This window comes from Bombina bombina, chromosome 7 (genome assembly GCF_027579735.1).
Source record: "Bombina bombina isolate aBomBom1 chromosome 7, aBomBom1.pri, whole genome shotgun sequence".
Lineage (NCBI taxonomy): Eukaryota > Metazoa > Chordata > Amphibia > Anura > Bombinatoridae > Bombina > Bombina bombina.
Window position 1 is genome coordinate 592,452,544 of NC_069505.1, and position 127,582 is coordinate 592,580,125.

Consider the following 127,582-nt stretch of genomic DNA (forward strand, 5'->3'; position numbering starts at 1 on the left):
AAATAATAAACAAATTACAGAAATTGAAACAAATTACAGAAATTTAAACTAATTACACCTAATCCAATAGCCCTATTAAAATAAAAAGCCCCCCCCCCCGTCAAAATAAAAAAAAACCTAGCCTAAACTAAACTACCAATAGCCCTTAAAAGGGCCTTTTGCGGGGCATTGCCCCAAAGTAATCAGCTCTTTTACCTGTAAAAAAAAATACAAACAACCCCCCAACAGTAAAACCCACCACCCACACACCCAACCCACCAAATAAAATACTAGCTAAAAAAACCTAAGCTCCCCATTGCCCTGAAAAGGGCATTTGGATGGGCATTGCCCTTAAAAGGGCAGTTAGCTCTTTTGCAAGCCCAAACCCCTAATCTAAAAAATAAACCCACCCAATACACCCTTAAAAAAACCTAACACTATCCCCCTGAAGATCGACTTACTGGGAGACGTCTTCATCCAAGCCAGGCAAAGTGGTCCTCCAGATGGGCAGAAGTCTTCATCCAAGTCGGGCAGAAGTGGTCCTCCAGACGGGCAGAAGTCTTCTTCCAGACGGCATCTTCTATCTTCATCCATCCGGCGCGGAGCGCTCCATCTTCAAGACATCCAATGCGGAGCATCCTCTTCTTCCGACGACTAAAACAGAATAAAGGTACCTTTAAGTGACGTCATCCAAGATGGCATCCCTTAGATTCCGATTGGCTGATAGAATTCTATCAGCCAATCGGAATTAAGGTTGAAAAAAATCCTATTGGCTGATGCAATCAGCCAATAGGATTGAAGTTCAATCCTATTGGCTGATCCAATCAGCCAATAGGATTGAGCTCGCATTCTATTGGCTGTTACAATCAGCCAATAGAATGCAAGCTCAATCCTATTGGCAGATAGGATCAGCCAATAGGATTGAACTTCAATCCTATTGGCTGATTGCATCAGCCTGTAGGATTTTTTCAACCTTAATTCCGATTGGCTGATAGAATTCTATCAGCCAATCGGAATCTAAGGGACGCCATCTTGGATGACGTCACTTAAAGGTACCTTCATTCTGTTTTAGTCGTCGGAAGAAGAGGATGCTCCGCATTGGATGTCTTGAAGATGGAGCCGCGCCGGATTGATGAAGATAGAAGATGCCGTCTGGAGGACCACTTCTGCCCAGCTTGGATGAAGACTTATGCCCGTCTGGAGGACCACTTCTGCCCGGCTTGGATGAAGACTTCTGCCCGTCCGGAGGACGTCTCACGGTAAGTCGATCTTCAGGGGGTTAGTGTTAGGTTTTTTTAAGGGTGTATTGGGTGGGTTTATTTTTTAGATTATTGGTTTGGGCTTGAAAAAGAGCTAACTGTCCTTTTAAGGGCAATGCCCTTCCAAATGCCCTTTTCAGGGCAATGGGGAGCTTAGGTTTTTTAGCTAGTATTTTATTTGGGGGGTTGGTTGTGTGGGTGGTGGGTTTTACTGTTGGGGGGTTTGTTTGTATTTTTTTTTACAGGTAAAAAAGCTGATTACTTTGGGGCAATTCCCCACAAAAGGCCCTTTTAATGGCTATTGGTAGTATAGTTTAGGCTAGGGTTTTTTTTTATTTTGGGAGGGCTTTTTTTTTATTTTAATAGGGCTATTAGATTAGGTGTAATTCGTTTAAATTTCTGTAATTTGTGTATTTTCTGTAATTTAGTGGGGGGGTTTTGTACTTTAGATAATTTAATTTAGGTAATTGTATGTAATTTATTTAATTGTATTTAATTTAGTTAATTTATTTAATTATAGTGTAGTGTTAGGTGTAATTGTAACTTAGGTTAGGTTTTATTTTACAGGTACTTTTGTATTTATTTTAGCTAGGTAGTTATTAAATAGTTAATAACTTTTTAATAACTATTCTACCTAGTTAAAATAAATACAAACTTACCTGTAAAATAAAAATAAATCCTATTAGATATATTGTAGCTAGCTAAGGGTTTATTTTACAGGTAAGTATTTAGTTTTAAATAGGAATAATTTAGTTAATGATAGGAATATTTATTTTGATTTCTTTTAATTATATTTAAGTTAGGGGGTGTTAGGGTTAAGGTTAGATTTAGATTTAGAGGTTAATACGTTTAATATAGTGGTGGCGACGTTGGGGGCGGCAGATTAGGGGTTAATAAATGTAGGTAGGTGGTGGCGATGTTAGGGACGGCAGATTAGGGGTTAATAATATTTAACTAGCGTTTGCAAGGCGGGAGTGCAGCGGTTTATGGGTTAATATATTTATTATAGTGGCGGCGATGTCCGGTTCGGCAGATTAGGGGTTAAAAAATTTAATTTAGTGTTTGCTATGTGGGAGGGCCTCGGTTTAGGGGTTAATAGGTAGTTTATGGGTGTTAGTGTACTTTTTAGCACTTTAGTTATGAGTTTTATGCTACGGCGTTGTAGTGTAAAACTCTTAACTACTGACTTTAAAATGCGGTACCAGTCTTGACAGGAGAGGGTCTACCGCTCACTTTTTGGCAGACTCGTAATACCAGCACAAGTCCCATTGAAAAAAGAGGATACGCAATTTACGTAAGTGGATTTGCCGTATTTCCAATTCTGGCCAAAAAAGTGAGTGGTACACCTGTACCTGCAAGACTCGTAATACCAACGGGCGTTAAAAAGCAGCGTTAGGACCGGCTAATGCTGCTTTTTAAGCCTAACGTAAAAGTCATAATCTTGCCGAGAGTTTGTGCTATATCTAAATACTAGTTTGTGATTGGTTAGCAAGGATTCTTTTGTTCTGGGGGACAGGGACATCAGTGAAATGAACATAAAACCATATACTCATCTGACAAAATAAAGCTGCAGTTTTCATTGCAAAATTATTCTCAGATATGAGGGACCAAAATCATGTAGTTTACAAATTGTGGTTTGTGTCCCTTTAGCATTAATGTTATTTAACCTTAGTGTCCTGTCCTGGAACATCTCATCAATTTACTGAAGATGAACAAGAGACGGGTTCAGATGAAAAAAATGACACAAAAAATATTGAACAACGCCCTGGAGATTGTCTACCTGTTGACTGGGGAGGTGAGTCATTTTAACGATACGGCTCTTTTTTTCACTGCAGAGTATCTAAAAAGACATTGCCCTTCCCCTGTTTATATAGATCAGTATTTCAAGGTCTGTGAGCTTAGCTTTGTATTTTATTAGTAGAGATTCTGTTTGAATTAGTAAAATTTCTATGAAGCGACACATACATTTATTTCTATTACCAAATTTACTTTGTATTCTTGATATCCTTTGAAGAGCATATCTAGGTATCAACAAAGGATACCAAGAGAATAAGGTAAATTGTATAATAGAAGTTAATTGAAAAACTGTTTCAAATTGTATGTTCCACCTGAATCATGAAAGTTTCAATTTGAGTTTACTGCCCCTTTAAACGCACAAAAAACTATATTAAAGTGGCATTTCATAGGCTATTTAAGTTTGCAGTGAAGCAAAATAGGGGGTTCAAGCTGCATTAGAACAGAGTCACTGGTTAATTCAGTATTGATAATGATAATGACTGCCTCTTTTATAGGGTTCTTTTCAGTTAAGCATTAATATTAATTAACTTCATTTGTGCAATGCCAATTACTTCCTGTCACAGCCCTACAAGGGGGCTGTGGTCTCAACAGGAAGGTAAGGAGCATTCCCTTTGAAGTGGTTGCTAAGTAACACATGCACTAGCTTCAGTCAGTTCCTTGCCCATGCTCAGTAGAGGATTTTTGCTGCAAACATCATGTGACAGTAGAGCTTAAGTTTTATACTGGTAGCTCACCAAAGGCAGTCGCTACACTGGGAATATCTAAGTATTCATTTAGCAGGAAAACAAGTAAGTTGTTTACTGATTTTATTTTAACACAATCGGTTTCTTCTTATGTCTTCTTTGATTTAACATATTTTTTTTACTAAATGAGCACTACTTTATATCCCTTTAAACACATAGCAAAAGAAGGAAATTAAAACAAAATAGGGCATTTTAGTTATATATCAGAATGTCCCTAAAATAAAAAGACGGTTCTTAGAATAAAAGACTGATGTTTGTTCTTCTTAACGTTTAAGGAATACAATGTTGTAAGGAATAATGCAGACAGCACCAAACGTTTGGAACCATGTACCGATAAGGTAAGTTCGCCAGGAGAATATTTTGTTACACCAATTACTACTTAATACATTTTGTGCATTTTTTTTTTTGTTTTATTTTTTTGCATTTCCCTCTATTTTCTTGTTTTCCAGATACCTATAAAGTTTGGGGATGTTGCTGTCTATTTTTCTATGGAAGAGTGGGATTATATTGAAGAAAATAAAGAGCTATACAAGGATGTCTTGAAGCAAGAACTCCATACCTGGAATATTTACCCAGGTACACAAAAAAGGCTGGAGGTCTGAGATCAAATATACTACATTAAAAAAAAGGCTCAAATAAACTGTTACAGGTTGTAAATAGATGTGGTATTGCTATTGCAGGGTGGGCGGAGTCAAGTGTTTTTAATGGGTTGGGCTAGTCTGGGCTCTGCGTGGGTGGAGCCAGGGCAGTCCCAGGAAAGCAGGACATTTGCCCAGATGGCGGGGAAGCTACACAGCAGACAAACCTGTCAGCAGTGACAATCCCGCAATATTCACAAGGTATGTGGATTATACAAAAAATGCCAGCAAATAAGCACTGTGAAATGGACGTTAAACTTAAAATAAAATATTTAGTTGTGCGCAAATAAAAAATATGCAGTGCGCTTTTCATTATTTATTTACGTTTCCTATAAGAAATTAAATTGAAATTTAAAGAAATTACATATATTAAATTGTTGGAGCATGTAATGTTTACTTTAATCAGCCTAGATTACTATGCGTTTAATCCACACAAGGGGGTTTAGTGACACTGAGGGGCCGCTTGCATTGCAGCTCCCAATCAGAACAAGGCTGGGATTGGCGGGTTGTGCAACTATCACACTTGATTTGCTCATCAGTCGTATCCTGCTCAGAATTTGCTATAATTGAAACTCACATATGAGATTTTACCTGACTCAGTGTTCTCCACAGAAAACGTTGCCAACCTTGTGGCATTATAAAGTAGCCTGGTGGGGGCAGAGTAATTATTTTATGCTATCTAAAGCACACATTAATTGTATAATTTAACATAAATTTATTTAATGATAATTTGTGCAATAAACATTGAAAATGTTTAATATTTGCTAATTTTAACTTAAAGGGACAGTCTAGTCAAAATTAAACTTCCATGATTCAGATAGGACATGTAATTTTAAACAACTTTCCAATTTACTTTTATCATCAAATTGTCTTTGTTCTCTTGGTATTATTTGTTGAAAGCTAAACCTATGTAGGCTCATATGTTAATTTCTAAGCCCTTGAAGGCCGCCTCTTATTTCAGGGCATTTTGACAGTTTTTCACAGCTAGAGGGCGTTAGTTCATGTGTGTCATATAGATAACATTGTGCTTACGCAAGTCTTTTGCAAGTCTGTCAAAAGAACTGAAATAAGAGGGCAGTCTGCAGAGGCTTAGATACAAGGTAATCACAGAGGTAAAAAGTGTATTTCAATAACTGTATTTGGTATGCAAAGCTGGGGAATGGGTAATAAAGGGATTATCTATCTTTTTAAAAATTAACATTTCTAGAGTAGACTGTCCCTTTAATATTGGCTACAATCTTAGCTGCGTGGTCGGTAAAATGAGCCTGATGGTGCCCCCATTAAAAGTATCCTAGGGAGAACACTTTGCTGTAAACACATAGTAGGGTAGTAATCCAAAAATGACGTGCTTATTGGATTTGCATTAGACTATTTTTTTAAGGAGCCAAAATTGCATTTCTCTACTTGTACATTCTATGGGGCTGATTTATCATTTGTCTGGCGGACATGATCAACTGTAGCGATCACGTCCGCCAGACATTGATAAATGCTGATAGCATACACATTCGCAGCCAATCGGCCGCTAGCAGGGGGTGTTAATCATCCCAATCGTATGAGATCGGGCGGATCGATGTCCACAGCGTCAGATGCGGTGTACGTGTGTAGGAGCAGCAGTCTTAAGACCGCTGCTTCTTAACTCCTGTTTCCGGCGATCCTGAAGGCTCGTGCGGAAACAGGGGTATTTGGCCCCATTTAGGCCATGATAAATCGGCCCCTATGACCCTCATTCCATCTGACTTCGCCATGCAGAGACTTTGAACCGGAGTCTGGTGGGTTTTGGCTTCTATGACACTCTAATTCATTAGAAACATGGCTGTTTGAATGAAACGTACCGTGTTACATACATGTTATTTCCAGAACAACATTCAATTCAAAACCACTATAAGATGCTGACTTTTCTACAGCTTTTTGTGGGGGTGTTGCAGACTTGCGTAGAAGCAAAATATACACAACCAAAGGAAAGGGAAAATATAGTGACCGATTCAGTACTGATGATGTCTGTTTTTACTTTAAGGGATATGACATTTTAAAAGGACACTAAAGTCAAACATAAATGACAGATCATGGAGTTTTAAACAATTTTCCAATTTACTTCTGTTATCTAATTTACTTTGTTCTCTTGGAATCCTTTGTTTAAAAGCATACCTAGGTAGGCTCAGGAGTGTTAATTCAGTACTGTAAGCTAGCTGCTGCTTGGTGGCTGCACATATATGCTTCTTGTCATTGGTTCACCCATTGTGTTCAGCTAGCTCCCAGTAATGCACTGCGGCTCCTTCAACAAATGCTAATAATGAAGCAAATTTGATTATAGAAGTAAATTGGAAATTTGTTTAAAATGGTATGACTTTTCTGAATTGTGAAGAAAAAAATTGGGCTTCATGTCCCTTTAAGAGGCTTTTCATTTTCTATTATATAATCTTGGTATCATTTGATGAAAAGTATACCTAGGTAGGCTTATGAGCAGCAATGCATTACTAGGAGCTAGCTGTTGATTGGTGGTTGCACATAGATGGTGTCTACACTCATATATAAAGGAAAATTAAACTCAAATTATTTCTTTCAAAATTCAGATGAAGAATTATATAGTGTTGCCCTCTAGTGCTATTGCTAATGTATAACATTAGTACTACATGACAGAAAATAATGCTGCCATCTAGTGCTCTTGCTAATGTATAACATTAGTACTACATGACAGGAAGTAGTGCTGCCCTCTAGTGCTCTTGCTAATGTATAACATTAGTACTACATGACAGGAAATAGGGCTGCCATCTAGTGCTCTTGCTAATGTATAACATTAGTACTACATGACAGAAAATAATGCTGCCATCTAGTGCTCTTGCTAATGTATAACATTAGTACTACATGACAGGAAATAGTGCTGCCATCTAGTGCTCTTGCTAATGTATAACAATAGTACTACATGACAGGAAATAGTGCTGCCCTCTAATGCTCTTGCTAATGTATAACATTAGTACTACATGACAGGAAATAGTGCTGCCATCTAGTGCTCTTGTTAATGTATAACATTAGTACTACATGACAGGAAATAGTGCTGCCCTCTAGTGCTCTTGCTAATGTATAACATTAGTACTACATGACAGGAAATAGTGCTGCCATCTAGTGCTCTTGCTAATGTATAACATTAGTACTATATGACAGGAAATAGTGCTGCCATCTAGTGCTCTTGCTCATGTATAAGAGTACTACATGACAGGAAATAGTGCTGCCATCGAGTGCTCTTGCTAATGTTTAACATTAATACTACATGACAGTAAATAGTGCTGCCATCTAGTGCTCTTGCTAATGTATAACAGTACTACATGACAGTAAATAGTGCTGCCATCTAGTGCTCTTGCTAATGTATAACATTAGTACTACATGACAGGAAATAGTGCTACCATCTAGTGCTCTTGCTAATGTATAACATTAGTACTACATGACATAAAATAATGCTGCCATCTAGTGCTCTAATGTATAACATTAGTACTTCATGACAGGAAATAGTGCTGCCCTCTAGTGCTCTTGCTAATGTATAACATTAGTACTACATGACAGGAAATAGTGCTGCCATCTAGTGCTCTTGTTAATGTATAACATTAGTACTACATGACAGGAAATAGTGCTGCCCTCTAGTGCTCTTGCTAATGTATAACATTAGTACTACATGACAGGAAATAGTGCTGCCCTCTCGTGCTCTTGCTAATGTATAACATTAGTACTACATGACAGGAAATAGTGCTGCCATCTAGTGCTCTTGCTAATGTATATCATTAGTACTACAGGACGATAAATAGTGCTGCCATCTAGTGCTCTTGCTAATGTATAACATTAGTACTACATGACAGGAAATAGTTCTGCCCTCTAGTGCTCTTGCTAATGTATAACATTAGCACTACATGGCAGGAAATAGTGCTGCCCTCTAGTGCTCTTGCTAATGTATAACATTAGTACTACATGACAGGAAATAGTGCTGCCATCTAGTGCTCTTGCTAATGGATAACATTAGTACTACATGACAGGAAATAGTGCTGCCATCTAGTACTCTTGCTAATGTATAACATTAGTACTACATGACAGGAAATAGTGCTGCCATCTAGTGCTCTTGCTAATGTATATCATTAGTACTACATGACAGGAAATAGTGCTGCCATCTAGTGCTCTTGCTAATGTATAACATTAGTACTACATGACAGGAAATAGTGCTGCCCTCTAGTGCTCTTGCTAATGTATAACATTAGTACTACATGACAGGAAATAGTGCTGCCCTCTAGTGCTCTTGCTAATGTATATCATTAGTACTACATGACAGGAAATACTGCTGCCATCTAGTGCTCTTGCTAAATGTATAACATTAGCACTACATGACAGGAAATAGTGCTGCCATCTAGTGCTCTTGTTAATGTATAACATTAGTACTACATGACAGGAAATAGTGCTGCCCTCTAGTGCTCTTGCTAATGTATAACATTAGTACTACATGACAGGAAATAGTGCTGCCATCTAGTGCTCTTGCTAATGTATAACATTAGTACTACATGACAGGAAATAGTGCTGCCCTCTAGTGCTCTTGCTAATGTATAACATTAGTACTACATGACAGGAAATAGTGCTGCCATCTAGTGCTCTTGTTAATGTATAACATTAGTACTACATGACAGGAAATAGTGCTGCCATCTAGTGCTCTTGCTAATGTATAACATTAGTATTACATGACAGGAAATAATACTGTTATCTAGTGCTATTGCTAATGTATAACAATAGTACTACATGACAGGAAATAGTGCTGCCATCTAGTGCTCTTGCTAATGTATAACATTAGTACTACATGACAGGAAATAGTGCTGCCCTCTAGTGCTCTTGCTAATGTATAACATTAGTACTACATGACAGGAAATAGTGCTGCCATCTAGTGCTCTTGCTAATGTATAACATTAGTACTACATGACAGGAAATAGTGCTGCCATCTAGTGCTCTTGCTAATGTATAACATTAGTACTACATGACAGGAAATAGTGCTGCCCTCTAGTGCTCTTGCTAATGTATAACATTAGTACTACATGACAGGAAATAGTGCTGCCATCTAGTGCTCTTGTTAATGTATAACATTAGTACTACATGACAGGAAATAGTGCTGCCATCTAGTGCTCTTGCTAATGTATAACATTAGTACTACATGACAGGAAATAATACTGTTATCTAGTGCTATTGCTAATGTATAACAATAGTACTACATGACAGGAAATAGTGCTGCCATCTAGTGCTCTTGCTAATGTATAACATTAGTACTACATGACAGGAAATAGTGCTGCCCTCTAGTGCTCTTGCTAATGTATAACATTAGTACTACATGACAGGAAATAGTGCTGCCATCTAGTGCTCTTGCTAATGTATAACATTAGTACTACATGACAGGAAATAGTGCTGCCCTCTAGTGCTCTTGCTAATGTATAACATTAGTACTACATGACAGGAAATAGTGCTGCCATCTAGTGCTCTTGCTAATGTATAACATTACTACTACATGACAGGAAATAGTGCTGCCATCTAGTGCTCTTGCTAATGTATAATATTAGTACTACATGACAGGAAATAATACTGTTATCTAGTGCTATTGCTAATGTATAACATTGTTGTAAAACTGCTGCCATATAGTACTGCAGACACGTGCAAACTCCTGAGCTTACCGTCCTGCTTTTCAACAAAGGATAACAAGAAAACAAAGAACATTTGATAATAGAATTAAAGTGGAAAGTTTTTTAAAATGGTATGTTCTATCCGAATCATGAAAAAAAACGTTTGAGTTTTATGTCCCTTTAAATAGTTTTATATGCATGATGTTTCCTTTAACTATGCTGTTTTATAAACCCATATTCCAATATTTTATTATAACAGATCATCTAAAGCCTAATAATGTCACAGAAAATGTCAACACTGAAGAATATAATCCTTCTTGGTCACTAGAACAACAACGGAAGTCACTCAAACAAGATGAATTACCTGATTTTCACAACGATAGAATGGAAGAAAGTTGTGAGTCTAATTCAGCACCTTCTCAATATAAACAGCAAGTACGCGAATCTGATAGATTGCGTGCCAATTACGACAGCGGCGGAAACTGCAGAAACACACGAAAAAGGATTTCAAAATATGGAGAATATTTGAGTAAAAAGTCAATCTGGGAAAATGACCAACAACCACACTTGGTAGAGAAACCCTATAACTGTACCGAGTGCGGAAAACAATTTAAGTTCAAATATTGGTTTTCTCTTCACCAGAAAATATTACCCAATGAGAAATCTGTTCAGTGCCAAAATTGCGGAGAACATTTCTTTTCCAAATGTACTTTCACTGCTCATCAAAAGTTGCACTCCAGAAAAAAATGTCATCAGTGCAAGACGTGTGGGAAACTCTTTGCTTTGAAACGTACCCTCACTGAACACCGAAAAACGCACAATCGAGAAAAACCTCATGAGTGTAGCCTCTGTAATAAACGTCTTTCTTCGAAATATTACCTAGTTGTACATAAGAGGTTACATACTGGAGAAAAACCTCACGCATGCCCAGATTGCGACAAAACCTTTTCATCTCAGCAGGCTCTGAATTACCACCTGATCACGCATACAGGGATAAAGCTTAAAAGTATGAAAAGAAGATCTACAAGATCAAAGTAAAAAATGTCAGAACGAGGAAAAGACATTTTCTTCTCAGTGATTCACTCATATCCCAAGTGAAGCTTCTTAAAGTTCTAATACGTCATTATATAACGGGATTTGAAACACTAAAGTAATTTCATGCATCTCCGTCTAATCATGGGTGGCGCCATATTGGAACCTAGGTTTCACTGCAGGTATTTGAAGGAGAGTTGCTGCACATGCACAAACAGGTCAGAACCGGAATGCAGCGAATTATAGATTTCAACATGGCCGCACCCATGATTAGAAAACCCCCTGAACAATTATAAAAAAGGTATTTAGTGCTTGTCACCAACAACATTGTATTTTTATTGGTTACTTGACACGTGGACTTGTGCGAGAATACAGACAATCACTGAAGAATTCATGTGAAATAAAAATATAGGTTTACTGTAATTATATGCCAAGATGAAATATCTGTAATTGTGTAAATATGGAAATATTTTTTTTCCAATTGTAGTTTGGAGGCAAGGTAGCAGTATAAAGCCTTTAAACATAGATGTAAACCAGAAATACGTTTGTGAGTTACTGGCGTGCTAGGATTTGTTCTACTTCATCATTGTATAGGAACTAGGGTGCCACCTTTAGTTCAGCCCTAACCCAAACACTCTTGTGCCGTGCACAGCAAAGCAAAAACACACTTTTGTGTAATAGCACATAAACACAAACTAGCTCATAGATATTGACACTTACACACACTCATGTGCTCATGCACAATCTCTAACAAACTAGCACACACTCACACACATGCTCTCTCAAAAAAACACTCACTCTTTTACAGACCCTCACACACACTCTAACACATATTCACATACACTCCCTCACATGCTCACAGACACACACACACACAAAGGCACTCACTCTTTAACACACAGACTCTAACACACACACACTCTCTCACAAACACACACAAAGACACGCACTCGCACACACAAATACACTCACTCTTTCACTCACACACACACACTCTAGCACACATCCTCTCGCCCACACTCCCTCACATGCTCACACACACACACAAATTCACTTTCACACACTTTAACACACATTCACACACACTCCCTCACATACTCACACACACACACACACATGCTTTCTCACACACACACATACACTCTTTCAAACACACACTAACACTCATTCACTCACACACACACACACACACAGAGACACTAGCGCTCTCACACACACACACGTACACTCACTCTTTCACACACACAAAGACACTAACACTCTCTCACACACACATACACTCACTCTTTAACACACACACACAGACTAACAGACACTAACACTCATTCACACACAAAGACACTAGTGCTCTCACACACACATACACTCATTCACACACACAAAGATACTAACGCTCTCTCACACATACAAATACACTAACGCTCTCTCACACACACAAATGCACTCCCTCTTTCACACACACACAAAGACACTGACAAAGACACACACACAAGAGCAAAATAACTTTAGACACATACAGTATGTTGCAAATTCACAATGTCACCTTTTTGGCTGTGGCTGTTTCCCACCAAACCCGGACATTTGCATGTCTGACTCAGCATCAAGCCCACAAATGGAGACCCAAACTATCCAGGTCATTCCCAAACAGGTGGCAACTCTAAGAGGAGCTTCAACAGCTTAATAAATGTTTGTGTGTTTTGGAATATGTCTTAATTAATGAAGCCAAAACAGAATATGTAGATACCATATTAGTATAGGGTTTATGTGTCTAGAAATATAACATAGGCGATAAAACATAAGATATTAATAATTATGACCACAAAAATATAAATGATAATTTAGCATTTCAGATAAGGGTTTTTTAAGAGCAGTTAATTATTTTTTGTTGCATCTTACCGTTAAAACTTAGTTCCTTACTTGTTTTTTCCTTGCTATTGCGTCAACGATATTAGTGAAACGGCAACATTATTCCCTTGTTAGTATGGGGGATATGTGGCTATGGATTTCATATAAATCACCAGAGTTTGATTGTGGTTCCATCTTAAGAACAATTTATTATTTGTTATTGGATCTGTGTGAAAAATACAAATAATTTAAAAAGTACAATGGTTTTGCTTCATCAAACGGCAAAATATGTACAATTTGCCCGTTTTAGTTTCTGTAACTGTACAGTAACACTACCTTTTTATACATTTGAAGTGTTTTGGTCAACTTGTAGAATTTTCACTCACCATTTGCGTATATCGTTGTCTTCATTATTTGTCAAATCTAGATACATTAAGAAAATATACTTTAATTTTGACTATTTCAAATATTTCTTATTTGTGTTATGATTCTGTAGGTTGGGCTGTTAATTCTCTGTCCCAGGAAATCTTTCATTTTTGTGTTGTCTAAGAGGAACAAAAAATAGAAAATTGATATTGCAAAAATGAGCGAGGCTAACCTGTTTTGTATATTTGAATGCAAACACGTGGTAATTAATAAAAAATATATATATAAACAGCAACACACTGGTTGTCAACTGAAAACTCAACAAAGCCTAATAAATATTAAAATATTATTAGCAGGAATAGTAAGGTTCTTATGCCACTTTACGGATCACTAGTTAGGTCTGAAATACTGTGTAAAGTTCTAGAGACCATATCTGCCGAAGAATAAATAAACTAAAAATTGTTCAAAGGAGACTACTAAATGGTACATGGTATAAACTATAAAACAAACAAAGAAAGACTCTATTATTTAAAAATGCATAGTTTAGAGCAGGGTTCTGCCAACCACGGGTTAGGGTCCATTATTGGATCACAACAGAATGTTTACTGGGGTCAGAACTTGTTTGTGTGTTGTAGGAGAGTGTGTGTGTGGTCTGTGTGTTGTAGGAGTGTTTTGGATGTGTGTGAGTTGTAGGCAAGTGTGTGTGTGTTGTAGGCAAGTGTGTGTGGTCTGTGTGTTGTAGGAGTGTGTGTTGTAGGCGAGATATCAGAACACAATGTTTATCCGACAGCGCTAACTAAAAAGACCTTAGCTCCCTAAACAAATGGGTCCCTAGTTACCCATAGAAATTGACATACGATAAAAAGGTATAAGGGGCGCCTACGTCAAAGGCCAGGTCATACAGCGGTGAGAGAAGGGTTAATCAGAAGTATATATATATATATATATATACACACAATATTGAAATTATTTAATAACAAATTAAAATACAATTGTTACAAAAACATACATATACATGGATCCATGATACAATAATTAAAAACAGAGGCAAAGATCAATTAAAAATAAATAGTAAAAATACTATAAAACCAAAAGTGACCGCTCCGGGGTCTGGAGAGTACAATAAATAAACACTAAGTGTGTAATTAAATGAAAAGTATTGCAGTGTATACAGGGACTGGAGAATGTGTGTGTGATGTGTTCCTGATTGGTGTGACAATATAAAATATGTGACGATATAACAAGGCAATATAATAAAGATACTGATTTGTGTGACAATATAAAATAATGTGACGATATAACAAGGCAATATAATAAAGATACTGATAATAATTGATAAAAAATAGATAACTTGATAAAAAACTTAATAAATAGTCCAAAGTTCCAAATGTGGATAAAAAACGTCCGAATGATCCAAAAGATCCAATTGTGTGGTAATAATCCAAGTGTTTAACAAAAATTTGGGAAAAAAAGTCAATTACAAATAAGGAGTGTTGAAAGTAATTCCTCAAGGATAATCGTGATTCCAAGCCAAAAAATGTGAAAAAAGGAAAATTAAGAAAAAATAAAAAAAAAATAAGAAAAAATATATACACAGTGTTAAATGGATTCTTTATAATGCTCAGATAAGAACAAAAAAAAGTGTCTTGAAAAAGGCCCTATTGGTGGGCCGAAACGCGTTGACATATATGGTGAGTCACATTTTAATTACCTAGAGTTTAAACAAAACGTTACTGCTCTATGTTGTACCATTTCTTCTTTTCACAGGTTTGGAATTTTTTGTTCTTATCTGAGCATTATCAAGAATCCATTTAACACTGTATATATTTTTTCTTATTTTTTCTTAATTTTCCTTTTTTCACATTTTTTGGCTTGGAATCACGATTATCCTTGAGGAATTACTTTCAACACTCATTTGTAATTGACTTTTTTTCACAAATTTTTGTTAAACACTTGGATTATCACCACACAATTGGATCTTTTGGATCTTTTGGATCATTCGGACGTTTTTTATCCACATTTGGAACTTTGGACTATTTATTAAGTTTTTTTATCAAGTTATCTATTTTTTATCAATTATTATCAGTATCTTTATTATATTGCCTTGTTATATCGTCACATTATTTTATATTGTCACACAAATCAGTATCTTTATTATATTGCCTTGTTATATCGTCACATATTTTATATTGTCACACCAATCAGTAACACATCACACACACATTCTCCAGTCCCTGTATACACTGCAATACTTTTCATTTAATTACACACTTAGTGTTTATTTATTGTACTCTCCAGACCCCGGAGCGGTCACTTTTGGTTTTATAGTATTTTTACTATTTATTTTTAATTGATCTTTGCCTCTGTTTTTAATTATTGTATCATGGATCCATGTATATGTATGTTTTTGTAACAATTGTATTTTAATTTGTTATTAAATAATTTCAATATTGTATATATATATATATATATATATATACTTCTGATTAACCCTTCTCTCACCCCTGTATGACCTGGCCTTTGACGTAGGCGCCCCTTACACCTTTTTATTGTGTGTTGTAGGCGAGTATGTGGTCTGTGTGTTGTAGGAGTGTGTGTGTGATGTGTTTGTGTTGTAGGAGAGTGTGTGTGATGTGTGTGTGTAGTAGGCGAGTGTGTGTGGTCTGCGTGTTGTAGGAGTATGTGTAATGTGTGTTGTAGGCGAGTGTGTGTGATGTGTGTATGGTCTGTGTGGGAGTGTGTGTGATGTGTGTTGTAGGCGAGTGTGTGTGATGTGTGTGTGTTGAAGGTGAGTGTTTGTGGTCTCTGTTGTAGGAGTGTGTGTGATGTGTGTGTGTTGTAGGCGAGTGTGTGTGATCTGTGTAATGTAAGATTGTGTGTGTGATGTGTGTGGTCTGTGTGTTGTAGGAGTGTGTGTGTTGTAGGCGTGTGTGTGTTGTAGGGATGTGTGTGCGTTGTAGGAAAGTGTGTGATGTGTGTGTGTTGTAGAAAAGGGTGTGTGGTCTGTGTGTTGTAGGAGTGTGTGGTGTGTGTGTGTTGTAGGAGTGTGTGTGATGTGTGTGTGTTGTAGGAGACTGTGATGTGTGTGTGTTGTAGGAGACTGTGATGTGTGTGTGTTGTAGGAGTGTGTGTTGTAGGCGAGTGTGTGTGTGTTGTAGGAGAGTGTGTTATGTGTGTGTGTTGTTGGAGAGTGCGTGATGTGTGTGTTGTAGGAGAGTGTGTGTGGTCTGTGTGTTTTAGGAGTGTGTGTGTGATGTAGGAGAGTGTGTGTGGTCTGTGTGTTGTAGGAGACTGTGTGTTGCACAACACTACAGTGTGTGTGTGTTGTAGGAGAGTGTGTGATGTGTGTGTGAAGTGTGTGTGTTGTAGGAGAGTGTGTGATGTGTGTGTGTTGTAGGAGAGTGTGATGTGTGTGTGTGTTGTAGGAATGTGTGTGTGTTGTAGGATTGTGTACGGTCTGTGTGTTGTAGGAGTGTGTGTGTGTGATGTAGAAATGTGTGTGTGTGTGTTGTAGGGGTGTGTGTGGTCTGTGTTTGTGGACTGTGTGTTTTAGAAGTGTTGTAGGAGTGTGTGTGATGTGTGTGTGTTGTAGGAGAGTGTGTTGTCAAAAGCCATTACAGTTATCGCTAGTTTTCGATGGCGTGTTTTAGATCAAAATAATAGAAGCCAAAAAGCGCAAATTTACTCCAGGTTTCCATTGAACGTGCAAACAGGTAAATCACTGTTGAAAGCTGTCAATGTCTCAAACATTACAGCATGCTCAACTAGGTGTAAAAGAGGAAAAATAAGCTTTTTGAGGCCTCTTTTCAAATGAGATATTAAAGTTTTCAAACATTACAGTTGTATTATCAGAGTCAGTGTCTAAACGGCTATTCCAACCTTATACGAGTGCTTAGACAAAAGGTAAGCTATCTTATAATCTTTATCTGCTGATCTGGTTAAAACTACTCATTGAGGAATTAAAGTGAGTTAACTGGCAAGCGCCCACCTAAGTTTCTTCTATCGGAGGATTCCTTCTATAGTTTTCCGGAATGTTCAAGTATACATTCGCTACGTACCAATTATCCTAAACGGACTGCTTGTTGGTTCGGGTTCTCTGACTATCTCCTTGTGACTCTGGTATTGCTGTCAGATATAGCTTGAAACCTGGAGTGAGGTCGTTCCCACTATCAAGACACAGGTTCGGACATTCACTTATATGGCTTTTCCCCTTGTCACCAAGACGTCTTGTTTGCTTATGAAGGAAGTGTCCGGTTGACCCAAATTCACCTCTAAGTGTGTTACTGCGATATGATGATCTGTGTCAGGGGAGGAGCGCTCTGGTACTCTCAGTGTTAAAGGGACAGTCTACACCAGAATTTTTATTGTTTTAAAAGATAGATAATCCCTTTATTACCCATTCCCCAGTTTTGCATAACCAACACAGTTATATTCATATACTTTTAACCTCTGTGATTATCTTGTATCTAAGCCTCTGCAAACTGCCCCTTTTTTCAGTTCTTTTGACAGAATTGCAGTCTAGCCAATCAGTGCCTGCTCCCAGATAACTTCACGTGCACGAGCATAGGGTTATCTATATGAAATACGTGAACTAACACCCTCTAGTGGTGAGAAACTTAAAATGCAATCTGAAAAGAGGTGGGCTTCAATGTCTAAGAAATTAGCATATGAACCTCCTAGGTTAAGCTTTCAACTAAGAATACCAAGAGAACAAAGCAAAATTGGTGATAAAAGTAAATTGGAAAATTGTTTAAAATTACATGCGCTATCTGAATCATGAAAGTTTATTTTGGCCTAGACTGTCCCTTTAAGGTATTATCTATGCTGCTGAGATTCAGCAAATATAGACTGCAAATTCTGTTTGATGTGTTTTAACCATAACATCCTATCTCTAATCTGCTGACAAACCAACTCAAATGAGTTTTATACCTGCATAATTAAATCAAATAATTAAAGTAATACATATACAGACACACTCACGCACAATACACACACAAACTCACACATACACACTCACAACACACACTCACGCACAATACACACACAAACTCACACATACACACTCACAACACACACTCACGCACAATACACACAAAAACTCACACATACACACAACACACACTCACGCACAATACACACAAAAACTCACACATACACACTCACAACACACACTCACGCACAATACACACACAAACACACATACACACTCACAACACACACTCACGCACAATACACACACAAACACACATGCACACTCACAACACACACTCACGCACAATACACACACAAACTCACACATACACACTCACAACACACACTCACGCACAATACACACACAAACTCACACATACACACTCACAACACACACTCACGCACAATACACACACAAACTCACACATACACACTCACAACACACACTCACGCACAATACACTCACAAACTCACACATACACACTCACAACACACACTCACGCACAATACACACACAAACTCACACATACACACTCACAACACACACTCACGCACAATACACACACAAACTCACACATACACACTCACGCACAATACACACACAAACTCACACATACACACTCACAACACACACTCACGCACAATACACACACAAACTCACACATACACACTCACAACACACACTCACGCACAATACACACACAAACTCACACATACACACTCACAACACACACTCACGCACAATACACACACAAACTCACACATACACACTCACAACACACACTCACGCACAATACACACACAAACTCACACATACAGCCATGGTGACCTATGACATTAATACAAATATTTGTATCTGCATTCATTTTCCTTTATGAACAAGCTTGTGTGAAGACCTGAAGACATTTATCCAAACAAAACGTACATTTGAAGAGCAAGTGCAGGTCAACAATAACTTCTTGGCTACTTGGCCTATTGTTGTACGAGGGACCCCTCCAGCTTTTCTGTCTCCCTGTACTCAGTGCATTATCAAATCTTATGAGGACCCCCAAAAAATGTGAAGTGACCCCCTTGGGGGTCCTGACTCCCACTTTAAGAAGCATGGGTTTAGAGCAACTTTATATTTTTTGTTTCCCCAACAATATTCACTTAATCCCTTGAGTAGAGTTTATTGGGTGAGATTTTGTCCCTGCTCCTTATATATGTAAATGCCCAGGCGGTCTAATGGGTAGCTGTACGGTCCGACCGCACAGGAAGGTAGTGCGTTCTACCTGGTATATTTCCTGTTTGGCTGTACAGAGGAAAATGATTTTACAACAATCACCATACTCTAACCATGGATGACAACATGTGGTCATCATCTACTCAATGCCTTAAAGCAGGGTTCTTCAAACTTTTTTCCCCCAAGACCCAGTGCCATGCTACCACAGACATTCGCGACCCTATTTTTATGCTTGGTCTGAAAAATTCTTAAGTAATATACAAGAAAATAGCTGCAATCTTGTAGTAAAACTTAAAAATGTTGTAAACGGTAATAACAAACACACTCACTCTCATACAACACACACTCACTCTTATACAACACACACACCACACACTCTCTTACAACACACACACTTTCTTACAACACACACACTTTCTTACAACACACACACACACACTCCTACAACGCACACACACACTCTCCTACAACGCACACACAGACTCTCCTACAACGCACACACACTCTCCTACAACGCACACACACTCTCCTACAACACACACACTCTCCTACAATGCACACACACACTTTCTTACAACACACATACTCTCCTACAACGCACACACACTCTCCTACAACGCACACACACACTTTCTTACAACACACATACTCTCCTACAACGCACACACACACTCTCCTACAACGCACACACACACTCTCACACAACGCACACACACTCTCCTACAACGCACACACACACTCTACTACAACACACACACACTCTCCTACAAAGCACACACACACTCTCCTACAAAGCACACACACACTCTCCTACAACGCACACACACACTCTCCTACAACGCACACACACACTCTCCTACAACGCACACACACACTCTCCTACAACGCACACACACACTCTCCTACAACGCACACACACACTCTCCTACAACGCACACACACACTCTCCTACAACGCACACCCCCACTCTCCTACAACGCACACACACACACTCTACTACAACGCGCACACACACTCTCCTACAACGCGCACACACACTCTCCTACAACGTACACACACACTCTCCTACAACGCACACACACACTCTCCTACAACGCACACACACACTCTACTACAACGCACACACACACTCTACTACAACGCACACACACACTCTCCTACAACGCACACACACACTCTCCTACAACGCACACACACACTCTACTACAATGCAGACACACTCTACTACAACGCACACACTTACTCTCCTACAAAGCACACACACACTCTACTACAACGCACACACACACTCTACTACAACGCACACACACACTCTCCTACAACGCACACACACACTCTACTACAACGCACACACACACTCTACTACAATGCAAACACACACTCTCCTACAACGCACACACACACTCTCCTACAACGCACACACACACTCTCCTACAACGCACACACACACTCTCCTACAACGCACACACACACTCTCCTACAATGCACACACAAGTCAAGACCCAGTAATGGGTCCTGATCCATTGTTTGAAGAACCCTGCCTTAAAGGGACATGAAACACACTTTTTTCTTTCATAATTCAGATAAAGCATATATTTTTAGATAACTTTCCAATTTATTTCTAGTATCTAATGTGTTTGGTTCTCTTTGTATCCTTTGCTGAAAACTATATCTAGGTAGGCTCATAAGCTGCTGATTGGTAGCTGCACATATATGTCTCTTGCTATTAGCTTTCAGCTAGCTCCCAGTAGTGCATTGCTACTCTTTCAACAAAGGATACCAAGAGAATTAAGCAAATTAGATCATAGGAGTAAATTGGAAAGTTGATTAAAATTGTATTTCTCTATCTGAATCATAAAAGAAAAAAATTGTGTACCTTTAAGCCTTAGAAGTTAACCCATTCTTTTTCAGTAGTTTACAACCTTAATTATTAAAATTTTAATAAAAATATGCACGTTTTATACTTGTTATTGTACAGTTCTCGTGCGTCATGATATATACATAAAATAATGGTATAGTGCATCTGGGTCTGCTGGAAAAAAACATAATATAAGGTTAAATGTGTGCAGCATCTAGAAACTCCAAAACAGCTCAGCTTATGGGTGGAAATGACTCAGCAGTTAAAGGGTTAAAAAGACGTTTCCCATATGCTAAATTACTTGAATGTGATTCAGAATATATGTGAAAAGCTGACTAGAAAATATTACATGAGCATCTCTATATTCAAAAATGAAGATATTTTACCTCAAAATGTTATCAGCTCCACAGAGTAGTTATCTTTTATATACTCTAGTTTTTTTTTTATTGTCATCTGCATGGTGAAAAATAACAACAGCCAATCAGAATCATCAGTGCTGAGGTCACACTTTGCTTTACTGTGGTCATGTGGGATTTCACCAAAATGTAGTAAGATTTCTTATAACCTTCCTTAAACCAAGGATGGAAATAAAATGAATGTGTTTCCCATACCAGATACACACTCCCTTGCAAGTCCTAGGACTAGCATCCTGATTGGCTGATTAAAGTCCTTTTACAATGGGATGTAGCTACTGAGGAAAATTTGAGGTAAAATATATTCCTTTTTCACACAGAGATCTTCAGGTGATATTTTCTAGTCAGATTTCTACAGATTATTATTATTATACTTTATTTATAAAGTGCCATCATATTCTGCAGCGCTGTTCATGGATACAATTCATTTAAATAAAACAATAATATAAAACTTGTAAGAGACAGGACAACATTTACAGACACATACAGGAGGAATTGAGGGCCCTATTCCCGTGGGAACTTACAATCTAGAAGGGTAGGAGGTTGAGAAACAGGAGGTGAGGACTGGAAGATTGAGAAAGATGTTAATGAAAAGTTAGATGAGGGAAAAGTTGTTAGGTAAGATAAATATTATTGAATTGGGTGGTAGGCTTCTCTGAACAGAAAAGTCTTCAGGGAGCATTTAAAGGAAGAAAGATTAGGGCAAAGCCTGACAGCACGAGGGAGAGTTTTCCAGAGGGTAGGTGCTGCACGACAGAAGTCCTGCAGTCTAGCATGAGAGGAGGTGATAGTCGCAGATGCAAGGAGCAGGTCATTGTTGGATCTTAGTGGGCGGGCTGGAGTATACTTGTGTATTAGAGAGGATAGGTAGAGGGGAGTGGCGTTGGTGAGCGCTTTGTATGCAAGGGTGAGAATTTTGAATTTATTTCTGCTGTGAATGGGGAGCCAATGAAGGGACTCACAGAGAGGTGCAGCAGATACAGAGCGACGGGAAAGGTGAATCAGTCTGGCAGAGGCATTTAGGATGGATTGAAGGGGGGAGAGACGGAAAAGAGGAAGGCCAGTAAGTAGGTTATTGCAGTAGTCAGTCAAGTCGGGAAATAACAAGGGAGTGGATTATTTGCTTTGTGGTGATAGCCCACAGAAAAGGTTGAATCTTGGAAATATTGCGTAGATGGTTGCGGCAGGATGTAGAAAGTTACCAGGTGATGGTCTGAAATGGGAAAAGGGCGACAGGTGAGGTCAGATATAGAACAGAGGTAGGAAAATACCAGATTGATGGAGTGTCCATCACGGTGAGTCGTGAGTAGGGTGGATTGTGAGAGACCGAAGGAGGATGTTAGTGAAGGAAGTTTAGAGGCAGCAGGGGCAGATGGTTTGTCAATGGGAATGTTGAAGTCCCCAAGAATTAGGGTTGGTATATTTCAAGAGAGAAAGTGAGGAAGCCAGGCGGCAAAGTTGTCAAGGAAATGGGAGGTAGGTCCAGGAGGGCGATAGATGACTGCCACTTTGAGGGAGAGGGGGGAGAATAGGCGAATACAGTGGACTTCAAAAGAGAAGGAGAGAGATGGGATTGGAGGTAGGCACTGATAAGTGCAGGAGGGGGAGAGCAGGATCCCAACACTGCCGCCATGTTTCTCATCTGGCCTCGGGGTATGGCTAAAGTGAAGACTAACGTGTGAGAGCAGCAGTGGAAACGGTGTCAGAAGGAGATAGCCAGGTTTCTGTAATTGCTAAAAGGGTGAAGGCATTTTAAATAAACAGGTCATGAATGGCTGTAAGTTTGTTGCAGACAGAGCGAGAGTTCCATAGTGCGCAAGTGAAAGGAGTGTGTGCGTATGGGATGCATTGGATGGAAATGAGGTCATCTGTGTTGCTTTTATTACAGTTACTAAAAGCAGTGTGTGATTGGGTAATGGTGGGAATGAGGGTGGGCCCAGGATTTGGAGAGATGTCGCCTGATGCTAATAGCAGCAAGATGGAACGTAAGTGTAGGTGAGAATGAGATTTATAGCAGTGGGGGCATTTCTGTGAGGTGGTGCCGTTTAGTGACATAGATTTTAAAATAGAAAGTTGTTCATGAGAGCTAAGGTAAGGAGAGGAAAGGAGAGAGGGGCCAATATAAACTGCATGTGGAGAAGGGTAAGGTATGAGCATGTAAGCCTGCTTGTGGAGTAGGCATGAGGCTGTTAAAAGGAAAAGCAGTTCTGAAAACATAGCAGAATATTAAGTGCAAAATTTTGGTTTTGAAAAGAAAATATTTAGCTTGCCTCAAATCTTCTTCAAATCTTGTTCAATTTGAAGAATTGCTGCATCACTTTCAGCAATTGGGTAACTTCCATTCAACGTCATTTTAAAGAAAGACCCACGCACCAACATAGCTTGATTCTGTTCATAAAAGGTTAGAAAATGTCTGGAACCCCCACTACTGCAGTTCTTATATTTCAAAACAATCTTCTTTATTTATTGTACTAAACAATACAGTATCTACACAAGCATTAGATATAATATAAATGCACTTTACTGACAGATGGTTTTCATCCTTTTATTAAGAACCTTGGAGCTGTCTTGATCCCCTAACTAATAAAAAGAACATTAAAGGGACAATCTATTAAATTTTTTTGTTTAAAAAGATAGATAATCCCTTTATTACCTATTCCCCAGTTTTGCATAACCAACACTATTATATTAATATACTTTTTACCTCTGTGATTACCTTGTGTCTAAGCCTCTGTAGTCTGCCCCTTATTTCACTGTTATTTACTTGCATTTAGCCAATCAGTGCTGGTTCCTGCACAACTCCACGAGAGTGAGCTCAATATGATCTATATAGCACACATGAATTAGCAAGATCTGGCTGTGAAAAGATAATAAAAAACCATGTGATAAGAGACTATGTAGTGGCTTAGAAACCGGCAGAAATGTAGAGGTTTAAATGTTATAATATATATTAAAGGGACAGTATAGTCAAAAATAAACTTTCATGATTCAGATAGGGCATGTCATTTTAAACAACTTTCAAATGTACTTTTATCATCAAATTAGCTTTGTACTCTTGGTATTCTTAGTTGAAAGCTAAACCTAGGAGGCTCATGTGCTAATTTCTTAGATCTTTAAGGCCGCCTCTTATCTAAATGCATTTTTTTTCACCACTAGAGGGCATTAGTTCCTCTGTGCTATATAGATAACATCGAGCTCACGCACGTGGAGTTACCTAGGAGTCAGCACTGATTGGCTAAAATGCAAGTCTGTAAATAGCACTAAGGGGGCAGTTTGCAGAGGCTTAGATACAAGGTAATCACAGAGGTAAAAAGTATTAAAGGGACCATTTTACTCAAAAAAATTCTCCCCTTTAATTTGTTCCCAATGATCCACTTTACCTCTTGAAGTGTATTAAATTCTTTACAAGTATTTCAATTACCATTTTATTGACATTTGAAACGGCTGATTTAGCCTGTGGTATCCCCGCCTATTCTGAAAGTTTTTGGCCTTAAGTGTTAACACAGCCAGTAGAAGAATTTACACTCCCAGTGGGGTATAGAAGAGAAAGTTAATAAAATGTTAATTTTCCATTCTTCTCTCCAAGTATTGGTGAATGATTTATGGGCAGATATAAGATAAAGACACAGGTATATGTACACAGTGTGATACTGTAATGAGATCTGATTATACCTACAGATATAAGATAAAGACACATGTATATGTACACAGTGTGATAAAGTAATGAGATCTGATTATATCTACAGATATATGATACAGACACATGTATATGTACATAATGTGATACAGTAATGAGATCTGATTATACCTACAGATATAAGATAAAGACACATGTATATGTACACAGTGTGATACTGTAATGAGATCTGATTATACCTACACATATAAGATAAAGACACATGTATATGTACACAGTGTGATAAAGTAATGAGATCTGATTATATCTACAGATATAAGATAAAGAAGCAGGTATATGTACACAATGTGATAAAGTAATGACATCTGATTATACCTACAGATATAAGATAAAGACACATGTATATGTACACAATGTGATAAAGTAATGAGATCTGATTATACCTACAGATATAAGATAAAGACACATGTATATGTACACAGTGTGATAAAGTAATGAGATCTGATTATACCTACAGATATAAGATAAAGACACATGTATATGTACACAGTGTGATAAAGTAATGAGATCTGATTATATCTACAGATATAAGATAAAGACACATGTATATGTACACAATGTGATACAGTAATGAGATCTGATTATACCTACAGATATAAGATAAAGACACATGTATATGTACACAGTGTGATAAAGTAATGAGATCTGATTATACCTTCAGATATAAGATAAAGACACATGTATATGTACACACTGTCATAAAGTAATGAGATCTAAGTATACCTACAGATATAAGATAAAGACACATGTATGTGTACACAGTGTGATAATGTAATGAGATCATTATACCTACAGATATAAGATACACATGTATATGTACACAGTGTGATAAAGTAATGAGATCTGATTATACCTACAGATATACGATAAAGACACATGTATATGTACACAATGTGATAAAGTAATGAGATCTGATTATACCTACAGATATAAGATAAATACACATGTATATGTACACAATGTGACACAGTAATGAGATCTGATTATACCTACAGATATAAGATACACATGTATATGTACACAATGTGATAAAGTAATGAGATCTGATTATACCTACAGATATAGGATAAAGACACATGTATATGTACACAATGTGATAAAGTAATGAGATCTGATTATACCTACATATATAAGATAAAGACACATGTATATGTACACAGTGTGATAAAGTAATGAGATCTGATTATACCGACAGATATAAGATAAAGACACATGTATATGTACACAGTGTGATAATGTAATGAGATCTGATTATACCTACATATATAAGATAAAGACACATGTATATGTACACAGTGTGATAAAGTAATGAGATCTCATTATACCTACAGATATAAGATAAAGACACATGTATATGTACACAATGTGATAAAGTAATGAGATCTGATTATACCTACATATATAAGATAGACACATGTATATGTACACAGAGTGATAAAGTAATGAGATCTGATTATACCTACATATATAAGATAAAGACACATGTATATGTACACAGTGTGATACAGTAATGAGATCTGATTATACCTACATATATAAGATAAAGACACATGTATATGTACACAGTGTGATAATGTAATAAGATCTGATTATACCTACATATAAAAGATAAAGACACATGTATATGTACACAGTGTGATAAAGTAATAAGATCTAATTATACCTACAGATATAAGATAGACACATGTATATGTACACAGAGTGATAAAGTATTGAGAACTGATTATACCTACATATATAAGATAAAGACACATGTATATGTAAACAATGTGATACAGTAATGATATCTGATTATACCTACAGATATAAGATAGACACATATATATGTACACAGTGTGATAAAGTAATGAGATCTGATTACACCTACAGATATAAGATAGACACGTATATGTACACAGTGTGATAATGTAATGAGATCTGATTATACCTACAGATATAAGATAAAGAAACATATATATGTACACAGTGTGATAAAGTAATGAGATCTGATTATAACTACAGATATAAAATAAAGACACATGTATATGTACACAGTGTGATACAGTAATGAGATCTGAATATACCTGCAGATATAAGATACAGACACATGTATATGTACACAGTGTGATAAAGTAATGAGATCCGATTATACCTACAGATATAAGATAAAGACACATGTATATGTACACAGTGTGATACAGTAATGAGATCTGATTATACCAACATATATAAGATAAAGACACATGTATATGTACACAGTGTGATAATGTAATAAGATCTGATTATACCTACATATAAAAGATAAAGACACATGTATATGTACACAGTGTGATAAAGTAATAAGATCTAATTATACCTACAGATATAAGATAGACACATGTATATGTACACAGAGTGATAAAGTATTGAGAACTGATTATACCTACATATATAAGATAAAGACACATGTATATGTAAACAATGTGATACAGTAATGATATCTGATTATACCTACAGATATAAGATAGACACATATATATGTACACAGTGTGATAAAGTAATGAGATCTGATTACACCTACAGATATAAGATAGACACATGTATATGTACACAGTGTGATAATGTAATGAGATCTGATTATACCTACAGATATAAGATAAAGAAACATATATATGTACACAGTGTGATAAAGTAATGAGATCTGATTATAACTACAGATATAAAATAAAGACACATGTATATGTACACAGTGTGATACAGTAATGAGATCTGAATATACCTGCAGATATAAGATACAGACACATGTATATGTACACAGTGTGATAAAGTAATGAGATCCGATTATACCTACAGATATAAGATAAAGACACATCTATATGTACACAGTGTGATAAAGTAATAAGATCTGATTATACCTACAGATATAAGATGCAGACACATGTATATGTACACAGTGTGATAATGTAATGAGATATGATTATACCTACAGATATAAGATAAAGACACATGTATATGTACACACTGTGATACAGTAATGAGATCTGATTATACCTACAGATATAAGATAAAGACACATGTATATGTACACAGTGTGATAAAGTAATGAGATCTGATTATACCTACAGATATAAGATAAAGACACATGTATATGTACACACTGTGATACAGTAATGAGATCTGATTATACCTACAGATATAAGATAGACACATGTATATGTACACAATGTGATAAAGTAATGAGATCTGATTATACCTACAGATATAAGATAAAGACACATGTATATGTACACAGTGTGATAAAGTAAGGAGATCTGATTATACCTACAGATATAAGATAAAGACACATGTATATGTACACAATGTGATAATGTAATGAGATCTGATTATTCCTACAGATATAAGAAACAGACACATGTATATGTACACAGTGTGATAAAGTAATGAGATCTGATTATACCTACAGATATAAGATAAAGACATGTATATGTACACAATGTGATAAAGTAAAGAGATTTGATTATACCTACAGATATAAGATAAGGACACATGTATATGTACACAATGTGATACAGTAATGAGATCTGATTATACCTACAGACATAAGATAAAGAAGCAGGTATATGTACACAATGTGATAAAGTAATGAGATCTGATTATACCTACAGATATAAGATAAAGACACATGTATATGTACACAATGTGATAAAGTAATGAGATCTGATTATACCTACAGATATAATATAAAGACACATGTATATGTATACAATGTGATAATGTAATGAGATCTGATTATTCCTACAGATATAAGATAGACACATGTATATGTACACAGTTTGATAATGTAATGAGATCTGATTATACCTACAGATATAAGAAACAGACACATGTATATGTACACAGTGTGATAAAGTAATGAGATCTGATTATATCTACAGATATAAGATAAGGACACATGTATATGTACACAATGTGATACAGTAATGAGATCTGATTATACCTACAGATATAAGATAAAGAAGCAGGTATATGTACACAATGTGATAAAAGTAATGAGATCTGATTATACCTACAGATATAAGATAAAGACACGTATATGTACACAATGTGATAAAGTAATGAGATCTGATTATACCTACAGATATAAGATGAAGGCACGTATATGTACACAATGTGATAAAGTAATGAGATTTGATTATACCTACAGATATAAGATAAAGACACATGTATATGTACACAATGTGATAAAGTAATGAGATCTGATTATACCTACAGATATAAGATAAAGACACATGTATATGTACATAATGTGATACAGTAATGAGATCTGATTATACCTACAGATATAAGATAGACACATGTATATGTACACAATGTGATAAAGTAATGAGATCTGATTATACCTACAGATATAAGATACAGACACATGTATATGTACACAATGTGATACAGTAATGAGATCTGATTATACCTACAGATATAAGATAAAGACACATGTATATGTACACAACCTGATACAGTAATAAGATCTGATTATACCTACAGATATAAGATAAAGACACATGTATATGTATACAGTGTGATAAAGTAATGACATCTGATTATACCTACATATATAAGATAAAGACACATGTATATGTACACAGTGTGATAAAGTAATGAGATCTGATTATACCTACAGATATAAGATAAAGACACATGTATATGTACACAGTGTGATAAAGTAATGAGATCTGATTATACCTACAGATATAAGATAAAGACACATGTATATGTACACAGTGTGATAAAGTAATGAGATCTGATTATACCTACAGATATAAGATAAAGACACATGTATATGTACACAATGTGATACAGTAATGAGATCTGATTATACCTACAGATATAAGATAAAGAAGCAGGTATATGTACGCAATGTGATAAAGTAATGAGATCTGATTATACCTACAGATATAAGATAGACACACATGTATATGTACACAATGTGATAAAGTAATGAGATCCGATTATACCTACAGATATAAGATAAAGACACATGTATATGTACACAGTGTGATAAAGTAATGATATCTGATTATACCTACAGATATAAGATAAAGACACATGTATATGTACACAGTGTGATAAAGTAATGAGATCTGATTATACCTACAGATATAAGATAAAGACACATGTATATGTACACAATGTGATACAGTAATGAGATCTGATTATACCTACAGATATAAGATAAAGACACATGTATATTTACACATTATGATAAAGTAATGAGATCTGATTATACCTACAGATATAAGATAAAGACACATGTATATTTACACAGTATGATAAAGTAATGAGATCTGATTATACCTACAGATATAAGATAAAGACACATGTATATGTACACAATGTGATAAAGTAATGAGATCTGATTATACCTACAGATATAAGATAAAGACACATGTATATTTACACAGTATGATAAAGTAATGAGATCTGATTATACCTACAGATATAAGATAAAGACACATGTATATGTACACAATGTGATAAAGTAATGAGATCTGATTATACCTACAGATATAAGATAAAGACACATGTATATGTACACAGTGTGATACAGTAATGAGATCTGATTATAACTACAGATATAAGATAAAGACACATGTATATGTATGTACACAACGTGATAAAGTAATGAGATCTGATTATACCTACAGATATACGATAAAGACACGTGTATATGTACACAGTGTGATAAAGTAATGAGATCTGATTATACCTACAGATATACGATAAAGACACATGTATATGTACACAGTGTGATAAAGTAATGAGATCTGATTATACCTACATATATAAGATAAAGACACATGTATATGTACACAATGTGATAAAGTAATGAGGTCTGATTATACCTACAGATATAAGATATAGACACATGTATATGTACACAATGTGATAAAGTAATGCAGTAATGAGATCTGATTATACCTACAGATATAATATAAAGAAACATGTATATGTACACAATGTGATAAAGTAATGAGATCTGATTATACCTACAGATATAAGATAAAGACACATGTATATGTACACAATGTGATAAAGTAATGAGATCTGATTATACCTACAGATATAAGATAAAGACACATGTCTATGTACACAATGTGATACAGTAATGAGATCTGATTATACCTACAGTAATAAGATAAAGACACATGTATATGTACACAATGTGATACAGTAATGAGATCTGATTATACCTACAGATATATGATAGACACATGTATATGTACACAGTGTGATAAAGTAATGAGATCTGATTATACCTACAGATATAAGATACAGACACATGTATATGTACACAGTGTGATAAAGTAATGAGATCTGATTATACCTACAGATATAAGATAAAGACACATGTCTATGTACACAATGTGATACAGTAATTAGATCTGATTATACCTACAGTTATAAGATAAAGACACATGTATATGTACACAATGTGATACAGTAATGAGATCTGATTATACCTACAGTTATAAGATAAAGACACATGTATATGTACACAGTGTGATAAAGTAATGAGAAATGATTATACCTACAGATATAAGATAGACACATGTATATGTACACAGTGTGATAAAGTAATGAAATCTGATTATACCTACAGATATAAGACACATGTATATGTACACAATGTGATACAGTAATGAGATCTGATTATACCTATAGATATAAGATAAAGAAGCAATGTGATAAAGTCATGAGATCTGATTATACCTATAGATATAAGATAAAGAAGCAATGTGATAAAGTAATGAGATCTGATTATACCTACAGATATAAGATAAAGACACATGTATATGTACACAGTGTGATAAAGTAATGAGAAATGATTATACCTACAGATATAAGATAGACACATGTATATGTACACAGTGTGATAAAGTAATGAAATCTGATTATACCTACAGATATAAGACACATGTATATGTACACAATGTGATACAGTAATGAGATCTGATTATACCTATAGATATAAGATAAAGAAGCAATGTGATAAAGTCATGAGATCTGATTATACCTACAGATATAAGATAAAGACACATGTATATGTACACAATGTGATAAAGTAATGAGATCTGATTATACCTACAGATATAAGATAAAGACACATGTATATGTACACAGTGTGATAAAGTAATAAGATCTGATTATACCTACAGATATAAAATACAGACACATGTAGATGTACACAGTGTGATAAAGTAATGAGATCTGATTATACCTACAGATATAAGATAAAGACACATGTATATGTACACAGTGTGATAAAGTAATGATATCTGATTATACCTACAGATATAAGATAAAGACACATGTATATGTACACAGTGTGATAATGTAATGAGATCTGATTATACCTACAGATATAAGATAAAGACACATGTCTATGTACACAATGTGATACAGTAATGAGATCTGATTATACCTACAGATATAAGATAAAGACACATATATATGTACACAGTGTGATACAGTAATGAGATCTGATTATACCTACAGATATAAGATAAAGACACATGTATATGTACATAATGTGATAAAGTAATGAGATCTGATTATACCTACACGCTCAACCCATTTTATTAGGTTGTGGCTTTAAAACACAAAATCAGTTAACTCATAGACACAAATAAACCTTAAACAGAAAATCCTGTACATTTTATACTCTGCAGATACTAAAAAAGTAATTGGAAACACATTAAGGGAACAACAATTTTATAGTATACTGTCCCTTTAATATAACTGTGTTGGTTATGCAAAACCGGGGAATGGGTAATAAAGGGATTATCTATCTTGTTAAACAATAACAATTCTGGTGTAGACTGTCCCTTTAATCTAACAATATTGGTTGTGCAAAGCTGGGGAACTGGTAATAAAGGCGTGGTCTATCGTTTTAAACAATACAAAGAGTAGACTGTCCCTTTAAGGACTCTAGTTGCATATTCTTCCACAGGAAGTTTATTACGTGCAAGATTTACACTGAGCGTAATCTGGAATTGGTCGGCCACTCTCTGCTTTTTATTGTTGGCATTTAAAGGGACGTGGAAGTCAAAATTAGAATTCCGTATTCAAACAAAGCATAACATAAAAAAATAAAATACTAGTTTACTTTTATTGCCAAATGTACTTATTTATTTTACTCTCCTTTGTTGAAATGTAGTTTTTTTTCTGTGAGAGAATACTAAGGTAGGCTTAGTACTGTGCATGTGTCTTCAGGACTATATGTATAATATTGTGACAAACACTGTTGCCGTATTGTGCTCAAGACACAAGCACAGTCCTAAGCCTACATGCCTGATTTTCTAAAAAAAAGGACACCAAGAGAACTAAGCAAAATCAGTACTAGAAGTCAATTGTATAGTTGTTTTAAAACGACTTGTTCTATCCAATCCATATAAGTTTAATTTTGACTTTACTCTCCCTTTAAGAAAAATTTCAAGTTGCTTCTATTATCGATTTGACTTAATTCTCTTTATATCCTTTGTTGAAAGGTATACCTAGCTAGGATTAGGAGCAGCAATGTACTACTACTGGGAGCGAAATGCGGATTGGTGACTGCAAATATATGCCTCTTGTCATTGGCTCGCCGGTTGTGTTTAGCTAACTTTAACTATGTATTTAATCCATTTGTAGGGATTAAACATATAGTTATATACTAGCAATAATATAATAATACATTGCTGTAGCAGAGCATGTTATTTGTGCATTTTCTGTCCCTTTAAACACATAGTTCTCTGCCAGTAACAGCACAATTATAAAAAGGCACTAACAGATTACAGCATATTATTATTTCCTTATGTCCCAATCATTTAGACTTTAATATGAAAAAATAAACTAGTAATACAAAGAAATAAAAGACAAAACATCCCCATGGTTAAATAGAAAGTGATTTGCATACAGATTTTTTTAAAGGGATATGAAACCCAAATGTTTTCTTTCATGATTCTGATAGAGCAGTGATTTTAGCAACTTTCTAATTTACTCCTATTATCAATTTGGTATCTTTATTTGAAAAAGCATGGATGTAAGCTTAGGAGCCAGCCCATTTTTTGTTCAGAAACCTGGGTAGCGCTTGCTGATTGGTGGCTAAGTTAATGAATCACAAAAGAAAAAAAAAATTGGTGTTCATATCCCTTTAAAATATGGAATTATTTTTGTGTGTGCAAGATTTATATTTGCGTTTAAAAATAAACTATAAGCTTTTTTTATAAAAATGAAACTTTTCTTTAAAATCATTTACACACTGCGGACTCCAAGTGTCTTTTTTTATGTCGAACAAGATCAGACGACCGCGTAAATCTTTTACCACATTCGCTGCAGTTGTACGGCTTGTAAGCTTGATGCACTTTCTCGTGACGCACAAGGTCTGATTTGGATACAAAAGATTTTCCGCACACGTTGCACGTATACGGTCTTTCTCCTGTGTGTTTTCTCTGGTGTATGACAAGATGGAATCTGGTGACGTAACTTTTCCCACAATCGCTGCAGATATAGGTCCCCTCTCCTGTGTGGATTTTTTTATGCGTAGCAAAATTTCCACGACTGATAAAACGCTTCCCACATTCGTTGCATGAAAAGGGCCTTTCTCCTGTGTGTTTTCGTTGGTGGATCACCAGATTGGAACCTTGAGTATAGCTTTTGCCACAATCACGGCACACATACGGCCGACCACCTTGTTGCGTTACCGTAGGCTTAATGTCTTTGTCACCCTTTTTCAAGTCCTTTTTGTTGTGCGACACCTCATGCCTTACAGGATATCTGTACGTTTGATCTCTGATGAAGTCTTTAGGGATATGTTTTTCCATTTCAGAAGGACCATGATTAATATTTTCAGAACTTAATGAAGTTGATTCCTCTATAGGGCTATTTTCATGATTAATACCAATATCCAGCCTTCCTCCGCTGTAGTTTAATTTTACAACTTTTATGTTATTTTCCAAAATAACTTTATTTGGATCGCCAACACAGTCACGAATAATATTATCTTGTGTCACGTCATTTTTTTCACACGTGGCTTCCTGCAATAATATTTCTTTGGAACATATTAATTTCAGTTCATTGTTATAGGCTCCACATTTTGCAACGTTATCTTCCACCGAAGGGTTTCCGCCCGTAGGGAAGTCTTCACAATTCTCGACCTTGATTTCTATTCGGCCTTCCAACTCTAAATATAAACAAACAAATAAAAAAACATTACAAAACATTTATATTTTTTAAATATAAACAAGTTATATAAAACAGCCAAAATGACCAAGCCTGGGAAAACGCTTGCTATAGTAAAGGGACATAAATCCTAATTGTTTCTTCCATGATTCAGATAAAACATATCAGGGTTTTTTTTAAAAATACAATTAAAGTATATTATGGGATTTACTTAATTCTCTTGGCAGGTTGAAAATCTGGGTAAGCAGGCTCAGGAGTGGGCACGTCTATTAACAATGTTATACATTTGCAAGAGCACTAAATGGCAGCCATGATAGCTGCCACATAGTGCTCTAAACATGTGCACACTACTTACCTAGGATTGTTCTTCAACAAAGAATACCATGTGAACAAACTAAATTTGATAATATAAGTAAATAGGAAACTTTTTTATGCTCTGTCTGAATCACAAAAGAAAAACTTTGGGTTTCATGTCTCCTACAAAGGGAATTGAAAGTCAAAATTCAACCCTCATGATTCAGATAGAGTGGGGTCAGCAACCTTCGGCTCCCAGATGTTTTGGAACTACATTTCCCACGATGCTGAGACACTCTTTAGGCTATCTGAGCATCATGGGAAATGTAGTTACAAAACATCTGGGAGCCGAAGGTTGCTGACCCCTGAGAGACTGTACAGTTTTAAAAAAAACTTTCCAATTTACTTAGATATAAAATGTACTTTTTTTGTGGTTTTCATAGCCATAAGAGAATTCTGAGGTAGGCTTAGGAGCGTACACGTAACTTGAACACTATAGATATAATATTGAAACTGCTGCCATTTAGGGATTAAAATGGACACTGTGCTGTAAATGTTTATTTTCCGTTAATGTATTCAAAAGACGTATACCAGCTACGGGGCAATAAATGTATAGAATATTGTTAATCGCAGCTGAAGTAGTTGGTTTTGCTGACCATCCATAAAGACAATTTAAGTTCCTAATTGTTGGTCTTTGTTCATAGAGAGAAAGATAAGCGGCTCTGCTCTTCCAACAGACTCAGCCTGTTTAAATGGGCATGCTCTTTAGAACAATTGGTGGTGGTTTAAATGAGAAAACATATATATATATTAAATATGAAAATAAAGATAAAGTATTATTTCCCCAGAGATTTTACCCTACAGCTGGCAAAACAAATCATTGGGAACACATTAAGAGGGGACATTTCTACTGTACAGTGTCCCTTTAGGAGCTTCTATGTGTCACTCCTGTCACGAGTCAGCTCTTTTAGGGACTACGTATTGCTGTACAAGCATATATGGCTCCTTCTTTACAGACAAAATATGTGTTTTACACTTAACACAGTAGAATTGCATAACAAAAAGACAATGCAATAGCACTTACTCTGAATTTTAAATGAGCAGTAGTTTTTTTTTTAAAGACAAATTTCAAAATTGACTTCATTTTTGCAGCCCCCTGTATTCATGTGAAAGCCATCAGCCAATCACAGACTCATATACATTGTGAATTCTTGCACATGCTTAGTAAGGGCTGGTGCGTTAGAATGTGTGCATAACAGACTGTGCACAATTTTCAAGGCCTTTTGTCATTAAGTAAGTTATTCTCTGCTTGTTTCTGCATATCGTTGCTATCTCAATATTATGTTTATTATTTTATAATATCAGTAAACCTGTATAATCAACAAATTTGTAATATACAATAACACTTTATGTTTCAAGAGCAATTTTTTTTTATTTTTTTTTTAGAAATGTCAAAATTTCACTCCATTTCCCTGCCCCTGTACCATGTGACAACCATCACTTAATCAGACTCCTATACGTGTACACTGTGATCTCTTGCACATGCTCAGTAGAACCTGGTGCCTTAGAAAGTGTATATGTAAAAATCATAAAAATTTAATTTTGAGTTCAGTGTCATTTGTTTAGGTTGACCTAACTGTCACATTACTGTGTCATCAATACTTAAAGGGACAGTCTAGACCCAATACACCATTTTGATTACTTATTGTTACATACCAGAGACGCATCCTGCAACTGGTCACATATCTATAAGCTTGTAAGAAGTACATGAAACATCAAAATAGTCCTTGTTAGGAGCAGAAAATAGCTGCAAGCTCCACCCACCTACTGAGTGTATATTTTAGTTATGTTTCTCCAATCACAATCAAATCTTAAAGGGACATTAAACACTAAATAGAATGATGCATTCAAAAAAAGATTAGTCTGAGAATAACGTGTAGATGTGTTATTTTAAAGTTTCATTAGCTGTGTAAATAGTGACAAAATCAGTGTCTATAAAACAATGGGAGCTGCCATGTTGTAACTTACTTAAAGGGACAGTATACACTCATTTTCATATAACTGCATGTAATAGACACTACTATAAATAATAAGATGCACAGATACTGATATAAAAATCCAGTATAAAACTGTTTAAAAACTTACTTAGAAGCTCTCCAGCTAGCTGGAAAGCCCACTGCAAGTGGGAAATAAGACACTCCCCCTCCCCCTTCTTTTGCATATGAAAAGACCCTTTATATAAACAGGAGCAAGCTGGAGAAGGTAGCTGACGGTATTCAAATAATACTTTGGGGCTTGGTTAGGAGTCTGAAAATCAGAGCAATGTTATTTAAAAATAAGCAAAACTATACATTTTTAAAAATATTTTTTTTAATGGGCTATATAAATAGATCATCTACAAAACATTTATGCAAAGAAAAAATGAGTGTATAATGTCCCTTTAACCTTCTCTGATGTGGCCAATTAGGGACAGTTATAAATAGGTCACTAGAGTGTGCAGCCAATGGCTGTGAGGAATATAACAGTGTTCTGTACTCTCATTTCCAACAGGGACTGAAAAGCTCAGAATTTCAGAATAGAATCACATGAAAAGGGGACAAAATAAATAATGAAAGCATATTGCAGAGTTATATATATATACACACACACACACGATTTATCATTTTATGATACTGTCTCAAAGTGTTTAAATAAGTTTTCCTTCTCACACATAATGAGTGTGCACTGCTAAACTGTCATACAAGAAAACAGCTAACTTGACAAAGCTGTGGGCTGAGCTTGGCGGCCATTTTCAGAAGCTAACAAATAGTGATACTTTACAAGTTTAATGTACTTTTTACAAACTGTGGAACCTGTTACAAGATCCTTCTGTGGTATGTAACAAGAAGTATTAAAGAATAAGTATTGGATCAGTAATGGTGAACCTTGGCACTACAGATGTTTTAAAACTACATTTCCCATGATGCTCGGCTGGACTTCAGAGTGTCTAAGCATCATGGGAAATGTAATTCTGAAACATCTGGAGTGCCAAGGTTCACTATCACTGGTCTAGATTGTCCCTTTTTTCATGTATATGCACTTTGCCAGTACCTTTCTTATAACCCAGCAGTGCTTATTTTTAAAACTTTAGAACAGTTAAAGGGACACTGAACCCACATCTTTTCTTTTGTGATTCAGACAGAGCATGCAATTTTAAGCAACTTTCTAATTTACTCCTGTTATCAATGTTTCTTCATTCTCTTGCTATCTTTATTTGAAAAAGAAGGCATCTAAGCTAAGGAGCCAGCCAATTTTCGGTTCAGACCCACGGACAACACTTGTTTATTGGTGGGTGAATTTATCCACGAATCAGCAAGAACAACCCAGGTTGTTCACCAAAAATGGGCCGGCATCTAAACTTACATTCTTGCATTTCAAATAAAGATACCAAGAGAATGAAGAAAATTTGATAATAGGAGTAAATTAGAAAGTTGCTTAAAATTTTATGCTCTATCTGAATCATGAAAGAAAAAAATTGGGTTCAGTGTCCCTTTAATATTCTTCAGATAATATTAATGGGACATTAAACTTATGTTTTTTCTTTCCTAGTTCAGTTAGATTATTCAATTTTAAACAACTTTCCAATTTATTTCTATGATCAAATTTACTTCATTCTTTTAGTATCCTTTGTTGAAGGTGACGCAATTTACTACTGGGAGCTAGCTAAACACATTGAGCGAAACAGCGACAATAGGCTTATATGTGCAGCAGATAGCTCTCAGCAGTGCATTGCTAGTCCTGGGCCTACCTAGGCATGCTTTTCAACAAAGAATACCAAGAGAACAAAGCAAATTTGATAATAGTAAATGGGAAAGTTGTTCAAAATGAATTAAATATATGAATCCTGAAAGAACTATTTTGCTTCTAAGTATAAATTAAATTCTGTACCATGATTTATTTATTTTTGTCCTGTCTATGGAGCGTGAGACAGTTTTTCACACAAAAACCAGATAAGTTTAACGTCCCTTTAAAACTTACCTTGAGCTGGCATTGCAGAAGGACGTTTCCCAACAGCCCTTTAACAGTGAAGAGTCTTAAGAGGAATCACAGGGAGATTTTCTAATAGGATGCCCATGGTTGCCCGAGCAGAATGATAAACTCTACTGGTTAGCAATACCCTTATACTAAAGCATATCTGTAAAGGCGTTACATGAACATCTTTATGTAAAAAAGGAAGTTATATTATCTCATCCAATTGTAAAGGGACTTTAAGCAGCCAATCAGAATGCTTACAAGGAAGGGAGCGTGCATCTGGCATGTGCAGTCATGTTATATCCCCCTCAGTGTAAAGAAGATCACTATGAAATCTCTTAAGATTATGGTGAAATCCCACAAGATCACAGTAAAGCCAAGTGTGACCTCAGCACTGATGAATTCATTTGCAGTTGTTCTGTCTAAGGGCCCGAAAGTTAAAACCTCGCTGCTCAGGTTAATATTATAAGTTATCTGTCGTGCGCCAACAGATTCTGCAGCACACTAAGAAGTCTCGTCAGTCAGACAAAATAATACCTTGAGACATGTTTATGTTGCTATGTAGTGTTCATTATGTGAGACAGAGACTCCTACATTACAATAGAAAGTCAAAAAAAACAAAACAAAGATTTTATGTGATTTCTTTCCATGCCAGCGAGGTTTTGAATATTAGGCTCTAGGTATTGGGCTTTGGTATACAGACGGAGATAATGTAAAGAAGCATGTGTGTGTGTACAGAAAGTGATAAAATAAGATATGATTTCCCTTAAAACTCAACAAATTCAACCAATTTTAGTGGGTTGTGGTTTCAAAGCCATTTCATATACAAAAATAAAGATAAATAAGCAATTTATTATATTTTCTATACCCTGTGGCTAGCATAAGTCATTGGAAACATATTAAGGGGGGGGGGTACATTTTACAGTGAACTGTCGATTTACTTTTCTCTCTAGATGTTAAAATCTACTCATAGAAACACTTATTAGACTAAAGTAACCATTGTATGTATGTATTGGGTACTTGTAAAGCGCGGCTAATCACCCGTAAGGGTCTCAAGGCGCTGCTCATTTTATTGACCTCGGAAGGATGAAAGGCTGAGTGGACCTCGCCGAGGATCGAACCTGCAACCCTTGGGAGGCTACAGAGCTCAGCCACAGTGCTTAGCATGCTGAGCTATCTGTGTGAATGAAATTAACAATGGTAAAATATCTAACGCACATGGAGGAGACGCCCCATAGAGTAATCGAGTAGGACAACAAATAAAAAGACTGCTAGGTAGAGAACTTACAAGCGGAGATTAGTCCCCCAGCTGAGCTCCTCTCAGAGTACAATTCCAGGTATTCACCAAATCAGAGGAGGGTTTGAAGAGTGTCCTCTGCATTATTGGTAGGAAAATGCTTAAAGGGACATGAAAAAAAACCAAAATGTTTCTTTCATGGTTCAGATACAATTTTATACAACTTTCCAATTTATTATCAAATGTTCTTCGTTTTCGTATCCTTTGTTGAAATGGTGGAAGGTAAGCTCAGAAGAGTGCACGTGCCTGCAGTAATATATGGCAGCACTTTTGTAACCATGTTATACATTAGCAAGAGCACTAGATGGCAGCACTATTTCCTGTTATGTAGTACTAATGTTATACATTAGCAAGAGCACTAGATGGCAGCACTATTTCCAGTCATGTAGTACTAATGTTATATATTAGCAAGAGAACTAGAGGGCAGCACAATTTCCTGTTATGTAGTACTAATGTTATACATAAGCAAGAGCACTAGATGGCAGCACTATTTCCTGTCATGAAGTACTAATGTTATACATCAGCAAGAGCACTAGATGGCAGCACTATTTCCTGTCATGTAGTACTAATGTTATACATTAGCAAGAGCACTAGATGGCAGCACTATTTCCTGTCATGTAGTGCTAATGTTATACATTAGCAAGAGCACTAGATGGCAGCACTATTTCCTGTCATGTAGTACTAATGTTATACAATAGCAAGAGCACTAGATGGCAGCACTATTTCCTGTCATGTAGTACTAATGTTATACATTAGCAAGAGCACTAGATGGCAGCACTATTTCCTGTCATGTAGTACTAATGTTATACATTAGCAAGAGCACTAGATGGCAGCACTATTTCCTGTCATGTAGTACTAATGTTATACATTAACAAGAGCACTAGATGGCAGCACTATTTCCTGTCATGTAGTACTAATGTTACACATTAGCAAGAGCACTAGATGGCAGCACTATTTCCTGTCATGTAGTACTAATGTTATACATTAGCAAGAGCACTAGATGGCAGCACTATTTCCTGTCATGTAGTACTATTGTTATACATTAGCAAGAGCACTAGATGGCAGCACTATTTCCTATCATGTAGTACTGTTTTACATTAGCAAGAGCACTAGATGGCAGCACTATTTCCTGTCATGTAGTACTAATGTTATACATTAGCAAGAGCACTAGATGGCAGCACTATTACCTGTCATGTAGTACTAATGTTATACATTAGCAAGAGCACTAGAGGGCAGCACTATTTCCTGTTATGTAGTACTAATGTTATACATTAGCAAGAGCACTAGAGGGCAGCACTATTTCCTGTCATGTAGTACTAATGTTATACATCATCAAGAGCACTAGGTGGCAGCACTATTTCCTGTCATGTAGTGCTAATGTTATACATTAGCAAGAGCACTAGATGGCAGCACTATTTCCTGTCATGTAGTGCTAATGTTATACATTAGCAAGAGCACTAGAGGGCAGCACTATTTCCTGTCATGTAGTACTAATGTAATACATTAGCAAGAGCACTAGATGGCAGCACTATTTCCTGTTATGTAGTACTAATGTTATACATTAGCAAGAGCACTAGATAACAGCACTATTTCCTGTCATGTAGTACTAATGTTATACATTAGCAAGAGCACTAGATAACAGCACTATTTCCTGTCATGTAGTACTAATGTTATACATTAGCAAGAGCACTAGATGGCAGCACTATTACCTGTCATGTAGTACTAATGTTTTACATTAGCAAGAGCACTAGATGGCAGCACTATTACCTGTCATGTAGTACTAATGTTACACATTAGCAAGAGCACTAGATGGCAGCACTATTTCCTGTCATGTAGTACTCATGTTTTACATTATCAGGAGCACTAGATGGCAGCACTATTTCCTGTCATGTAGTGCTAAAGTTATACAGTAGCAAGAGCACTAGAGGGCAACACTATTTCCTGTCATGTAGTACTAAAGTTATACAGTAACAAGAGCACTAGAGGGCAGCACTATTTCCCGTCATGTAGTACTAATGTTATACATTAGCAAGAGCACTAGAGGCCAGCACTATTTCCTGTCATGTAGTACTAAAGTTATACAGTAGCAAGAGCACTAGGAGGGCAGCACTATTTCCTGTCATGTAGTACTAATGTTATACATTAGCAAGAGCACTAGATGGCAGCACTATTTCCTGTCATGTAGTACTAATGTTATACATTAGCAAGAGCACTAGATGGCAGCACTATTTCATGTCATGTAGTACTAATGTTATACATTAGCAAGAGCACTAGATGGCAGCACTATTTCCTGTCATGTAGTACTAATGTTATGCATTAGCAAGAGCACTAGAGGGCAGCACTATTTACTGTCATGTAGTACTAATGTTATACATTAGCAAGAGCACTAGATGGCAGCACTATTTCCTGTCATGTAGTACTAATGTTATACATTAGCAAGAGCACTAGATGGCAGCACTATTTCCTGTCATGTAGTACTAATGTTATACATTAGCAAGAGCACTAGATGGCAGCATTATTTCATGTCATGTAGTACTAATGTTATACATTAGCAAGAGCACTAGATGGCAGCACTATTTCCTGTCATGTAGTACTATTTTTATACATTAACAAGAGCACTAGATGACAGCACTATTTCCTGTACACGCTACCTATCTAGATATCTCTTCAACAAAGAATTACATGAGAACAAAGCAAATTTGATAATAGCAGTAAATTGGAAACGTTTTTAAATTGTATGTTCTGTCTGAATCATGAGAGAAAAATTTGGGGTTTCACGTCCCTTTAGGTCTAAAAATGGTGAATTCTCTAGTCCTGAAAACTGAAGGAGCACATGGCAGCCTCACAAGCCTGCTACTGTCACATACATGTCCCTGATTTGCATTTTGTTATCTTATCATTTTTGCGGAAGCACAAACAATGGAGATTTCGCTAACATAATGACAGTGGCAAGTCCTGTCATTTCTAGACTCAAGTCTGGATTAGCTCTTTCAACTAAGGAAAATGGACAGTGGAGTTTGAACTCTGAAAACTGTTGCAGCAAACAAGGTTAACCTGCTCTAATATTCAGACTGCAATATTAGAGCACAAGGTCTCTACTGTCCCTTTAAAGTTCTCTGTGTTGATTTTGAAACTAACAGGAAGTGAAATTAAGTGCATTACTGGTCTGTGTGGTAGAATCTCATTGGCTGATTAGCAAAACTCCCACAGCTCTATTGGTAGAAAGTGACACCCATTTAGCCACCAATCAGCAGGCGCTATCCGGGTGCTGAACCCAAAATGGGCAGGCTCCTAAGATTTACATTACTGCTTTTTCAAATAAAGATAGCAAGAGAATCACTTTTTTTTTAATAGGAGTAAATTAGAAAGTTGCTTAAAATTGCTGCTCTATCTGAATCATGATAGAAAAAAATGTGGGTTTTGCGTCCCTTTAATGAAAGAATCACTACATAACGAAGAAACCACTATAAAGGACTAGGATCCAATGGCGAAGACACCAAATAATGTTTACAGAAAATACAACTCAGAAAGCTCATATATACTATACGCTAGCTACTACTTTAACATTATTTAAAGGGACATGAAACAAAAAAAAATGTCTGTCATCATTCCTGTAGAGCATACAATTTCAAACAACGTTCCAATTGACTTCCAATGTCAAATGTGCTTTGTTCTTTTAGTATTGTTTGTTGAAAGGCATACCCAAGTATCCTTGTGAGCAGCAATGCACTACTGGGCGCTAGCTGATAATTGGTGGCTGCACATATATGCCTCTTGTCATTGGCTCATCAGAGGTGTTCAGCTAGCTTCCAAGAGTTAATTGCTGCTCCTAAGCCTACCTATGTTTACTCTTAAACAAAGGATACAATGAGAACAAAGCAAATTTGATAATAGAAGAATAATTTTAACATAGCCAAACTCCCCTAAACACTAGCAGGATATGGCCAGTGAAGTCTGTAATGTGCGCACCACTTTGAGTGTTTAATTTTTATTAACTATATTATAAAATCTGAAAGACAATAAAGTTAATGTAACATAAGAATAAATAACTTTGCCCCTTATTACAAGGAATTTGAAACAATCAAATCCCGCCCACGAGGTACCTGCACGTCCAGTCGTGCACCGTGTAAGTAATGGCACAAACAAGAACTCTTAGCATATGCAGAAACGTCTCACTAGTTTGCTTAGAGTGGGTTATATTAGCATTTTTTATAAAGTCTGTCTAATGTATTAAACACGTCCCTGCACTTGTTTGTTTTTCTGAATAATGCTCTCTATTAACCTAATACAGCTACTGTTTGCTATATACTCATAAGTCAGCAACTACATAGATATGTGAAAGGGGTGGTTTTGAAACTGAATGCTGGTTCATGAAAACAAAAGATGGAGTTACCATTCACAATGTGTAATCTTGCCCTCTTTGGGGCGAACCCAAATGAAACCAGAAAATGCTGCTATAAAATGTATTTATTTAAAACCACAGCATCAAAATGTTTGAAGGCATAAGAATGCTTTATATTCTTCTTCACAAATTGGTTTTAGTGTTTATTAACTACAGTTTAACGGCTCTTTAAATAAAACAAAAATGTCCAAACTATATGAGACATGGAGACACATTTTTGGTAACTTAAAAATAATTAACAGCACAATTGAACTTTTTTTTTTTTTTTACACTATGGAATCCATATGTATTTTTTTATGTCTAACAAGATGCGCTGACTGAGTGAATCTTCTGCCGCATTCATTACAGACGTACGGCCTATGAGCTTGGTGGATTTTCTCATGGCGAACAAGGTCTGATCTGGAGATGAAGCACTTCCCGCACTGACTACAGGCGTACGGTCTTTCTCCTGTATGTTTTCTCTGGTGTATACGAAGATGGAATCTGCTAACATAGCTTTTACCGCAATCACTACAAATGTACGTTCCTTCTCCTGTATGGAGTTTTTGGTGGGCAGCAAAATATGCACGACTGATAAAACTCTTTCCACACTCATTGCATGAAAATGGTCGTTCTCCAGTATGCGTCCTCTGATGGATCACCAGACTAGATCCTTGCGTATAACTCTTACCGCATTCACCACACACATAAGGTCTGTTGCCAGTGTGCAATACCAGTTGTTTAGTAAGGTCTTTATCAAACGGGTTTGATTTCTCTCCGGTATGAGACATTTGATGTCTAATAAGATGTGCATTCTGTAAAAAACTCTTCCCACATTCACTGCAAATAAAGGGTCGTGTCTTACTATGGGTTTTCAGGTGACAAGTAAGATGCGATTTGGAAATAAAGTGTTTCCCACACTCTGTACAAGTGTAAGGTTTCTCTCCAGTATGAGTTCTACGATGTACGGAAAGGTGTAAGCTCCGAAAAAACTGTTTCCCACAATCATTGCATACGTACGTCTTATGGATAGCGTCTATGTTACTAGAAAAGTCCATAGATTTTTCCAAATCAGTATTCACTTGACTTGCATCTTCCAAAGCGCTATCCTTCAGAGAACTGCACACATTCATGTCTTCTTCAGTGTAATTAAACTGTATCACTTCTATGTCATCTTCATGACCAATTTTACCACCACCACCAATGAGTTGTTCCTCAACACAAGCATTGACGTAATTGTTTTGTGACATATCACCTCTTCCGTGTGACGATTCCCTTAGCATTAAATCTTTAGAACGTCCTAGATTGAATTCTTTGTCATAGGCTAATCCCTGAGGGGTGTCATCTTCAACTACTATGATTCCTCTTGGAGCAATAGCTCGAAACTTTTCCAACTTGACTTCCCTTCTGGCTCCAATGTCTACACAAGAATAAAACAAACATGACAGAATAAAAGTGAAAGACAGTACTACTAATTTTGCTTACTTTTTTAAGCACATGAGGCATGTATGTGTGGGGGTATGTGTGTGTATATATATATATATATATATATATATATATATATACACATACATACACACATATATACACACACACATTCTTTCTACATTTTAAACGGAGTCAACTTTTTATCTACTAATAAACTAGTGTGTGTGTGTGTGTGTGTGTGTGTGTGTGTGTATGCATGCATACATAAAAATATACACATTTATATATTTTTATAAATAATACAGAAAACACTAACCAGTTTCTTAAATAAAATACATTTAAAAATGTGTATATAAATATATATACGTTGATTGGAGTAGCCGTGTTAGTCCAGAGATTTAGATATCAAAATAACAAGAGTATTGCATTGAGCAATGATACTTTTTTATTGGACTAACTATACATTATAAAATGACAAGTTTCGGAAGAATGTCTTCATTTTTCAAGTCTGAAGCAATACTGACCAATTTGATGGAATTTACAGATTATCTCTTAAAACATAGGATGGCTAAAAAGACAGAAAGTGTTACAGAGGTCTGAATGCAGGGGGAGGAGGGGGTGTCGTAAATATCATGAGGGGGGTTTAGGAGACAGAGGACGATAGTGTCAGTAAAGGATAACAGACAGGAGAAATATATGGTTATACACAAAGCATATACTGATATAAAGACCTCTGTAACACTTTCTGTCTTTCTAGCCATCCTATGTTTTAAAAAATAATCTGTAAATTCCATCATATTAGTCAGTATTGTTTCAGACTTGAAAAAGGAAGACATTCTTCCGAAAGCGTGTCATCTTATAAATGTATAGTTAGTCCAATAAAAAGGTATCATTGCTCAATGCAATACTCTTGTTATTTTGATATATATATATATCTATATCTATATAACAGACACACTAACATTACTATCTCTCTCTATCTATCTATCTATATATATATATATACTCTCCACACAAAAAAAAACAACTTTGCCAGTCGAGTGAAATTATGAAGTAGCCGGGTGGTGACAGATTAATATTTTGCAATATAATAATATTTTCTGTTATTTATATATATATATAATATATATATATATATATATATATATATATATATATATATATATATATATATATATATATATATATAAAAATACACAGATTTAAGGGATCCAAGCACTCACTGTTTGTTGAAATGCCTGGGTGCACTCTATGGTAGATAGGTAGAATTTTCTTGAGTAAAGAAGAGGCACTCACAGGTCTTATTAGGTATAAATACTTTTATTAGTTCATAGGTTTAGGTCAACGTTTCAGTCCTCGCAGGGACCTTTGTCAAGACCGTTCTATATACAGAGATACAAAAGTGAGGGTAAATGATAGATTCATCAAAGGGGAATAGACACATCACAGGGTAAAGGACTAATACTACCCATGGCGGTATAGAAATAAAAAGACAAATAAGAAAGCAAGAGAAGGGAGATACAGGGGCAAACGTTTGTCAGTTTTAAAACAATGTAAAGTACATAGATACAGGCGTGTAGTGAGCAGATAGTGAAATCTTACAGGTCATGAGAAGAGACCAGAGTCTAGTATGTCAGAGATTTATAGCAAGATATGTGAAAGAACAAAACTAATATGAAGTAGACAAAAATGAATGCATATATACATATATGGGGACACATGGTCTAACGACTCAACAGTTGGAAACAGCTTAAAAGTTGTACACTCATAAGGGGGCATCAGGGGGATCACATAAGTACTCAGAGGAGTGACATACAGTAAAAACTGGCAAGTCATTAAAGCTGAACAAACTAGTGCCCATAAAATCAAAAGAAAAAAGAAAATCAAGAAACATTCAAGAAAAAACATCAAGAAAAAGCATCAAGAAAAAGGCTCAAGAAAAAAAGGCCCTAAATTGCGTTTAAAATCACATAGTGTCCACACTTTTTAACATCAACAGGGTAGAGCCATATCTTTAATGTAAGGTTGCAAGTTAGCTAGGATACGAATAAGGCATTTGAACTGTATCATTTATATGCTAACCGGTATGTGTATGTTCATAACTGATCGTTCTTAAACAAGCTATGCAAGTGAATATGCGCAACCGTTTCAATATATTAGCCTCTGCATGGAGCCAGTTAATTTAGTCAAATAGACCCCCCACGGTCTGGTAGAAATATGCGCTATACTAGGCATAAGTAAGTAAGTGTAACAGACCAGCGTCTAATACAGGCGTGTATTCTCACCTTGGCAAACTTCAATGGTAGGCGTTCAGTGGTGAGCAGATTGTTATCTGCGCAGCCTTTATATACCCTGCCTGTGTCGGCGTCAGATGACGTCACACGTAGTGTTAGAGTGAGGTTGCCATGGTGATGAGTCACATAGTAAATTGCGGGGGGGGGGGGAAGTATTAACAGTGTAGACGGCATGAAAAGTAAATAAGAACAATAAATAAGCAGCAGTCAATAACGGCATATTATTGTGTGTAAAAGATCATTGTTAGTACATGGCCTCTAGTGCAGAGTACTTGTGGTTGGTGGAAATAAAGGGTGGACAAAATGTGTATGTATGTGTATAACGGGGAGCAGGCAAGGATCAGCACACAGGAACCACAGAGGGCTGTTCCAGTAGTGAGAACAAGCAAGCTAAATGTTTAAAAAGTTCCAGAATGTAGGAGTATCAATCATATAGCAGAAATATTCATAGAGTTTTATCTGTGTGTATGTAGTTAATAACATAGGCTTCAATATGAGAATCGATATCTATGTGACTGAAGGAGTAATGCATACCATCAATATATATTCACATCTAGATGGGAGACTTCAAATTAGATCAGGGGGGGGGGGGGGGCAAATGTACAAGGAGATCAGCAGGTTACAATATACATTGTTTAACATACAAAAATGTACATAGGGAGGAGGTGTAAATGCACTTGTAGATAAGCTAGTAGAAAAGGGCATAGTCAATGCTGGTGTTTAATCCCTTTGGTATCAATGTCTCTAGGCGGTGTATCCATTTGGCCTCTCTTTTGAGAAGTTCATTGTTCCTGTCTCCCCCTCTTTTTAGGGGTGGTACCCAGTCAATGAGGATGGACCTCAACATGGCTACACTGTGGCCCTGCTGCATAAAATGTCGTGCCACCGGTTGGTCACTCTTCTTGTCTTTAATGGCTTTTCTGATGGCGCTGCGGTGGTTAGCTAACCTCTCCTTAAAGGTAGTACTCGTTTTCCCAACGTAATAAAGTCCACATGGACAAATAATCACATAAACAACAAACTCTGTTGTGCAGGTTAGTCTGTGTTGTATCTGTAATGTCCTTCCATTGTGTGGATGGTGGAATTTGGGGCCAGTAATAAAGGAGTTGCAAGTAACACAATTCCCGCAGCTATAGCACCCTTTCTTGGGTGTTGGTAACCATCCTTTGTGTGTCTGGTCTGGTTCAAATGTTGTTTTCACAAGAACATCCCGAAGGCTGCTGGTTCTGCTATATACCATTCTAGGTGGTGGTTGGTTATAGAATGGAAGTGTGGGATCCTGGTTCAGTATAAACCAATTCTTAGTTATTGTATTTTGGACAGATCTGCTGGTGGGATTAAAAGTGACCATCATGTTCATACGGTCCTCTTTGGTCTTCACTCCAGTGGCCTTGTAGAGTAGATCATCCTGCGTCTTGTTACAGATGTCTTTCATGACTTCTTCAACTTCTGTGAGCTTGTATCCTCTCTGTAGGAATTTCCTCCTCATTGCTTCGAGTTGTATTCCTTTGTTTTGTTCACTGCTGTTGTTACGTATCACTCTCAGCATTTGAGACCTAATTATTCCTTTCTTTAGTGCTGGTGGATGATATGAATTTGCTGTCAGAAGGGAATTGCGGTCTGTAAGTTTGGAGTAGAGCGTTGTGCCGATCTTTGTGTCAGTGTTTGAGTTATCCTTATAGATCTCGATGTCCAAAAAGTGGATGCTCTGTTTGTTATATTCCATTTTAAACTTCACATATGGCAGTGCGTTATCTGTTTCATTGTACCACTGTAGAAGGTCTTCTTCATTGCCATTCCATATCAGGAAGATGTCATCAATGTACCTCCGGTATGTGCTGATTTTGTCCATATTCTTTGAAAAGATGTACTTCTCTTCGAACCAGGCCATGAAGAGATTGGCGCCATCAGAAAAGCCATTAAAGACAAGAAGAGTGACCAACCGGTGGCACGACATTTTATGCAGCAGGGCCACAGTGTAGCCATGTTGAGGTCCATCCTCATTGACTGGGTACCACCCCTAAAAAGAGGGGGAGACAGGAACAATGAACTTCTCAAAAGAGAGGCCAAATGGATACACCGCCTAGAGACATTGATACCAAAGGGATTAAACACCAGCATTGACTATGCCCTTTTCTACTAGCTTATCTACAAGTGCATTTACACCCCCTCCCTATGTACATTTTTGTATGTTAAACAATGTATATTGTAACCTGCTGATCTCTTTGTACATTTGCCCCCCCTCCCCTGACCTAATTTGAAGTCTCCCATCTAGATGTGAATATATATTGATGGTATGCATTACTCCTTCTGTCACAGTCACATAGATATCGATTCTCATATTGAAGCCTATGTTATTAACTACATACACACAGATAAAACTCTATGAATATTTCTGCTATATGATTGATACTCCTACATTCTGGAACTTTTTAAACATTTAGCTTGCTTGTTCTCACTACTGGAACAGCCCTCTGTGGTTCCTGTGTGCTGATCCTTGCCTGCTCCCCGTTATACACATACATACACATTTTGTCCACCCTTTATTTCCACCAACCACAAGTACTCTGCACTAGAGGCCATGTACTAACAATGATCTTTTACACACAATAATATGCCGTTATTGACTGCTGCTTATTTATTGTTCTTATTTACTTTTCATGCCGTCTACACTGTTAATACTTCCCCCCCCCCCCGCAATTTACTATGTGACTCATCACCATGGCAACCTCACTCTAACACTACGTGTGACGTCATCTGACGCCGACACAGGCAGGGTATATAAAGGCTGCGCAGATAACAATCTGCTCACCACTGAACGCCTACCATTGAAGTTTGCCAAGGTGAGAATACACGCCTGTATTAGACGCTGGTCTGTTACACTTACTTATGCCTAGTATAGCGCATATTTCTACCAGACCGTGGGGGGTCTATTTGACTAAATTAACTGGCTCCATGCAGAGGCTAATATATTGACACGGTTGCGCATATTCACTTGCATAGCTTGTTTAAGAACGATCAGTTATGAACATACACATACCGGTTAGCATATAAATGATACAGTTCAAATGCCTTATTCGTATCCTAGCTAACTTGCAACCTTACATTAAAGATATGGCTCTACCCTGTTGATGTTAAAAAGTGTGGACACTATGTGATTTTAAACGCAATTTAGGGCCTTTTTTTCTTGAGCCTTTTTCTTGATGCTTTTTCTTGATGTTTTTTCTTGAATGTTTCTTGATTTTCTTTTTTCTTTTGATTTTATGGGCACTAGTTTGTTCAGCTTTAATGACTTGCCAGTTTTTACTGTATGTCACTCCTCTGAGTACTTATGTGATCCCCCTGATGCCCCCTTATGAGTGTACAACTTTTAAGCTGTTTCCAACTGTTGAGTCGTTAGACCATGTGTCCCCATATATGTATATATGCATTCATTTTTGTCTACTTCATATTAGTTTTGTTCTTTAACATATCTTGCTATAAATCTCTGACATACTAGACTCTGGTCTCTTCTCATGACCTGTAAGATTTCACTATCTGCTCGCTACACGCCTGTATCTATGTACTTTACATTGTTTTAAAACTGACAAACGTTTGCCCCTGTATCTCCCTTCTCTTGCTTTCTTATTTGTCTTTTTATTTCTATACCGCCATGGGTAGTATTAGTCCTTTACCCTGTGATGTGTCTATTCCCCTTTGATGAATCTATCATTTACCCTCACTTTTGTATCTCTGTATATAGAACGGTCTTGACAAAGGTCCCTGCGAGGACCGAAACGTTGACCTAAACCTATGAACTAATAAAAGTATTTATACCTAATAAGACCTGTGAGTGCCTCTTCTTTACTCAAGAAATATATATATATATATATATTTAAATTTAAGTTATCCAAAGCACACTAATTACATAATTTAACATAAATTGATTTACTGATAATGTGTGCATAAAACATTGAAAAAATTATTTTAGAAAGGCAAATTTTAGCTTTTTTATTATTATGTATTTATATGTGTATTTACATACACATATAAACACACACACAACACACAGAGAAAGTCCAGCACTCATTTGCAAGTACTCAGCTAAGATTAAAAGCAAAACTAGAAGAGTTAGTTACCGCATCTGGTCAAATGGGACAAGCCCAGGTACCACGTCAAGGTCTCTCCCAAAACCTGGGTCCCTAGTACAGCCACACAATGCAAGCTCTCAATCAAACTGGGAACAAGTCAAGGGTTGACAGACTTATGTAATCACCCTAGACATATACAAAACACGGAAGGGGACTGCACTCTCAGACTGGACTGGGTAAACATCCTATAACCCTGCAAAATGCACAGCCCCGGGTGTTCAATAGCACTCACAGGTAGCTGTACCATCCCCAGAGTCCCAGGCAGTTTACCCCAGACAAGTCTGGGTGCACGGCCCATAGGGAAAATTACAAAACAAATTAATACAACACAGAGAGGAAGTCCAGCACTCACTTGCAAGCTCTCAGCTAAGATTAAAAGCAAAACTGGAAGAGTTAGTTATCACATCTGGCATGTATGGGGTTAACTGCCTGGGACTCTGGGGACAGTACAGCTACCTGTTAGTGCTATTGAGCCCCCTGGGCTGTGCATGTTGCAGGGTCATAAGATGTGCACCCAGTACAGTCGGAGAGTACAGCCCCTTTCCGTGTTTCGTATATGTCTAGGGCACTGGTTTTCAAACCTATCCTCGGGCCTCCCCAACAGTCCAGGTTTTCTGGATTACCTTGGGTGTGAGCCGGTAAAATAACGGTTTACTATTCAACTGATTGTGCTCTAGTTCAGATATCATCAGAATGTGGCTGTTAGGCCTGAGGACAGGTTTGAAGACCAGTGGTCTAGGGTGATTACATAAGTCTGTGCACCATTCACTTGTTCCCAGTTAGTTTGATTGATTTGCTTGTTTGCATTGTACGGCTGTATTAGGGACCCAGGTTTTGGAAGAGACCTTGACGTGGTACGTGCTATTGAGCACCCAAGGCTATGCATGTTGTAGGGTCATAGGATGTGTACCCAGTCCAGTCTGAGAGTGCAGTGTGTGTGTGTGTGTGTGTGTGTGTGTATGTGTATATATATATATATATATATATATATATATATATATATATATATATATATATATATACATACACTGTATATATATTATTATTTTTTTCTCCATAGAAAATTATGCCAGCCGGGTGGTATCAGAGTCATATTTTTTTAATATTATATAATTGTCTGCTATCCAATGCACAATGTTATTGCATAATTTAACAGAAAATGTTTTTAATGATAATTTGTGCAATAAAAATTTAACATTTTTATTATTGGCTAAAATTTTAGCTGGGTGGTCAGTAAAATTAGCTAAACAGCTCCTGGGGCAAACACACTCGCCTAGATTTAGAGTTCTGCGTTAGCCGTCAAAACCAGCGTTAAGGGCTCCTAACTCTGGTTTTTACCGCCCGCTGGTATTTAGAGTCAGTCAGGAAAGGGTCTAACGCTCACTTTCCAGCCGCAACTTTTCCATACCGCAGATCCCCTTACGCCAATTGCGTATCTTATCTTTTCAATGGGATCTTCCTAACGCCGGTATTTAGAGTCTTGGCTGAAGTGAGCGTTAGAACGCTAACGACAAAACTCCAGCCACAGAAAAAAGTCAGGAGTTAAGAGCTTTATGGGCTAACGCCGGTTTATAAAGCTCTTAACTACTGTGCTATGAAGTACACTAACACCCATAAACTACCTATGTACCCCTAAACCGAAGGCCCCCCACATCGCCGCCACTATAATACATTTTTTTAACCCCTAATCTGCCGACCGCACACCGCCGCCACCTACGTTATCCCTATGAACCTCTAATCTGCTGCCCCTAACACCGCCGACACCTACATAATATTTATTAACCCCTAATCTGCCCCCCCAACGTCGCCGCTATCTTACCTACACTTACTAACCCCTAATCTGCCGACCGGACCTCGCCGCCACTATAATAAATGTATTAACCCCTAAACCGCCTCACTCCCGCCTCGCAAACCCTATAATAAAATGTATTAACCCCTAATCTGCCCTCCCTAACATCGCCGCCACTTAACTTCAAGTATTAACCCCTAATCTGCCGACCGCACACCGCCGCCACCTACGTTATCCCTATGAACCTCTAATCTGCTGCCCCTAACACCGCCGACACCTACATAATATTTATTAACCCCTAATCTGCTCCCCCAACGTCACCGCTATCTTACCTACACTTATTAACCCCTAATCTGCCGACCGGACCTCGCCGCCACTATAATAAATGTATTTACCCCTAAACCGCCTCACTCCCGCCTCGCAAACCCTATAATAAAATTTATTAACCCCTAATCTGCCCTCCCTAACATCGCCGCCACTTAACTTCAAGTATTAACCCCTAATCTGCCGACCGGACCTCGCCGCTACTCTAATAAATGTATTAACCCCTAAAGCTAAGTCTAACCCTAACACCCCCCTAAATTAAATATAATTTTAATCTAACGAAATAAATTATTTCTTAAACAAATTAATCCTATTTAAAGCTAAATACGTACCTGTAAAATAAACCCTAATATAGCTACAATATAACGAATAATTATATTGTAGCTATTTTAGCATTTATATTTATTTTACAGGCAACTTTGTATTTATTTTAACCAGGTACAATAGCTATTAAATAGTTATTTACTATTTAATAGCTACCTAGTTAAAATAATTACAAAATTACCTGTAAAATAAATCCTAACCTAAGTTACAATTAAACCTAACACTACACTATCAATAAATTAATTAACTAAACTACCTACAATTAAATCAACTAAACTAAATTACAAAAAAAAACAAACACTAAATTACAAAAAATAAAAAAAGATGACAAGAATTTAAAATAATTACACCTACTCTAAGCCCCCTAAAAAAATAACAAAGCCCCCCAAAATAAAAAAATGCCCTACCCTATTCTAAAATAAAAAGTTAACAGCTCTATTACCTTACCAGCCCTTAAAAGGGCTTTTTGCGGGGCATGCCCCAAAGAAATCAGCTCTTTTGCCTGTAAAAAAAAAAGCATACAATACCCCCCCCCCAACATTTACAACCCACCACCCACATACCCCTTATCTAACCCACCCAAACCCCCCTTAAAAAAACCTAACACTAAGCCCCTGAATATCTTCCTACCTTGTCTTCACCCAGCCGGGTATCACCGATCCGTCCAGAAGAGGGTTCGAAGTCTTCATCCTATCTGGCAAGAAGAGGTCCTCCAGAGGGTCCAAAGTCTTCATCCTATCCAGCAAAAAGGGGTCCTCCAGAGGGTCCAAAGTCTTCATCCAGGCGGCATCTTCTATCTTCTTCCATCCGGAGCGGGTCCATCTTGAAGCAGCCGACGCGGAGCCATCCTTTCTCACCGACGGACTAATGACGAATGAAGGTTCCTTTAAATGACGTCATCCAAGATGGCGTCCCTCGAATTCCGATTGGCTGATAGGATTCTATCAGCCAATTGGAATTAAGGTAGGAAAAATCTGATTGGCTGATTGAATCAGCCAATCAGATTCAAGTTCAATCGGATTGGCTGATCCAATCAGCCAATCAGATTGAGCTCGCATTCTATTGGCTGATCGGAACAGCGAATAGAATGCGAGCGCCAATCGGATTGAACTTGAATCTGATTGGTTGATTCAATCAGCCAATCAGATTTTTCCTACCTTAATTCCGATTGGCTGATAGAATCCTATCAGCCAATCGGAATTCGAGGGACGCCATCTTGGATGACGTCATTTAAAGGAACCTTCATTCGTCATTAGTCCGTCGGTGAGGAAGGATGGCTCCGCGTCGGCTGCTTCAAGATGGACCCGCTCCGCTCCGGATGGAAGAAGATAGAAGATGCCGCCTGGATGAAGACTTTGGACCCTCTGGAGGACCTCTTCTTGCCGGATAGGATGAAGACTTCGGACCCTCTGGAGGACCTCTTCTTGCCGGATAGGATGAAGACTTCGGACCCTCTTCTGGACGGATCGGTGATACCCGGCTGGGTGAAGACAAGGTAGGAAGATCTTCAGGGGCTTAGTGTTAGGTTTTTTAAGGGGGGTTTGGGTGGGTTAGATTAGGGGTATGTGGGTGGTGGGTTGTAATGTTGGGGGGGGTATTGTATGCTTTTTTTTAACAGGCAAAAGAGCCAATTTCTTTGGGGCATGCCCCGCAAAAAGCCCTTTTAAGGGCTGGTAAGGTAATAGAGCTGTTAACTTTTTATTTTAGAATAGGGTAGGGCATTTTTTTATTTTGGGGGGCTTTGTTATTTTTTTAGGGGGCTTAGAGTAGGTGTAATTAGTTTAAAATTCTTGTAATCTTTTTTTATTTTTTGTAATTTAGTGTTTGTTTGTTTTTGTAATTTAGTTTAGTTGATTTAATTGTAGGTAATTGTAGGTAGTTTAGTTAATTAATTTATTGATAGTGTAGTGTTAGGTTTAATTGTAACTTAGGTTAGGATTTATTTTACAGGTAATTTTGTAATTATTTTAACTAGGTAGCTATTAAATAGTAAATAACTATTTAATAGCTATTGTACCTGGTTAAAATAAATACAAAGTTGCCTGTAAAATAAATATAAATGCTAAAATAGCTACAATATAATTATTCGTTATATTGTAGCTATATTAGGGTTTATTTTACAGGTAAGTATTTAGCTTTAAATAGGATTAATTTATTTAATAAGAAATAATTTATTTTGTTAGATTAAAATTATATTTAATTTAGGGGGGTGTTAGGGTTAGGGTTAGACTTAGCTTTAGGGGTTAATACATTTATTAGAGTAGCGGCGAGGTCCGGTCGGCAGATTAGGGGTTAATAAAATTTATTATAGTGTTTGTGAGACGGGATTGCGGCGGTTTAGGAGTTAATAAATTTATTAGAGTAGCGGCTAGGTCCGGTCGGCAGATTAGGGGTTAATAAGTGTAGGTAAGGTAGCGGCGACATTGGGGGGCAGATTAGGGGTTAATAAATATAATATAGGGGTCGGCGGTGTTAGGGGCAGCAGATTAGGGGTTCATAGGGATAACGTAGGTTGCAGCGGTGTCCGGAGCGGCAGATTAGGGGTTAATAATATAATGCAGGGGTCAGCGATAGCGGGGGCGGCAGATTAGGGGTTAATAAGTGTAAGGTTAGGGGTGTTTAGACTCGGGGTTCATGTTAGGGTGTTAGGTGTAGACTTAGAAACTGTTTCCCCATAGGAAACAATGGGGCTGCGTTAGGAGCTGAACGCTGCTTTTTTGCAGGTGTTAGGTTTTTTTTTTCAGCTCAAACTGCCCCATTGTTTCCTATGGGGATATCGTGCACGAGCACTGTTACAGAAGCATTAGTTATTTTGTTGTGAAGAGCTTATTTCCCAGCAGCAATGCCTGAACCAGCCAAGCCAGCGCCTAAGAAGGGCTCCAAGAAAACCGTAACAAGTATCATTTCATAAAGAGTTAACTTTTTTTTCAGCTTTTAGAAACTATTGTCTAATCACCTCTGGAGCCAGACTGCTAATTGATAAGATGAACTTGTAAACTTGTTATCTTAAGTACTGTAATCCTATTGTGGCCTGTCAAAGGACATTGCTCTCTATCTAACTGTGTGATGGGGGATTTTGTGCTTCCCCCCCCCCCCCCCCGTGAGTGCCCTGTGTGCATGTAACCTTAATAAAAAGCAGGCTGGGCATCCCAGTCCTGAGTTCTTGTTTGACCCTCAATCGCAGCGTTGACTCGTTTTTGTGGGCAGAAGGGTATCCTAGCTGTACTGCAGCTAAGGGAGATTATTCTATATTTGCGAGACTCATATAGAATACTATGGAAAGCAGCTTCTCCCCTCTTTAGCAATAGGGATCCAGGCTACTAAGCGGTCCATCTCTCAGCGAGACTAAGGGTAACCGTAACATTTGGCGGCAGCGGCGGGATTTTCCTGGATTTCCTAGGAGAGGTACAGAACGGATGGAGAGCGCTTACGAAAAATTGAAGCGTACAACCCTAAAGGATTTACTTGAAAGCAGAGGGGGGTACGCCAGCAACTGGCCGAGGAGAGAGCTGATCGCAGAATTGACCGAACTGGATCAGAGCTTCACAATGGCGGAAACACCGACCACGATTAGTGACGAAAAAACCAGGATTGTTCGGGAAAGGCTTTCATTATACGGGCCGAACCCCTCCATGGAATTGGTACAGCAGTTGATGGCGGAGGCGGACGAGGATATACGAGAGACTCGAGCCCACGAACTCAACCTAGCGAACGCACACCGCAATGCTGAAGCCCCGCAGGTAATCATCCCTGTCGAAAATGCTGGGAGGCCCAAGATACCCTATGCGGCATTTCGACCCTTCCTAGAGAGCGAGACAGGGATTGATGAATATTTGGCGGACTTCGAAAGGCAATGTGCCCTGCACCAGATTCCCAACAGAGAGTGGCCCACGATATTGTCTGGGAAACTATCCGGGCGAGCCCTGGAAGCCTTTCGTACTCTGGGTGCTGAGGAAGTGACACAGTATGAGCTAGTTAAGGAGACACTGTTGCGACGGTACGCTGTAACTCCGGACACGTATCGCCGACAGTTTCGGGGCACGGAAAAGAAGCCTAACGATACCCATATGGAATGGGCGCACCGAATGCGGAGAGCGGCAAATCACTGGCTGAGCGGAAGTAAAGCGGTGACTGGTGAGGAAATTTTACAATTGTTTCTCTTAGAACATTTTTATAATGGCATGGAACAGCAAGGGAAGGAATGGCTGCGAGACAGGCGGCCTTCTACCTTAGAAGAAGCAGCCAAATTGGCCGATGAACATTATGACTCCCGTCTTCACGAAACCATGAACTACCGAGCTCCAGCACGGGTCGAACCCAGAGAGGTTTACCGTGCACCCCCTCGTGCTGAATTCCGAGCCCCGGTGACCACAGGGCCCGTCCGACACTCAGGACCACACAATAACAGCTCTGAGCGTCCCAGACCGACTTGCCACCGATGCAAGCAACCAGGGCATTTCATGGCTAGCTGCCCCCTTAATACGCACCAGACACCCAGGAATTACAATTACCCCTCTGGGTCCTATCGTCCGGCCCGGGCCCTCTGTGTTAACCAAGAGGCCCCTATGGAGGGATATGTGGGGCCGCTTCACGAGGTGGACCCTGTATATGCTGCCTCAGATAACCGCCAGCACCATCGGCAGAAGGTATGGCTCGAGGGGCGATCTACAGAGGGATTGAGAGACACAGGGGCTACTATCACGCTGGTACAGAGTCATTTGGTGCCAGAGCACAAGCGATCCGGACAGACTGTGGCCGTTAGAGTGGCGGGGGGGGATGTGTACAAAATTCCAACAGCTCAAGTGCATCTTGATTGGGGAGCGGGAAAGGGGGCTGTGAACGTGGGCATAATGGATAATTTACCTGCCGAAGTACTACTGGGCAACGATTTGGGCCCCATGACTTCTGCCTATGCTCCAGTATGCAACAACGAGGCGGACCCAGTGACTACACGGGCCCAAGCCCGGATGGAGCGAGAGCTCTCACCAGTGCGGGAGACACAGGTAAGACCTACCCCGACCTTGCCTGACATGTTAGGCCCCATACCCTGGGACACCCCAGATGCTTTCGAGACAGAGTCTAAGACTGACCCGACTTTACAAAAGTACCGGGAACGAGCAGAGACCGGAGGGGGCGGGGCAGATAACGAAACATTCTTATGGGAAAAAGGGAAAATATACCGCTGGACAGAGAAAAGGGGACAGCGTAGGCGACAGCTGGTAGTGCCCCACAAATACCGTCAAGAAATCCTCAAGATAGGCCACGACATCCCCTTAGCAGGCCACCTAGCCGTAACCCGTACCCTACACCGCATTACTCACACGTTCTTTTGGCCAGGGGTGCACGCTGACGTTAGAACTTACTGTAACACCTGCGATGTGTGTCAACGAGTAGGAAGGCGAGGCGATCACCCTAAAGCCCATCTAGTAAATATGCCCATTGTAGAGGAACCCTTCAGCCGGGTTGCTATTGACCTAGTGGGACCACTGGCTACCCCTAGTCCCTCCGGTAAGCGCTACATTCTTACCGTAGTGGACTACGCTACCAGGTACCCAGAGGCTGTCGCCCTATCCAACATACAAGCGGATACGGTAGCAAATGCACTAGTACAGGTGTTCTCCCGGGTAGGATTTCCAAAAGAAATCCTATCCGAACGAGGCACACAATTTACGGCTGAATTGACCCAACAACTCTGGCAGGTTTGCAAAATTAAGTCCCTCCTGAGCTCCCCATACCACCCCCAGACGAACGGGCTGTGTGAGAGGTTCAATGGGACCCTCAAGCAAATGCTCAAGACGTTCACTCAGGAATACCGAGACTGGGAACGCTTCCTGCCGCACCTCCTATTTGCTTATCGGGAGGTGCCCCAGGAAACGACAGGGTTCTCTCCCTTCGAGTTGCTCTACGGAAGAAAGGTACGGGGACCCCTAAACCTGATCCGGGAGCACTGGGAGGGAGAGATGGAGGCTGACGGTGTCCCCATTGTGCCATACGTGCTGGAACTCAGGGACCGAATGGAGCAATTAGCCAAATCCGTGCGGGCTAATCTCCAGTTGGCCCAGAGAAGACAGAAAGTATGGTACGATCGGGGGGCCCGAAAGAGAATCTTCACCATAGGACAAAAGGTGTTAGTACTTAAGCCGGTGAAGACAGACAAATTGCAGGCGTCCTGGCAGGGTCCCTACCAGATCGTAGAGAAAAGGGGAGACACCACTTATGTGATAGCTAGCTGCCATGACAACAATCTTAGAAAGACATTCCATGTAAACATGCTCAAGGAATATTTTGAGCGACCAGAGAACGTGACGGCCGTATGTTGTTCCCTTCAGGAAGACCCCGACAGTCTACCCCTTCCAGACCTATTAGAAAAGAGTCTCCCCACAGGTATAGTGGCTCAGGTTCAGATAGGAGACCGACTTAGCCCCACTGAAAGGGAGCAGCTCAGCCAACTCCTCCAGTCCAAACACCTCACCTTCTCCCCGAAGCCAGGGTACACTACTTTAACCACCCACCAGGTAGATACTCCGGGACAAGCTCCCTTGCGCCAGGCTCCGTACCGAATCCCCGAAGCAGTTAGGACAGGAATGAAGAAGGAGATCGATGAGATGCTCCAGCTCAGGGTAATTGAGCCCTCCGATAGTCCCTGGGCCTCCCCAGTTGTCTTGGTGCCCAAGAAAGATGGGACCACCCGGTTCTGCGTAGACTATCGGAGGCTCAATGAAAAAACCGTGACGGACGCTTACCCTATGCCCAGGGTAGACGAGCTACTCGATCGTATAGCCAGGGGAAATTACCTGACCACTATTGACCTCTGCAAAGGTTACTGGCAGATTCCCCTGGCCCCGGAGGCTATCCCCAAGTCGGCATTCGTCACCCCATTCGGCTTATATCAGTTTAGGGTAATGCCGTTTGGGATGAAGAATGCCCCAGCTACATTCCAGCGCTTGGTGGATAGGCTCCTGGATGGCTTCCAGAGTTTTGCTTGCGCCTACCTGGACGACATAGCGATCCACAGTGAGTCCTGGGAGGACCACTTAGCTCATGTAGGAATGGTTCTGGATCAGATCCGGGCTGCTGGCCTGACTCTGAAGCCAGAAAAATGCCACTTTGGGATGGCCGAGGTACAGTACCTGGGTCACCGGGTGGGGTGTGGAAAGCAGCGACCAGAGCCGGCCAAGATAGAAGCTGTCGCCAATTGGCCCACCCCCATCACTAAGACTCAGGTCCTAGCCTTCCTGGGCACGGCAGGGTACTATAGACGGTTCGTACCAAACTACAGCACACTTGCCAAACCCCTGACTGACTTGACCAAGAAGAACTTACCTCGACAGGTCCTGTGGTCTCCCCACTGTGAAACGGCTTTCCAGGCTCTCAAAAATGCTCTAATTAACGCTCCTGTCTTGGCGGCCCCAGCCCTTAACAAACGTTTTATCGTCCATACAGATGCTTCCATGTTCGGGCTGGGAGCCGTCCTCAGCCAAGTAGGCGAAGATGGAGGGGGGCATCCAGTTGCCTACATCAGCCGGAAGCTCCTGCCCCGCGAAGTCAGCTATGCAGCGGTCGAAAAGGAGTGTTTGGCTTTGGTGTGGGCATTAAAGAAATTGACTCCCTATTTATATGGTCAGGAGTTCACCCTGGTCACCGACCATAACCCGTTGGTGTGGCTGAACCGGGTCTCTGGAGATAACGGCAGGCTATTACGTTGGAGCTTATCGTTGCAACCCTTCAATTTCACCATTACTTACAGACCTGGGAAACAGAATGGCAACGCCGACGGGTTGTCCAGACAAACCGATCTCAGCCCCGCATAACCAGCGGTCTGGACAGCCTTAGTCTGCCCCGAAAAGGGGTCAGACCGTGTCTGCCAGAGTGTTCCACAGAAAGGGAGCACTGTTACAGAAGCATTAGTTATTTTGTTGTGAAGAGCTTATTTCCCAGCAGCAATGCCTGAACCAGCCAAGCCAGCGCCTAAGAAGGGCTCCAAGAAAACCGTAACAAGTATCATTTCATAAAGAGTTAACTTTTTTTTCAGCTTTTAGAAACTATTGTCTAATCACCTCTGGAGCCAGACTGCTAATTGATAAGATGAACTTGTAAACTTGTTATCTTAAGTACTGTAATCCTATTGTGGCCTGTCAAAGGACATTGCTCTCTATCTAACTGTGTGATGGGGGATTTTGTGCTTCCCCCCCCCCCCCCCCCGTGAGTGCCCTGTGTGCATGTAACCTTAATAAAAAGCAGGCTGGGCATCCCAGTCCTGAGTTCTTGTTTGACCCTCAATCGCAGCGTTGACTCGTTTTTGTGGGCAGAAGGGTATCCTAGCTGTACTGCAGCTAAGGGAGATTATTCTATATTTGCGAGACTCATATAGAATACTATGGAAAGCAGCTTCTCCCCTCTTTAGCAATAGGGATCCAGGCTACTAAGCGGTCCATCTCTCAGCGAGACTAAGGGTAACCGTAACAAGCACGTTTTTCAAGCTGGCCGCTACCGTAAGCAACGCTGGTATTGAGAGTTGAAGTGGCGGTAAATTATGCTCTACGCTCCCTTTTTGGAGCCTAACGCAGCCCTTCAGAGAACTCTCAATACCAGCGTTATTTAAAAGGTGCGGGGGGAAAAAAACACGCATAGCTAACGCACCCCTTTGGCCGCAAAACTCTAAATCTAGGTGTATATATATACACACACACAAGTATACACACACACATGTAAGCTTACGGGACGGCCCATCTTTGGTTCAGCACCTGGGTAGCGCTTGCTGATTAGTGGCTAAATGTATTATGTACCAAAATAAATAAATAAATTGTATCTAAGTAAGCCACGGGAGGGGGTTGTTTTCTAGTTAATAAGATATCCCCACGTCTCTGAGTTGCATATTCAGGTATAGCAGTGTCCTCCACAAAATATTTTGCCAGTTGGGTGGCACAATCAAGTGGCAGGATAATATTCTGCAATATATTAACATTTTATGTTATTTATAAACATTACTTAAGCTATTCAAAACACAAAATTAGTTGCATAATTTAATATAAATTATATAAATTTAACGTGCGCCCGTAAAGGGGCACAGTTGCCTATTTATGGGCACAAATTAAAAGTGGCTGGTTAATTGTACCGCAAGCTCGCTGTAGCACTTTGCGCTAGACTTCATTAACCAGAGATCAGATCTCTCTCTGCTTAATGAAACAAATGTCCCCAATTTTGCTCCAAAATAAAGTGTAAAGTTATTTTATAAAATTAAAAACATGTAGCATCTTTATGTTTTAAAATAATAACTTCACAAAGCAGTTTTAAGGGGATGTTGGGTGTTAGAAAAAAAAAAACGGCAATGAAATACATAGCAGTCTATGGGGGCTGCGTTATCACAGTTAATATATATATATGTATATGCTTATACACATACATACTGTGTATATATATATATATATGTGTGTGTAATATATATATATATATATATATATATGTGTGTGTGTGCGTGTGTTAATATGTGTATATATAGTCACATATAAACACAAATATATATGTATATATTCATATATATTTACAATCTGCTGCCCATCGCGACTTACCCCCTGCGCTGCGCTAGGTACTCTGCCGTGACTATCGGCATGAGAACGAGGTTCCCATTGGCTTCCCTCATTAACGCAAAGCTTCCATGCAATGCGAACGCAAGGTCGCATTCACATTGCGCTGTTCGCATTGTGCTTTACCAGTGCACATTTGCGTGTGCCGGTAAATATCGTTCTCGCAAAAGGGAAATTTTGCTTTCCACTCATAATCTTGTCCCTACATAGGGGAGAAAACTGTATAGATTTTTAGGTCCCACAAACTGCTCTGTAGCATTAATGCACTACTGGGAGCTAGCTGCTTATTGGTGGCTGCAACTCTTGTCACTGGCTCACCAGATGTGTTCAGCAAGCTCCCAGTAGTGCATTGCTGCTCCTTCAACAAAGGATACCAAGAGAACAAAGGAAATTTGATATTAGGTGTAAATTGTTTACAATCATACGCTCTATCTGAATCATGGAAGAAAAAGTGTGGGTTTCATGTCCTTGTTCGCAACTTCTCAGGCTTGCTGTGCATGTTCAGCTTCGTATCCACTAAGGGTTGTTCAGAGTGATTGACAGGCTCTGGTCTTGTGTGACCGGTTACTTAATCTATTGCATCACAAGAGGCGATTACGGATAAAAACTTGCCCTCCATGCAATTTGATATATTTTCTTGAAAGTATGGTTTTGACAGGGTATTTTAATGCAAACATGAAGCGTGCTAACAAATTAGCAAATTAACCCTAGGTAACTGTGCGTTTAAAGGGACAGTCAAGTCAAAATTAAACTGTCATGATTCAGATAGGACATGCAATTTTAAACAACTTCCCATTTACTTTTATCATCAAATGTGCTTTGTTTTCTTGGTATTATTTATTGAAAGCTAAATCTAGGTAGGCTCATAAACTGATTTCTAAGCCATTGAAGGCCGCCTCTTATCTCAGTGCATTTTGACGGTTTATCACAATTAGAAAGTGCTAGTTCATGTGTGCCATATAGATAACATTGTGCTTACTCCCATGGAGTTACTTATGAGTCAGCACTGATTGGCTTAAACGCAAGTCTGTCAAAAGCACTGAGATAAGGGGCAGTCTGCATAGGCTTAGATACAAGGTAATTACAGAGGTAAAACATATATTAATATAACTGTGTTGGTTGAGCAAAACTGGGGAATGGGTAATAAAGGGAATAGCTATCTTCTTAAACAAAAAAAATCAAATAGACTGTCCCTTTAACCCCTTGAGTGCCAACGACGGCTCTGAGCCATTGCAGAGTTTCCCACTCTGGTGCCAATGACGGCTCTGAGCCATTGCAGAGTTTCCCACTCTGGTGCTAATGACGGCTCTGATCTGTCGCTAGCACTCTCCCACCTTAGGGGAGATCTGGTGGCTCCCACCCACTCATACCCCGGCGATCGGGCCTGCATAGTGACAGGCATCACCGGGGCTTCACGTTATACGCGGTCACGTCACGCGCAATGACGTGATGACATCACCGCGCAACTTTATTTATACTTAACAATGTTAAGTATAGGAGCAGGGGGCATGCTGCTTAGAAGCCTGTATCTCAGGCATCTAAACAGCTACAGACCCCCAAGACCCACCATTGGAAAGGTAATCGCCTAACCTTCTCAACAATGTAAGTCTTGGGGATCTGAAAAAAAAGACAAAAGTAAAAAAAAAAAAAGTTAAAAAAAACTAAAAAAGCTTAGCACCCAGGTGGGAAAGTGCTTAGCACTCAAAGGGTTAATGTCTGTGGGGGGTTATATACATAGATAAAATCTCACACTGCAACTGCAGCTCCTGAGCATAACTCAGCTGGTGAACCAATCAGGAGTGGAAGACGCAAGCCCTGCCAATAAACAGCTGTGTTCTGATTAAGATCTGTTAAGCTTGCGGGTTAATGGTAGCACTTTAACTATGTGTTTAACCATTTTGCAGCAGTTAAACACATTGTTCTCAGTGATGCAAGAACAGCATGGTCTAAAGAATTAGAGCCCACCATTTCTGCTTGAGACTAGTCCCTTTAAAGGGACAGTCTACACCAGAATTTTTATTGTTTTAAAAGATAGATAATACCTTTATTACCCATTTCCCAGTTTTGCATAACCAACACGGTTATAATAATACACTTTTAACCTCTGTGATTATCTTGTATCTAAGCCTCTGCAAACTGCCCCTTTTTTCAGTTCTTTTGACAGACTTGCAGTCTAGCCAATCAGTGCCTGCTCCCAGATAACTTCTCGTGCACAAGCACAGTGTTATCTATATGAAATACGTGAACTAACACCCTCTAGTGGTGAAAAACTGTTAAAATGCAATCTGAAAGAGGTGGGCTTCAAGGTCTAAGAAATTAGCATATGAACCTCCTAGGTTAAGCTTTCAACTAAGAATACCAAGAGAACAAAGCAAAATTGGTGATAAAAGTAAATTGGAAAATTGTTTAAAATTACATGCTCTATCTGAATCATGAAAGTTTATTTTGGCCTAGACTGTCCCTTTAATAATATAGTAATGAGAGAATGAGTCCTGATTCCACATATTTATGGGGTTTTACTACTAGACAGTATGCGCCTCATCTATTTGGAACTAATGAAAACAAGTGAGACAATAAAGATCATTTATAATTTAAACATAAAAGTCTTACTTTTCCATTAAATATATTATTTATTATATTTATTCACTCTCTTACACAGTGCTCTAAATATTTATCATGTTTACATCAGATCTAAATATTATAAATGTGGGGAATTTGTGACAGAAACAAGGTAAACATATAAAAGTATAAAAGTAAACAGGATTTTTGTCTCTAAGTGGTCCCCTCATCCTTAGTGCCAGTATGAACTATGTTCTCTAGTCCTGAGGTTTACACAGAAATTGTTTACAACTTGAAGGTCAATAAAGTTGGTTGAGAGGTCTCCTGGGCTGCCATTTTGAATTTCATGATCTCCACATGTTGGACTTCTGTTTGAAACTCTGTAGATGTGTTGAGAACAATGCAAAGCTTGGTCACTAAATGTGGGATGTCTATAAATCACCTCTGTGGTATCTTCTGTTTCTTCACAACTTTTATGGATCATAGTATAAAATATATGCTCCAGAAAAGAACCTTATTCATACATTTTTTGCATCTTGAATCTTATAAGGATGCAAAATTAAAAAGTCACCAACATCACATTCTGTTTACCAACCAAATCTATTATTGTAATCCCAAAATAATCCATTAGATGGTTTAAAACTAAAAAAGATGATGCTTAAATGTTTCCTCTGGCCTTGGAATCTCCTTATTTAATCCACAGTAAAGATCTGTTTTCTCTGGTGTCATCATCTGATGTATGAGTTTTATTTTACATCACTTCCATAATTGAGTAAATTAAAAATGGTTCCTCTTGGGTTCTTAAAATTGGCCTCAGTGGCTCTTTACCTTGCTCAACCTGAGTATTTTGTTTGAGTCAGTAGACAAGTCTTACAACCACATCAACAAATTCCACTACATTTCCAATGAGAGGCCTTATACGTGATTAAATGTTATTGGAAGAGTCAACAACAAAAGGGTTGAGAAAGAATTATTGAAGGTCAGTATTTGTGCTCCTGCTCAGGAGATCAATATCCTGTTTTGTATCATTAGGCCCACAATGGCATAGACCAAAGTCAAGAATGCTCTAGTTGTTTTTGTTGTGCTCAGTGGTAGCGTTGACTGAATGTACTTGGTTGCCTGTCCATCAAACTAATATTTAAAGACCTTCCAACCAGGGCCACAAGAAAGTACTTCTGTCCCCATGCAAGTGACCTTCTGTTAGGTGTTGTTTTTCCCCAACGATGATGATGTAATAAGCAACTCTGAAATTGCCATTAAAAACAACTTCGTAGAAGAATGAACTACTATATAGACCCTCATCTTTCCAGTTATGGCCAGAAATCGTAATATACAATTTGCAGAAGGCTTGTATGGTTGTATGGAAGGAGGACAACCCACTGTGGTAGTCTAAGGACAAGTGGCAATAATACAATCTAGATCTGCCCTAACGTAACCAACACTATTGCCGCCAACTGTCTGTCATCAGTATAACGAATTCTGTTTGTAATTCGAGTATTGAAAAAAGTTACTTTTCCTCATCTCTCAACACTGAAAATGGTTAGTCAAGCCAGCAGCAAAAACTGCTACACAAGTATGCAGGAAATGTAATGTAAGGTAATGTAAATGCACTACTGCGAGTTAGCTGCTGATTTGTTTTTTAAACGTGCAGCCACCAAAGTACTGGGAAAGCGCAAGAGAAGATTGGTGGCTGCACTTTTATGCCTTGTCACTGGCTCACCAGATGTGTTCAGCTAGCTCCTGGTACTGCATTGCTGCTTCTTCAACAAAAGATACCAAAAGAATGAAGAAAATGTGACATCACAAGTGAATTTGTAAGTTGATTAAAACGGTATGTTCTATGTGAATCATTAAAAACAAAATGGGGTTTATGTCCCTTTAAATGACCACTCAATGTAGTAAAATTACATAATTAACAAGTGCATAATAAAAAGACAATACAATTGCACCTACTCTGAATTTCAAATAAGCAGTAGATTGTTTCTTAAAAATTTAATTTTTGTCCCATTTTCCGGCCCCTGTATCATGTGACAGACATCAGCCAATCACAGACTAGTATACGTATACCCTGTGAGCTTCTGCACATGCTCATTAGGATCTTGTTCCACAGAAAGTGTGAATATAAAAAGACTGCGCAAAATTCAATAATGGAAGTAAATTGGAAAGTGTCTTAAAGCTGCTGCTCTGAATCATAAAAATTTATTTTGACTTGAGTGTCCCTTTAAATTCCTCACCTCTAAGAAGAATATAATTATATCATATAATAATGTAATATATTCTTTCATGGGTGAGTTTAATTTTGAAATTTCCATGCTTTTTAACCTTTAAACTGATACGAATATCAACATAAGTTATATTTAGTAGTAGGTTTCAGCAGGTTCTCACCAGTTCTTAAAGGGACGACCTACAATATCATTTTTATTGTTTTAAAAGATAGATAATCCCTTTATTACCCATTCCCCAGTTTTGCATAACCAACACTGTTATATTAATACACTTTTTACCTCTGTGATTACCTTGTATCTAACCCTCTGCAGACTGCTCCTTATCTCAGTTATATTAATATACTTTTTACCTCTGTGATTACCTTGTATCTAAGCCTCTGCAGACTGCCCCTTATATCAGTTATATTAATATACTTTTTACCTCTGTGATTACCCTGTATCTAAGCCTCTGCAGACTGCTCCTTATCTCAGTTATATTAATATACTTTTTACCTCTGTGAGTACATTGTATCTAACCCTCTGCAGACTGCTCCTTATCTGTTTTTTAATACACTTTTTACCTCTGTGATTACCTTGTATCTAAGCATCTGCAGACTGCTCCTTATCTCAGTTATATTAATATACTCTTTACCTCTGTGATTACCTTGTATCTAAGCCTCTTCTGACGGCCCCCTGATCACATGACTCTTTATTTATTATCTATTGACTTAGCCAATTAGTGGTGTGTTGTGCCAACTCTTAAATAACTCCATGGGCGTGAGCACAATGTTATCTATACGGCACACATGAACTAGCAGTCTCCTGTTGTGAAAAGCTAATAAAAAAGCATGTGATAAGAGGCTGTCTGTAGTGACTTAAAAACAGGCAGAAATGTAGAGGTTTAAAGGTTATAAAAGTACTGTATATCAATATTGCAATGTTGCTTTTGCAAAATTGGGGAATGGGTAGTAAAGGCGTAATCTATCTTTTTTTAACAATAACAATTTTAGTGTTGACTGTCCCTTTAAGAACCTGTTCCTAAAATGTAGAAAGTGTAAAGGTTTTGTATTATAGACAAGTTAGAGAACCTGTTGCTACCATTTCAGAATCTCACCACTGTTTGAATATATGAGTATAAAAGTAATTGCCTAAGGAAAAAAAATGCATTCGCACAAGCTCTAATACTTTAAGATGACAGACTTTGTAGCTCAGCGATCGTTGCCTATTTATTCTACAAGAAAATAAAATCTATCCGCATTCCATATTTCATAAAGATTCGTACATTGGTTTTGCTGTAGATTAGTCAAATTATTTCCCTTTCACTTAATACTGAAAAGTACTAAGCTAACTCATTCACTCAAAGAATATGCTACAAATTTACTTCTTATTTACAATTTGCAGCACTAAAGTGTGACAACAAAACTGCCCAATTCCAAAGCAATTAAACACTCAGTTTTTATATAAATTTTTTAGTTATGTATAGTTTAACACCTTTGCAATATATTTTCATTATTTATGTTGTCCGCTTTTCATGTAATTTATTTCTGAAAATTTAGCAATTTCTAATCCTCAGAACTTAAAATGCATCTGCTGACTTATTGAGGTTAGCCGTGTTACATATCTGACCTGAATTGGCTTTAAGAGATAACTGCATAACAATTCATAAATATTAACATTGTCCGTGGTTATCTTTGTTGTCTGCAAACTGAAGCCCAGATTGGCTCCTCCAAATAAGGCAAACGGTGGGAGTAGTTTTGCTGTTTGAAAAAGAATTGCAGCAAAAATGATGTCAATTTGTTTTAAAAGCATTTAGATTTGGCCGATATGTTATTCTAGAGCAACACAACATGTCATTAAACGGTGTCTACTGTCCCTTTAATTTGCTAAAGAGAGGAGACTAAAATCTATGAAAGGCATCTTATGACATTGAGTTTACCAAGAGCAAAGCAACTACCAAAGAGATAACCAAAAGTGTATAGAAGAAGAAAGGTGCTGAGCTAAAAGACGCACCCCTCAATCTCTCCTGGAGGCTAAGTCTGATTTAAAACGACCTGTGGGTGGAGTCACAAGTGTTTTGTGGGTGCAGCCACGACAGTTAGGATGGAGTCACATCATTTATTGGATGGGATAACTAAACAAAAACTCTGGCTCCTAGATGTCAAATACATTGGATAAGCCTTAATCTATGTATCTATCCGCCTTTAAAGACACTATGGATTGCAGTACTTAATATACAAAGAAAAGGGCTCATAATAAATAGACATCAAATTGATTATTTTACTTTGTTTCATTTAAAAAGAAGCATTTTAAAACAAATCACAATTTTGGGGGGAAAAAACAGATGTTCCTGGGCTGGAACAAAATTGCTAATGTAGGTATATCCCTTCCTAAAAATAGATATGAGAGATGTCTATATCAGCTAGAAATCAATCTCACTGCCTAGTTGTGCACAAACACACACTTCCTGTCGGCTTCAACATAAACTTTCATTCAAAAAGATGTTAAAGTATTTAAATAATGTGTTTGTTTTGTTTAATCTGTTCTATGCATCTGTATTTATTTTACGTATTTCATTATGTATCTATACTCGTATATCCAGCGCTACGGAATTGCTTTACATACAAATGATAATGATGACATAAAAGGTAACAATTTAATGTAATTATTTTTCCCCTCTTTAAAGTGTTCTTCATGATCCATTTTACCTGTTGGGGTACATTAAATTATTTACAAATAAGTCCTTTACTTTTATTTCCTCATTTGAAATAGCTGTATTTGCCCCATTATACCAAGAATTTTAATACTTAAGTACTGGTTATATACAAAAAAAAACTATGTAAACAAGAAGCTTTAGACAAAATAATGCTCCCATTGGGAGATGTGACAGAGAGGTACTAAAATATTATTTTATTAAAATTTTCCTCAGCTTTGAATAAAGAGTGAGAAATTAGATTAGAAGGATTTTGTGTAAATAATTAAACAGATAAGATAACAAAGCCTGCTCAGTCTACAAGCTCAGTCCACTGTATTGGGCTGTGGTTTCAATTAGTAGAAACAGCTATTTCATATACAAAAAAACATAAGGGTTGTTTTGCTTCATTCTCTTGGTATCCTTTGTTGAAGAAGCAGCAAAGCGCTACTGGGAGCTAGTTACTGCATTGGATACCAAGCAAACAAAACATTAGATAATAGAAGTAAATTGGAAAGTTGTTTCAAAATGGCATGATCTGTCAGTATATGAAAGAAAAAACGTTTGGGTTTCATATTCCTTTAAGTAGAAACCCATTTTGCAGTACACTGTCCCTTTAATAATATAATATTTCTAAGTCGTATGACCTTGTAAAACCTACAATAAATGCTTAAATAGTAGATCAGATGTAAAAAATTGTATGCATTAGATGATAAACGCTGTAAGCAGACAGCCAATAGAGAGGAGTTGTGCACAAGCGTTCATTTGCCTTTAGTGTCAGTAGCAGTTTAAAGGCCCATTTAATGAAATAATACATAGCATGATTAACTGATTAACTCTTTGAGTGCTAAGCACTTTCCCACCTGGGTGCTAAGCTTTTTTAAGTTTTTTTTTTTTTTTTTTTTGAAAAACAATTTTTAAGTTTTTTTTTTCTTTTCAGATCAACTTACACTGTTGGAAAGTTTAGGCGATTACCTTTCCAACGGTGGGTCTTGGGGGTCTGTAGCTGCTTAGATGCCTGAGATACAGGCGTCTAAGCAGCATGCCCCCTGCTCCTATACTTAACATTGTTAAGTATAAATAAAGTTGAGCTGTGACGTCACCGCGCATAACGTGAAGCCCCGGCGTAGGAGCGGGTGGGAGCCCCCAGATCTCCCTCAAGGTGGGAGAGTGCTAGCAACGGCTCTGAGTCTTCGTTAGCACCAGAGTGGGAAACTCTGCGACGGCTCAGAGCCGTTGTTGGCACTCAAGGGGTTAAAGGGACAGACTAGTCAAAAATAAACTTTCATTATTCAGATAGGACATGTCATTTGAAACAACTTACAATTTACTTTTTACTTTTTTTCCAATTTACTTTTATCATCAAATTAGCTTTGTTCTCTTGGTATTCTTTGTTGAAAGCTAAACCTAAATTTCTAAGCCCCTGAAGGCCGCCTTTTATCTCAGTGCATTTTGACAGCTTTTCCCAGCTAGAGGATGTTAGTTCATGTGTGTCATATACACATCATTATGCTCACTCCCGTGGAGTTATTTACGAGTCAGCGCTGATTGGTTAAAATGCATTTTTTTTTAAAAGAACTAAGATAAGGGGGCAGTCTGCAGAAGCTTAGATACATGGTAATCACAGAGGTAAAAAGTGTATTAATATAACTGAGATAAGGGGCAGTCTGCAGAGGCTTAGATACAAGGTAATCACAAAGGTAAAAAGTATATTAATATAACTGAGATAAGGAGCAGTTTGCATAGGCTTAGATACAGGGTATTCGAAGAGGTAAAAAGCATATTAATATAACTGTGATAAGGAGCAGTCTGCAGAGGCTTAGATACAAGGTAATCACAGAGGAAAAAGGTATATTATTATAACTGAGATAAGGAGCAGTCTGCAGAGGGTTAGATACAAGGTAATCACAGAGGTAAAAAGTATATTAATATAACTGAGATAAGGAGCAGTCTGCAGAGGTTTAGATACAGGGTAATCACAGAGGTAAAAAGTATATTAATATAACTGAGATAAGGAGCAGTCTGCAGAGGGTTAGATACAAGGTAATCACAGGTAAAAAGTATATTAATATAACTGAGATAAGGAGCAGTCTGCAGAGGGTTAGATACAAGGTAATCACAGGTAAAAAGTATATTAATATAACAGATAAGGAGCAGTCTGCAGGGGCTTAGATACAAGGTAATCACAGAGGTAAAAAGTGTATTAATATAACTGAGATAAGGAGCAGTCTGCAGAGGCTTGTATACAAGGTAATTACAGAGGTAAAAGTATATTAATATAACTGAGATAAGGAGCAGTCTGCAGAGGCTCATATACAGGGTAATCACAGAGGTAAAAGTATATTAATATAACTGTGCTGGTTCTGCAAAACTGGGGAATGGGTAATAGAGGCATTATCTATCTTTTTAAACAATAACAATTCTAGAGTAGACTGTCCCTTTAATTGCTGCTGTATCATGTTAGAATTAAATGTCACTTAGAAGCAAGTAGCAGGACAATAGGTCCCTGTGTAACAAACAGCTGATGGGACACCCCTTCAAATGGGCTTGGCCCTAAAAAACCTATACACCCCTGGGGTATACTGTAAAATGTTCTCTATCTATTGGAATTAATTACATTGTTTACAAATAACTTCTTTACTTTTATTTTGTCATTTGAATATCTGATTTAGACTGTTAAATCCCCACCTATTCTGAAAATTTTAGTACAGCAGTATTGGTTATAGAAAAGCTTTGTAAACAAAAAGCAGCAGCATAAATCACATTTCTGGTTGTGGGAGAAAGAGGTACTAAAATATTAATTTTCAGTTGCTCTCTCTATTTATTGGACTTTGTGTAAGATTGGGAGGCCTTTATGTTTAGACAGAAAGGTAAGAGATAAAGAGCAAAACCTGCTATTTGACATACTAAAATAAACCTAAAGGAACAATTTCCCATACATTTTATACTCTGCAACTGGTCATTGGAAACACATTACGGGGTAAAGAGTTTTACTGTGTAATGATAATGTTATTCTGATGTGTAGTAAGGAATAGGCAAGTTGTAGTTTCTAAATATTATTCAGTGCATAGATCCCATGACCATTAAAAATTGTCTTTTCAATAGACCAATAAAAAAATGCACTCTACAATAAAATAATTAAGGGGATAGGAAAGTCAAAATTACATTTGCATGAATAGGATAGAGCATGTCATTTTAAGACAATTCTATTCACTTCTATTTTCAAATGTGTTGTTCTCTTGGTATCCATTGTTGAAAAATAATACGCACATATCATGCACTAGTGGGAGCTAGCTGCTGATTGGTGTCTGCACACATTTGTCTCTTCTGATTGGCTAACTAGATTTGGCAATCACCATCTAGCTCCCACTAGTGTAGGATATGTGCGTATTCTTTTTTTACAGAAAGAACAAAGGACATCTGAAAATAGAAGTGAATGTAAAAGTGTCTTAAACTGACTTGCTCTATCTGAATTATGAAGTTTAATTTTGACTTTTCTATCCCTTTAAATCTCCCTTTTTATGTGTTTGTTTTATGTAAGGGGAGGAGCCAATTCGGCAATACATGACTGTAGCTAACACAAGATGGCTGACGGCTACAAACGCACAAGAAGGTGCAGTAAGAAAAGTAAGTGATGTGCTTGTTTTATGTAAGGGGAGGAGCCAATTCGCAATACATGACTGTAGCTAACACAAGATGGCTGACGGCTACAAATGCACAAGAAGGTGCAGTGAGAAAAGTAAGTGATGTGCTTGTTTTATGTAAGGGGAGGAGCCAATTCGCAATACATGACTGTAGCTAACACAAGATGGCTGACGGCTACAAACGCACAAGAAGGTGCAGTAAGAAAAGTAAGTGATGTGCTTGTTTTATGTAAGGGGAGGAGCCAATTCGCAATACATGACTGTAGCTAACACAAGATGGCTGACGGCTACAAATGCACAAGAAGGTGCAGTGAGAAAAGTAAGTGATGTGCTTGTTTTATGTAAGGGGAGGAGCCAATTCGCAATACATGACTGTAGCTAACACAAGATGGCTGACGGCTACAAACGCACAAGAAGGTGCAGTAAGAAAAGTAAGTGATGTGCTTGTTTTATGTAAGGGGAGGAGCCAATTCGCAATACATGACTGTAGCTAACACAAGATGGCTGACGGCTACAAATGCACAAGAAGGTGCAGTGAGAAAAGTAAGTGATGTGCTTGTTTTATGTAAGGGGAGGAGCCAATTCGCAATACATGACTGTAGCTAACACAAGATGGCTGACAGCTACAAACGCACAAGAAGGTGCAGTAAGAAAAGTAAGTGATGTGTTTGTTTTATGTAAGGGGAGGAGCCAATTCGCAATACATGACTGTAGCTAACACAAGATGGCTGACGGCTACAAATGCACAAGAAGTTGCAGTAAGAAAAGTAAGTGATGTGCTTGTTTTATGTAAGGGGAGGAGCCAATTCGCAATACATGACTGTAGCTAACACAAGATGGCTGACGGCTACAAATGCACAAGAAGTTGCAGTAAGAAAAGTAAGTGATGTGCTTGTTTTATGTAAGGGGAGGAGCCAATTCGCAATACATGACTGTAGCTAACACAAGATGGATGACGGCTACAAATGCACAAGAAGTTGCAGTAAGAAAAGTAAGTGATGTGTTTGTTTTATGTAAGGGGAGGAGCCAATTCGCAATACATGACTGTAGCTAACACAAGATGGCTGACGGCTACAAATGCACAAGAAGGTGCAGTGAGAAAAGTAAGTGATGTGCTTGTTTTATGTAAGGGGAGGAGCCAATTCGCAATACATGACTGTAGCTAACACAAGATGGCTGACGGCTACAAATGCACAAGAAGGTGCAGTGAGAAAAGTAAGTGATGTGCTTGTTTTATGTAAGGGGAGGAGCCAATTCGCAATACATGACTGTAGCTAACACAAGATGGCTGACGGCTACAAATGCACAAGAAGGTGCAGTAAGAAAAGTAAGTGAAGGTAAAATGTGTTATATGCTCATGCTGAGATGGTACAATCGTACAGCACAAATTACCTGGAGTTAGGACTTCAAGAGCAGCCTTTTCCTGGTTCTCCTGACGTACAGACAAAGATGAATTCTCTTGCTTCACGTTCACCACAGCTTTGCCGTTCAGAGCAACGCAGTCTGCAAAGGATAAAGAGCATTGCATTGCGTTTACACACAGCTAAGTACAACCAGGCTTGGTCTAATACGTTCAAATCCGTACACAGCTTGCCGTCTGTTGTTTTATAGATGTGCAATAGACATGGAAAGAGAAAGATAGATAGATACAAACAGACATATGATAGATAGATACAGACAGAGATATGATAGATATAGACAGACAGACATATGATAGATATAGAGACAGACAGACATATGATAGATAGATGATACATAGATACAAACAGACATATGATAGATAGATTAAACACAAAGTAGAATGTCGCAGAAGACTTGCGAATATCTACTATAAAGTATGCACATGGAAGCACTCAGGGCCCAGACTAATGGGCGGTGTGAAAGGTGCTAGATATTAAAATATAACTTTTATTACCAAATTGAACTATAAATAAGGGTGACAAACAATTAAAAACGTCACAGACCCTCAGATAAGTACTATAGACTGTGTGTGTATCCTATGGGGAAATTAATCTTATATCTCAGACTTTTCGCGGTTGAATAAATCGGTCCCCACGCTGTCAAATGCTATTAAGAGATATTGTATATTGTAGTATGAATGAACAATTAAAATGTCACTATAACATGTTCACTCTATATGATTTCTATATACAATATCCATAGCTCTGTCAGTATAAGATTGCACCTAAACCTGTGCTAAATCAAGACCGATAATAATGTGTTGTGTGTCCTCTAATTTTATTCAGAACAGACTGTACCAGATAAATTCTGGTCATGTACAACAGGCTTGTTTCAATGATCTATACATTCCTAGATCAAATTCGTATTATGATAATATAAATACTCCCGTAGTGTACACAGCCTTAAAATGACTTTAGGCAACCACTTAAATCAGTATTATAATATATATGTTTTGGATTACATAACTACTAGATGAAGTAACTATAAATGTGCTTTTCAAATACAGGTTGTAAAACCTAAAGTAAATTCTGTAAGTTATGTTGCAATTTACTGAACTGTAGTATAATTGGCTATTCAGTTTAAATTATATTTGCTATACGAGTTCATATATACACTACTAACCCTATATAAAATATTATTATCCAATATTGGCTAATGGTTTTAGCCCTGGGAATAACTTCTGTGTTCAACAATATACAGGGTGGGGTTGTAATAGCAGGGTATACGGTCAGCAAATGTAAATATGAATAAACCAAATCACTGTGTGTTGGCTCGGTGGTAAGAAAGTAACAATTCAACTTTATTTAACCTTAGAATAACTTTCAGCAAGCACCTAAGTCAGTGTTGTAATATATATGTTTGATCACACAACTCCACGATGAAGTCACTATAAATGTGCTTTTTAAATAAAGGTTGTGTAGCCTATAGTATATTTTGTGAGTTATGTTGCAATTTTACTTAGTAGTATAATAGGCTATTCAGTTTGTTTGCTTTACGAGTTCACATGTACAGTACTAACCCTGAATAAAAACATAATTTATGCTTACCTGATAAATTCCTTTCTTCTGTTGTGTGATCAGTCCACGGGTCATCATTACTTCTGGGATATAACTCCTCCCCAACAGGAAATGCAAGAGGATTCACCCAGCAGAGCTGCACATAGCTCCTCCCCTCTACGTCACCCCCAGTCATTCGACCAAGAATCAACGAGAAAGGAGAAACCAAGGGTGAAGTGGTGACTGGAGTATAATTTAAAAGATATTTACCTGCCTTAAAACAGGGCGGGCCGTGGACTGATCACACAACAGAAGAAAGGAATTTATCAGGTAAGCATAAATTATGTTTTCTTCTGTTATGTGTGATCAGTCCACGGGTCATCATTACTTCTGGGATACCAATACCAAAGCAAAAGTACACGGATGACGGGAGGGATAGGCAGGCTCATTATACAGAAGGAACCACTGCCTGAAGAACCTTTCTCCCAAAAATAGCCTCCGAAGAAGCAAAAGTGTCAAATTTGTAAAATTTGGAAAAGTATGAAGCGAAGACCAAGTTGCAGCCTTGCAAATCTGTTCAACAGAGGCCTCATTCTTAAAGGCCCAAGTGGAAGCCACAGCTCTAGTAGAATGAGCTGTAATTCTTTCAGGAGGCTGCTGTCCAGCAGTCTCATAGGCTAAACGAATTATGCTACGAAGCCAGAAGGAGAGAGAGGTAGCCGAAGCCTTATGACCTCTCCTCTGACCAGAGTACACGACAAACAGGGAAGACGTTTGTCGAAAATCCTTAGTTGCCTGCAAGTAGAACTTGAGGGCACGAACTACATCCAGATTGTGTAGAAGACGTTCCTTCTTTGAAGAAGGATTTGGACACAAGGATGGAACAACAATCTCTTGATTGATATTCCTGTTAGTGACTACCTTAGGTAAGAACCCAGGTTTAGTACGCAGAACTACCTTGTCTGAGTGAAAAATCAGATAAGGAGAATCACAATGTAAGGCTGATAACTCAGAGACTCTTCGAGCCGAGGAAATAGCCATTAAAAACAGAACTTTCCAAGATAACAATTTTATATCAATGGAATGAAGGGGTTCAAACGGAACACCCTGTAAAACGTTAAGAACTAAGTTTAAACTCCATGGCGGAGCAACAGCTTTAAACACAGGCTTGATCCTAGCTAAAGCCTGACAAAAGGCCTGGACGTCTGGATTTTCTGACAGACGCCTGTGTAACAAGATGGACAGAGCTGAGATCTGTCCCTTTAATGAGCTAGCCGATAAACCCTTTTCTAAACCTTCTTGTAGAAAGGACAATATCCTAGGAATCCTAACCTTACTCCAGGAGTAACCTTTGGATTCGCACCAGTATAGGTATTTACGCCATATCTTATGGTAAATCCTTCTGGTAACAGACTTCCTAGCCTGTATCAGGGTATCAATAACCGACTCAGAAAAACCACGTTTTGATAAAATCAAGCGTTCAATTTCCAAGCAGTCAGCTTCAGAGAAGTTAGATTTTGATGTTTGAATGGACCCTGTATCAGAAGGTCCTGTCTTAGAGGTAGAGACCAAGGCGGACAGGATGACATGTCCACTAGATCTGCATACCAAGTCCTGCGTGGCCATGCAGGCGCTATTAGAATCACTGATGCTCTCTCCTGTTTGATTTTGGCAATCAATCGAGGAAGCAGCGGGAAGGGTGGAAACACATAAGCCATCCCGAAGTTCCAAGGTGCTGTCAAAGCATCTATCAGAACCGCTCCCGGATCCCTGGATCTGGACCCGTAGTGAGGAAGTTTGGCGTTCTGGCGAGACGCCATGAGATCTATCTCTGGTTTGCCCCAACGTCGAAGTATTTGGGCAAAGACCTCCGGATGAAGTTCCCACTCCCCCGGATGAAAAGTCTGGCGACTCAAGAAATCCGCCTCCCAGTTCTCCACTCCCGGGATGTGGATTGCTGACAGGTGGCAAGAGTGAGACTCTGCCCAGCGAATTATCTTTGATACTTCCATCATTGCTAGGGAGCTTCTTGTCCCTCCTTGATGGTTGATGTAAGCTACAGTCGTGATGTTGTCCGACTGAAACCTGATGAACCCCCGAGTATTTAACTGGGGCCAAGCCAGAAGGGCATGGAGAACTGCTCTCAATTCCAGAATGTTTATTGGCAGGAGACTTTCCTCCTGATTCCATTGTCCCTGAGCCTTCAGAGAATTCCAGACAGCGCCCCAACCTAGTAGGCTGGCGTCTGTTGTTACAATTGTCCAGTCCGGCCTGCTGAATGGCATCCCCCTGGACAGATGTGGCCGAGAAAGCCACCATAGAAGAGAGTTTCTGGTCTCTTGATCCAGATTCAGAGTAGGGGACAAGTCTGAGTAATCCCCATTCCACTGACTCAGCATGCACAATTGCAGCGGTCTGAGATGTAGACGTGCAAAGGGAACTATGTCCATTGCTGCTACCATTAAGCCGATCACCTCCATGCATTGAGCTACTGACGGGAGTTGAATGGAATGAAGGACACGGCATGCATTTAGAAGCTTTGTTAATCTGTCTTCTGTCAGATAAATCTTCATTTCTACAGAATCTATAAGAGTCCCCAAGAATGGAACTCTTGTGAGAGGAAAAAGAGAACTCTTCTTTTCGTTCACTTTCCATCCATGCGACCTTAGAAATGCCAGTACTAACTCTGTATGAGACTTGGCAGTTTGAAAGCTTGAAGCTTGTATCAGAATGTCGTCTAGGTACGGAGCTACCGAAATTCCTCGCGGTCTTAGTACCGCCAGAAGGGCACCCAGAACCTTTGTGAAGATTCTTGGAGCCGTAGCCAATCCGAATGGAAGAGCTACAAACTGGTAATGCCTGTCTAAGAAGGCAAACCTTAGATACCGGTAATGATCTTTGTGAATCGGTATGTGAAGGTAAGCATCCTTTAAATCCACTGTGGTCATGTACTGACCCTTTTGGATCATGGGTAAGATTGTCCGAATAGTTTCCATTTTGAACGATGGAACTCTTAGGAATTTGTTTAGGATCTTTAAATCCAAGATTGGCCTGAAAGTTCCCTCTTTTTTGGGAACCACAAACAGGTTTGAGTAAAACCCTTGTCCTTGTTCCGACCGCGGAACCGGATGGATCACTCCCATTAATAACAGATCTTGTACACAGCGTAGAAACGCTTCTTTCTTTATCTGGTTTGTTGACAACCTTGACAGATGAAATCTCCCTCTTGGGGGAGAGAATTTGAAGTCTAGAAGGTATCCCTGAGATATGATCTCTAGCGCCCAGGGATCCTGAACATCTCTTGCCCAAGCCTGGGCGAAGAGAGAGAGTCTGCCCCCCACTAGATCCGGTCCCGGATCGGGGGCCCTCGGTTCATGCTGTCTTTGGGGCAGCAGCAGGTTTCCTGGCCTGCTTGCCCTTGTTCCAGGACTGGTTAGGTTTCCAGCCTTGTCTGTAACGAGCAACAGCTCCTTCCTGTTTTGGTGCAGTGGAAGTTGATGCTGCTCCTGTTTTGAAATTCCGAAAGGGACGAAAATTAGACTGTCTAGCCTTAGCTTTGGCTTTGTCTTGAGGCAGGGCGTGGCCCTTACCTCCTGTAATGTCAGCGATAATTTCTTTCAAACCGGGCCCAAATAAAGTTTGCCCCTTGAAAGGTATATTAAGTAATTTGGACTTAGAAGTTACATCAGCTGACCAGGATTTTAGCCACAGCGCCCTACGTGCCTGAATGGCGAATCCTGAGTTCTTAGCCGTAAGTTTGGTTAAATGTACTACGGCCTCCGAAATGAATGAATTAGCTAGTTTAAGGACTCTAAGCCTGTCCGTAATGTCGTCCAGCGTAGTTGAACTAAGGTTCTCTTCCAGAGACTCAATCCAAAATGCTGCCGCAGCCGTAATCGGCGCGATGCATGCAAGGGGTTGCAATATAAAACCTTGTTGAACAAACATTTTCTTAAGGTAACCCTCTAATTTTTTATCCATTGGATCTGAAAAAGCACAGCTATCCTCCACCGGGATAGTGGTACGCTTAGCTAAAGTAGAAACTGCTCCCTCCACCTTAGGGACCGTTTGCCATAAGTCCCGTGTGGTGGCGTCTATTGGAAACATCTTTCTAAATATTGGAGGGGGTGAGAACGGCACACCGGGTCTATCCCACTCCTTAGTAACAATTTCAGTTAGTCTCTTAGGTATAGGAAAAACGTCAGTACTCGCCGGTACCGCAAAGTATTTATCCAACCTACACAATTTCTCTGGTATTGCAACAGTGTTACAATCATTAAGAGCCGCTAAAACCTCCCCTAGTAATACACGGAGGTTTTCCAATTTAAATTTAAAATTTGAAATATCTGAATCCAATCTGTTTGGATCAGAACCGTCACCCACAGAATGAAGCTCTCCGTCCTCATGCTCTGCAAGCTGTGACGCAATATCAGACATGGCCCTAGTATTATCAGCGCACTCTGTTCTCACCCCAGAGTGATCACGCTTGCCTCTTAGTTCTGGTAATTTAGCCAAAACTTCAGTCATAACAGTAGCCATATCTTGTAATGTTATCTGTAATGGCCGCTCAGATGTACTAGGCGCCATAATATCACGCACCTCCCGGGCGGGAGATGCAGGTACTGACACGTGAGGCGAGTTAGTCGGCATAACTCTCCCCTCGTTGTTTGGTGAAATTTGTTCAAATTGTACAGATTGGCTTTTATTTAAAGTAGCATCAATACAGTTAGTACATAAATTTCTATTGGGCTCCACCTTGGCATTGGAACAAATGACACAGGTATCTTCCTCTGAATCAGACATGTTTAACACACTAGCAATAAACTTGCAACTTGGTTACAATCTTATTTAACAAAAACGTACTGTGCCTCAAAGAAGCACTAAACGATTAAATGACAGTTGAAATAATGAACTGAAAGACAGTTATAGCATCAATCCTTAAAAACAACACAACTTTTAGCAAAGGTTTGTTCCCATTAGTAAAGTAACAATAATTAAATTTGAAAATAAAAATTACAGAGCAACGTTTTTAATCACAGTCAATATATAAGTCTCACAGCTCTGCTGAGAGAATCTACCTCCCTCCAAAGAAGTTTGAAGACCCCTGAGATCTGTTAGAGATGAACCGGATCATGCAGGAAATACAAGAGTAACTGACTGGAAATTTTTGATGCGTAGCAAAGAGCGCCAAAAACGGCCCCTCCCCCTCACACACAGCAGTGAGAGAGAAACGAAACTGTCACAATTAAAACAAGCAACTGCCAAGTGGAAAAATAATGCCCAAATATTTATTCACTCAGTACCTCAGAAAATGTAAACGATTCTACATTCCAGCAAAAACGTTTAACATGATAAATACCTATTAAAAGGTTTAGTGTACTTTTAACAGAGTAATTCCGGTGAAATACCATCCCCAGAATACTGAAGTGTAGAGTATACATACATGTCATTATAACGGTATGGCAGGATTTTCTCATCAATTCCATTCAGAAAATAAAAACTGCTACATACCTCAATGCAGATTCATCTGCCCGCTGTCCCCTGATCTGAAGCTTTTACCTCCCTCAGATGGCCGAGAAACAGCAATATGATCTTAACTACTCCGGTTAAAATCATAGTAAAAAACTCTGGTAGATTCTTCTTCAAACTCTGCCAGAGAGGCAATAACACGCTCCGGTGCTATTGTAAAATAACAAACTTTTGATTGAAGTTATAAAAACTAAATATAATCACCATAGTCCTCTCACACATCCTATCTAGTCATTGGGTGCAAGAGAATGACTGGGGGTGACGTAGAGGGGAGGAGCTATGTGCAGCTCTGCTGGGTGAATCCTCTTGCATTTCCTGTTGGGGAGGAGTTATATCCCAGAAGTAATGATGACCCGTGGACTGATCACACATAACAGAAGAAATATAATTATCCAGCAGTGGCTAATAGTTTTAGCCCTAGATATAACTTCTGTGTTCTGCAATATACAGGGATTGTTACAGCAGGGTATATGGTCAGTAAATGTAAATATGAATAAACCAAATCAATGTGCGTTGGTTCAAAGGTAAAAAAGTAACAATTCCGGTTTGCTTAATCCCATTAGTTATAAGTAGAAAAACGCTCCCTATATTTCATAGCAAGGGCAATACTAGAAAGGCTTTTGTAATGTGCAGGATGCAGTTGTGAAACATGTAGAGAGAATGATATAGCCTCTATATACCTTTGCCTAAGTTTATAATGACAAACATAACGTTAGAGATTAGTAGTTATGTGATCCAAAACGTATATATTATAATACTGATGTAAGTGGTTGCCTAAAGTCATTTTAAGGCTGTGTACACTACGGGAGTATTTATATTATCATAATACGAATTTGATCTAGGAATGTATAGATCATTGAAACAAGCCTGTTGTACATGACCAGAATTTATCTGGTACAGTCTGTTCTGAATAAAATTAGAGGACACACAACACATTATTATCGGTCTTGATTTAGCACAGGTTTAGGTGCAATCTTATACTGACAGAGCTATGGATATTGTATATAGAAATCATATAGAGTGAACATATTATAGTGACATTTTAATTGTTCATTCATACTACAATATACAATATCTCTTAATAGCATTTGACAGCGTGTGGACCGATTTATTCAACCACAAAAAGTCTGAGATATAAGATTAATTTCCCCATAGGATATACACACAGTCTATAGTACTTATTATATAAATAATATCTAGCACCTTTCACACCGCCCATTAGTCTGGGCCCTGAGTGCTTCCATGTGCATACTTTATAGTAGATATTCTGCGACATTCTACCTTGTGTTTAATGTTAACTTTATGCATTAGCACCATTCCCTTTGGTACATACCAGTGATAAGTGGAGATACCGTAAAATATTTGTCCATTTAAAATAAAAGGGAAAAGCCCTTGTGGTGCCATTGTTCTTGTGTTGTAACATATGATAGATAGATACAGACAGAGAGACAGAGATATGATAGATAGATGCAGGCAGATAGAGGTAGACATGATCAATAGATAGATACAGACAGAGATATGATAGATAGATAGATAGATAGATAGATACAGACAGAGATATGATAGATAGATGATAGATAGATACATAGAAAGATAGATACAGACATATGATAGATAGATACAGACAGAGATATGATAGATAGATAGATAGATAGATAGATAGATAGATAGATAGATAGATAGATCTATAGATATATGATAGATAGATAGACGTAGGCAGATAGAGATAGACATATGACAGATAAATAGATAGATACAGACAGAGACATGATAGATAGATAGATAGATAATAAATATATATACATATTAGATAGATAGATATTAGATAGATGATAAATATAGATATTAGATATTTCATGGGTCATTGAGTAGCACACTTCCCCACAGAAAACCTGAACTACCAGTTATATCTATCTCTATCTGTCTATATCTATCTATGTCTATATCTATCTACCTATGTCAATATCTATCTGTCTATAACTATATCTAGCTATCTCTATCTGTCTATATCTATCTGTCTATAACTATCTATCTATATATCTATCTATCTCTCTCTATCAGTATCTCTCTCTCTCTATCTATATATATATATATATATATATATATATATATATATATATATATATATATATACACACATCTCTATATCTATCTCTGTCTATATCTATCTGTCTCTGTCTATATCTATCTGTCTCTGTCTATATTTATCTGTCTCTGTCTATATTTATCTGTCTCTGTCTATATTTATCTGTCTCTGTCTATATTTATCTGTCTCTGTCTATATTTATCTGTCTCTGTCTATATTTATCTGTCTCTGTCTATATTTATCTGTCTCTGTCTATATTTATCTGTCTCTGTTTATATTTATCTGTCTCTGTTTATATTTATCTGTCTCTGTTTATATTTATCTGTCTCTGTTTATATTTATCTGTCTCTGTCTATATTTATCTGTCTCTGTCTATATTTATCTGTCTCTGTTTATATTTATCTGTCTCTGTTTATATTTATCTGTCTCTGTTTATATTTATCTGTCTCTGTCTATATTTATCTGTCTCTGTTTATATTTATCTGTCTCTGTTTATATTTATCTGTCTCTGTTTATATTTATCTGTCTCTGTCTATATCTATCTATCTATCTATCTGGCCTATAAGGTGTGAAGGGGCGTGAGGGTAGAACTGAGAAACAAACTGAACCTTAGCTGTGTCAAGACACAAAATAATGAAACAGCAAGTCACTGAGTACCCCTTGCCAATGCACCCGGAACCCCAGCGGTACGCGCACCACAGGTTAAGAAACAAGAAGTTCCAGCATTTGGCCAAATGGCAATAGGACCAGGACCGCATCAAGGTCTCTTCCTCCTCGGGTCCCTAACCTGCAGCCAAACATGTTCTCAACCAGAAAAACGGATACCCAAACAAGGGTGACACAGGCTTTTGTCATTTTCCTAGACACTTAAATGCAGGAATAGACCGCCCAATAACGTCATAAGAAAGAAATAACATCTGATGGGCAGAAATGTAAAAAACTAAATGTAAAAATAAGAAATCTAAATGTGAACAATGCATAAAAATACTTCCAGGGGTAATCGCCTATAATTTAACTTTCTTGCTGTAAAACATAAAACAGTTTTCAATACAATTCTGATTTTCACATTTCTTACCCACTGAGCTGAAAACTTGATAGCTCTCCATACTGGCGTCTTTGTGAGGTTCCTTCTGTTCTTCTAAATATTTCAGCTCCTTTATAAACATCTAGATATAAAGAAAGAAAACGGGAATTACAAAATGTATCATCTAACTCAGAGACATCCAAACTGCTCAAAATCAGAGGCCACTGTCACATTTTCTTTTATTGCCACAGGACTGCTTATAAATAGTTTTAAGTAAAATAAAAATAATATTAAGTAAAATACATAAAAAATCTGTATATGCAAACATTAAATACGCAATTTGTAGAAAGAAATGTATCATTGTTTATGCTGGAGAACAGTTAACCCCTTCACGACGATAGGACGCTCCATGCCTTTAACGCCGTTAGGACGGCAAGGAAAGTTCTACCACATACGGCGTCCTGCCGCGTAGGCAGTCTCCTATGATCTGATCCTGGCCTTGAAATCATGTCATTACACTGACGATTGCGTGATTTCATTTTTACTATGCAAACACTGTTATACCGGCAAGAAGGGGTTAAGATCTTGCAAGCGTAACTGCAGGGGTCATACATTTAGTGCACAATTTTAAGGAAAAAGTGGGCCAATTAGAAATCTATCGGTGGGGATAAATTATAGAACAGGGCAAGACTAATGTGATCTAAAGGTTCCAAATTTAGAATCAGTCATCAGAGCTAGAAAATGAACCAGAGAATGTGATATATTATTTCACACATAATAGAAATACTTTGTCCTCAAAGTCTCGAGTTACAGTACAGGGTCTGATCCTCCCCCACGCTGTACAATACAGGGTGCAATGTCCCCTACACTGTAAAATAGAGGCTTTGAAGTCCCTCACACAGTACAATACAAGATCTGATCTCCCTACACTGTATAATAGAGAGTCTCATGTCCCTCACATTGTACAATACAGGGTCTGATGTCATTTACATTTGTACAATACAGGGTCTGATGTCACACTGCACAATACAGGGTCTGATGTCACTCACACTGCACAATACAGGGTCTGATGTCACTCACACTGCACAATACAGGGTCTGATGTCACTCACACTGTACAATACAGAGTCAGATCTCCTCTAACACTGTACAATACAGGGTCTGATGTCACTCACACTGCACAATACAGGGTCTGATGTCACTTACACTGTACAATACAGGGTCTGATCTCCTCTCACACTGTACAATACAGGGTCTGATCTCCCTCACACTGTACAATACAGGATCTAATCTCTCTCACACTGTAGAATACAGGGTCTGATCTCCCTCACACTGTACAATACAGGGTCTGATCTCCCTCACACTGTACAATACAGGGTCTGATCTCCCTCACACTGTACAATACAGGGTCTGATCTACCTCACACTGTACAATACAGGGTCTGATCTCCCTCACACTGTACAATACAGGGTCTGATCTCCCTCACACTGTACAATACAGGGTCTGATCTACCTCACACTGTACAATACAGGGTCTGATCTCCCTCACACTGTACAATACAGGATCTGATCTCCCTCACACTGTACAATACAGGGTCTGATCTCCTCTCACACTGTACAATACAGGGTCTGATCTCCCTCACACTGTACAATACAGGATCTGATCTCCCTCACACTGTACAATACAGAGTCTGATCTCTCTCACACTGTACAATACAGGGTCTGATCTCCCCTCACGCTGTACAATACAGGGTCTGATCTCCCTCACACTGTACAATACAGGGTCTGATCTCCCTCACACTGTACAATACAGGATCTGATCTCCCTCACACTGTACAATACAGGGTCTGATCTCCTCTCACACTGTACAATACAGGGTCTGATCTCCTCTCACACTGTACAATACAGGGTCTGATCTCCCTCACACTGTACAATACAGGGTCTGATCTCCCTCACACTGTACAATACAGAGTCTGATCTCCCTCACACTGTACAATACAGAGTCTGATCTCTCTCACACTGTACAATACAGGGTCTGATCTCCCCTCACGCTGTACAATACAGGGTCTGATCTCCCTCACACTGTACAATACAGGGTCTGATCTCCCTCACACTGTACAATACAGGATCTGATCTCCCTCACACTGTACAATACAGGGTCTGATCTCCTCTCACACTGTACAATACAGGGTCTGATCTCCCTCACACTGTACAATACAGGGTCTGATCTCCCTCACACTGTACAATACAGAGTCTGATCTCCCTCACACTGTACAATACAGGGTCTGATCTCTCACACACTGTACAATACAGGGTCTGATCTCCCTCACACTGTACAATACAGAGTCTGATCTCTCTCACACTGTACAATACAGGGTCTGATCTCCCCTCACGCTGTACAATACAGGGTCTGATCTCCCTCACACTGTACAATACAGGGTCTGATCTCCCTCACACTGTACAATACAGGATCTGATCTCCTCTCACACTGTACAATACAGAGTCTGACCTACCTCACACTGTACAATACAGGGTCTGATCTCCCTCACACTGTACAATACAGGGTCTGATCTCCCTCACACTGTACAATACAGGGTCTGATCTCCTCTCACACTGTACAATACAGAGTCTGACTTACCTCACACTGTACAATACAGGGTCTGATCTCCCTCACACTGTACAATACAGGATCTGATCTCTCTCACACTGTACAATACAGGGTCTGATCTCTCTCACACTGTACAATACAGGGTCTGATCTCTCTCACACTGTACAATACAGGGTCTGATCTCCTCTCACACTGTACAATACAGGGTCTGATCTCTCTCACACTGTACAATACAGAGTCTGATCTCTCTCACACTGTACAATACAGAGTCTGACCTCCCTCACACTGTACAATACAGGATCTGATCTCTCTCACACTGTACAATACAGAGTCTGATCTCCCTCACACTGTACAATACAGGGTCTGATCTCCCTTACACTGTACAATACAGGGTCTGATCTCCCCCACACTGTACAATACAGGGTCTGATCTCCCTCACACTGTACAATACAGGGTCTGATCTACCTCACACTGTACAATACAGGGTCTGATCTCCCTCACACTGTACAATACAGGGTCTGATCTCCCTCACACTGTACAATACAGGGTCTGATCTCCCTCACACTGTACAATACAGGGTCTGATCTCCCCTCACACTGTACAATACAGAGTCTGATCTCTCTCACACTGTACAATACAGAGTCTGATCTCTCTCACACTGTACAATACAGAGTCTGATCTCCCTCACACTGTACAATACAGGGTCTGATCTCTCTCAAACTATACAATACAGGGTCTGATCTCCCTCACACTGTACAATACAGAGTCTGATCTCTCTCACACTGTACAATACAGGGTCTGATCTCTCTCAAACTATACAATACAGGGTCTGATCTCTCTCACACTGTACAATACAGGGTCTGATCTCTCTCAAACTATACAATACAGGGTCTGATCTCCCTCACACTGTACAATACAGAGTCTGACCTCCCTCACACTGTACAATACAGGATCTGATCTCTCTCACACTGTACAATACAGGATCTGATCTCTCTCACACTGTACAATACATAGTCTGATCTCTCTCACACTGTACAATACAGAGTCTGACCTCCCTCACACTGTACAATACAGGATCTGATCTCTCTCACACTGTACAATACAGGGTCTGATCTCTCTCACACTGTACAATACATAGTCTGATCTCTCTCACACTGTACAATACAGGGTCTGATTCTACCACACACTGTACAATACAGAGTCTGATCTCTCTCAAACTATACAATACAGGGTCTGATCTCTCTCACACTGTACAATACAGAGTCTGATCTCTCTCACACTGTACAATACAGAGTCTGACCTCCCTCACACTGTACAATACAGGGTCTGATCTCCCTCACACTGTACAATACAGAGTCTGATCTCCCTCACACTGTACAATACAGGGTCTGATGTCACTCACACTGTACAATACAGGGTCTGATCTCCCTCACACTGTACAATACAGGGTCTGATGTCACTCACGCTGTACAATACAGGGTCTGATCTCCCCTCACGCTGTACAATACAGGGTCTGATCTCCCTCACACTGTACAATACAGAGTCTGATCTCCCCTCACACTATACAATACAGGATCTGATCTCCCTCACACTGTACAATACAGGGTCTGTTCTCCCTCACACTGTACAATACAGGGTCTGTTCTCCCTCACACTGTACAATACAGGATCTGATCTCCCCTCACACTATACAATACAGGATCTGATCTCCCTCACACTGTACAATACAGGGTCTGTTCTCCCTCACACTGTACAATACAGGGTCTGATCTCCCTCACACTGTACAATACAGAGTCTGATCTCTCTCACACTGTACAATACAGGGTCTGATCTCCCTCACACTGTACAATACAGGGTCTGATCTCTCTCACACTGTACAATACAGGGTCTGATTCTACCACACACTGTACAATACAGGGTCTGATCTCCCTCACACTGTACAATACAGGGTCTGATCTCTCTCACACTGTACAATACAGGGTCTGATTCTACCACACACTGTACAATACAGGGTCTGATCTCCTCTCACACTGTACAATACAGAGTCTGATCTCCTCTCACATTGTACAATACAGGGTGCAATGTCCCCTACACTGTAAAATAGAGGGTTTGAAGTCCCTCACACTGTACAATACAAGATCTGATCTCCCTACACTGTATAATAGAGAGTCTCATGTCCCTCACATTGTACAATACAGGGTCTGATGTCACTCACACTGTACAATACAGGGTCTGATGTCACTCACACTGTACAATACAGGGTCTGATGTCACTCACACTGTACAATACAGGGTCTGATCTCTCACACTGTACAATACAGGGTCTGATGTCACTCACACTACAATACAGGGTCTGATCTCTCACACTGTACAATACAGGGTCTGATCTCTCACACTGTACAATACAGGGTCTGACGTCACTCACACAGTACAATACAGGGTCTGATGTCACTCACACTACAATACAGGGTCTGATCTCTCACACTGTACAATACAGGGTCTGATCTCTCACACTGTACAATACAGGGTCTGATGTCACTCACACTGTACAATACAGGGTCTGATGTCACTCACACTACAATACAGGGTCTGATCTCTCACACTGTACAATACAGGGTCTGATCTCTCACACTGTACAATACAGGGTCTGACGTCACTCACACTGTACAATACAGGGTCTGACGTCACTCACACTGTACAATACAGGGTCTGACGTCACTCACACTGTACAATACAGGGTCTGACGTCACTCACACTGTACAATACAGGGTCTGACGTCACTCACACTGTACAATACAGGGTCTGATGTCACTCACACTGTACAATACAGGGTCTGATCTCTCTCACACTGTACAATACAGGGTCTGATCTCCTCTCACACTGTACAATACAGAGTCTGATCTCCTCTCACACTGTACAATACAGGGTCTGATCTCCTCTCACACTGTACAATACAGAGTCTGATCTCTCTCACACTGTACAATACAGGGTCTGATCTCTCTCAAACTATACAATACAGGGTCTGATCTCTCTCACACTGTACAATACAGGGTCTGATCTCCTCTCACACTGTACAATACAGGGTCTGACGTCTCTCACACTGTACAATACAGGGTCTGACGTCACTCACACAGTACAATACAGGGTCTGACGTCACTCACACTGTACAATACAGGGTCTGATGTCACTCACACTGTACAATACAGGGTCTGACGTCACTCACACTGTACAATACAGGGTCTGATGTCACTCACACTGTACAATACAGGGTCTGATCTCTCTCACACAGTACAATACAGGGTCTGACGTCACTCACACAGTACAATACAGGGTCTGACGTCACTCACACTGTACAATACAGGGTCTGACGTCACTCACACTGTACAATACAGGGTCTGATGTCACTCACACTGTACAACACAGGGTCTGATCTCTCTCACACTGTACAATACAGGGTCTGACGTCTCTCACACTGTACAATACAGGATCTGATCTCTCTCACACTGTACAATACAGGGTCTGACGTCACTCACACTGTACAATACAGGGTCTGATCTCCCCTCACACTGTACAATACAGGGTCTGATCTCTCTCACACTGTACAATACAGGGTCTGACGTCACTCACACTGTACAATACAGGGTCTGATCTCCCCTCACACTGTACAATACAGGGTCTGATCTCACTCACACTGTACAATACAGGATCTGACGTCACTCACACTGTACAATACAGGATCTGATCTCTCTCACACTGTACAATACAGGGTCTGATGTCACTCACACTGTACAATACAGGGTCTGACGTCACTCACACTGTACAATACAGGATCTGATCTCTCTCACACTGTACAATACAGGGTCTGATGTCACTCACACTGTACAATACAGGGTCTGACGTCACTCACACTGTACAATACAGAGTCTGATCTCTCTCACACTGTACAATACAGGGTCTGACCTCCCTCACACTGTACAATACAGGATCTGATCTCCCTCACACTGTACAATACAGGATCTGATCTCTCTCACACTGTACAATACAGGGTCTGATCTCTCTCACACTGTACAATACAGGGTCTTATCTCCCTAACACTGTACAATACAGAGTCTGATCTCCCTCACACTATACAATACAGGGTCTGATCTCCCTCACACTGTACAATACAGGGTCTGATCTCTCTCACACTGTACAATACAGGGTCTGATCTCTCTCACACTGTACAATACAGGGTCTGATGTCACTCACACTGTACAACACAGGGTCTGATCTCTCTCACACTGTACAATACAGGGTCTGACGTCTCTCACACTGTACAATACAGGGTCTGATGTCACTCACACTGTACAATACAGGGTCTGACGTTACTCACACAGTAGAAATAATGATTTGTTCCAGCCACCAATAGTTAAAAAACCTTTATTTCTTCATATGGGGTCTTTAGACAAACATACAACGTTTCAGACCTGCTATAGGTCCTTAGTCATGTATACTGAACATACACTGATTCATCATTTAAATACTTTACACCTGGTCAATTGTTCACCTGTTGTCATGTGACTACTCATTATTGTATCACTGCCATCTTGTGGCCATCTAACATATATATTCCTATTGTAAAAAAGCATTCTGAATAGTCACATTGAAAAGGTTTAAGTATCAAACAATGTTAATAGATAAAATCATATGTACAAAATTAAAATAGAAGAAATATTACACACAATATGCAGATATGCCGATACTATTTACTTGTTATTTAAATGTTAATTTGGACTCTTTCATTTTAGAGTTGATTTTATAAGTTTCAAAAAATTGCTGCTGGAGATTATGTGGATTACTGTCAATTTGAACACTGTAGGCCTGTTTTGAAAATAATTTTTTTCTTTTCTCTTTAGTATTTTTATATGTAAAGATAATTTTTAAACATTTCCCTCAAATTTACTCAGCCCATTAAAAGGGGTTATTGGAAAATTATTTTAAGTTAAAGACATGCAGGTATCATAATACTCAGCCCATTAGAAAGGGAAGATTTACCTATCTATAGAGATGTTTTTGGAAAGACAAATATTTAGTAAAACAGACTCCAATCGAATTCTTTATTCATACCCTTAGGTATTAGGCTTTCCAATTTGTATATCCAAAACATCTCTCTTGTTTTTAGTATATGTTCTCTATTACCCCCCCTTCTTGGTCTATCAATCTGTTCAATTATTTGGAATCTAAGCTGACTGATGTTATGACCCATAGAGAGGAAGTGAGAGGAAACAGGAGCCTCTTTGTTCTTGCATCTAATGTTAGACTTATGTTCTGTTATCCTCTCCCTTACCTCTCTACAGGTCTCGCCCAAATAGATCAAACCACATGGACACTTGATCAAATAAATACAGTAACATGACCTGCAAGTAAGATATTTATTAATTTTGTATTTCCTACCATTTATGGGGTGAAAGAAATATTCGCCTTTAATCATTGAACTGCAGTTCAAACAGGGATAACATCCATCCCTCCTAGGGCCTATAGTCTTCTGTATGTTCAATCTGTTACTGCCTATATCTGAATGTACAAGGGTGTCTTTGATACTTCTATTTCTTCTATACGCTGTCATAAAATTTTCTTTAAACTCATTCACTTGAGGGTTACAGTCCCTTAGGACTCACACAGTACAATACAGGGAGATACAAGTATAGACTTATTCCTGCATCGGCTGGGATAAGGCTATAAGGTACGTTATTGGATCACACTGTACCTACCTCTCCAGTCAGAAGTTGGAGGATTTTGGAGACCTGGTCGAGCACCTTCTCTCGGGTCATTAGTCGGCTGTTTCTCTCTCTGGGCTGACTGGTTGACTTTTGGGGCTTGCAGAAGGCACTGGGGACGCTGCCGTCATTCTTCACTACAGCACAATCCTAATAACACCGAGACAGCACGGAAAATAAAGAGGCATTCAGGATAAAGGCAAAATGGTAGCAAAACTATAATGGTAGCAAAACTATAATGGTAGCAAAACTATAATGGTAGCAAAACTATAAACTAGTAACAGCTAAAACTTTGTACTCAAAACTGCTCTCTCTCCCATCTAAAACAGAATATTTCAAAATGTGTTTCAGTGCTTTGTTGTTTTTTTCTTAAAATAAAAGCTCCTGTGCAGAATAAACCAACATTTCATTTATTGCTATTTTAGTGTTTAAAAAGGACACTAAACGCAAATTTTATCTTTCATGATTTAGATTTTTGTTCTCTTGGTATCTTTATTTGAAAAAAGCAGGAATGTAAGCTTAGGAGCTGGCCCATTTGATTGTGCGAGTTGCAAGACTAAACATTTCCTTTAAAAAAGTTCACACCCAACACTTTTGGTGATTTTAAAAGGGACATTAAACACTTTGAGATGGTAATATAAAATGATAAATTGTATATCTAAATAAAGTCTGCAATATACTGTCATTATTTATTTTGTCCCCTTTTCCTGTAATTCCAATCTGCAATTGTGAGCTTTTCAGTCCCTGTTAGAAAAGGAAGTGCAGAGCACTGTTCTATTCCACACAGCCATTGGCTGCACACTCTAGTGACCTATTTATAACTGTCTCTAATTGGCCACAGCAGAGAAGGTAACCTAAGTTACAACATGGCCGCTGCCATTGTTTTATAGACACTAAAAATTTACAATTACTTTGTCAAAAAACAGCTAAAGAAACTTTATAAAATACATCTACATGTTCTTCTCAGACTAATCTTTTCTTTATATGCATCATTCTATCTAGCATTTATTTAGTGTTTAATGTCCCTTTAAGAAAAGAACACATCTTCTCTAGAATGTCTCACCTCCCCAGTTAGAAGGCAGATGATTTCCAGAGTATGGTCCAAGATCTTCTCGGTTATCGGCTTCTTTTCTGTTTCCATCATTGCGAAGGTCCAAGGGTGTCTGTAAAACGTTCAGGGGGTTCTCAGGGCTTAGAAGATAATTTCAGCTTGGGATAAATAAGTCCGGGAACCTCATAGCAATTTCTTTCTGTGAGAATGAGAACGAGATGCATCACTGTGTCTGGCACATCAAAATATAGATGGGGGAATGTTCCTTTTAAATACAAACGCCTTAAAGGGACACTAAACCCAAATTTTTTTCTTTTATGATTCAGAGCAGCAATTTTAAACAACTTTCTAATTTACTCCTATTATCAATTTTTCTTCGTTCTTTTGCTATCTTTATTTAGAAAGCAGGAATGTAAAGCTTAGGAGCCAACCCATTTTTTTATTCAGAACATGGGTTACGCTTACCTATTGGTGGCTAAATGCAACCACCAATAAGCAAGCGCTATCCAGGGTGCTGAACGAAAAACGGGCCCAGCTCCTAAGCATTACATTCCTAATTTTTAAATAAAGATAGCAAAAGAACGAAGAAAAATTGATAATACAAGTAAATTAGAAAGTTGCTTAAAATTGCTGCTCTGTCTGAATAAGGAAAGACAACATTTGGGTTTAGTGCCCCTTTAAGACTTAGGCTGATGTTCTAGAGATCAATGATTTAATGTAATACTTCTTCTTGATGGAAATATGGTAATGCTATTTAAAGGTCACCTTTTCAGATAAAACATACATTTTTAAACAATTTACTATCAAATTTGCTTTGTTCTTTAGGTATCCTTGGTTGTTGAAAAGTCAGCTTCAAAGTAGAAATAAAACTACAAGAAACTAGCAGACCTCATTGGGTGAGCCCGTGACAAGAGGCATATCTGTAGCCGTGTAGCCACCGATCAGCAGCTATCTCAAAAGAAGCACATTGCTGCTTCAAAGCTTACCTAGGTGTACTCCAGCTAAGAGAATAAAGCAAATTTGATAACAGTAATCGTAAAGTTGTTAAAACAGAAACAATTTTGCCATTTACTTCCATTAGCAAAAATGCTTCTAGTAAAATGTATTACTGTTTTTCAGTGGCATACGCACATATGCTGTGAGTTACCTGTGCGCCAGCATTCAAGCTCACAGAGGCGGTGGCGGTGGTGTGTATAGTGTCTGTGAAGACATCATTTGTAAAAGAAAAGACGTGATGGCACTACTAAATATCAATTAGGTGAGACTGGGCCTTAAATTGTCCAAAATCTGCCTTATATATAGTATAAATGGCCCCAAGGTGCTGTGTATACGCAAACACTTTTACCACTACAACTAAAAAGTATACACGTATAGCACTCACATACTAGTTAGATTAATGCAGGGTGGTGTATGGCTACAAGAAAAAATAAAACTTTATTAGATCATCTTCAAAAATGGGCGTTTTAAAATCAACTAGAGGTATTAGGGTTGATCACTTGTATAGTGTAAAAATACTTGGCAACTGAATAGGTCAATGTAATGATGGGGTATGTATGGTAGGGGCCTAGAGTGTGTAGCGCAGGAATGATTTAGGGTTTAATAAATAATTCCCCTAAACCGGTATCAGTGCTTGGTGCAAACCGTATCGATATAAATATTTCAACGTATTTAGATTCCCCTTTGTAGGGGCTATTATGGTTCTGAAATAATTCTATCGGTTTGAATGATACACTGACTTTGTATTCTCCTTTATGGAGTATTATAGCTCAGAGATTTATAATACAAACAGTATCAGTGTGGGGGATACAGCATATGTAATTACCCCTTTATGAGGTTAGCAGAAACCTAGTGTGATTGCTAAATACCACCACTATCGATTCAAGTATATAGCGTGTTTATATTGTCCTTTACACAAATTCATTAGAACTTGAAAAAATAGTAGCTGGTTGGAGTAAATATAATTGTATATATACACAAGGTCACCAAAGCTATTATACTTTTATGATCTGCTTTGTATTCTCCTTTGGAGTATTGTGGCTCAGAGATTTATGGCACAATCAGTATCTGTATGGGTGATAAAACATATGTGAGTTCCCCTTTAAAAGGTTGGCAGAAAGTACCCCCTAACCTAGTGTGCTTGCTAGATACAAACACTGTTGATTGGAGTATATAGCGTATTAATATTGTCCTTTACACAAATTATTCAGTACTTGAAAAACTAATTGAATTAAATAAAATTGTATATATACAAGGAGCTCTTCTGTGTTCTGTTTTGCAATTAGGGATTATGTTACGTTTGTGAAAATTATGGCTACTGTGGTTGGTAAGAGAATATCTGCTAGACTGTTCAATATAATTAGCTAGATTGCCCACACCTATTACTGCTACCGATAATTCTATCCGAATATATAAGTTTAGTACATTGTACTGTTATAAGTTACTAAATAGCAAGCTTCATGTACAATAGTTACAATGTTATTTGAATTGTATATCCGTTGGGAATTGTTCACTAAGTATATGCGAGATTGCTATATCCCAGGGCGTATGTTTTACTATCCGATTTAGAGTTATTAAAGGGCTCAATATTTTATACCCTGGATATATTACACACGGCTCTGTGTGTTCTCTATTACACTTGTCCGAACGCAAATACTTTAATACTCTAAAGTTATACTCCTCGACTATTTGTTTAAATTGCAGCAAATATTATTAACTCCAAAATTAAATTAGTATATAAAAGTCGTATTACTCTTAGGATGCACCACTCAGTATATGTATAAGTACATTTTAACCAAAGCTGCACGCCCTCCGGTCTGTGCCCGTTATAATAAAAATAAAGCCCCAAGCAAAGTGACCTAACTAATCTGAGTATACAATAATTGTCAGCTCAGATATCGTGTTTTAACCCTAATAGGCTACTAGAAAGTTAAAATCTAAGGGTCCCATCTGCCCTTTCCCCCGACATGTTTTGCCGGCTTCTTCGAAGGCGGGGCACCACGGCATCGGCAGATTTTTGTGGCCTATAGCCATGCCAATTTTCTGTGACCTGGCGAATCGGATCACTTATTTATCTAGTGCCTCGTAGCACTTGTGATCCCCGTATGTTTGTATTGATAATCGGTATTTACAGGAGTAATCAATATTAACAAAGTATTTGATAATCTTGATATCCAAATGTGCATTAGTTGGAATACATTTATATATGTTATTATCATTTCTTCGACTATCGGACAGCATTATTTAATTTATATCTGAGTATCTATTCTGAGTATTGGTCCAATCTTGCTGTTGTACTATATCGAATATATCCTAGAGTTGGCCCTTCCGTTTTAAGCAAAAACTGCGTTATTAATATGCGGTTAATATAATCTCTATATGGGCACATCTATATGCTCATGATTGCACAAAATCAAATAAGTTAAAAAGGTATGGTGGAGATTACCAGTTAACCTTTATTCGAAATGCCTTATTATAGGAGTCCAACTCTAAAAACTATATTATCACTAGTTTTAGCATCTTGATTAAATAGTAGGACCATTTTATTTTTATATCTGTATTCCAATACATTTAGTTAGTATGTTTTAGATGTTATTCATTCTCGGTTCTCAGAACTAATTCCTCTACCTGTTTTTTGTATATGATTCTTGTTGCAAATTATGTTATTTGGCCTGTGAATCGAACATCACTATACAATTGTGCTTATGTATCTATTGTAAGTATTTGTCATTTTCCACAGCAGGTGTCTCTTGAAGTGTACCCTACTGTTTTTTTAGATGATATACATTATAAATGTAACTTAACATGATCTCTATATAAGTACAAATATATGCTCACAATTACATGAAATATTGGTGATATACCAGTGTGGTTAAAGTAATTGCAATAATTGCACAGAGAAGGGGAAGTTCTAAAATGTGCTAAATGATTGTGTGATCATATCATATTTAATAGTGACCCCATGAGTATAGATGGGAATTATCCAACCTTATTATTCTTGATGAGTGCAAAAATTCTAAGGATTTGTCATCCTATGAATATTATCTAAAGGGGACCTTTGTAGAGGTCCCTATTGTGACAATCAATTTCATATAAAAACATGATGTCATGAGTTGGAAGCCATATTTGTAGTCATAAGGCCAAATTAGAGGTATGTAAAAAAAGTTGTTGTTTTCATTCATGTCTTTTGGAAAGACAGAATTCATAAGGTAAATCCAACGGCTTTCTTTCTTCAGTAAAGTTTCTTTCACATTTCCACCTCTAATTCCCAAAGATATTTTTTTCTATACCAAAACAGTGAAATTCTGATGTTTTCCCATGATGGTAGGTTAAGAAACGGGCTGCCACGCTTGTGATATTTTAGTGATTTCTTAGGTCCCTTTCAGCATTTCTTACATTGCTGAGATGTTCAAGTATCCTAATGTGAAATTTTCTAGAGGTCATGACTATATAGTACAGATCACAGCTGCAAGTAATGGCATAAATGATACTTTCAGTGTTGCAGTTGATATGAGACTGAATTTTGTGTGTTTGGCCAAATCTGTCTGTTATGGATTTAACCGTGAACAAGTGTTTACAAATTGAACAGTTCCTACATTTAAAAGTTCCTAATGCTATAGGGTCACATCTGGTCTGTCTCTTAACAAAATGACTGGGGCTGAGTACGTCCCGTCTATAGCCTATTTGTATCTTTTCCCCAATGATGGTATTTAATTTTGGATCAGCTTGGAGGATATGGCGGTGTTTGTTCAGGATATGTATTGCATCTTGAGATTGTGGTGAGTATGTCAAGATCAACCGGGTAGTTTCATCTTTAATTTTTCTCTTTTTTTGTAAAAGATCATGTCTGTTAGTACGGTTAGCCCTTTGTCTTGCTTTTTTAATACTTCAGTTACTGTATCCTCTATGTTGTAGTCTTAGTTGTCATTCATCTGCTCGATATTCATATGATGTTATGTCTGAGCAGTTCCTCTTAATTCTTAAAAATTCTCCTATCGGTAGCGCTTTGATCGTATTGGGTGAATGTCCGCTAGTAGAGTGAAGGATACTACTAGTAACAGTCTTCTTTCTGAAGAGGTCTTTTTGAATTGCCCCTGATTCACCTTTAGATATTTTCAGATCCAGAAATGTGACTTCTTCAGTATTATACTCATATGTAAATTTTATATTTAGATCATTGTTGTTAAGTTTGTTCAGGAATTCGATCAGTGTGTTTGTTGATCCTTCCCATAAGAAAAACACATCATCTATATATCGGAGCCACAGGGGGATATGGTTGGTAAATAGTGCATGTTCCTCTGAGAAAACTAGAAAATTTTGCATTAGGATGCTTGAACATCTCAGCAATCTAAGAAATGCTGAAAGGGACCTAAGAAATCACAAAAATATCACAAGTGTGGCAGCTTATTTCTTAAAGGGACATTATACACTCATTTTTTCTTTGCATAAATGTTTTGTAAATTATCTATTTATATAGCCCATAAAGTTTGTTTTTTTTAAATGTATAGTTTTGCTTATTTTTAAATAACATTGCTCTGATTTTCAGACTCCTAACCAAGCCCCAAAGTTATCATCTCAAAAACAGTAGGGTACACTTCAAGAGACATCTGCTGTGGAAAATGACAAATACTTACAATAGATACATAAGCACAATTGTATAATGATTTTCAATTTACAGGCCAAATAACAATTTCCAACAAGAATCGTATACAAAAAACAGGTAGAGGAATTAGTTCTGAGAACCGAGAATGAATAACATCTAAAACATACTAACTAAATGTATTGGAATACAGATATAAAAATAAAATGGTCCCACTATTTAATCAAGATGCTAAAACTAGTGATAATATAGTTTTTAGAGTTGGACTCCGCATAATAAGGCATTTCGAATAAAGGTTAACTGGTAATCCCCACCATACCTTTAATTTATTTAATTTTGTGCAATCACGAGCATATAGATGTGCCCATATAGAGATTATATTAACCGTATATTAATAACGCACTTTTTGCTTAAAACGGAAGGGCCAACTCTAGGATATATTCTATATAGTACAACAGCAAGATAGGACCAATACTCACAATAGATACACAGATATAAATTAAATAATGCTGTCCGATAGTCGAAGAAATGATAACAACATATATAAATGTATTCCAACTAATGCATTTGGATAGCAAGATTATCAAATACTTAGTTAAAACGGATTACTCCTGTAAATACCGATTATCAATACATATGGGGATCACAAGTGCTACGAGGCACTGCACAAATAAGTGATCCGATTCGCCAGTTCACAAAAAATAGTCGTGGCTATAGGCCACTACAAGCCGCTGATTCTGCGGTGCCCCTCCTTCGAAAAAGCCGGAGAAGCCGGCGAAACATGTCACGGGAAAGGGCAGATGGGACCCTTAGATTTTTACTTTCTAGTAGCCTATTAGGGTTACAACACGATATCTGAGCTGACAATTATTGTATATTCAGATTAGTTAGGTCACTTTGCTTGGGGCTTTATTTTTGTTATAACGGGCACAGACCGGAGGTCGTGCAGCTTTGGTTAAAATTTACTTATCCATACACTGAAGTGGTGCATCTTAAAGGGACAGTCAACAGCAGAATTTTTGTTGTTTAAAAAGATAGATAATCCCTTTATTACCCATTCCCCAGTTTTGCAAAACCAACACTGTTATATTAATACACTTTTTACTTCTGTGACTAACTTGTATCTAAGCATCTTCTGACCGCCCCTAATCACATGACTTTTAGTTATTATCTATTGACTTGCATTTTAGCCAATTAGTGCAGTGTCTGCCACTAGCCACGGGCGTGATCACAATGCTATCTATATGGCCTACATGAGCTTGCTCTTCCCTGCTGTGAAAAGTAAATAAAATAGAGTCGGCCTTCAAGGGCTTAGAAATTATCATATGTGCCTTCCTTAGTTTGTTTCAACTAGAATACCAAGAGAACAAAGCAAAATTGTTGATAAGAGTAAATTAGAAAGTTGTTTAAAATTACATGCCCTATTTGAAAAATGAAAGTTTTTTTTGGACTTGACTGTCCCTTTAAGAGTGATACGACTTTTATATACTAATTTAATTTTAGAGTTAATAATATTTGCTGCAATTTAAACAAATAGTAGAAGAGATAGAAGCCCCTTTATTAATGTATACTGAATGTAACAAGCTATAACTTTAGAGTATTAAACTCATGAAAAGTATTTGCGTTGGGACAAGTGTAATAGAGAACACACAGAGCCGCGTGTACTATATCCAGGGTATAAAATATTGAGCCCTTTAGAGGGGCGGAGCTAGCCAGCCTAGGAGATGGCTGTCTCTTCTTAGAGCTCCTGAGCCCTTTCTGTTTGAGAACGTCTTTTGGCTACTGCCATACATTAAATAACAGTTAAAAATAGGAGAATATGTGAAGAGACTTAGAGCGGAACACACGGAGAGTATTCTCCTTCAAATCGCAAGTTGCTTTCTTTATTTTAAACGCGCATCAAGCGGTTGCGGCCTCCCTATAGACACCTACATTGCGCACTCAAGAGGTGCCTCATCGAGACCACCGGACTAGCGCATATCAGCTGCCTAACTGACCCTGAGTAATATGGTGGGAGAGAAAGCAGAGTACAACGAGGTGCTCCGTTATTCAACTGCGGAGGTGAGTTCCGTTGTAGGCCAAAGCCTGTACTAAAGTTGAACACGCAGATCACACAAGGGGTAACGAAAAATAACAACTAAGGCTTGCAGTGTTAAAAGCCCATCTCTAACACTCTGATATCCCTGGGGTCAATGAACTGTCAATGAACTGCCTGTAAATACCAAGCAGGTTTATACCATAATAAAGCTGATTTACACCATACTACCTTGCAAGTGACCCTGCCTAAATATTAACCCTTGCACAGCCACCCCTAGCACACGTATGAAGGAAGTGCTGTAGAGCTGTCCTACCTAGCTCACTATATATATGAACTGCTTTACATAAACAATCTATAAACAAATCTGCTTGGGTGAGACTATCATCACTCCCTAATAGTGAAAAGAGTTGAGACACAGCTAAATAATAAATAAAGTGGAGGAAGCTGCTTGTTTCTTGTTGTTGCTCGCATAAAAGTCAGTAATCCACTACACACCTAAGCGTGGGCTCAGACCTAATAAAAATGTCGCCAAAGAAAGGCAACAAACCTAGCAAGACCGTCAAGCAGCTGAAACCTACATCACATACAGTGAACACTTTTTTCAAAGCCTTAGAAGCTAAAACTAACATTGCTGAGGAAACTGACCCACCTGAGCAGGTGTCATGTCAAAGCTCTTCAGAATCTGACTGCGAGCAAGCGGCTGAAAACATCACAATACCTAAAGCTCTTTTTAATTCGATTCCCTCAAAAAAGGACTTTTCTTTGTTAATAACTCAAGTTAAACAATGCATTAGGGACGAAATCTCAGACCTCAAGAAAGATATATCAGAGATTGGTCACAGAGTTGAATCACTTGAAGGGGCCCAAGACGCCCAAGCAGAAGCTATCTCTGAACTTCACACCACTATCCAGCGACAAGGAGCTAATATTTCAGAGCTCGAAGACAAACTGGATGATGCAGAGAATCGCAGCAGGCGCCACAACATAAGACTGAGAGGAATTCCTGAAACTACCTCTCCGCAAGATCTGGATCAATACCTACAAGATTTCTTTAGTGCTTTAAAAGGAGAAGAACACCCAACGAAAATTGAGATTGACAGAGCTCATAGAGCCCTTCGCCCTAAACCACAAAATGACCAACCGCCGAGGGACGTCATTGTTCGAATCACTAACTATCAAGTAAAAGAGGATTTGATGAAACTCGCAAGGGAACATCAGCCCATCAAGCACAAGAATGTAGAGATCCAGGTGTTTGCTGATTTATCCCAAAGAACACTGTCTAAACGCAGAGACCTCAAACCACTCACTCTGCTCCTAAGAAAAAGAAATATACCATACAGATGGGGCTTCCCTTTCCACCTGATAATAATGTGGAGGGGTAGACGCTTATCCTGTTCTTCCATTGATGATATTTCACCCATCTGCAGGGACTTAGACTTGCCACCACCTCAATTAGATGACACAACCCCTGCACCTGACAAAGAACAAAGATCCAAGGGACCCCTACCGCTGCCACAGAGAAAATAATGGATTCCAGCTCGCCAAAGAAGGTCACAAAAACCCTCTTCTTCTCAACTTCTTCCTGTGGGCGACAAAGGATGACTTTGGACAGTCCTGGTAACCCTCTTGTTTCACATTAAATTTATCATAATACCTAGAAGTGGCACTTGCTACTTTAACAACAAGTATTTCAGTTCAAAATAACTAAAGTTGTTTCTGTTTTTGCCATGAAATGTTTTTTTTAAGGTCGCAATAATTATATTAGCCTGATAGATTGATGAAAGCTGATAGTTGACTGTTAATTATCACCATGTGTTATTATTGTTCTCATTCAGTTGGGAGATTTTCTCCTTCTAGTTAAGAATGTTTTACATGTTACTAGCAAAGATTGTACTTTGTCTATTATTTATCTTTGAATTTGTCTTTGTTCTTTCCTTTTTCTATAACTTCCTCCCCTACTCATGCTTCTTTTATCTGTGGGTAGCTCACGCTCCGATTCATATAACTTGTCCTACTCCACTTGACATGATACAGCTTACACTCCCAATCCATTTAAATGGGTAACCACACACCTCAAGATTTAGTCATATTCACGCAAAACGTTAAGGGATTGAACTGCCCCCATAAAAGGAGAATGGCCATTAATGATCTCCAAAAAAAAGGTGGACACATATTGATGCTCCAGGAGACGCATTTCAAAGCCAAAAATATTCCCAAATACTTCTCACTGCACTACCCACAACACTACCATAGCACTAATCCCAACAAAAAAATTAACGGAGTCAGCATCTTGATTCATAAATCACTACCATTTACTAAAACAAGCTGTATCCCAGACAAAGAAGGCAGATACATTTGCCTAAAAGGTTTATTATATGGTAAGCCTGTAACTCTAGTAAACGCATATGCTCCCAATTCCAAACAAGACAAGTTTGTAAACTCTATGTCAGATTTAATCGTGAAAGAAATAAAAGGCTCACTCATTGTCGCGGGTGATTTTAATTTTCCTTTAGACCCCAAAGTAGACTGTTCGAACCCAGAAACTAGAGCCAAAACCCCAAACCTCACCAAAATATGGCGGAAATTTAAAATGCTAGGTTTGCATGATGTGTGGAGATACTTCAACCCCCAAAAGCTTGATTACACTTTCTTCTCTCATCCCAAACGCAACTACTCTAGGCTAGACTATATCTTAGTTGACCACTTAGTTCTCTCTCACTCTAAACACTCACAGATCAAGCATACCTCCTGGTCGGACCACTCCCTTGTCTCATGCGTGATTAACTGGCCTTCAGCCCCCCTTAGGGCTTACCAGTGGAGGCTTGATGACTCTATGTTACTAGACCCATCCCAGATTGAACTCTTTGCGAAATATATTACAGATTATTTTGCGCACAACACTACACCAGGGATGAACATGGCGACCATTTGGGAAGCTCACAAGAGCACCATAAGAGGAGAATTTATTAAAGCTAAGGCCCAAATCAAAAAGAAAAGCAGAGCGGAGATAGAGCTGCTCTCCACAGAGATATCTGACCTAGATTATGCCCACAAAGTCAACCCATCAGACAGCGATGTTCTAGAAGAACTTAAAGTAAAAAGGGACAAACTAAACTCCATACTCCAAATTAAGTCTCAAAGGCAACTACTTTTTCTCCAACAAAATTTTTATAGGGAGGGCAACAAACCAGGGAAATACCTAGCAAGGGCCCTCTTAAAACGCAACAGCAAAAAACATATGTACATTCCATAAAATCAACCCAAGGTAAAAATATTGAAGACACCAATTCCATAGCAAACGAGTTTAAAACATACTACCATAAACTTTATAATTTATATCCCAACAGAGATCCACTAACACACCTTCAACTATGCAAACAATATCTTGACAAGGTTCCAATTCCCCACATCACACCCGAACAATCGGAGATGTTGGAACAACCCATTCAACCAGCGGAAATACAAAAAGCAATAAAACATTTGAAACTAGGTAAAGCCCCTGGCCCAGACGGGTTCACGGGCCAATATTATAAAACATTCTCTGGCCTACTAATTCCACATCTCTCAACTCTATTTAATTCAACTTCAACTTTGAAGCCCTTTCCTGATAGTATGTTACAGGCCAATATCTCAGTTATTGCCAAACCGGACAAACCTCCTGACTCCCCTTCCAGTTACAGACCCATTTCTTTACTAAACGTGGACCTTAAAATATATGCAAAGATCTTAGCCACTAGAATTAACCTTCTCCTACCGTCTTTGATTCATCAAGACCAAGTTGGCTTCGTGCCACAAAGAGAGGCCAAAGATAACACAGTTAAAGTCCTTAACCTTTTAGAGTTCATTTCACAGACTAAATCCCCGACTGTTTTCCTATCGACTGACGCCGAAAAGGCATTTGACAGACTTGACTGGACATACCTTCAAGAAACCCTGACTCGATTCAAGTTCCCAGACCCTTTCATTCATAAAATATTAGCACTATACACCAACCCGACAGCACAAGTCAGGGTAAACGGCACACTCTCTGATCCCTTTGAAATCAGAAATGGATCTAGACAAGGGTGCCCCCTATCCCCTCTCCTATTTATTCTATCCCTAGAACCCCTAGCCATTAAGATAAGACATAATGATCAAATCCAGGGAATTTATATTGGCAAGGACTCACATAAATTAGCAATCTTCGCAGATGATATACTCCTGACTCTCACAAACCCCCTCTCCTCACTCCACTCAGCCATTCTAGAATTAGGCCTCTATGGAAATGTCTCTAACTTCCTAGTTAATATGACGAAATCAGAATATCTGCCTATAAACCTCCCCAGCCAATCCTTAGACTCATTAAGACAAACCTGCCCCCTTAAGCAACAGACAAAATACTTGAAATATTTAGGCATCCGTATCACCCCTAATATGACAGATCTTCGTTTGCACAATTACAGTAGCTTAATATCAGAATTCAGATCCCTTACACATACTTGGCTCCCCAAAAACATATCATGGCTAGGTAGAATTCATGTCACAAAAATGACGCTACTCCCAAAAGTACTTTACCTACTTTAAACAATCCCTATCCCAGAAACTCAGAAGGATTTAGATACACTGCAAAAAATCATAAATGACTATATATGGAGACGCAGACCTCCGAGAATTAATAAGAACACGCTTTATAAATCCCCAAGCGACGGAGGTTTGGGAGTCCCTCACCTTCGATCTTATAAGCTTGCAATCTCACTACAAAGAATTACTGAGTGGTGCAGAATGGAAGGGCCAAACCCCAAAAAATGGGCTCAAATTGAAAATTCGCTATCATTTTCTCATAAATTGGATGACATTTGCTGGAACCCGGCACATTTTAATAAATGCGCTATATCATCTTCCTCAATAACAAATTAAACTTGGACAGATTGGAGACTGATTTGTAAAAGCCCAAACAAAATATCCTCCAGATACTCTCCCCTAACCACAATTATTAATAATCCAGAATTCCCTCCAGGCTACACCCAAGCCCCCTCACAAATACTATACCCTATTAAAGCTCTCCCTATGCATCTTTTAACAGACACCACTCACGTTCTTAAAACCAAAAGTCAATTAGACACCCTGAACCATCCATTCCTATCCTCATGGCTGCGGTTACACCAAGTGAGACACTATGTAGCTACACACAAGCACATTAAGGACCTAACACGAACACCTACCCCCTTTGAACAAATTTGTATAGCCAGAGAATTTATTCCAGGAACAATATCTAAACTCCACAAATTAATCCTCTCAAACACCTTCCCGCTCCTTCCCTCGTACACGAAAAGATGGGACCTAGAACTTAAGACTAATACCTCTCCCCAAACTTGGGCGCACAGATTTGGTAACCTGAAAAATTCAGCACACTCAATACAAGCAAAAGAGACCAACATTAAAATAATGATGAGGTGGTACCTGACCCCAACAAGGTTAAAATTCATATATAAAAACTCCACGACTTCATGCTGGAGGGGTTGTAAGCAAGAAGCTCACATCTCCCACATTTGGTGGGAATGTGACCTCATAAGACCTTTTTGGTCAGTAATCTTCCAACTCATCAACACAGTACTAACCACAAGTATATCTCCCAGCCCAGACTTGGTTCTACTAAGCCAATCCCCTAATATCTCTTGTAAAATACGAAAACACCTCTATCAACTAATGCTAAATGCAGCGAATCAGCTAATCCCTAAAAAATGGAAATCCACGCTGATACCCTCCACACAAGAATGGAAAGCGCTAGTGAACAGAAACCTCCTCCTGGAACGACTGCATTATTTCAAGCTAGGCCAACTCTCCCTATACCAAGATATGCAGTTTTTATGGGAGTCCTTCACATTCGCAGATACGCAGGCTTAACCCAGTCTACGGCTTACACTTAGTGCTACACAGGAGATGTCCCAGTCCCCCCCTTGACGTAATATGATCCCACACTGAGTTTATTTCTCCTGAGAAGGGAGTATATTGCATACAAACGAGGCGTGAGCGAAAACATAAAACCTAAAACTTCATAACCTCTTCACTATACTACCACAGATACCCTTTCTTTTTTTCTTTTCTTTCCTATTTCATTCTTCCTCTATTCCATTTATTTTTTCTTTCCCCCTTTTTATAACATATGTTTAAAGTTACATATGAGATAGGTTCTATTTGTACCATGGAATCAGATGATGCCAATAATTCAATTTAAAAAGAAGAACTCACATAAATACCCAGATCGAGAGAAGATCACCAGCAGCCCGGTTTTTGGAAAAATTTGGGGTTCCAATGTGCATAACTTTTTCTAACTTCCTCTACTCCTTGGAACCCTGTTGTCTTAGCGTTGGATGAAACAAATATGAACAATGGGCTGATGGGATATTTAGGACATAAGGGATTTTCTCCTCTCATATGAGTTGTTGTTTTGTCATGGCACCATTCTGTCACAGTTGCCTATGTTAAGATCTGTATTTGAACCGTCTATTCATTTTGCGTTGTTTCCTTGTTGTAAATTGAAAATAAAAAGAAAACATAATAAAAAAAAAAAAAATATTGAGCCCTTTAATAACTCTCAACCGGATAGTAAAACATACGCCCTGGGATATAGCAATCTCGCATATACTTATTGAACAATTCCCAACGGATATACAATTCAAATAACATTGTAACTATTGTACATGAAGCTTGCTATTTAGTAACTTATAACAGTACAATGTACTAAACTTACATATTCATATAGCATTATCGGAAGCAGCAATAGGTGTGGGCAATCTAGCTAATTATATTGAACAGTCTAGCAGATATACTCTTACCAACCACAGTAGCCATAATTTCACAAACGTAACATAATCCCTAATTGCAAAACAGAACACAGAAGAGGTCCAAGTTCTGAATAATTTGTGTAAAGGACAATATTAATACGCTATATACTCCAATCGACAGTGTTTGTATCTAGCAAGCACACTAGGTTAGGGGGTACTTTCTGCCAACCTTTTAGAGGGGAACTCACATATGTTGTATCACCCATACAGATACTGATTGTGCCATAAATCTCTGAGCCACAATACTCCAAAGGAGAATACAAAGCAGATCATAAAAGTATAATAGCTTTGGTGACCTTGTGTATATACAATTATATTTACTCCAACCAGCTACCATTTTTTCAAGTTCTGATGAATTTGTGTAAAGGACAATATAAACGCGCTATATACTTGAATCGATAGTGGTGATATTTAGCAATCACACTAGGTTGGGGGGTACTTTCTGCTAACGTCATAAAGGGGTAATTACATATGCTGTATCCCCCACACTGATACTGTTAGTATTATAAATCTCTGAGCTATAATACTCCATAAAGGAGAATACAAAGTCTGTGTATCATTCAAATTGATAGAATTATTTCAGAACCATAATAACCCCTACAAAAGGGAATCTAAATACGTTGAAATATTTATATCGATACTGTTTGCACCAAGCACTGATAACGGTTTAGGGGAATAATTTACTAAACCCTAAATCATTCCTGAGCTGCACACTCTAGGCCCCTACCATACATACCCCATCATTACATTGACCTATTCAGTTGCCAAGTATTTTTACACTATACAAGTGATCAACCCTAATACCTCTAGTTGATTTTAAAACGCCCATTTTTTAAGATTATCTAATAAAGTTTTATTTTTTATTGTAGACGTACACCACCCTGCATTAATCTAACTAGTATGTGAGTGCTATACTTTTATACTTTTTATACTTTTTTTTATACTTTTTGCAACTATCTTTTAGTTGTAGTGGTAAAAGACATCATTTGTGTCATACAAGTCAATGCTGAGTCCCTGAGAAGATACAGTGTTTGAATGCTGGTGCACGAGGCAATTACAGCATATGTGTGTATGCTGCTGACAAACAGTCATTTTTATTGGAAGCATTTTTGCTTATGGGAAGAATATTGCAAATACCCATGCCATCCTTTTAAGAGGAAGAGTACACCTGGGAATTGTGAGGGAATTTTGCAGAGAAAAAGAAGATGTCTGCACTTATGGTTTATGTAAAGTGCCAAACTCATAAGCTTTGTATACATCAAATATGTAGCATGTCTGGGCTTCACATTTTCAATATCTAGGACCTGTGCCAGAAATGTACGAGTCAGATTTTTACACCGAACAGTAATTCAATCTCTTGGTTTGCTAAATCCCACATCTGTTTACCACTTAGTTACTAGGGAAAAAAAAAGATTATCCTCTCTGTTGTGCAGATATTTAATCCCCTTCTTTCCTGCAACACACATGCAGCAGTGATTAAATCCACTGCTTGCACAGAACACACATGCTGAGGTGATTAAATCCACTGCTTGCACGGAACACACATGCTGAGGTGATTAAATCCACTGCTTGCACGGAACACACATGCTGAGGTGATTGAATCCCCCTGCTTGCACGGAACACACATGCTGAGGTGATTAAATCCACTGCTTGCACGGAACACACATGCTGAGGTGATTAAATCCACTGCTTGCACAGAACACACATGCTGAGGTGATTAAATCCACTGCTTGCACGGAACACACATGCTGAGGTGATTAAATCCACTGCTTGCACGGAACACACATGCTGAGGTGATTAAATCCACTGCTTGCACGGAACACACATGCTGAGGTGATTAAATCCACTGCTTGCACGGAACACACATGCTGAGGTGATTGAATCCCTTGCTTGCCCAGAACACACATGCTGAGGTGATTGAATCCCTTGCTTGCCCAGAACACACATGCTGAGGTGATTAAATCCACTGCTTGCACGGAACACACATGCTGAGGTGATTGAATCCCTTGCATGCCCAGAACACACATGCAGAGGTGATTGAATCCCCTGCTTGCCCAGAACACACATGCTGAGGTGATTGAATCCCTTGCTTGCCCAGAACACACATGCTGAGGTGATTAAATCCACTGCTTGCACGGAACACACATGCTGAGGTGATTGAATCTCCTGCTTGCCCAGAACACACATGCTGAGGTGATTGAATCCCCTGCTTGCCCAGAACACACATGCTGAGGTTATTGAATCCCCTGCTTGCCCAGAACACACATGCTGAGGTGATAGAATCCCCTGCTTGCCCAGAACACACATGCTGAGGTGATTGAATCTCCTGCTTGCCCAGAACACACATGCTGAGGTGATTGAATCTCCTGCTTGCCCAGAACACACATGCTGAGGTGATTGAATCCCCTGCTTGCCCAAAACACACATGCTGAGGTGATTGAATCCCCTGCTTGCTCAGAACACACATGCTGAGGTGATTGAATCCCCTGCTTGCCCAGAACACACGTACCGAGGTGATTGAATCTCCTGCTTGCCCAGAACACACATGCTGAGGTGATTGAATCCCGTGATTGCCCAGAACACACATGCTGAGGTTATTGAATCCCCTGGTTGCCCAGAACACACATGCTGAGGTGATTGAATCCCTTGCTTGCCCAGAACACACATGCTGAGGTGATTGAGTCCCCTGCTTGCCCAGAACACACATGCTGAGGTGATTGAATCCCCTGCTTGCCCAGAACACACATGCTGAGGTTACTGGATCCCCTGCTTGCCCAGAACACACATGCTGAGGTGATTGAATCCCCTGCTTGCCCAGAACACACATGCTGAGGTGATTGAATCCCCTGCTTGCCCAGAACACACATGCTGAGGTTACTGGATCCCCTGCTTGCCCAGAACACACATGCCGAGGTGATTGAATCCCCTGCTTGCCCAGAACACACATGCTGAGGTGATTGAATCCCCTGCTTGCCCAGAACACACATGCTGAGGTGATTGAATCCCCTGCTTGCCCAGAACACACATGCTGAGGTGATTGAACCCCCTGCTTGCCCAGAACACACATGCTGAGGTGATTGAATCTCCTGCTTGCCCAGAACACACATCCTGAGGTGATTGAATCCCCTGCTTGCCAGAACACACATGCTGAGGTGATTGAATCCCTTGCTTGCCCAGAACACACATGCTGAGGTGATAGAATCCCCTGCTTGCCCAGAACACACATGCGGAGGTGATTAAATCCACTGCTTGCACGGAACACACATGCTGAGGTGATTGAATCCCCTGCTTGTCCAGAACACACATGCTGAGGTGATTGAATCTCCTGCTTGCCCAGAACACACATGCTGAGGTGATTGAATCTCCTGCTTGCCCAGAACACACATGCTGAGGTGATTGAATCCCCTGCTTGCCCAGAACACACATGCTGAGGTTATTGAATCCCTTGCTTGCCCAGAACACACATGCTAAGGTTATTGAATCCCCTGCTTGCCCAGAACACACATGCTGAGGTGATTGAATCCCCTGCTTGCCCAGAACACACATGCTGAGGTGATTGAATCCCCTGCTTGCCCAGAACACACATGCTGAGGTGATTGAATCCCCTGCTTGCCCAGAACACACATGCTGAGGTGATTAAATCCCCTGCTTGCCCAGAACACACACGCTGAGGTGATTGAATCCCCTGCTTGCCCAGAACACACATGCTGAGGTGATTGAATCCCCTGCTTGCCCAGAACACACATGCTGAGGTGATTGAATCCCCTGCTTGCCCAGAACACACATGCTGAGGTGATTTAAAGGGACATTATACACTAGATTTTTCTTTGCATAAATGTTTCGTAGATGATCTATTTATAAAGCCCATACAGTTTTTTTTTGTTTTTTTTAATGTATAGTTTTGCTTATTTTTAAATAACATTGCGCTGATTTTCAGACTCCTTACCAAGCCCCAAAGTTTTAGAAGAATACTGATGTATACCTACTCCAGCTTGCTCCTGTTTGTGTAAAGAGTCTATTCATATGCAGAGAAAGGGGGAGGGGTGTCTGTTTTTTGCTATATAACCACTTTCAGTGGGTGTTCCAGCAAACATTTTTAAAAGAGCTAAACTGGCTTCTAAGAAAGTTTATAAATGATGTTATACTGGATTTTTAGATCAGTATCTGTGCATATTCTTCTTTATAGTAGTGTCTATTACATGCAGTTAAATTAAATTGGTGTATATTTGTCCCTTTAATCCCCTGCTTGCCCAGAACACAGATGCTGAGGTGATTTAATCCCCTGCTTGCCTTGAACATACATACTGCAGTGATTTAATTTTAGGTGTGGGAGGTGTCCTCCTAAACCAGTGAACAGCAGAGCCCTAGTACATAATCATTCACTTCCTGTAAACCGATTAACCTCTTCCTTACAACAAAGGCGTGCAATGAGAAGTGATTAACCTCTTCCTTGCCACAGATACTTGCAATAAGAAGTGACTAACCTCTTCCCTGCCACAGAATTGCAATGAGATGGCATTAACCTCTTCCTTGCTACAGAAACATGCAATAAGATGTGATTAACCTCTTCCTTGCCATAGAGATGTGCAATGAGAAGTGAACAACCTCTTCCCTGCCACAGAGATTTGCAGAGAAGTAACTAACCTCTTCCCTGCCACAGAGACTTGCAATGAGACGTTATTAACCTCTTCATTGCCACAAACTTTAAATGAGATGTCATTAACATCTTCCTTGCTACAGAGACATGCAAGTGATTAACCTCTTCCCTACCACAAAGATTTGCAATGAGAAGTGATTAAACTCTTCCCAACCACAAAGACTTGCAATGAGAAATGATTAACCTCTTCCCTCACAGAGCTCTGCAATGAGAAATGATTAACCTCTTCCCTCACAGAGCTCTGCAATGAGAAATGATTAACCTCTTCCCTCACAGAGCTCTGCAATGAGAAATGATTAACCTCTTCCCTCACAGAGCTCTGCAATGAGAAGTGAACAACCTCTTCCTTGCCAAAGAGATTTGCAGAGAAGTAATTAACCTCTTTCCAACCAAGAAGAATTGCCACAAGAAAAGAAAAAAATAGAAATAATGGGATTAACCTACTCTTTGCCAAATACATTTGCATAAATATATATATTAGCCAATTCTTGCAGTGAGAATTAATTAACCTCTTCCTTGCCAGACATGCAAACAGAAGTTATTAACCATTGAATTTTGCAGTGGGGATTAATAAAACCCCTGCCAAGCAGGCTAATAAAGATAAGTTATAAACCTATTCTTTAACTTTGACTACAGCAGTAAGAATTAGCAGATTTCTAAGGTGATTAACATATTGCCTGCCAAAGAGATTTGCAAGGAGATGTGATTAACCTCTTCCCTGCCAAAGAACCATGCAGAGCAAGTGGAATTAACCTATACTCTGCCATAGAAATATGCAGAAAATAAATTAACCTATTGTTTACTACAGTCTTGTATTAACCTTTCCCCTGACACACAGTGATTAAACTATTCCCAGCCACATAGTATCAGAGCAGTCATTAGCGTCTGTTTTAACAGAGATCTGGGTGCAAAGTAATTAACTCCTTCCTTCCCTTGATAATTGCAGTGCAGCGGATGCCACTTTACAGTGATGCGCGTGCATACGTACATATGCATAATGTGCACCTGCATATGCAGTAAATATTGTTATAATGTATCTGACCGACACAGCTTACCTTCCTGTAGTGAGCCACTCTGCTATTTTGCACTCATTGGCTCTTACGCGTCACATGGCTTCCTGCTCGCAAAGGTTGCTGGGAATGGTAGTCCTATTCGCTTTTTCTTTTTGCTAGTGTAACAAACCAGAGAAAACTAAGGACTGCAACTACCAGTAGCCCACAGAGGCATATGACGTCACACGGACTGGCAATATAGAGTTAACCACGCCCTTTTCCTGTCTGCAATTGTAGCATCACATTTTTGGGTATTTTTGGGTATTTTTGGGGAGGGGGGTGTAGCAAAATCAGGGGTACTCTACTATATGGTTTGTGCAGATTCAGTAAAGGTAAAAAACATACCACAGACAGTGAATTGTGCCAGGTGGAGTGTATAGAAATATTAAACAGTATTAGATTGTAATACAAAATATTCAATTACATGAAGTAAAAAAAAAAAAACTTTATCATATACTTCGATTATTCATTTTGTCACACATTCCTGTAATTTAACTCTGAATATTATTGGTAATCTAAATTACATTGAGTTTCTAAAAAGTAATGGACACAGCCATGTTTGAACTTAAAGTTTTCCCATTATCTTTCCGGTTGAGGACAATAGAGACATATATAAAGCAAGCAATAAAAGACGGTGCAAACAAGGTTGTGTGAAATATAGACTTGTATATGTAATTATTATCTAGCAGGCTTTCCACATAACCTTGTTTGCATAGTATCTTTTATTTCCTGATTTATATATCATATTAATTGTGCTAAGCAAAAGCCAAACATGGCTGCACCCAAGTACTTTATGGAAAATAAACTTATATTTTAAATATTTAAACAACTAATATAATTGTAAAAATACTTCTACATATTATTCTACTGTCACTCTTTGCTATGAGTACATCATTATGTCTAGCATGCATTTTCTGTTTAATATTCATTTAATATGAAGTGCCACTAAAATATATCATACAATTTAAAGGGACATTATGCACTTTATGCCCCTCCCTCTAATTATGGGTGCTGCCATTTTGGAACTTACACTGCATATATTTGAAGGATAGTTGCTGCACAGGTGCAAACACATCAGCACTGCAATGCAGTGAAAGCTAGATTTCAACATGGCAGCACTCATGACGAGAGGGGGGCAGGGAATAACCTCAATACTATGCTTATAAAATGTATATAGTGTTTAATGTCCCTTTAATTTGACATTATCGAGCAGTGTGTGCACAGCCTTTTCTGATGCTATTTTTATTAAAATTTTACACCCAAAACTTAGTCTTTACAGCTAGCAGCTTCATCCAGCTCAGAAGGGCAACAAAGGCAGTTTTGGGGGTCAATTGCTCCTCTTGCCTTAGACACATGTCTATAGAATGTTTGCGAGGACGGGAAGTAAAATACTCCCCATTGTGTAACTTTAAAAGGACACTCAAGTCAAAATAAACTTTTTATATACACACTTTCTGGGGAATAAAATCCTGCTGAGTATATGCACAAGCTCACAGGGTATATGTATACTAGTCTGTGATTGGCTGATGTCCGTCACATGATACAGGGAGCTGGAAAATTGGATCAAAAAATAAATTTGTCAGAAAAAAAAATCTACTGCCTATTTGAAATTCAGAGTAGGTGTTAAATCATTGTCTTTTTATTATGCACTTGAATTCTACTGCATTGAGTGGTCCTTTAAAGGGCATATAACTCACTCATTATAAAGAGGAGACCTCCAAATTATCACCTGGTCAGTATGAAATTTCAGTTTCCTAAGCTGCCAGACACCAGGGAGTGATATGCAATAATGGGAGGGCTTTGAAACTAAACTATGGCTCTAATCCAGGCAACAAATTCATTTAGAGTAATATCAATGTCCAATAGTCACACTATTGAAAACAAAAAGTGTACTACTGAAGAAATACATAGTGTAGGTGGTACAGTTTACATAGTGTAGGTGGTACAGTTCTTAATAACTGTACCGTCTGCTTAAGAAAGGAGTGAAAAACATTTGGCCTTACTGAGAGGTAGCTTGAAGGAGGGTGATTAAAGGGACATGAAACCCCAAATTTCTCTTTCATAATTGAGACATATCATACAAATTTATACAACTTTCTAATTTACTTCTGTTATCAAAATGTCTTCATTCTCTAGGTATCCTTTGTTGAAAGAGCTGTAATGCATTTACTAGGAGCTAGTTAAACACATCAAATAATACAATGAGAAGAGGTAAATATGTGAAGCCACTATTTAGCAGCTAGCTCCCAGTAGTGTATTTCTGCTCTTGAGCCTACCTAAATATGCTTTTCATCAAGGGAGACCAAGAAAATTAAACAAATTATTTAATAGAAGTAAACTAGAAAGTTTTTTTTAAATGGCATGCTTTGTCTAAAACTCTAAATCATGAAATAAAAAAACCCATTGGGTTTCATGTCTCTTTAAGAACCAACAAAATAATGTATGTTTATAATATAAATATCGCACTTGTAATAACACGTCTATGATAGGCGTAGTGGGTTAATCTCAAGCTTGACAATTATTTGAAATAAATGTTGTGACTTTACCATCACTTTAACCCATTCTACCCCAGTATTAGGTAATACATGGTAGAGAGATGTGTCCCTCGGGTAAAGTCAAATCAATAAACAAATGACACCATTAAAGGACAAGCAACATCTCTTGCTTTTGTGTATAAAGTGTGCTTCTGCCACAGTCCCTAGAAAACAAAAAAATCACATTTTGGGCTGCATTTATTATTCTGTGGCGGAGATGGGCATACATATTTGCCCCTGTCTGCTAGGCTTTTCCTCTGGCGGGCAGCAATCCGCTGCCTGCATTTAATATTATACATGAGTGCTCCTTTGCGCTTGCGTGCAACCCCGCCCCCTGCCTGCGCACAGCCAATCATGCGTGGGCAGGAGCTGTCAAATCAGATTCAAATTCTCCACAGGGTAGGGAAGGAGTGGTCATCAGATAAATCGTGACTGCAGGTTCTCTTGGGAAATCTGATAGAGCACCAGCACTGGCGGCTACCCCCCTAGATGACTATTTAGTAAGGTCATTACAATAACAACTTCTCACATGCCATGAAATATAAATATAATGATGGTATGTTCTGATTCTGTTGGGCCTGCTAAAAAAAAGTGTTTGTAAGTAGCAAAAAAAGCTTAAATCTATTTAACACATGGGAGTGAAAAGGGCTTGGCATTGAAGGAGTTAAACACATCATAGAAGTCACAATCTATGCAGTGCAATAGTCAATGCTCTAACACATTACTGAATGTAGCACCTACAAGTCCCTTTCAATGCAGTAAATAGAATTTATTAATGTACTGCCATTTTAATAGTTTTTTTTGTGGCAAATCATTAGAAATATTATTTTTTTTAATTAAGGATCCATATTTTTTTAAGGGCAACCCCATACCAGACTAATTATAAAGTTTAAAGGACCAGTAAATACAGTGTATTTGCATAAACAAAAAGCACATGATAAAAAGAAAATGCAATAACACTTAGGGGGTCAATTTATTAAAGTCTGGCGGACATGATACGCTGTAGCGTATCATGTCCGCCAGACATCGCTGAATGCGGACAGCATACTCTGTCCGTATTCAGCATTGCACAAGCAGTTCTAGTGAACTGCTTGTGCAATACCGCCCCCTGCAGATTCGCAGCCAATCGGCCGCTAGCAGGGGGTGTCAATCAGCCCGATCGTATAGGATCGTGCTGATTGCTGTTCGCCGCCTCAGAGGTGGCGTATGAGTTAAAGGGACAGTAAACACCAGAATTTTTGTTGTTTAGAAAGGTAGATAATCCCTTTATTACCCATTCCCCAATTTTGCAGAACCAACACAGTTATATTAATATACTTTTTACCTCTGATAAACCTTGTATCTAAACCTCTGCAGACTGCCCTTTATCTCATTTATAATAATATACTTTTTACCTCTGATAAACCTTGTATCTAAACCTCTGCAGACTGCCCTTTATCTCAGTTATAATAATATACTTTTTACCTCTGATTACCTTGTATCTAAACCTCTGCAGACTGCCCTTTATCTCAGTTATATTAACCCCTTAATGACCGGACCATTTTTCAATTTTCTTACCCTTAATGACAATGGCTATTTTTAAATTTCTGCAGTGTTTGTGTTTAGCTGTAATTTTCCTCTTACTCATTTACTGTACCCACACATATTTTATACTGTTTTTCTCGCCATTAAATGGACTTTCTAAAGATACCATTATTTTCATCATATCTTATAATTTACTATAAAAAAATACAAAATATGAGAAAAAAAATGGAAAAAAAACACACTTTTTCTAACTTTGACCCCCAAAATCTGTTACACATCTACAACCACCAAAAAACACCCATGCTAAATATTTTCTAAATTTTGTCCTGAGTTTAGAAATACCCAATGTTTACATGTTCTTTTTTTTTTTTTTTGCAAGTTATAGGGCAAAAAATACAAGTAGCACTTTGCTATTTCCAAACCACTTTTTTTCAAAATTAGCGCTAGTTACATTGGAACATTGATATCTTTCAGGAATCCCTGAATATCCCTTGACAAGTATATATTTTTATTTAGAAGACATTCCAAAGTATTGATCTAGGCCCATTTTGTTATATTTCATGCCACCATTTCACCGCCAAATGCAATCAAATAAAAAAAATTGTTGACTTTTTCACGATTTTTTTCACAAACTTTAGGATTCTCGCTGAATTTATTTACAAACATCTTGTGCAATTATGGCATAAATGGTTGTAAATGCTTCTCTGGGATCCCCTTTGTTCAGAAATAGCAGACATATATGGCTTTGGCGTTGCTTTTTGGTAATTAGAAGGGCCGCTAAATGCCGCTGCACACCACACGTGTATTATGCCCAGCAGTGAAGGGGTTAACTAGGGAGCTTGTAGGGAGCTTTTAGGTTTAATTTTAGCTTTAGTGTAGTGTAATAGACAACCCAAATTAATGATCTAGGCCCATTTTGGTATATTTCATGCCACCATTTCACCGCCAAATACAATAAAAAAAAAAAAAAACTGTAAAATGTTTCACAATTTTAGGTTTCTCACTGAAATTATTTACAAACAGCTTGTGCAATTATGGCATAAATAGTTGTAAATGATTCTCTGGGATCCCCTTTGTTCAGAAATAGCAGACATATATGGCTTTGGCGTTGCTTTTTGGTAATAATAAGGCCGTTAAATGCTGCTGCGCACCACACTTGTAATATGCCCAGCAGTTAAGGGGTTAATAAGGTAGCTTGTAGGGTTAATTTTTATCTTATGGTAGAGATCAGCCTCCCACCTGACACATCCCACCCCCTGATCCCCCCCTGACCTCCCTCAAACAGCACTCTTCCCTCCCCCACCTCACAATTGTCACCGCCATCTTAAGTACTGGCAGAAAGTCTGCCAGTACTGAAATAAAAATCATTTATTATTTTTTTTTATTTTTTTTTTTTCATACTGTCTGCAGTCTGCATCCCCCCTTACATCTCTCTAACCCTCCCCCTCTACCTATTTGCCGCCATCTTGGGTACTGGCAGCTGTCTGCCAGTACCCAATTTGCCCCCAAAAAATCGTTTTTTTTTTACTTTTTTTAGATTAAAAATTTGTTTTCTGTAGTGTAGCTGGCCCCCCTTAATAATCTACATCCCTCCCCCTCCCAGATCCCTTACTAAACAAATAAGATCCCCATGCATCTGCATTGATTTTTTTTTTTTTTCCTTTTTCTTCCGGGCATATTTTGCAGTAACAGAAATATGGAGCATATCCTTAACGCTCCTCAAAGAAGCTGCTCCCACCCACCAACGAATGCCTGATCGCCATAGTCTGATGCAGAGAGGGCCACAGAGTGGCCCTTTCTGCATCGGTGGGTAAAATAAGGGATTGCAGTGATGCCTCAATATTGAGGCATCACTACAATCCCTTGTAAGCAGCTGGAAGCAATCATGATCGCTTCCAGCGCTTCTAACAACAGAGAACGTACCAGGTACGTCAATTGTCATTAAAGGAATGTTTTTCTATGACGTACCTGGTAAGTCCTCTGTCATTAAGGGGTTAATATACGTTTTACCTCTGTGATTACCTTGTATCTAAGCCTCTGCAGACTGCCCTTTATCTCAGTTATAATAATATACTTTTTACCTCTGTGATTACCTTGTATCTATGGCTCTGCAAACTGCCCCCTTATTTCAGTTCTTTTGACAGACTTGCATTTTTAGCCAATCAGTGCTTGCTCCTTGGAGCTTCATGTGCCTGAGCTAAATGTTATCTATATGAAACACATGAACTAACGCCCTCTAGTGGTGAAAAACTGTCAAAATGCTTTCAGAATAGAGGTGGCCTTCAAGGTCTAAGAAATTAGCATATACACCTCCTAGATTTAGCTTTCAACTAAGAATACCAAGAGAACAAAGTCAAATTAGTAATAAAAGTAAATTGGAAAGTTGTTTAAAATTACTTGCTTTTTCTTACTTGACTGTCCCTTTAAGGCTGAGCCTGAAGGCTTGCGTGGAAACAGGGTAATTGGCCTAATTCGGCCAATAATAAATTGACCCTTTAGTCTAATCTTCAAATGAGTAGTAGATTTTGTTCTGACAAATTTAGAAGTTATGTCTATTTCCACTCCGCCTGTATCATGTGACAGCCATCAGCCAATCACAAATGCATGCACGTATCATGTGACAGCCATCAGCCAATCACAAATACACATATAGTCTGTGAATTCCTGCACATGCTCAATAGGAATTGGTGACTCAGAAAGTGTAAATATAAAAAAACTGTGCACATTTTGTTAATGGAAATAAATTGGAAAGTTGTTTAAAATTGCTGCTCTATCTGGATCATGAAGTTTAATTTTGACTTAAGTGTCCCTTTAAGTGTACTGTTTTTGTACCGATTCATTTGCATTATAGAGTTTCATATTTAGTTTATTTTACTTGTATTGTGTGCTATATAACCTGGCTACAGTATACACTTTAATTTGTATTATTTATTCTAAATGTACTATAGATATTAATGTTAGACTATTTTATGTTGAAGTTCCAAATGAAAGCATTTTGCAGTTGCACAGTGCACTGTGTTCAGTCAGTGTTCACAATAATAATCTGAGGTGAATGGGTCCAATGGGGCGTGATTAACAGGTTAGTGTCATTCAACGTGACGTCACACTTCTTTGCAAGCTCCTGGTAGTTTTAGTTCTGACTTCTCCCTCTGGTTGCTTTTTACCAACACACGGAGGCATCATCTGAACTACGTTTCCCAGCATGCCAAGATGCACATGATCGGTTGCAGCCAATCAAAGCAGAGTATTAGATAGGCTCACTACACAGGAAGGTAAGATGTGATTTGCTTTGTCGATTAGATACATTGTAACAATCTACATAATGTTCAACTTTACACATTGTATTGAACCAAATTCTCAATCACTGCTCTGCAAGGCATTATGGCAGGGGAATAGGTTATTATTACTCTGCAAGGCAGTATAGCAGGAATAGATTAATTATTACTCTCCAAGGCATTATGGCAGGGAATAGGTTATTACTCTGCAAGGCATTATGGCAGGGAATAGGTTAATTATTACTCTCCAAGTCATTATGGCAAGGAATAGGTTAATTACTGCTATGCAAGCATTATGGCAGGAATAGGTTAATTATTACTCTCCAAGTCATTATGGCAGGGAATAGGTTAATTACTGCTATGCAAGACATTATGGCAGGAATAGGTTAATTACTGCTCTGCAAGGCATTATGGCAGGGAATAGGTTAATTACTGCTCTGCAAGGCATTATGGCAGTGATAGGTTAATACTGCTATGCAAGGCATTATGGCAGTGAAATAGGTTAATTACTGCTCTGCAAGGCATTATGGCAGGGAATTAGGTTAATTACTGCTCTGCAAGGCATTATGGCAGGGAATAGGTTAATTACTGCTCTGCAAGGCATTATGGCAGTGAATAGGTTAATTACTGCTATGCAAGACATTATGGCAGGGAATAGGTTAATTACTGCTCAGCAAGGCATTATGGCAGGGAATAGTGTTAATTACTGCTATGCAAGACATTATGGCAGGGAATAGGTTAATTACTGCTCTGCAAGGCATTATGGCAGGGAATAGGTTAATTACTGCTCTGCAAGGCATTATGGCAGTGAATAGGTTAATTTCTGCTATGCAAGGCATTATGGCAGGGAATAGGTTAATTACTGCTCTGCAAGGCATTAATGGCAGTGAATAGGTTTAATTACTGCTATGCAAGTCATTATGGCAGGGAATAGGTTAATTACTGCTATGCAAGACATTATGGCAGGGAATAGGTTAATTACTGCTCTGCAAGGCATTATGGCAGGGAATAGGTTAATTACTGTTCTGGAAGGCATTATGGCAGGGAATAGGTTAATTATTACTCTGCAAGGCATTATGGCAGGGAATAGGTTAATTATTACTCTGCAAGGCATTATGGCAGGGAATAGGTTAACTATTGCTCTGCAAGGCATTATGGCAGGGAATAGGTTAATTACTGCTATGCAAGACATTATGGCAGGGAATAGGTTAATTACTGCTCTGCAAGGCATTATGGCAGAGAATAGGTTAATTACTGCTCTAGAAGGCATTATGGCTGGGAATAGGTTAATTATTACTCTGCAAGACATTATGGCAGGGAATAGGTTAATTATTACTCTGCAAGGCATTATGGCAGGGAATAGGTTAACTATTGCTCTGCAGGGCATTATGACAGGGAATAGGTTAATTATTACCCTGCAAGACATGGCAGTGAATAGTTGAAGACAAAAGGGTGCAACAGCACTACACTGGTGTGGGGAAGATGCTTTTATAAAAATTGGATTTATTCCCTAGCTTGAGTGCTTATGCATGAATTACTTAGAAGAACAGGATCAACAAGAGGTTGAAAAAGTATGCATTTCTTTAGCACTTCATTCTTCCCTTTAGAGTTTATACTGAGAACACCTTAATAGGATGAAGTTGGTGATTTGGATTAAAATTTAACCTTTATTAGTTTTATTAAAAAACAGAACACACAACATAAAGAATTAAAAAACACAAAAAGTAGGGGCCTATAGAACGAGTTTATCAAGTTACCCAGTGCAGTAGACAAAATTGTTATTAAGTTCAATAAGCGTGAGAATCTGGTCACTAAGCTGTATACTGGATAAGGAGATGGAATATGTTAGAATCTCCTGAGAGAGGACAAGTAGATATACTATGAGTAAGTTTTGCTGGGTATAAAACTGACTCAGCAATAGATTAAGTACTGAGGTGTTTATCTGATAGGTTTCCTAAAGTCTATTATATTTATTCAACTCGAAAAAATATATACTGCTCAAATAGATGAGCAGTTATTAATATAAATCAGTATGAGTGAAATAACCAATTTTCGTATTTTTTGGATATCTTTTGTCATAGGCTCATGTGCTTATATTTGACTTATGCCTATGATCAGTACTTAGGAAATAGTGCTCAAATAGATGAGCAAATCTAGGTGTAAATTGATATAGGTGAAATAACCGATTTTTGTATTTTTTGGATATCTTTTGTCATTGGCTCATGTGCTTGTATTTGTCTTGTGCCTGTAATCAGTACTTGGATTTTAATTATGGTCTATTGATACAAGATGATAGTAGTACTATCTTGTATCAATAGACCATAATAGACCATAATTAAAATCCAAGTACTGATTACAGGCACAAGACAAATACAAGCACATGAGCCAATGACAAAAGATATCCAAAAAATACAAAAATCGGTTATTTCACCTATATCAATTTACACCTAGATTTGCTCATCTATTTGAGCACTATTTCCTAAGTACTGATCTA

The 127,582-nt window shown here is 38.5% G+C and overlaps 2 protein-coding genes across 3 annotated transcripts in view; one reads left to right on the top strand and one right to left on the bottom strand.

Moving 5' to 3' along the window:
- LOC128667159 (zinc finger protein 37-like) overlaps positions 1-13,587 on the top strand; it is an 18,269-nt gene extending 4,682 nt beyond the window's left edge. Inside the window, exons 3-6 of the mRNA XM_053722088.1 lie at positions 2,911-3,033; positions 4,054-4,116; positions 4,228-4,354; positions 10,309-13,587. Coding sequence (XP_053578063.1) covers positions 2,911-3,033; positions 4,054-4,116; positions 4,228-4,354; positions 10,309-11,087 — 1,092 coding nt within the window. The 3' untranslated portion in view covers positions 11,088-13,587. The remainder of the gene's footprint in view (positions 1-2,910; positions 3,034-4,053; positions 4,117-4,227; positions 4,355-10,308) is intronic.
- Positions 13,588-33,559: 19,972 nt separating this feature from the next.
- On the bottom strand, positions 33,560-117,833 carry LOC128667163 (zinc finger protein 568). 2 transcript variants are annotated; one of them, XM_053722095.1, is made up of 6 exons: positions 117,759-117,833; positions 97,601-97,787; positions 96,532-96,687; positions 88,229-88,319; positions 77,974-78,084; positions 45,681-47,032 (listed from the first exon to the last, which is right to left on the bottom strand). In XM_053722095.1, the coding sequence occupies exons 2-6, from the start codon at positions 97,679-97,681 to the stop codon at positions 45,900-45,902; spliced, it is 1,572 nt and encodes a 523-aa protein (XP_053578070.1). In that variant the 5' UTR covers positions 97,682-97,787; positions 117,759-117,833; the 3' UTR covers positions 45,681-45,899. The 2 variants fall into 2 exon arrangements, with proteins under 2 accessions (XP_053578071.1, XP_053578070.1); XM_053722096.1 differs by lacking the exons at positions 45,681-47,032; positions 117,759-117,833 and adding an exon at positions 33,560-35,630 and having other exon boundaries at positions 97,601-97,871.
- Between the last annotated feature and the right edge of the window lie 9,749 nt (positions 117,834-127,582).

What these genes read in the sequence shown, in the direction of transcription:
- LOC128667163 (XM_053722095.1), bottom strand. Translation starts at nt 97,681, where the DNA reads ATGATGGAAACAGAAAAGAAGCCGATAACCGAGAAGATCTTGGACCAT. An exon ending in TCCAACTTCTGACTGGAGAG is followed by an intron (nt 88,320 to 96,531) that starts GTAGGTACAGTG and finishes CTTTATATCTAG; the next exon opens with ATGTTTATAAAGGAGCTGAA. An exon ending in TCTTGAAGTCCTAACTCCAG is followed by an intron (nt 47,033 to 77,973) that starts GTAATTTGTGCT and finishes ATTCTTGTGTAG; the next exon opens with ACATTGGAGCCAGAAGGGAA.